The 122,977-nt window shown below is 39.0% G+C and overlaps 1 protein-coding gene across 1 annotated transcript; it reads left to right on the top strand.

The window, feature by feature from the left end:
• Positions 1–27,216: 27,216 nt before the first annotated feature.
• DPY19L1 (dpy-19 like C-mannosyltransferase 1) lies at positions 27,217–122,720 on the top strand (the record flags this gene model as incomplete). Its single annotated transcript, XM_079711610.1, has 22 exons — positions 27,217–27,514; positions 43,030–43,054; positions 43,696–43,783; positions 46,718–46,855; positions 49,764–49,884; positions 50,567–50,660; positions 65,935–65,992; positions 75,661–75,752; positions 79,218–79,317; positions 81,816–81,893; positions 91,366–91,452; positions 93,611–93,670; positions 94,219–94,299; positions 100,071–100,172; positions 104,827–104,898; positions 106,832–106,881; positions 111,238–111,262; positions 112,159–112,278; positions 113,075–113,249; positions 114,084–114,183; positions 115,536–115,661; positions 122,564–122,720. 22 exons carry the CDS (start codon positions 27,217–27,219, stop codon positions 122,718–122,720), a joined length of 2,247 nt encoding a protein of 748 aa, XP_079567736.1.
• Between the last annotated feature and the right edge of the window lie 257 nt (positions 122,721–122,977).

The raw sequence follows: 122,977 nt of genomic DNA, 5'->3' as shown, positions 1-122,977 counted from the left end.
TTTTTTTTTTTTTTGTGGTACGCGGGCCTCTCACTGTTGCGGCCTCTCCCGTTGTGGAGCACAGGCTCCTGACGCGCAGGCTCAGCGGCCATGGCTCACGGGCCCAGCCGCTCCGCGGCATGTGGGATCCTCCAGGACCGAGGCACGAACCCGACTGTCCCCTGCATCGGCAGGTGGACTCTCAACCACTGCGCCACCAGGGAAGCCCGACACTTTTTTTTCAAAAGCAAAATTTCTAGCATGAGTTTCAGTAATATTCAATAGGATACATTGCTTTTCTTTGAAATGAGATCTAACCAAGTATTAATATTTGCTATGTAATACTCTTTGTATGCCATGCAGTTCTTAAGAGACCTTTCTTTGATCTTTTCAAAATACATTGCCAACTGTATAGATACAATGTACAAGGGTCTGTTCAGATAGCAGGTGATAATCACCCTGTGATCAGTGCTGGGGTACAACAGAAGGAAAGACTGATTCCTTTCATGTAAGATTTCTGATCTTAAAGGGAAAGTAGGAAGTAACCAAGTAAAGGGGGCCAGGGTCGGGGAGGTCTTTCCAGGCAGAGGTGGCAGCATGTGCAACAGCACAGGACCATTGAGGGAGGTGGCTCAATCCAGGAACTGCATTTTGGTTCAGTGAGAGCACATGGGTGTTGAGGTATTTACCATAAGTTGGAGAGAGAGGAGCAGATCCTGCAAGGAGCAGAGTCTCGAGGGAAGCTAGGCCTCTGGGGTGGAATGTCGTACATGCCTTACTCTCCAATCTGTTAACTCTTAGGCTCTGTTTCTTCATCTGTAAATTGGTTATAATACCTTCCTCACCTTGAATACCTTGGACTGTGAGCATCAAACAAGATGTTCCACATGGAAGTGCATTATAAAGCACCACACACGCAATCTAGACATTGAGTCAACTTTGAGGATGTTAACAAGGAAGATCTAAGAATTATTAATCCAAAAGAGTAAATAACAAAATCACTTATATTTGACTTTGCCTTATGTTAGAGGAGCCTTTGCAAATACTGACTTCCTTATCATGCTTGCCTGAGATTAAAATTCATTTGTGACTTTTAAACACTTGTAGACAGTGGTCTTTTATTTTTTTAATTCCATAAAAGAGCTATGTATATAATTCATATATGGATATTGAGAATTCTTCAAATGAAGCTGAAGTCCCCTTCATGGAATATTCTGGGTTGAATCATGACCCAAGCATCTAGGAGTTAACATCTGTACAGAAATAGCCCCTCAACTACTGGAAAAGAAGTAGCCTGTTCCCACAGCTTCATCTTAGAAAGACCTAAGGAATACAAAGGGGATCTAAACACGAATAGTGATTGTTTTAACTAGGCTAGTGTGGCAGCCATGAAGGTGCACCAGCCCTCAGATCTTCTTCTGGGAAAAAACTAACTGTCCAGCTACAGGAGTACAGTTTACTGACAGCCTCAAACTGCAGCCCCTTCTGCATCTGCCACTAGCGTTCAAGCCAAGGTCACACTCTTCTGGGCAGTCCCCAGCCAGTGACTGGGCATAGCAGGGTACCAGGGCCTGGCCGTCTCTTCCCAGTGCTGGACTTTGGAGCTCCTCACTGAGTAAGCCAAGACCTGGTCAGATCCCCTGGCTCTCCTTGCTTGCCCCTCCTGTCATAGGTGTCAGATCTGCCTCACTCCTAAAATCTTTCCCACCCAGTCCAGCTCCCTCTTGCTCTAACAGCTGATCCCCCTTCCAATAAGCCTCTTGCCCTCCCTACTCTATCTCAGCGTGTTTCCTGGAGAACCTGAACTAACCTAGGTGGATTGCCAGTCCAGATCACAAGCAGAGCAAGTTCAGGCCTCTGTCTCAGTCTGTCAGGGATTCTGGAGAGATTCTGCTATTCTCTGTGTGTGCAGGGCTTATAAATACAAAAAACCCAAAAAAAACCCCAAAACCAAAACAAACAAAAACCTGATTGACTATAGGAAAACCTAGTTTCACTCCTTCACCCATGCTAGTTTTCCATGAATTTTCCTGACCACTCAGAGATGGTGCCACCAAGGAAATTTCTTTTTAGAAGCTCACTGAGGCCCTGAGTGTGATCCCTTTTGGGCTATATCACGGTAGCTGTTGGCAGGAAAGGGGACTGCATGTCTCATCAGATGCCCAGTCTTTCTCACACCCTGGACCCTAGTCAAACCTCAGAGTTCCCAGAATGGAGAAAAGTCCTTTGTGAACCATAGCAGCCAGGCATTCAAACCATCGAAGCTTAGTAAATTAAACACCGAAATTTGGTCACAAAATTACTCTTAAGTCCAGTTATCTTAAATGAACAGTTGGGCTTTATTAGACACTCTCTACAATATTCTGAAAAACAAAGCTATCTTAAGCTGAAATATAGTTCATATTTATTCCCCATATTTAATAAAATGATTTGCTGCACTATACAAAAATTTTCTTTTGGAATAAGTAGGAGGGAACGTCCACTAAAAAATTACTGTGCACAAAATGCTTATATATGCCTAGTGCCATCTGCTGGCTATGAAATATTATAACATTTGTCATGAAACATAGGTACAAAAAATGTTAAGGAGCTAGTCTGCATGTGTTTTAATAGAAAATGGGAGAAATCCAGAGAGAAATGAACAGAACTCAAGGACACGAACTACACTTTTTTAGTTGTGATTATCTTGCAGATAGTGATAGAAGAATAATTCCTAGCTTCTCTCCCTTAGCCACCACATCTCTGCTATTTCCTCCACCCAACTCCCACCTCCGATGCCTTAGAAGGTCCTGTCCAATTTTGTCCTTGCCTCCCTGTTCAGGACGATTGATACTCCCAACACAGCACTTTCACTTCAGCAACAATGAACTGCTTGAAATCCCCAGCGTCTCTTTTTCCTGTTCACACTCTCCTCTCAGTCTACTAGGGTCTTACCTGTTCTCCCACTTCCTCTTCTTGCTCATCCTTCACATCTCTGCTCAGAAGCCTCCTCCTCCTGGAAGCCGGTCCTGACCAGCTCCTCCATGGTCTGCTAGTGACACCCCACTTGCCATGTTTTTTTTTTTTTTTTGCGGTACGCGGGCCTCTTACTGTTGTGGCCTCTCCCGCCGCGGAGCACAGGCTCCGGAAGCGCAGGCTCAGCGGCCATGGCTCATGGGCCCAGCCGCTCCGCGGCACACGGGATCCTCCCAGACCGAGGCACGAACCCGCGCCCCCTGCACCGGCAGGCGGACCCTCAACCACTGCGCCACCAGGGAAGCCCTGCCATGTTTTTTGATCATTTATCTGATTACCCTTGGGAGTCTTTCATTGAGTTGGGAGCTACTTACATGCAGGATTTGTGTCATTTATTTCTGTTTTCCACCCAGCACAGTACCTGGCACATAGTAAAAGTTCAGTAAATATTGCATGAAGGAATAATGTGGAAAATAACCAGAAAAATTTAAAGATAGAATGGTGAGTGATCCCTTTAGGTCACTTTTCCTGTTTGCTGTCCCTACTATACAGCTAAATTATCCCCCAAATTGATCAACATATTCTTAATTATTTTTAAGTATCCAACACTGTATTAGGAGCTCTGGGGATCAAGTTCAAAAATATTAGTATCTAAATTAAGATGGGGTTTGAATCCCTGCTCTATCACTTACTAGCTGGGCAGTTTATTTAACATTTTAAAGTTTTATCATCTACAAAATGGAGATAATAAAGGTATATCTTTTGAAGAAAAAAATGAGGTAATACATGTAAAGCATATAAAACAGAGTAAGTGTCCATTTAAGCTGTTTGTTGTTCTTTTTCTTGTTCTTGCTAAAGTCCAGGAACTGATTGAAGATCAGCACAGCACAGAGCAACTGCTGCTTGGGTGGGGTTTCTATTCTCCACTCAACATTTTCTTTATTCCTTAGGGACCGTCTGTCACCTCTAGAGTCTGTTATCAATATTTTGCTATGTCAATTTGGGGAATCTTTGCTACTGCATTGTTTCTTTGGTCAGGGCTAATTCCGTGTCTTTAATTTTGAAAAGCCATTATGCTGGAAACACAACATGCACACAGCCTAAATATATGACCGTATGGCTTATACTGCAAAATAGCTGGTAACTATAGTGTAGTGGTATCATGTTGCTTTAAGTTTTAAAATAACTTAGAATTTACTCAGTGGGCTTTCTCTTCAGGTGTAAAATAAGAAACCCAACTCAGGCCTCCAGAGTTTGGCTTCTGATTAACTTCTCACCAGTAAAGGCAAAGCAAATTGAAAAAGAAAAATAACTGCTTTTCAGATGGAAATGAATATCATCAAGGGAGTTGATGTCCTGTGTACATATTTTACCTAATGTCACAGGCTAGTTGGGTGGAGAATGGCAAAGGTGGCTGTTTCGGTTTACTTCTAGATGGAGTTTGCAAATATTTTTCTAAATTCCTGTTCTTGTAGATGACTTTACCTTGAGAGAGTCAGATATAAAAAAGGTAAACGGAGGCAAAGTTTTGTGGCTTCGTTCTTTAGTAAGTAGTTCTTGCTCTTTTTCCTACCTCTCACTCCTGCTGCTGGAAGCAAGGTGAGGAGAAGGGAAGGGATGGTGGAAGAGGGGAAGATGTGGAGGGAAAGGTAGGAGGTGGTTGGTGGTTGAGGCAGACGAAAGACAGTAGTTGCCTGGGTTGCCTCCTGTTGGAACTGCTTCCCAGAAGCTCCTTTTCACTTAATTGGGTAAAGCCATGACGTGGACAGTCATAGTATAAAACTTGGCTTGTGAGACCAATCTGTCAGATTATCTGCTTAGGCTGGGGATTCAATCTCAACCTCCCCAGGTTTTCAACACTGCTCACTGTATTGACCATGGCTGTATTTACCACAACAGGTGATTTTTTTCCTGGGCATTATTTTCCTACTATTACCACCACCCAAGAGAAAAGAAACTTAAACTTCGACTTTACAATATCTTAGCTAATGCCACTTTCTCATCTTAGGTGGTTTGTAATTATGGATTCACACACACTCACATGAAATGATATTCTTTGTTAGATAATTTCATACTTACAAATCTTCTGACACGCACGCAAATCCATTCTCATACTGGGTGTGTCCACAGCCCTCCTGAGCCAAAAGTAAGGTCATAGAGAAGTAGAAAGAGACCCTCAATGAAGAGACATTGTTTTGTCTAGAACCACCCCCTCCTGCAGGAAAATGAACATTATTGTTAAGGCAAGAAATTTGGCATTATAACAATTTTTTTAACTGTCTGAGTCTATGGTAGCATCAGACATTAGAAGATAAATATGAGGGCTTCCCTGGTGGCACAGTGGTTGGGAATCCACCTACCAATGCAGGGGACGCGGGTTCAAGCCCTGGTCTGGGAAGATCCCACATGCCGCGGAGCGACTAAGCCCGTGTGCCACAACTACTGAGCCTGCGCTCCGGAGCCCGCGAGCCACAACTACTGAAGCCTGTGTGCCACAACTACTGAAGCCCGCGCGCCTAGAGCCCGTGCTCCGCAACAAGAGAAGCCACCGCAATGAGAAGCCCGTGCACCGCAACGAAGAGTGGCCCCCGCTCTCAGCAACTAGAGAAAACGCGCATGCAGCAGCGAAGACCCAATGCAGCCAAAAATTAAATAAATGAATGAATAAATTTTTTAAAAAAGAAGATAAATACGAGAGTTCAGCAAAAGAATACAGTGACTTTTCACAAAGTCACCTATTCAGTTCTCCAGATCAGAAAAATAGGCAGGAATAAAATTTCTGCTTCCTCCTTTACGCCTCCACTCTAGTGATGAAGACTCCCACTGCAGGATCAACAACATTTTGGTGGCTTTCACTCTGTTAACCTTCATTTTGTTTCCAACCCTTTTGAGTTGGAGCCCAACAAGGGTCTTCCTGCCCGGTGCTGCTCACACCAATAGAACATGACCGAGTCTGGTTCGGAAGCAAAGGAAAGCTTCATTCTTTAATTAGAGAACAGAGAGGTGCAAGCTTGTGTTCTAGGTTTGTGCTCTCCAGACAGGGCGGCTTTATAGGGTCTGGCGGTGCGGGGTAGGGAGTTCTCGCGGGGCAGTTGCAGTCACGCTGCTCGGGGCTCCAGCTTGCAGTGCCGGTCGCAGTGTCTCTGCACAAGGCCTGCTGCTGCCGTCTTGAGTTGAGTGTCAGTGCTCAGCGCTTCAGCACATCAGTTCGCACTGGGAACTCTAATCTGACATGTTAGGTGCAAGGCCTCTGCATATGACCACATATAGGCAAGTGGAACTAGACTAATCACAAAAGAAGAGGTTAGGCCTTATCATCTAGATTCCATCTTATTTTTCCCGGGGTCCCCAGGGGGCTTTGCTGGTGAAAGTTTTCCCTAGGGGTACAAAACATGCCTTAATAGGAAAACATTTCTTTGCATGCCCAAGACCTAGCTCAGTGCCTGGCTTTCATAAGTACTTGGTAAATATTTTCAGAATGAATTTATATATATATACAGGTCCTGCGTGCATGGTTTTCATGGAGAACCAGAACTGGGCAAATAAGGGAAATCAATGGGGTCTTAAAATTAAAAAAATAACTGAGCATATTAAAATATTGCTCAGATGGAATCCACTATTTCATGATGGATATCTTTTCTGTTTGCAGCTACTTCTCTCTTACCTGACCAGCAGAAGCCTCTCTTGCAGGCAACTCACTCTAGTTCAGATCATCTCTAAGGCCTTTTGGCTCTTAAATGCCCATCATCTGTGAATGACTCATTACTACCGACACCTTTACTTCAGGGGGAGGAGAAAAGTGAAGCAGTTTAAAATACACAAAAATGTCAAAATGGCAGAAAACCTTAGATTCAGGTGGGAAGTACATAAGTGCTGGAGTTCTAGAGAAGTCTATCTTCACAAGAAATTTTAGGAGATAGATGAAATAATGAAAATATCTATTGTTGCAAAACAAAAGTGAAAATGGTTAGCAAATAGACTGTCTAGCAGCATATGCTGTCCGTCATTTGAAAAGTAAAGAAGTTTCCATTCAATATGTTTTCAAGGAAGGCCTTCAAGAAGTTTATGTTGGTGACTTTTTTTAATAACACACATAGACCCTGAATTCAATCCAGTTTAACTCAGTTAAGTAGTTTGTAAGCACTTCTTACATGGCTGGTGACAGAAGGGGCAGTGGTAAGGACAGTATATTAACCATGATTTTTATTTTCTACATTTTGATGCTTTGATATCTGGGGACTTGCTGACCCAGGAGGGACTGGGTCAGGCCCTCCCTCCCAGGGTTAGCTAATTCCTAGAGATCTCAAACAACTGCAAGCACACCTTTCATATGCAAACTAACCAATCCTGAGTCCATACCTCCAGGTGTGTTTTTTTTTTTAGCAATAGATACAGTTTCATTTTCCTTTCCATTTCCTCCCTTCATTTAATTTTTTTTAATTTTTATTTTATATTGGAGTATAATTGATTAACAATGATGTGTTAGTTACAGGTGTACAGCAAAGTGATTCAGTTATATCCATACAAGTATCCACTCTTTTTCAAATTCTTTTCCCATTTAGGTTATTACAGAATATTGAGCCGAGTTCCCTGTGCTATACAGCAGGTCCTTGTTTATACGATCTCAGATTCCGGGCCATTACCCACCTGCCCTAATCACCACAGGGCCAGGTACCAGACAACTAGGGACAGCCCCTATGCCCCAGAGTCTACTAGCCAATCCTAGACTTATTTACCCTACTTTGCCTGTTTCTTCCCACAGAAACCACAAGCAAGCCTGTTGCATATGTACATTCCCCCCACCTTCCTCTGCCTCCTGATGGGCCCTAATGCTTCTCCATGTGGGTGCATGGAGTGCCCTCTCCTCCTGGGAGCTGTGAGTAAACTTCTTTTTTCATGACAGTTTGTGTGTCTTACCATAAATGTTTAAAACAAATCCCAGAGGCCAAAATCCAGAGCAGCGACAACACCAAATGCTGGTGAGGATATGGAGCAACAGGGACTCGTTCATTGCTGGTGGGAATGCAAAATGCTTCAGTCACTTTGGAAGGCAGTTGGGCAATTTCTTACAAACACACTCTTACCATACGATCCAGCAATTGCACTCCTTGGTGTTTACCCAAGGGAGTTGAAAACTTATGTCCGCACAAAACCCTGTACATGTTTATAGCAGTTTTATTCATAATTGCCAAAACTTGGGAGCAACCAAGATGACCTTAAGTAGGTGAATGGATAAATAAACATCCAGGTAATGGAACAGTATTCAGTCCTAGAAAGAAATGAGCTATCGAGCCATGAAAAGACATAGAGGAACCTTAAATGTATACCTCTAAGTGAAAGAAGCTAATCTTAAAAAGCAACATACTATATGATTCCAACAGTATGATACCGGGAAAAGGCAAAACTATGGAAACAGTAAAATGTTCAGTAGTTGCCAAGGGTAAAGGTGTGGGGATAAATGGAGCACAGAGTATTTTAGGGCAATGAAAATACTCAGTATAATACTATAATAATAGATATAAGTAGTTAAATATTTATCCAAATCCATAGAATGTACAATACCAAGAGTGAGCCCTAATGTAAACTATGGACTTTGAGTGATTATGATGTGTCAGTGTCGGTTCATCACCTGTAATAAATATTCCCCTTTGGAGGGGGATGTTGATAATGAGGGAGGCTGTGCCTGTGTGGGTGCAGGGATATATGGAAATCTCTGTACCTTCCTCTCAATTTTGCTGTGAACCTAAAACTACTCTAAAAATATATATACATGTGAAAGACCTTGTAACCAGCACTTACAAAGAATTCTTGCAACTCAATAATAAGACAAACAACCCAATTTTAAAAATGGGAAAAAAATCCTGGATACACTTAGAAGAGACAGATAGTGGTAACCTTGAAGAACTAGCCTAAAAACCATGGCAAATTGTCTCCTTGATCCTTTCTTCTCTATCTTAGCAATGGTCATGCTGGAAGAGCATGGACAGGCAGATCTGGGTTGAAGCCATGGCTCTGCCACTTAATAGCCATTTGACCCTAGGTAGTTTAATCCATATGAACATCCATTTAATCATTTATAAAGTGAGGATAATACTGCCTATCCCACAGGCTCCTGTGGAGATTAAACGCCATATATATCAGAGAGTCTTTAAAGTAGGTGCTTACTAAAAAGCTATTTTGTGGTAGTTGCAGCTGATATATTTTTTTCTGAGGGGATCATCACCACTTCCATATGTCTCTGATAAAATGGAAAAAAATAGATGTGATGGTTTGAGAGTAAAAGAGATTAGGATTTATGAGTGAAGGCATACACAGATTGCAACAATAAAGGAACAACAAGAGTTATTTAGGAAGGGACATTTTAATGATAATACTTTAAAAGTGAGATCATGGCAGTAGAAGATGTGATAGAGGCTACCTACCAATGAGGACAAATGAGTAGGAACTTTTGTTTTCATTGGCTTAGATAATTTGAATACCCGTAGGCAAATCTACTGTGCCTTGATATTTCCATCAGTAAAATGGAAATAATAATGGCTAATGTGGCCTTTTTCAATCAAAACTTGAAAAGTCAGTCACCTCACTCTCCTACAGCCCTATGGGCAGCCAGCTCCTGTTGATGCCTTCAGGAAAGCTTGCTTTGTCCTTTCCTTTCCTACTCAGATACACAACCCTCATTAGCTTCCTTTTCACTTTGTATAAGGACAATGCGAGGAACTTACCTTGTGCCCCTGTCTCCAGCAATTCCTCCCTTTGTACCATCTTCTATCTCATAATGGATTAATCTTCCTAAATACTGGCTGCCATACATTCAGGCTACATTTCTACTCAGAACTTTCCATTGCTTCCCACTCTTCACAGGGCAAATGTCTTTACTTGACACTGAAGACCTTTGCACAGTGCAGTCTAGGTCTACATTTCCAGTCTCATCTCCCAATGCTCACCTAAACAAATTGAACCAGAAGACTTTGCCCTGTCTTCTGAGCATGTCCACATTTTGGTTCACACCAATTTCTCTTTGTTTTCTCCAATCTCTCCACTACCAATTCCTACCTACGTTTGAAAGTCCAGCTCAAATCTTCCCACTTTGGAGCCTTTCTTGTCACTTAATGCGAACTCTTCCCTAAACCACTACAATACTTCTTGTACCACACAGCATATTTGATATTTTACTGGCTGCACTTTACATTAGCTTTATGTTCACTAACTTATCCCTGGGACTAAATCCTCAAAGATCCAAGATCATAGTAGGTTTTTAATATTGTCTATGCATTTGCCCTTTGGTGACCCATTTCCACACAAAGGAAGGTGACAGACATTCTTGACCAGAACATAGAGCAGTGAAATGACACACAATGACCATGCCTGGGGAATATCTAGACTGAGTGGGTTAAACAACAGAAACTTAATTGTCTCACCGTTCTGGAGGCTAAAAGTCTGAGATCAAAGTGTTGGCAAGGTTGCTTTCTTCTGAGACCTCTCTCCTGGGCTTACAGGTGGCCGTCTTCTCCCTCTGACTTCACATGGTCTCCCCTCTGTATGTTTCTGTGTTCTAATCTCTTATTCTCATAAGAGCAGTCATACTGGATTAGGGACCACCCTAATGACCTCATTTTACTTTAATTACCTCTTTAAAGACTGTGTCTCCAAATATAGTCACATTCTGAGGTACTGGGGGTTAGGACTCCAACATATGAATTTCAGAAAGGTGTAATTCAACCCATAACACCTACTTAACAGCATGTGTTTTATAAAGAAGAAGGAGAAGGAGAGTGAGAAGGAAAAGGAGAGAGGATGGGAGGGAGAGAGGGAGGCAGGGAGGCAGGAAGGAAGGAAGGGAGGAAGGAAGGGAGGGAGGGAGGAAAAGGAAGAGAAAGGAGGAGGGCCTGTTAGCAATGTATAGGATAGAAATTCTTTTCTTTAAAATTTGAAGTTTGATGGTTTTACAGTCATTAAAAATAGTTTTGACACAAAGAATGCCATCAAGCTTAGACCTACAGGGGACGTGAATGACACAAAGCATGACGAAGAGAAGGAGCTGAGTGATCCATGTTTAAAAGCACTATCCTCTCCTTTAAAGGGAGGGGAAATGAGAATATAATGCCTAGGGTTGTTGCAAATACTTTTGCTCAGGTTAATGCTGTAATGAACTTTTTACACTTGTTTTTCTATGTGTGTCCAATCATTCTTAACTCTACCTTTATTATCTTCATAAAGTTGATTAAAGAGCCTTTCCTTTCTGGCGTTATAGATTGGTGACTGCATCCTCCTAATGCAGTCATGATTCTAGTGCCCAGGCAAGGAGTCTTGCTCTTATGACTCAGTGTAAGGTCCCTCTCTACCTAATCTCGATCTGATGCTCCATGTGGCAGTACCATTAAAGGCCTTTCCATCTCAGAGAGTAAATGTGAACTAGCTCAAATCCAAAGACAATTAAAAACTTTATCATTATTGGTTATATCCACAAAACCATTGACCATAGTTTTAATAGTGTGAATGTCTGTTCAGACACAAAGAGCTCATCAGTTAAGTAGAGAAAAACAGAACAATCAATTTATTTATTCCACTGTTTTAATAGATGGATGCACAACAATCAGCATCCAGTCATTTACTGAATAATACAAGATATTAATATTTACCTTTGAGGGAAGCAGAATTTATACTGTGCAATCTTTCTCTCTTGTGTAAATAAATTAGAGGCTCAGGAAATAAAAGGACAGGTCAGGCAGAGAAAAAGCAGGGTAAGTAATTCAGATAGGGCCAGTAGTCCATGGATGACCACCAAGTTTAGGTGAAAGTAAAGAATAAATCTGAATGTGAGAGCTGGGCCAAGGACAGATTCTTTAAGTTATGGCCTCAGTGATGTGTGATTAAGAAAGGTGAGTCTGATAGGGATCAGACTTGTGGTTGTCAAGGGAGAGGGAGGGAGAGGGATGGACTGGGAATTTGGGGTTGGTGGATGCAAACTACTACATTTAGAGTGGATAAACAACAAGGTCCTACTGTACAGCACAGGGAACTCTATCCAGTCACCTGGAATAAACCATAATGGAAAAGAATATTTTAAAAAGAATGTAGATATGTGTGAAACTAAGTCACTTTGCTGTACAGCAGAGATTGGCACAGCATTGTAAATCAACTGTACTTCAATAAAATAAAAAGAAAAAAGAAAAGTGAATCTGAGGAAGATTGGAAACCAGGCCAACAGTCATGGAGGAAATGGACAGGCATATACTCCTAAAAATAATAATAGTAATAATGATAATAATAAGCCATAATTTATAGGCCTACTCTGCACTGTGTCACTTTATACATCAGCTATTTAATCTTTAGAACAACTTAGTAATGTTTTACAGGGGAGAAACTTGGATATCAGAGATGTCAAGTATCTTCCTAATATCCCTTAGCTAGAGAGGAGCAAGGCTGGAAATTAGATTCAGGTCTGTCTGATCCACAGATACAATCATACAAAAAACAAACTGCCTTAGATGGGGAGACAAAACTAGAGATCTAGAAAGTAAGGGACCCAGGAGTTGTCATTTTATATTTGGGACCAGGTAGTGAAAGAAATGAAGGATGAGGAATAGCTGCTGAGAATAAGAGCCTTGGAACTTTTGCAAGGGAAAAATAAGATAGATCTACCCTGGAGTTAAAGAAATGCGGTTCCAAAGATCATCTCAAGAATTTCTTCAAAAATTACTGACCAAGTAATTGACCCAGCTCTTCTCATCCCAAACCTTCTCAGGGTTGATGTAAGCCTGAGGGTGTAGGCTTGGGGGTGCAGGGCAGGGCTGAACCTCGGGGTGGGGAACGAGTCTCGGCTGGTACAACAGTGGAGAGGGAAAGGAACACATGGGTCACTCTGTACACCCAGGAGCTCCAGCCCATAGTGGGATTCCTGTTCTTTCTATTCCTCATTAAGAAGTGACTCAGTGGGGAGCTGCAGACACTCACTGAGTCCCACAGCTGACTCCGTGCCGGGCTTACTGGCAGACTTGAGGGATCCTGCTTCCTCTTGGGGAAGTTCAGGTTTCTGCTGTCTAAACTATAGGCTTCCCTGCTGGGTCAAGCACAGGATTATCATTGAACAAAAGTCAAGGGCACAGGCCTTTGAGCATTTCCTGTTTATTTGTTTACTAGTGTCCATTTGCTGGAATTTAAAATGCTCTGGAGGAAATCAAGTTCCCATCTGAGGCAATTTCGTGACAGTATGAGTTGTGTGTGCGATTCCATGTAGCTCCTGAGGGTGTGGAGCTGTTCCTGGTGATATGATGAATGATATGCATTCAGCCGGACAGGGCAGGTGATCACTTTAGAACATGGGTGAATGGCTGATGTGACATCTTGCTGATCCTTCTCGAAGGCAAAGTTCCCCAAGTATGTAAAAGACTTGGAAAATAACATAAAATTGCCTTGCACTCATAAACCAGCAGAATGTAAATGCTTTGTTTTTTAAAACTAAAAAATATTTTTAAGGATTTTGCTCCACAATAGGATGGAAATGATATGGCAGTGGGGGAGCACAGTGATGTCAGTGAAGCATGGCACACCATACATTTCACTGTTAATACAGCCAGAGACACAGAGGAAGTCTGAAAACCTATTCTTAAGTGATGTTTTAATGCAAAAATAAAAATGAGTGCTTGTAAATGTATATTGAGCTGTCTGCTAGGCAGCTGAGGGCAGTTGAGATCAGAACTGCCACTATGAGTCTGGGTTGACTCAGATTCTCCATTTCAGCTTCTTCATGATGACTAGTAATTTTAGGTTGAGTAAAGAGACACTTGGCTTTAGTTTACCTGTCTCTGAAGTAGAGAATATTCAGTGTGACCATGTCCGGCAGCTCCAGGACACTGATGTTTGTGAACTGTTGACCCTTTCTTAGGAATGAGAGCCTGTGATTACAGGATAGTTCTCAGAGATAGGTGACAGATTATTATTATCAGACATGGTTAACAGACAAGAAAATTGCTGGCACTCATGCCAAGAATCTGAAAGTTATTTTTAAGGCAAAATCATACTATTTAAAAAAAAATGATCACATTCCTGCCATGTGCCAGAAAATGGAAGGAGCTCAGAGGGCAGTGATGAATTCTCTGCCCTCAGGGACCCTCAAGGAGGAAACAGACAAATAAACCAACAATTACACCTAGTATTACAGGCACCGTATATTTCCAGAATGTGAACATAAACACAAAAACACATATGAACACTGGATGGGACACTGGATCATTATGACTCATGGGAGGTTGAAGCTACCAATTTGCAAAGGAGCTGCATGTGGACTAACAGACAACACCCCCCTGATGAAGTTCTCAGCACCTCTCCTAGCAAAAGCAGAAGTCAGATTCCCATGTCTCCACAATTCCCACATATTCAGCACTTTTTTTTTTTTTTTTTTTTTTTTTCGGTACGTGGGCCTCTCACTGTTGTGGCCTCTCCTGTTGCAGAGCACAGGCTCCGGACGTGCAGGCTCAGCGGCCATGGCTCAGGGGCCCAGCCGCTCAGTGGCATGTGGGATCTTCCCGGACCGGGGCACGGACCCGCATACCCTGCATCGGCAGGAGGACTCTCAACCACTGCGCCACCAGGGAAGCCCCACTCAGCATTTTTAAAAGCCTTCCCAAAGAAGGAAGGACAGGGAGATGCAAGTTATATATAGAATTCAATAATAATTAGGTATTAATGTTTCTGCAGCTGCTATTGCTGGTCAAGGTGAAGTAAGCCCTCTACACGCTCTTTCTCTCACTAATTATGGCTAAAACCAATACAGCAAAACACAACTACTTAAGGAATCTGAAAAATAAGCAATAGGAGGGAGGTTGAAGAGAAAAGTCAAAAATTGAAGAAAAACCAGTATTTGGGGTTGTTTCTCCTCCTTTATTTCACTCCTCTCACAGGAAAGTGGCCCCAGTTATGGAACTGGGCAGCAGACACAGACATCAGAACTCTGAACCTACCTTTTTCAACCAAAGCAAGAAAGGGGGCCCCCTGCAACCTGAAAAATGTGGAACACATCTCAATTTTTTCCTCTTCTTTTTCTCCTACTTCTAACACAAAGGTGGTCCCAGTCTGGAACTTCATGGCAGTGGCCATGGCATGAACACCTAAAGCACTGAGGAAAAAAAAAAAAAAAAGTAACTCAGTCTCCCTGGTCAGAGGATCTGGCAAAAGGGTTCTCTGTGTTCCAAAGAGTATGGAAGAAATCTCTAGTATTGTTTTCTCTCTCTTACCTCACTGCTTTGCCCTGAATGTAATGCCAGTCACATGCAACTGTAGAACAGAGTGATCCAAATAAATGCTATGAGGAGCCCATCTTTCCAGCCAGAGGAACCCGGTACCGATGGCTCTGGGAACTGGAGAGTGTGCGGGAAACCCTGGAGAGGCCAGAATTGTACACTAATTCTGTGTACAAACTAACACAAGTTCTGGGCTTAGTGCCCAAGCTGGACATGCATGAGTCGGACCAAAGCAACATCACAACCACTTTGAGACCTGACCTGAGATGAGACCACTGTTCCACAGAACTTGTGACTTGTACCTAATGAGGTTAATTAGTTGCTAAAACAAACAAACAAAATCAATATTCTCCAGATATTTTTCTGGGGAAAACTCCAAAAATCTCCAGAGGATGTGAACAGGACCCAGACTCCTACAACATAATACCAAATTGTTTAGAATACAATCTAAAACGAGTTAACAAAAAAACAGGAAACTGACTGTTTCTCAAGGAAATTCTATCAACAGATGCCCGTCCACTCCAAAACAGCAAAAGTCACATTCTTTTAAAGTACCTATATGGGCCATATTCTGGGCCATTAAATAAACCCTAAATTTAAAAAAAATAACTGAAAACACACTAAGTATGTTGACAGTAATAAGTGTGTACGACCATAATAGAATTAAAGAAAAAAATCAAAACCAGAAAGATAGCCAGAAAAGATCCAAACATTTGGAAACTATATAACACTATTCTAAATAGTCCATTGGTCAAAGAAGTAAGGGAAGTTTTGAGGGAAATAAGAAAATATTTTTAAATGAATAACAAAGAAAATATAAGTTATAACAATTGGAAGTGCTTAGAGAAAAAAATTATAGCATCAAATGCTCATATTAGAAAATAAAGTCTCAAATCAATACTCTAAGCTTCCACATTAAGAAATTGGAGGGCTTCCCTGGTGGCACAGTGGTTAAGAATCCGCCTGCCAATGCAGGGGACATGGGTTCGATCTCTGGTCCAGGAAATCCCACATGCCATGGAGCAACTAAGCCCATGTGCCACAACTACTGAAGCTCGTGCGTCTAGAGCCCATGCTCTGCAACAAGAGAAGGCACCACAATGAGAAGCCTGTGCACCTCAACAAAGAGTAGCCCCCACTTACCGCAACTAGAGAAAGCCTGCGCGCAGCAACAAAGACCCAACGCAGCCAAAAATAAAAATAAATAAAATAAATAAATTAAAAAAATGTTTTTAAGAAATTGGAAAAGAAGAACAAACTAAACCAAAAGTAAGCAGAAGGAGGGAAGGAATACATAAAGATAAGAGCAAAAATCAATGAAAGTGAAACCAGAAAGACAATAAACAATGTAAATGAAAATATCAACAAAATGCATAAAGCTCTAGCTAAATTAACAGAGAGCGGTGATGGGGAGCAAGAACTACCAGTATCAGGAATAAAAGAGTAGCTATCACTAGGAAGGCCACCAGGGGGTCCAGTGTTCTCAGGGGACCTAGGTCCCTCGGAGACACTGGAGGTTCACTGAAGGAGGTATCAGGACCTTGGATGAAGCATACGCTCAAGGAGGGGCCGTGGACAGTTACTGCAGACCCCCAGAAAGGTGCCAGAGTAACCAGTGGATGGAGCCTGGGTCCAGGGCCAGTTTAGGGGCCATGTGGGAGGAACATGTGGCCAGAACTGTGTTACGCTGAGTCACACTTAGCCTAGCTCTTGAGGGAGTTCTAATAACTCTCATGACACCATGAGGTGTGACCATTTACAAGCAAAGATTCCCTCAGGGGACATAGAGACAGCGAGTCTCTGGGAAGCATGGACTTTTGATTCAGCCAGAGTTGGGTGTGAGGTCTGGCCACTGCCTAGGGCCAAGTAAGCTCCGGTCAGCCCCGCTGCAAAAGGGGAATCCTAGGACAGTGAGGAGAGAGAGTGGCTGGACACATGCCTGGCATTAGTGGGGTGCTCACTACATACTGGTTTCTTTCCATCCGCCTGAGAGGCCAGGCTTCTCATTTATCAGAATTGTCACTTTGGGGCAGAAAGAGCCCAGTCCCAGCAGGAGCTGGGCAGAACCTGGGGCAGCCACAGTGGCCAGTTCCTGGAGGATGGAGATGCAGGAGGGGCGCTCCATGGAACAGGCCCGAAGCAGTGGTTGGCGGGGTCTGAGCCTAAATGACCAGCAGACAAGGAGTGGACCTGCAGCAGCCTGTTTGCACAGGCAGAAGAGCCTGCTGGAGGAGACGCCGGCTGGGCCCGCTATGGGCTGACTCTGTAGGGAGCTGAACAGACCCGCAGGGGAGAAGACCTCCCAAGAGAAGAGGTTTGACGGCAATAAACTGGCCCTGACAGCAAAGCCTTCACTGCTGAAGAGAGTGAAGAATCCAAGTCCTGTGTAAAGGTAGTTACTCATCCCCATCCCAGCCCAGCCCCTGGGATGCAGGTGCTTGTCTGTTTCCTAGGGAGAGTAAAGACAACGTCGACACCTTTTTAAAAATGGTAATTCTGTCTGTAAATTTCGAACACAGGAGATCACAAGCAGCCCTGCTCAGCATCCCTCCCACAGCTGGTAACACAGAGCTGGTCCTCTCCGCACACCTTGTTGTCAGCTTTGCTCGGGACATCAGAGCAGGTGGGTGGCAGAGAGGTTGGACCTCCCCGTCTCCATCAGGTGTAGCTTCCCAGGCCATGGCAGCTGAAGGCAGGGCATTCTGGTGATAGGCAGGGCACAGGCAGACCTGCAGGGCAGGCAGCGGGCTGGTTCTTAGACACCTGAGAGCCACGTCCGGAGAGTCCCAGAAATGGCGTGGAACTTACACTGAAGGATGCCTGAAGGTCCTGCAGATGTGAGCCGGCCAAGCAGTCAATGAAATTTAAGTCGCCCAGTAAGTTTGACCTCATTTGTATCCTCCTGGTAGAGAAGCCTTGGAAAGATAAGGCAGAATAGTAAATATCAATAATTAGCATTTATTGAGCCTCTATCATGGGTCAGGCACTATGCATAATATTCTAAACGTAATTTTTACTCCTTATCACAATGCTGAATCCTCCCTCTTTTTCTTTCCCTCCTCCTTCTTTTTTTTTTTTAAAAAAAATTATTTTTTAAAATTTATTATTTTTGGCTGTGTTGGGTCTTTGTTGCTGCACGCAGGCTTTCTCTAGTTGCGGTGAGCAGGGACTACTCTTTGTTGTGGTGGGCAGGCTTCTCATTGCGGTGGCTTCTCTTGTTGTGGAGCACGGGCTCTAGGTGCATGGGCTTCAGTAGTTGTGGCTCGCGGGCTCTAGAGCACAGGCTCAGTAGTTGTGGCACACGGGCTTAGTTGCTCCGCAGCATGTGGGATCTTCCTGGACCAGGGCTCAAACCCATGTCCCCTGCATTGGCAGGCGGATTCTTAACCACTGCACCACCAGGGACCCCCCCCCCACTTCTTCTTTATGTACAGGAATTCCTTGATTAAAGGAAACATAGAAATCGGGTTTGACTTACAGGACAATCCAAGGATGCTGGGTGAGTGCTGGTCACCCAGCAACCCTGAGCTTATTACAAGTAAAAATGATTTTTTGTATATTTTATGCCTTTCTACCAATCTATTTGGAAGAAGCAGGTGAAAGTTTGCAATTTTAACAGAAAATGTTTACTTTAGAACAGAAGCTAGATTAAAAGATCAGCTGGGGCCCAGAACACACATATTTTTCCTGCAGATCCAGCCAAATGTGAGACCAGGGACTGGGCATAATTCATCAGAGCCAAACTATATTCTGCAGGCAAGCTGTATGGTACCCACATACCTTTGCAGTACTGTCTGCCTTCAATTGCAAACACAGCCAACCAACTCATCAGAGAAGGACTAGAGGGAAAGCCAAGGCTGGCAGCAGGCTTGGCACCTCTTGGTGCCAGAAGCCACCTGCACACAGCACGGTGTAGAGGAATAGCCAGAGCGCCCCGAAGCGAATTCCTTCTAGAAACCAGCGGCGGTGGGGCTCATCCACCTCCAGCAAGGAGGAGCTATCTTCAGGAGGATGTGGAAGGTGGAGGCCCCACTTGCAGAGGGCTTGGGCAGTACCTTATTCTTGTCTGGTCCCCAGGGGCCACAACTGTCTGGTTAATACTGCATTGAATAGAATGAACTGATTCCAGCCCCAGCTCCACTGGGAAGTTCCTGAGTGATCTTGGAAAGCGACTTCTCTTAGAGCCTGCTGCACAGCAAATCCCTCCAAACTTAGTGGCATAAAACAAATGAGCATTTATTATCTTTCACTGTTTGGGAGTTGATGGAGCCCAGCTAGGCGGCTTTTGGTCCTTCTACAATTACAGTCACACAGTGGCTGGGCTCCAGTTTTCTTGAACTCTGCTCCATTCATGTCTGGCAGCTGGTCTGGGGAGTCCTAAACAGCAGGGGGTTAGAACATCTGGGGCTCCTCAGGCATTTCTCCCTATCACAGTATGGTCTCTCCATATGGACTCTTCAGCACGGTGGCTTCAGGGCAGCTGGACTTCTTACACGAAGGCCTGGGCTTCAGGGGTACTTGTCCCAGAAGAGTGGCAAGTGGACGTCAATGGCCTTTTGTGACCCAGCCTCACAGGTCACACCTCATTGTTTTTGTGGAGGTGTGAAAAGTCATGCCTATGTTCCAGGGGAGGGGATATAGGTCCCTCTTCTTGAAGGCAAGAGTGTCAAAGAATTTACAGGTTTGCTTTGAAACCTCCATGGAGCCTGTGTTTCTTGACGTGTTGAATGGAAATAATACTGCTTCTTGGGCTAGATCTTTCTGGGGGAAATGGGAGGATAAAGAGGGCTAACGCGATGAACTCACGACCAAAGTCACCTAGCTGACCTGGTGTCAAGGAGCCAAAATGCCCCAGTGGAAGCCTCTAGATATCCTGGGAGAAGTGGCTCATTCTTCCCCCAGTGCCTGTCATTTGTTGTGTCAAAAGGGAGAATTCTCAGCCAGGAGTGATTTGATCTTATACAATAAATATTGTGGCTTCTGGGACTTCTGTCCTGCAGTCTTGGCCAGCTACAGGGTGCCCTGAAGTTTATCTCTGCAGGCTCAGCTGCAAGAATGTGATGTGTATGCTCAGATGCAACAAAGTAATGTGTATGTTCCAAAGCCAGCTACTTTTCTTGCCCCCTTTTCCAGAAAGGCACTAAGCTGGGATGCCTGACACAAACTGCTGATGTCTAGTTTCATGCACCTTCCAGCTACCTTTTCCAACCCAGTCACATAAATATCTTCTGCTTAGGCCTATTTTCCAGGCTGGTGGTTCCCACCAATGGTGGTGTCACAACCCACCGGGGTGTTGCAGCAGCCTGTCAGCGATGGTGCAAGTCTTCTGTTACTAACAATAGAGTTCCCAAGTCTGCCAATGACTTATATTGAAAACAATATACAAATTAAAGAGAACTCAAGTTAATCCCCATGATATGCCACACTCACTTACCCTGAACACACTTTCTTGTGAAAGCCTGTAATTGTTGGATAGCCTTTATTTTGAAGGAAGCAATTTTTAGCTCTTAAAGGAAACCATAATTCACGGTGTCTGTCTTTTATGAATGTTCCACCACACAAGACAGCATAGACTCAAGAGTGAGGCAGGGTGGCCCCATCTGGGTTCATATCCCAGCTCCATCTCTAAGCAACTCTGACCTTGAGCAAATTACCAGCATCTCTGTGGTTTCTCCCCTTTAAACTGGGGATAATAAAAGTATGCACCTTGTAGGTTGTGAGGATTAAATGGTGTGTACAAAAGACATAGAACAGTGCCTGAGATCTGGCCAAGGCTAGTTTTATAGTGGCTACTATTATTTGTTATTATGGGCCTTTTCTTTCTTTCCTTTTTTTTTTTTGCTGTATGCGGGCCTCTCACTGTTGTGGCCTCTCCCGTTGCGGAGCACAGGCTCCGGATGTGCAGGCTCAGCGGCCATGGCTCACAGGCCCAGCCGCTCCATGAGCCTTTTCTTTTTTTGAGGGTTTTCCTTGATGTTTTACAGTCATGTTGTTTTTGGGTGTAAAGAACAAATACATCATTACTGCTTTGCACCGTGCCTGCATATAAATACACAGGACGCCTCGGCCTGGATTTCTTTTGCTTTCAAGATACTTAAAATTTCTTGGCTGGCTCCAGAAATGTGTCTTGGGCTTGGGTAGCTCCAGGAAAAATGAGATTTGGCACGAGGATCTTTTCTCCCAAATACTTCATGACTCTCTTCACTGGCTTCTCATACTTGCACCTTGATTCATTGCTCCTTCCCTACATCCATCATTTTCAGGCTCTTTCTGTCTCTGGCCAGTCCAGGGTAGGCGTAGGGGGAAGGGGAGATTCCTGCTCAGGTTTTCCAAGCTGTAGGAAAGCCGGGTCTGGGCTGAGGGGAGGAGCAGGAGTTAGGAGATGAACCCCTGGCTTTCCAGGTTGAATTTCCAAATACTTTTTCAACCAGTGCTGTGTACTACTGTGCTCTGCAGTTTTTTGTTTTTTTTTTTTGCGGTACGCGGGCCTCTCACTGTTGTGGCCCCTCCCGTTGCGGAGCACAGGCTCCGGACGCGCAGGCTCAGCGGCCATGGCTCACGGGCCCACCCGCTCCGCGGCATGTGGGATCTTCCCGGACCAGGGCACGAACCCGTATCCCCTGCATCGGCAGGCGGACTCTCAACCACTGCGCCACCAGGGAAGCCCGGTTGCTTGGATTTTAAATGAAGGAGCAAAGCCAGATTGAGGTGATGACAAGAAGCAGGATGGGGCCATTGGAGTGGGGCAGTGACGTGGAGTAAGAATGCAGGTCACCAGAGATGAGGATATCAAGGAGCAGAGAGGTTCAGTGTTAGGTGCTCAAGTCATTTGCAGCAATAGTAGGAAGTGAGAGGACCGGGGGCCAGGGCTACCGTAAACGGTGGGGGGAGTGTTACCAGGTAGTCTGTAAAGGACAGCAACGATTGAAGGGTAGAGATGACAAGGGCTTCAGAGGAGCTTTCCAGAGGCAGAAAGGAGCTCCAGGGAAAGAAGGGGGTGGAGATATGAGGGAATGAACCTGTTACAGGAGAAAGGGCCTCTGAAAAGAGCCAAGAGGTACAGACCACTGAGATGAGCTGAGTGTATTAGGGATGGATTGTTAGCCTCACGGAGCACAAGGTAAGGTTGGGTTGAGGAAACAGCTTAGTGGGGAGAGGATAAATTGTGTGATACATCCAGGTGCTTACCCTGGAGAATGGGCTCGGAGGACTGACCATTCAATGTCCAAACGAATCAGTCCCCCACCTTATCTGCATCTGGCGGCCGGTGAGGGGGAGGCTCAGGCTATGAGTCAGCAAAAGCCCGCTGGATGCCAGCAAGTCCCTGTTCACATTAGAGGCTAACAGTGGGATTCATTGGCTCCCAGTGTTCCTAAGGCCACGTGTGTGTGTGTGTGTGTGTGTGTGTGTGTGTGTGTGTGTGTGTGTGTTTGAGGGGCAGAGGTGCTCAGCCTCATTTGGCGAGGAGTCTGCTCAGGTGTAGATAGATTCGGGGGCTCTGAGACCCAGGATCCATGTCCGGGCACTCTAAGCATTTCATGCTCCAATCTCTTTAATCCCTTTATTTATTCCTCAAACTTACATTAGTTGTTTCTTCCTTTCCTCATTCCAAAAAGGATTTAAGATGTTCCTGTTAGCACTTACTATGGGCCAAGCACACAAGGGTTTCGGATATATGTTGCTCCCTCTCTATAACGTGTTTTCCAAGTTTCCTTCTGTTCAAAGATCCATCGTTCCAACAAGGCCTAGACAAGTTTCATCTCCTCCCTGAAAACTCGTCAGTCGTATCAGATGCGGTCTTTTCTCTTTGGAACTCTTTCAGAACTTGTGCTCTGAATTACATATTTCCCTACGCAATCATATTTTCTCCTAGCTTACCCTACCTCTCCATTGAAACTGTAAGACCTTTGGGGATAAGGACTTTATGTTAATTTTTTTTTTTTTTCTTTTCAGTACGCGGGCCTCTCACTGTCGTGGCCTCTCCCGTTGCGGAGCACAGGCTCCAGACACGCAGGCTCAGCGGCCATGGCTCACGGGCCCAGCTGCTCCGCGGCATGTGGGATCCTCCCGCTCCGGGGCACGAACCCGTGTCCCCTGCATCATCAGGGGGACTCTCAACCACTGCGCCACCAGGGAAGCCCTATGTGAATTTTTAATGTCTCTGAAATCCACTAAGACACCAAGGACATAGTAAGCCCTCAGTAACAGGAACTGCATTTTAGGGAGACAAGCCCCTCTGTAATGGAGTGTTTCTTGACAGTGCACTAGAACTAGGACTAATAATGAACTTTCTGAGTTTCTCAGGAACAGATATTGGAGCATGAACAGTTTAAATTACAAGGTCAGCTACCAGAAAGACAAGATAAAATTTGAAAAGCAATAAAGTGGCAATTTACATTTGTTCTCACCAGATACTAAATAAATATTCATTATAACACAGTGACAAGCTAAAGTTGGGGCTTTGTGGAAAGTTGAATGTTATACAGATATACTTTGTTGCACTCATTTTAGGTTTCTGTGAAGTGTGCCTGGATTATGCAGGTTCCTCTCTTGATATGAGCAACTGCTGAGGGACACAACTGTCAGAATCTAGAACTTGACCCCCAGACACTTTTGCAATAAACAGATCAAGTGACCTAGTTCAAGGAAATGAGAAACAGATGCCACAGTCAAGATCCTCCTTTTGCTGCCACTCTTGTGGGTAGGAGAGCGAGTGGGAGGAAAAGGCGGAAATTTGGAAGTTTTAATTAGGGCCTTGAAAATGCAAATGTAAAGAAATAAGGAAATTGGTTCCCGGCAGTCTTCCCTTGACCAAATTTTGCTTTTCATTGCCCATTTAACAATGTTTCCCTGGTCCCTATACTTTAATATCGCTAGGCTTTATTTTGGGGCATTTACTTGTCTTTATTATTTTATGTGCATTTCCTCTTTTTAATTTCCTATTTCTCTATCCCCAAAGCTTTTACAAAATTAGTTTTTTAATTAAAATTTTTTATTTCAAATGCCCAATATGTAGCTTTTAGTGAGAAAAGGATTGGGCTTGTATTCTGGTGACCAGACCAGGGATTCTTCATGAGTGGTTGCTCTGTAGGGTTTCTATCCTTGGAATTTGTCTGCTTTGATCCAGTATTTCTATAGTGTCACATAAGGAAGTACCTTTCTGGTACATCTGGAACTCCTGAAAAAAAGGCATTAAAGGTGACCAGTAATTGTAATACTTTAATCTGTATTCATTATAATCTTGAATTAATTTTTAGGATCATCTACACACTTTTTTTTAAAGCAGCTTTCAGTCCCCCCCTCTTTCTCTCTCTCTCTTTAGCATCCACCACTATGTGGCAGCCCTTAGCCTAAAGATATGAATATGAATAAACTGCACTCTCTGCTCTTTTGGTCTCAGAGTTATAAAGACAAAATGAAATCTGGCACATAACTTTCATGACTATTCCATTTTTTGCTCTACCACTCTCCCTGTGTGAAACATCCTCCTTTCTTGGGGGGAGGGGAGAGAGAAGTAAGAGCAGTTGCCTCCTATTTTATCCAAGCTTAATGACCCATGAAATGGTCATCCTTTGTTAAGCAGGTGTGGGAAGCAGGAAACTTCAAGGGGAGGAGCAAGTGCTCAGACAGCTGAGAAACTTGAAGCCCAGAGCTTGTGGGTCTGGTCTAAACATCACACAGCTGTCCTTGCTCCTCAGCACTATATTCCTTTGCATCTTCACATCCATTCTGGACTGTCAGCTTCAGGCTTCGGGAGGACAGAAGACTTGCCACCCTCCATATACAGCATCCACTGCTTTGAACATTTATCGAGCAATTACTTTGATGGAAGTAATTGTTACATACCTTACATAGACTGTCTTACTTAATTTTTACTAATCTGTAGGGTAGATGTTTTTATTACTCTTATTTTAGGGATGAGGAGACCGAGACTCAAAAAGGTCTGGTAACTTGGCCAAGGTCATAGGGTTGGTACACGTCAGAGCAAAGACTGGAATATGGGCCTATTGTCACCATGTGTTTTGACCAATATGCTAGACTGCCCCCACTTGGTCGCCAAGAAGAGAAGGAACTCCTCAGCACTGGTGGAACTGATCAAAACCCACTGGGTATGGCTTAAACAATAGGTGTTCCTCTTTCAATACAGTTCAACAAATTTTCACAGTCAGGCTCTGGGTTAGGCTCTGTGGGACAATATGAAGTTGAGTAGGAAAGCTTCTTTGTTTTCTAGAAATTCGAGACCATGGGAGAGGAGGGCTAGAACTAAGTAACTTTCAACTGCACTACAGAACACAGCATATTTAATCTTCATCTGATTATGTTATCTCCTGCATTCATTCACTCAATCACTCATTTATTTTTTCAACAAGTGTTTTCTCTGGCAAAATGGTACCAGTTGAATTCAAGAGGGAAACACACTGGATCCATCTGACACATAATTTCAGAATACAAGCATTCTGTAATATCACTTCAATAATTTTAAAAAACCAGTGTCTAAAAATAGTTGTTCCCTGTTCTGATGAAAGACAGGTGAAAATTCAAATTCACAAAATATAGAGTATGAGGGATTATTAATTAGCATGGCAAATTTTTTCCCTGTACAAAATAATTAATTGCCCTTAAAAAGGCATAACAGTGAATGGATGCCGATGTTAATTAACTTCCTTAAATAACGAAATCACTGGACAAAGAAACTTAAGGGCAAGGATCCACAGCCACGTGAAGCACCTGGAATTACAATGGAGATAATCAGAATGATGTGGCTTGATTTACAAAATTGGGAATTAAGGACAACTTTTTGGAACAAGCCCACCGGACACCGCAAGGAAAGGAACTTAGTTATCCACGAGGCTGTAGGGTTTTGTGCAAAGAATGCAAGGGTGGGTGTGGGGGAGAAGGGTAACTGGGATCTGCCTGGTTTTCCCAATCTTCCTGGGCTTCCTTCAGTCATGCCTTCCGCTTGCTACGTGTAAGAAAATGCGTTTTCGACTAAGGTTTTGTATTTTAACAGCAAATAAAGTTTTTCTGCTTTCTTTCAAGCCACAAGGTTACAGCATTTAAAACTAACAGAACATACGATAATTTTTTCTTCTCGGTCCATTCAATTTTATCACCCTCAGCCTGGGCTCCTACCCTGGTTTTCAGTCTTAATGTCAGGCACACACTCTCGACCCTTAACAGCTCCCCTTGAGATACTCTGCTGCCATTTAAAATCGGGTTGCCCCGCTCGTCGTATCAGCGAATGCGGGAGCTGCACTCGGCAGCGCTCTAAACTGCAAGGCCACACATTGTGGAGTAACGTGACCCAGTGGCTCTACTTTGTTCTGCTCTTCTTCCAGCGGCAGCGCCACCGAGGCTCCAGAGCGCACGCACAGCGCCCCCACGTGGTCATTCCCGAGCGTCTCCTCCCCGGTCCGGCCGTCCCCGCGACAAGCTGCTTGGGCCACGCGGGCTTTCCCGGGGTCCACTTGCAGCCTTAATCGGGTCCGAAACTTCGACCAGCGGCCCCTGCCCCGAGAGGGCCCTTTCATCTTCCCGGCCGCTCCCAAAGGGAGGGACAGCCGCTCCCGGGAGGCGATCCGTGCCCTCGCCCTGGCTGAATCCTGCGCGGGTCCCACGCAGGACCGCGGTCGCCGGGATGCCCCAGGTCGGCCCCCGCCCTCGCCGGAAGCCCGCGCGTGCGCGCTGGCTGTCCGGGAGCGCGCGTCCGGCGCGGAGGGGCGGGGGGGAGCGGGACCGCGGCCGCTCACAGGGTGTCCCCGCCCCCGCCCCCGCCCCCCGGCGTTCCGCGGTCGCCGTGACAACCGGAGCAGCGGCAGCGGCGGCGGGGCGCGCGAGTCCGGCGCCGCCTCCCGGCCGCACCGCCAGGCAGGCAGCCGCCGCCAGGCCTTGCAGCTTTCCCCGCCTCCCCGCCAGCGGGGAGGGGCCGGCCCGCCCTCCGCCCGCCCGCCGGAGAGTGAGCGGCGCCGGGGCCGCCCCGCCAGCCCGCCGTTCCCCGGCCGCCGTCCGGGCGCGCGCAGCGAGCGGGCGCGACTATGCCAAGATGGTCCTGCAGGCACGGAACAAGCACCGGGAGGCGGCCCCCAAGCCGCCCCAGCCACCCCGTGCCTCGCAGTCGCCGCTGAGGCGGGCACCAGATGTCGGCGCCGGGGAGCCCGGGCCCGAGCGCGCGCCCCCGTCCCCTCGGCGCAAGGGCGCCGCGGGCAGGAAGGGGCCCCGCGCCGAGCCCGCCCCGCCGCTCGCCGGGGGCGGCCTCGGGGGGCGTTTGGCGGCCGGGCTGCGCGGGGCGCTGGGCCTGCGGCTCTCGGGTCGCGGCCGGACCTGGACCACGCTCCTGCTAGGTGAGCAGCCCAGCGCGCGGGCGCCGCCGGGACGCGGAACTTTGAGGCGCGGGCCCCCCTCTCCCTTTCCCCTCCGCTCTCCTCCGGCTTCCGTGCCGCCGAGCCCCGCCGGTCGGTCCCTGCCAGTTCGCAGCCCTCTCCGACTTTTCCTGGGACATCCTTATCTCTTCCTTCCGTCTCCCTCCCCTAGGCTCAGTCTTCCTCGCTCCCTTCCTACTTGCTCTCTGTCTCTGCTTTAAAAAAAAAAAAAAAAAAAAATGGCCCCGAGATCAACAGCTGCCCGGCCTGGCCGCGAATTGGCAGGTCTGCGCTAAAGAGATTGGACGCTGCTGATTGGCGCGGGCCGGCAGCCTTCCAGTTATCTCGCCTCCTGTCCGGGAGAATGGTTTGCTTTGGGTTGGAAGCGATTCCGCTGAACTCAAAGCAAGAGCACGTCCCCTGTTCTAGAAAGTTGCTAAACTTATAATTAAATTTTGGCGTGCTGTTTTTCTTCTTGGCTGCAGACACCGCCGATGGCACTTTGTGATTCCCTTCCGCACGTCACCTTCCCGGTTGTGTTGTGTTTTGGGCCCCCAAGCTGGGACCCTGCTGACCTGGGAAAGATTGGTATGGAGGGCTCCCCCTCATCCGCTGCCTTGACCTAACGGATGATATGTAATGTGCTGAAAAGAATAAAGTTGAAACATTCACATGTTGTGGACCGACTTCAGGTTTCCTTTGTTTTCTGATCGACATTCTGATAAGGCAAGTTATAGCAGTTTGGATAATAGGCCTAATTTTTCTAAGTCTAAGTCAGCAAGTAAAATGCTGTAACACTGCCTTTCCTATATAATGTCATTAATGGGCTTTGGCTACTGAATTATTTAACTCTTGGTCCTTTCAAATTCCTTTAGTGACCCCAAAGAATTTGGAGTTCAGTATAGACCAGGGAATAAAAAACAACAAATCGGCTTCCCCTGAGATCACAGCCACTCAATCATAAAAAGCCAGTCATCACCGTGTGTGTGCGCCTGCACACACACACATTTTAATGGGCTCAGAAATGTTGATATTGCTTTTGGGGTACTTTTTTTTTTTTTTTTTTCCTATTGTAGATTCAAGCCTAGCGAAATTCAGTATTTTCAGTAAATTTCTCCTTTTTTTCAGTAGCGAGCTTGAAAAACCTTGCCAGTGTGCAGGTTAGTTAAATTCACCTTGGGGAGGCAGCATGGTACAGTGGATGAGACAGAGGCTCCTGATCCAGTTCACTGTGTTTAAGTTTGGTTTAAGTTTCAAGTTATTTCCTTGGCGAGCCTTGCCTTCTCTGTGACATGGGATTATCACCTGCCCTACTTACTCCAGGGCACATCCTGAGGAGCAGAACTAAAAGGAGTGGGTACTATATGACTAGACACTTTGTATCTAAAACATTGAACAAGTTTTAGTTGCTATTAAACTAAAAGCACAAGCATAATATTGATTTGATATCTGGTGACAGAATGAAGTTGGATTTTTCTTGAATAGATAGCTACTATAAACATTAACCACTTTGTAGCAAAATATGGAACAGCATCACTCCTTCAGGGAGGTTACAGTAACAAATCATACAATAATATCTATTGCCATTTTCTTATGTGCATATCTTCTTTGCTTGTAATTTTATATCCTTTGAATCTTATATTGGATGGCTTATATTTGGATCTAGTAATGGTTCATACCTAAGTTTTGTATTAATGTAACAGTGTGACACTTTACTTGACTCATCCCTTTGGGTATTGGAAAGAGGTACAGTGAAGGTGCTGTCCCACATTTTTGGATGTACTCTGGACACTGGCCATCAGATGGATGGAGGTTGGATGACCAGACCAAGGTCTAGAGACTTTCTGTCCTTGCTAGCTGTTTACATGAGGACACGGGGCAGCTTGAAAGATGATTCTGGAGAATAACCACACCTGGAATGTTTGGTTCTTTCTCTGGATCTGTACTCTCAAAACCTGTAAAGAGGAGCAGAGTTTAGACATTTTTGAAAGCTGCCTCATTTTCACTCTTCGTCCCTCCCAGAATGAGTGAGAACTGAGCTGACATGGTATGGTTTTTTAGTACAGGATTTTGCTATGATAAAAATTGTTTCATTTGTATTTTGGAAGAAATTTTACAACTTGAGGCTCCCTGATAGAAGCACACCTTTTAAAGAGAGGCTGACTAGGGGTCCCTAGTCTCTCATCTCCTCCACGTGTGTGAAGCACTGATGGGGAACTCTCTACCTACCAGGATGGCCCTTTCCACTGTTGGGCAGTCTTAAGCCCTGTAAAAAAATCCATTTTAATAAACGTGTTTTTCTTTTTTTAGACATTATTTACCATTTAATGGTAACAGTCATAAAGAAGGTCTTTGAAATGTTTATTTTTAGATGTTTCAGCCCAGTAGCTCCCTATATCAGCCAGGGGAGGCAGTGGTGTAGTAAGAAGAACCATGACACAGTGTTTTCCTAACTTTTTTGACCACAACCTGCAGAAAGCAACACAATTTATGTTAAACTGCTCACACTTCTGAAAATCCAACCCTGTATATTTATGCATGTGTCTCTCTTTCTGTCAAACTGTTTATGTCAGTGTCCTGGCAGGAAACAGATTTAAAAAGTGGCCTATTTTCAAAAGTGTGAGCAGGTTTAAGGAACCCACAAAGAACACTGAAGCACCCAGGGATTGTCACCAGTGGGAAGGTGCTACCACCTCTGGGCCTGAAGGGGAAAGGGAGCTTCCTCCGGAGCTGAACCCAAGGAGAGCTGTGGAGTGGGGGCAGGATCACCCAAGAAGAGTGACCCCAGACACTCTGCCCACCCTCTGATCTCCCACTGGTGCCTCTCACTGGCTTTCCAACGGGAAATCCTTAGGCAAGGGGCCCAGCTGAATCATTCTGTAGGGTCAGCCTCCTGGGGCTGGGAACAAGGCAGAGAAAGGAGGAGAACAGATTTGAAAAGGGAAATGGAGACTAAGAGCAGTATATGCATACATTTAAAATAAAAAGGTCATGCACTGTACTCACTCTATAATATACAGTGCGTTTTGATTTTCTGCTCTGTCCTTTTTTTAAAAAAAAAAATGCTGTTTATAAGCCATTAAGCTGATTTCACAATCTAGTATTATGACCCACAGTTTGAAAACACTGCCTTAGAGGAACTGTTTTCTGATTCTGTACCTGTTTCAAACTCATTGGTGCCTGAGCAAAGTATTTAGCTTTTCTGAGCCTCAGTTTGTACACATGTAAAAATGGGAGACCTGGACTAGACTAGTGGTTCTCAACCTTAGCTGTATACTAGTGTCACCTGGAAACTTCAAAAAATCCCAAAAGCTAAGCCACACATCAGGCCAATTAAATGAGAATCTGGGGTGGGGTGAGGTGGAGGGAAGCATTAGTAGCTTTGAAGTCTGATTTTCTGCTTCCCTTTAGGAGCAGACTGTCTAGCATCACAGAGCTGACATTCCTACTTGACAGCAATCCCCTGAAGCTAAGTGTATCTACCCCTCCCCTCTTTTAAATGGGGACACAGCCCAGTTTGCCAAAGTTTCTCCTAATCTCTATTGTTCTCCCAAAACGGGCTGTGAGTTGCCATTTATCATCTGATATGTCTGTTATTTTAATTGGAGTAGCATTCACAGGGATGGTGAAGACTAGGGGTGTGGTGAGGGGACAGATTTAAGGGAAAAGATCAAGAATTCTGTCTTGGACATGTTACCTTTGAGACATTCGTGAGATGTCCAAGTAGAAATGTCAAGTAGGCAATGGGACATAAGAGAAGAGATCTGAGTGGGAACATAAAACAGGGAGTCATCAGCAAATGGGTGGTATTAAATTCATGGGAATTGATGATAGTATCTTCTCCTGATATGGGGTTTACTCTGTGCCAGCATAATTCTAAGTATTTTAGATTAACTGACTTATCTCAAATTCATTTAACTATTAAGTCAGTCCTCACCATGACACTGTGATTGTCATACCCATTTTACCAGATTGGGGATCTGAGGCACACAGATGTTAAGTAACTTGCCCAAGGTCACCCCTAGAATGTGGAAGGGTCAGGACTTGAACCCAGGCAATGTGGCTCCAGAGTTCATGCTCTTAACTGCTATGCTTATATTTCATCTTCTCTAGGGTGAGTATAGCAAGAAGAGAAATGAAGCCCCAGGGTCCAGTTCAGAGAAACCTCAACATTTAGTGCTCAGTAGGCATTAGCTTTCTTGTTTCTTCCTTCTTCAGGGGAGATAAGGAAGAGAGGGATCATAACTAGAGATAAGGGAATAGAAGTGGAAAAAGCATATTGGGGTTGGCTTAATGGACAAGAAAAGCTGAGGAACCGAGAGGCACAGGGGCCACTGGCCATCTTGTGGGATGGCTTTCAAACAAACACTTAGACACACCTGAGCACCAGCCCTGAGGGTGTGTTAATACATAGATGTTGGGCCAATACAGCTCCCTGAAAGCCAGTGAGTTGGATGGGTATTTGGGCTTTTAGAGAGTTTCCTCTGTTTAAAACCAGTTTTTTCTTTCTAAAGTACACTTCTGGTTAACTTTAAAGAATGTTTATAATCACTTAAATATATGTTATTATTAAAATATACAATTAGGAGGGTTCTGAATATGTGATATTCATGAGAGCTCAAATAAATAACAAATGTGATAAGTTTAATTTGTGTAAATATAAGGATATATTACCAACTTGTGATTGATTTTTGGCCCATAATATGGCATCAATACTGAAAGCAGATAAAATTTTATTATCTACATGTGTGTATTTGGATGTTGCTAAAATTTGCACTATAGCTATTTTTGTAAGTTTCACACACTTCGTGTGTAAGATTAGGCTATATTATAATGTCTCTTAAAGCTTATGTTAATGAGATATTTACATTATCATAGAGACTACAAGCCTGTGTGCTTGTTTCCAAATGGGGTAGTATAGGCTTTATAATTTATGTTTAGTCTTAAATTCTTGTTTTGCTAGTTCATCTTTTACCATCAGATTATACTTTGCCCAAACCATTGGAACATTATTCTTCCAGGGAAGAGTCTGCTAGTTTTCTTTAGTTACCATTCTGATGATTACTAGTCATAAAAGTTAGTAAAAATTACACCTCTTTCTAGGTCAAAACCTTTACATTACTGTTTAATCCCATAAAAAGCAGTCGTGTTTCATAGGAAAGATCAGTTCTCCATGGGTGATCTTTCATAATTCAAGAATCATTGAGTATGATTAAGTTTAAAAAGTGGAAGAATTAATTTTTGGAGTACATAAATCTACAACTATTGTAACTTTTATTTTTGTTTTAATTCTAATTTTCATTTTCTCAGCATTATTACTGTCTTCCTCCCACCCCTGAATGCATTTAAGAGCTCATATATCTTCATGTTTTCCTGGCATATTTCCTCATATTTGACTTCCTTTCCAAAGTAACCAATTATCAAGTGTGTTTTTCAGTACTTTCACTACACGTAATTGATTCTTGGATGGCATTTTGTATTTTAATCATAGCAGCAAATGTTAACATAACAGCATAGTCACCAAAATCAGTCACAGAAGTTCTGAGTGATTCATTGTACTGACCAAGGATGGAGGTGATTTTATCTTCTAGTTTACAGTAGCACCAACTATATCTTAAAACACAGTTTATAAATCACTTGGCCAATAACGTTTGAAAACTTGCCATCTTGACAGATTTTTAATTTGAGAATACTGTTATAATTGAGAAGAGTGAGGCTTTATTCGTATGTTCACGCCAACTCAAATTTGCCTAATATACTACTGCTCTGCATTGCATTTTCCTATTACTTCCTAACAGTAACCACTGCTTTTTGTAGTGCAGCCTTTCAGTGCTGCAAATGTCACACCTCAGAATATTTTCCCCACGTTTTAATACTAATCATAAAGTACTTACATAACTAGCAGAGAGCTACTGTTTTCTACTGCATTTAAAAGTTTTAAAAAAATAAGACCTGATTCCTCACTCTTCTCATCTTTGATCTTCATGGAGGTTTCATGGGAATCTAGAACTTAAAAGTTAACTCCTGGAATTTTATATGTGAGGAAACTAAAGTGGGCCAGGTGAATGGTCTGACATCTCTAGTGAGTTCACTGGGTGAAGTTTGGGATTAAAGTTAAGGTATCTTGGCTTGTTAAGCACATCTGTCAAATCGTAGGTTTCAGATCTACAATCTAAGGCAACTGTCACAGATGCTTTAATGGGAAGATGATCTCATGTGTTCCAAGACCTGATAACTTTTTTAGCAAGAGCACTACTTTGGTGGCTTATGCTCATTTGGGGAATTGCTCTGATTGTTAAATCCTTATGGTCAACCTGTCAGTCTCCATTTTGTCTTTGCATAACCTTTTTTCGGAAACTACTAAATTCTGAATTGTTTTTGATTGTGTTAGTTGGTTGTTTGGCATTGTTACAAAAAAAACCAGAATAAAATAGTAAAAAACAGTATCACAGCTTTCTTAATCATTTAAAGGCTAAGCAAAACATTGTGCTACCCAAGGGCAGTTTGCAATTTGGGGAGAATGCATAACCTTGAGAATCCGTAACCATAGCCTTAAAACTTTAAATGGCTTATCGATTAATGAACTTGTTAAAATCTCTTGCTTAATAATATGCTGGGCCTGGGTGTATATTGTGTATATATGGATCTTTTTTTTTTTTTTTTTTTCCTCTAGTGAAGAGATGCAGCTTCTACATTTTCTTCCATGAGATTTATTAAAGCTTTACAGTTTCACTATGATTGCTCAGGGGCATTTAATGAGCTAGTGTATTATTTCAGGTGTATATTTTATCTAGCTACTTGTTCTTTGAAAACTGAAATGGAATTTTTTTTCAGTAAGGAGAAAGTTACTTTATGAAAATTGGTAAGTAGGTTGCTGTTTGATTTAGAAATATTTGTGTCCATTTTATGTGAGGATACGATTTTAAAAGGAAGTTACAATTTATTGCTTTAAAAACCCATATGTTGGGTAATTGTATTAAGTATTGCCTACTTTAATATATGATATACATAAATATTTTAAATGTGAAAATTTTCTTTGTCTATTTCTTTGTTTAGAGGCCTAATTTTATACTGTTTGGGGGTGGTGATATATATTTTCCAGGTTCTGTTTTCATAATTTCCCTTCAAAATAAACCTTTGTCCTTGATTTTTAAATTATTTCTAAGAAGTTTCCTCCTTTATGTCAGTGTACCCTTTTGGTTAAATGTGCTTATTAACATTTTTTAATGCTTAAGCTTCCAATCAGAAGGGCACCAGAGGCATAGAACCCAGGCAATCCATGAGGCCTTGGCTTATCCCAATCATGTGACCTTGGGCCTCATGGGAAAATAAGAGCCATTTTTGCCTCAAAAGGGCTCCTGGATCTTTTTGCTTAATATGTGAAAGTGCTCTGTGAACTGCAACTGATAAACAGTTGTTAGACTTATTCATTATAATGGAGAATTTCTTAATTTTTCCCTAACTTGTAAGGTATTATTTTGCTCAATGCCAAATATATGGAGGAGATTCAAATTAACTAAGGTCAACGTTACAAGCATTATTACATAGACCACTGTGAATTCTACCTAGGAGCTATATAGTTTCTTCCAATAGTGACGGAATTTTAAAGTAGTTCTACTTCTCACTTTGAGACTTAATGTTTCTATTAATAAATTGAGTGCATTCCTTTTTTCCCTATTGAAAAAACAAATTAAAAGAGTAAACCTGCCAAGCCTTTTAGTTTGGGGAGCAGAAAGATCTAAAGGAAAACAGAAAATAACCATGGAGGCCCCTTGGAGAGTGTGAAGTCCTAAGTATTAGTAGTAGTAGTTGTAGCTATACAAGGTCATTACATGCTAGGAATAGAGATAACCAGGTGAAAACCCCTCATTTCATATTTGGTGAAAATGAGACTGAAGCTAAATAAGTCATATAAAATCTACGGAATATTTCTTCTTAAGAATGACTTTCTTACCATGGAAGGTAAAAAAGAATTCGATTCTTAATTTTTCTTTTCTTTTTTTGCGGTACGCGGGCCTCTCACTGTTGTGGCCTCTCCCAGGCTCCGGACGCACAGGCTCAGCGGCCATGGCTCACGGGCCCAGCCGCTCTGCGGCACGTGGGATCTTCCCGGACTGGGGCACGAACCCGCGTCCCCTGCATCGGCAGGCGGACTCTCAACTGAGCCACCAGGGAAGCCCCGATTCTTAATTTTAATTCTTTCCCTTTCTTAATCTTTATTTTCAGCTGTCAGGATTTTGACACTTTTTCCTTCAGAATATCTTTTGAATTTATATTTGCCTTTTCATAATAAAAATTGTTAAAAATGTAGATTTCCAAGCCCCAAGTGAGATCTGTTGAATCAGGAACTCCGAAAGTGGGGACCCAGGAATGCAGTCTTAACACACCCCCCTCCCCCAGATCAGTGTTCTCATCCCTGGCTGCATGTGAGAATTATCCCCAGTGCTAGATATAGCAATGTTCAAATTTCCCTGGTGATTCCAGTGTGCTGTCAGTGTTGAGACATTGCCCTTAAAAGTGTTTATAAATCACTTGAGGGCTCAGAGGATTTGGGATGGGACCTGAGAGTCTGAATTATTAATAAGCTCCCAGGTGACCCAATTATTGCCGGAAAAACATGTGCAGTACAAAGCAGCCAATTCTTACATTAAATTTTGTGAACAGCTATGGAGATTTTGCTCCAGTCATTTCTGTACCAATGATAATTAACCTTGACTGTATATCAGAATCGCTCAGGTATTAAAAAAAATCCCTGGAGTTTCAGATTTAGGAGCCCTGGATTAATACTCAAACGTTTTATTTAGTGCCACGGACGATTCTAATGCAATCCCATGGTTTAGATCACCTTGGCTGTATATTGCTGCTTTATGATGTTCTCTCTGAAAGTTGCTCTTTCTCTTTATTGACTAGCTCCGTGCTTCTGAACCTTTTTTATATCATGGCACACATAGAAAATGATACCATTTGTGTGACATGAGCAAATGGTCTCTTCGAGGCGCAGGGTTACTGGCCCGGGGGTACTCCGGTGGCTACCGTTCTTTTTTTGTTTGTTTGTTTTTTTGCGGTACGCGGGCCTCTCACTGTTGTGGCCTCTCCCGTTGCGGAGCACAGGCTCCGGATGCGCAGGCTCAGCGCCCAGGCGCTCTGCGGCATGTGGGATCTTCCCGGACCGGGGCACGAACCCGTGTCCCCTGCATCGGCAGGCGGACTCTCAACCACTGCGCCACCAGGGAAGCCCTACCGTTCGTTCTTGATACCACTGGTTGAGTGGCTCTGCCAAACTCCCCTCCTGGTGTTCCTAGAGCTCTGAGAGCCTGACACACTATATATATAGTGAGTGAGCCTTCAGTTAATGTCTCATTATTGTCAATATCATGTGTATTCTGTATCACCAGTATCAGTGATGGGAATTCTTTTGTGATGTTGGATCAGAGTCCACATACAGCCTTATTGTAACTGTCTTCTTTTCTGGCTACGCACCATAAATCCTCGCCTAAATTGTAATCGAGTCCTGTAATCCATCCCCCCCACCAATCCCACTTTAATAAGCCCTGTGCTGAGAGGGCCACTATTGATCTGCCTTCTCAGATTTCTTACAGTTCATAGACTTTGTGCTATTTGCTTGGGGGCCTAATGTGTTCTCTCATAATTTTATGCACCTAAATCTTCTCAAAGATTTTATCTTTAAGGGCCCAGATGCTGGCTACTATTGCTTTAATGTCCTCAGTTTCTAGGAAAATGTGTTGTGCATCTAGGAGGCATTTAGGTACTTGTTGGCTTTAAAGCCCTAGATAACACACAATCTAGGTGTAGAAAGAAGGAAGGGGCCAAGCCTGAGGTATACACGACCGTTTTCTCTTTCCCAAACTGGGTCCTAAAGAATGTCTTTTTACTTATTAGCTTACTACACAAAAACTGGGCTTTGATTTTTTCTAGGTACTGTAGACTAGAAACATGATTTCTTTCAATATATTAATTTTGTTATATCTGTTTTACCTTCACATAATGGGAACCCTTTGAGCAGTTTGGAATGCTTAGATATTGTCTTTAGATATTTAGGTTTTGACTTAATTGAGTATATTCTCTAATTTCTCTCACATGGTGATAGTCATTTAACAGTTCAATCCAGTGAGGTACCAGGCACAATGCTAGAAGATGTAGATATTAAGATGAACTAAACACAAGCTCAGCCTCAAGGCTTCGCATCCTAGCATAGGGAACTGTTTAGGTGCTCTAATAAAAGTGTAATAGCTATGTTGGCAGGACAAGCTTCACAAAATGCCACATTTGAATTCCTTTGACTTTGAAGGATGAATTAGTAGGTTTCAGGCAGGAGCAAAGGCATAGCATCATTAAAACACTTGATAGGGACTTCCCTGGTGGCACAGTGGTTAAGAATCTACTTGCCAATGCAGGGGACGCGGGTTCGATCCCTGGTCCGGGAAGATCCCACATGCCGCAGAGCAACCAAGCCTGTTCGCCACAACTACTGAGCCCACGTGCCACAAGGACTGAAGCCTGCGCGTCTAGAGCCTGTGCTCTGCAACAAGAGAAGCCCACGCACCACAACAAAGAGTAGCCCCCACTCACCGCAACCAGAGAAAGCCCACATGCGTAGCAATGAAGACCCAAAGCAGCCAAAAACAAAATGAAACAAAACAAAAAAACACTTGTCATTTTAGGGGATCATTGCCCAGAAGACTCAATGCAGCCAAAAAGAAAACTAAACAAAACAAAAAACACTTGTCATTTTAGGGGATCATTGCCCAGTGCAGCCAAGCATGAAGGGTGTGTGGTGGGATTAACTGGAAAAAGGCCAGAATGTGGACTCCATGGTGTGAGCCATGGAAAGTCATGGGACTTTTTAGACAGGGGAAGGAGATGCTTAAGTCTACATTTAGAAACTGACTTCCTTCTCCAGGATGGATTGTTGGTGTGGAATAGGGAGACTACTTACTGGTGACTTCATCTTCTGGGAAGAAACTTTTAAACTCTGAACGGACCCTTGAGAGCAATTGTTAGTAATATTAAGAAGAGGTTGAGTGTGGAACTTGTCAAGGTTGATTTTAAAACCTTGTCCAGTAGATTTAAGAAGAGTTCTTAACTTCTTTTTATGTCATTTTGTTACTTGAGCATTAGGGAGGCCAAAACTGTGCAGAATGCTTTAAGTATGGATTAACCTCAATTTGGGAATAAGATGTATTTTTATATTTTGCAAGTCATTTTGGATTTACAATATATTTCTCTCTATAAATATTGTTACGAGATGAGGTCATCAAATGCCTACAGATGGGAAGGGAGGCAGCTCTATCACTGTGGAAAGAAACTGAGGCTTGGAATTAGAACTTCTGGGTCCAGGTTCTTGCTTTTGGGGAAATAACCTCTCAGAGGCCCAGTTTTTCATTTGTAAAATGAGAATAAATACAGGATTGTTGTGAGACTCAAATAAGAGGGCTTGTGAAGGTATTCTGTGAATTAAGTCAAGTACTAGTTATGAAGTACACGCGTAAGGGATTAAATGTAGGGTAGATGGGAAACTGTAGTCCTGGCTGCGGTTGCAGGAGGGTGGCTGGCAGGTTACCAGAGAGGGGCAAGGGGAGAAGCAGCCCACCCTGGCTTCACAGTTCCTGCTCTCCTGCCTTGAGGAGGAGGAAGAGAGAAAGGACACTGGGTCTCCAACTTTAGCGTGCAGAAGACTCAGCTGAGGAATCTTAGGAAAGCAGATCGCGGGGCTCGACTTCCCAGCAATCCTAACTGGGTGGGTGGGAGGACTTCTGAGTCACCTGCTGGGGCGAGGCGACCTGGGGGAAGGTAGGAGGCTGGGAGAGTTGGTGAGAGAGGTCTGGGGGATCTGGTGCTGGTTGGAGAAGGGATGGGATCTAGGAGCCCTTGAGGACTGAGCAGAACAGCGTGGAAGGACCCCCTCCTCCATTTCTTTCCCCGTTCCTCCTGCCCTCTTTACTGCTGCAAAGCTCTGCGGGCCAGGCAAGGTCGAGGGGGGGAAGCAGGGGGCGTCCCTTCCCACTTTCCGAGCTGTGGCTGGAAGGAGGGGTGTCAGAGGGAGCAGAGCTGGGGCAGGACCTCGGGAACTCCACTGCGCCGGGGTTGCAGACTGAGAACGGGAGGCTTAGGCAGCGGGCTGCGCGTAGGCGAGGGGTCTAATACGCACTGATCACTGGGACTCTATTTTAGAAAAAAAACAAAACAAAACTATTATATGCACACGAGTGTGCGTGTGTGTGTGTGTAGCTATCCATCAATCAAAGTATATTCAACTCTGGTTTATTATGTGGACATGGTTTAGGCTTATTTAATTTCCCACCTTAATTATATGCATTAATTCAGCAAACATTTGAGTCTGGCTATGTGCTCAGCTTCTTGCTAAGTACTACTGTAGTAAAATTCAGTGAAACATTGTTTGTACCCTCAGGGAGTTACATTCTATTTTGTTTAAACAAGATTCTAATAACAGGAGAAGAATAATTTTCAGTGAAGAAGCAGCTCAAATTGCATAAGGCTGAAAATTGATATAATGTGACATAGAATCTTGTACAAACTTTCTTTAATCAGAAGGAGTGGCCAATTTAGTTTCAGAGTATTGGTAATTTGTGTGCTTCTAGCAAAACTTAAGAGCCTTTCAGAATTCTCAGCCACAGGATTGCAATCTTTTGAATTAGGTTACAAAGCAAACCTTCTTTCCTTGAACACCTTTTTCTTATAGAATAGTTTTGGATTTTTTGAAAGTTTTCTTTATCTTCTGATTTTTTTTTTTTTTAATGCTGTATTTACCTCAGTACCTTAGAATGACAAGGATAGCATATGTGTTAAACCGGAAAAATTGGTTATCAATTTTGTGACACTCCCAAAATACTATACACAGGATTGATAATCACTGGAATTGTGATGTCCACATTTAGAGAAAATCATTTATAATCTTTTCTGTAGGCAAGAAGGCAAGAAAAGCTCTTTAGGGATACTTGAGGAAGTTTTTGTCATTTTATGTCTTTATGCTTAAATTATGCTCACAAGGCAGTATCTGCTTTACTTGCTGGGGCTTTCATTTTCAAATGACATATGCATATAATTTATCTCAGTTTTGAATAAATTAAAGTATAGCTCTACACTTATAAAAAAATTAATAGCTTCTGTATAACATACTGCCTTTAGCAACAGATGAATTGTAACTTTTTTCTTTTATCTTTAAAATAAAAAAAGAAAGAGGGAAGGGGAATAAGATACTTAGGGTAAGGAGGCTCTGGCCTTTGTGTCAGCCCCTCCCTCCTCCACAAGAGGCCACACAGTACAGGGATCTTAGGTCGGAATTCCTGCTTCCAACCTCCCTTTCTCTGTTTATCCACTTTGTTTCTTGGGCAAGTTCCTAAAGTTCTCTGGGAATCAACGTATTATCTGTATACCAGGGAAGTTTGGTACCTAACACATCAGATGGTTGCGAGGATTTATTGAGTTAGTTCAAGTAAAGCACTTAAAAATGCCTGGCAGGTAATAAGAATTCAAATGTTAGCTGCTTTATTACTATTATTAAATTGAAATGAACAAAGGACTTCAAAACATTGGGCAGATTATGAATCGACCCTGGAAACTATGAAAGAGGGTCATTCAAATGCCAAGAAATCCAAGAATTGTCTAGTGCTGCATGGATTGAATTAAAGGAAGGCACCAAAAGGCACTTTGTATCTTCCATCCTTCTGAGAAGTTGTAGTATTCTGAGGAAGTAGAGAGTTGATGATCTTGAGAATCCTATGTATCGCTGCAGAATTGTGAAGGTCAAAGGCTAATTTAAAGGCATAATGTGAAATGCATTTCTGTTAAAGTCAGCAGAATACTGGATGCCCTCTTTTACCAGAATTACTTAGTATTATTCTAGAAGTTTATTATTATTGTCAGATGAGAAGAAGAAACTAATAGTAAAATTATAAAACATGAGCAAAGTTATCTTTTTAAAATATTTTTTAAATGGAGAATTGAAGATGATAAACCAAAAAAATAAAATAAAAGAATTAATAGTTTAGTAAATGAGCCCAAAAGAAATACATTACAAAATAAATACACTTCAAAAATAAATACATTAACAATATCCAGTAAAGTATAATGAAAACAAAATTTCATGGTTATTAGCAGGAACAAAAAGATGTTAAACTCCCAGGAAAGACTTAATAAGAAATATGAGTTAACTATGTATTATGTATTAGCTCTACTGATAGGATTTTTGTCGACGGCAGTTGAGAGTTGAATAATTGAAGTTATATATCATGTTTATGGATACTAACATATACATATATATTATAAATATGTAGATTCTTCCCATATTAATTTATGAATGAACTCAAAATTATAATCTCTAAGGGATTACCAAAGTATAATGTGATAAGTCTTCAGTATGATAAGGTGATATTTACATTCTATGACAGAAGAATGATTTATTCAGCAACATGAGAGTTAGATCATTGAGAAAATAAAGCCCAGATTTTATTATGGTGGTGTGAAGTCTTTAAAGGTAAAAACCAAAAAGGGAGTGGATAGTAGATTTGTCAATGAGAAAAAAAAATCAAAATTTCAAAAGGTCAAAGTACCATGTACAAATAAATATCAAATGACAAACCTAGTTAAATATTTGTAGTTTCAATGATCTGGAAAGAGTAAGTCTTTTTCTTTTGTAACCATTAGTATCTTCTAGGTAAAATGCATTTTTTAATTTTTAAAAATATAAATACTTCTTTAAAAATAAGACAATAAGATCTGAGCTGTTTGTCTTTCATTTCTAAGAGTACTTTATAGTTCATTTCCTTAGTAGTTATTTAATCAGAAGCCTGCAATACAGTAAATCTTGTGATACAAGGAAACTGAATGGTATTTTCTGGATTCATTTTAATGTGTTCTTTGTACTTGTACAGAAAGCAAACTATTGATCCTCATATGAGACTGGTTTTATTACTAGCTTGTTTTCTCTCTCTTTTCTATTTTCCTTCCCCCCCTCCATCTCCTTCTTCTTTTGTTTTAAATTTGTTTAAAAAATAGTAAAATGTATTATAGAAATTCAGATATTGCAGCATATATCGAAAGTGATAGTTCCCTCTTTTTGTCCATCCCCAGTCCTGTTCCCTGAGGTCACCATATTTCTTTATTCTGTTGCCTCTCACCATTGGTTCTATTCGCTTTGCAGTTGAGTTTGTGGAACTTTCCATCCGAGGGTTTCTTATATAGTTGTTGGCAAATAATAGCTCTTCATTTGTTTTGTTGAATGAGTGTATGAATGAAAATCATAGATATATGCTTAATTCTTTTATAATTCAGTCTACTGGTATTTTAAGCAGAGCCCTGGGACTTCTTTTGAAGAGTCCTTATTCTTTGCCCAGTCCCTAAGAGTTCAAGATTTACAGTTCCCAAACTTTACCATGATTATCTTTGTAATGCTTTTCTGTAGGGTGAAAACATTTTTTAATGCTAAAATAATAATTTACATTTCTTTTTTCTTGCAGCTGCCTTTGCAGCAGTGTTGCACTGGTAAGATTGTTTTTCTCCTATGGTATATTTTATGCAGATGTTTATAGCCTACCAAACAATTTCTCATATATATATGAATAATTTCAGTTTAAGGATGAATGTATATTATTACATGCAGCACACTAGTCTGAAAATGTAGTTTAATTGATAAATCAGAGCCAGAATAATGCAATTTTTTAATAAAAAAGATCTATTATTAAAGAGGTTATATTTGAGACTCTCCTTCCCTTAACATTAATATAGTGTTCATGTTGAGAGGAAGATTCATTCTTTTAATTTTCTGGATAGAAAGAAATATGAATTTCATAAATCAGACATTTCTGAAATGGTAACCCAATGACATTTATAGTTTAATCTATAATTTTATTTTACTTGGCTTAAAACATCATTATTCTGGTTCATTCTAATTTTAAAATCTAATTTGAATTAGATTTTAAAATTCTTATAGAGAGAAAGTTTAGTGGAAATGTGAGATATACTGAGTGGAAAAACAAATATGCATACCATTGTGTTTGAGTTTTATCACAAAATGAGCTGCAAATATATAGATTATTATTATTTTTTTGCTTTTAGAGTTTCTTTTAAAATTATACTTAGTATAAGTTTCAACACTGTTGCTTTGTTACTCTTTTGTTTCACAGGAGCCATATCACACACCTCTTTGAAAATGATCGTCATTTTTCTCACCTCTCAACATTGGAAAGGGAGATGGCTTTTCGCACTGAAATGGTTAGTTTTCATGTACTATTTTATTATAGTAGTTTAGTAATCTAAACATTTTAAGCTTTTCATCCTGGAAGTTTTCAACGATGTTCCAAAGTAGGAAGAGTAGACAACTCCCCCTACCCATTCTCCCAGCTTCAACAACTGAGGACACATACCCATTTTTCTGTCATCTACATCTTCACACACCCATCTCTTTTTAAAGGAAACCTCAGATATCGTTTCACCTGTAAATATTTTTCGTATGTGTCTCAAAAGAAAGGACTTTTTTTTGTTAACCACAGTATCATTGTCACACTTGAAAATAATGAACAGCAATTACTTAATATCATCAAAGATCAACCAGTGTTTAAATGAACTGGGGGAATGGGCATTTAATAACCATAATTCCTCTGTAAAGAAGAACTTTCCCACGATACTTATTTGGTTTGTTTCTCTGAGGCACACTTCACAGGAAAGACAGGAAAATGCTTGATTCTTTCTTTTTATTACAACTTTTCAGAAAAATGAGTTGGTTCCCTAGCATCTCCTAGTGGTGACCAATGGAGTTCTGTTGGTACTCCTTTGGAATACCATTATGGCCTGATAGATTTTAACATATTTTTTAAACTTACCTGTCTTTAGCTGGTGAGAGCCCTTGCAGTTCTCTCTGTCTCCTTGCCATGACCTCACTAGTATTCTGTAGCTTCCTTACTTGATGGTACTACAAGACATTTTCTCTCCAGACCTGGAATCATCCAGTTTTCCAAGGCGCCGTGATACCTTTCAGTAGCACATGGTATTTAGAGACCACAATTTTGGTTCTAGAGGTGCTCACTGATAATATTTTATATTAGATTGGCCATTGTGTCTAGGCCTTTTTAGTAAACAGAATTAGGAAACAGTTTTTTAAAAGGAGAAAATAAATTATTGATTTATATTTCTAAATTTAAATTTAGTTTTAGGTGGTTTTTACTTTTTTGATATTAAATTTGTATCTTTTCTGTTAGCTTGAGAATCTTGGTTTCAAATTACTTATACGTGAGGAATAAAAGTATCAGAGATATTACTAAAAATGATTACTGAAAATAATTTAAAACTTTCTTGCAGTTCTTTTTGACTTTAGGATATATTCCATTAGGGGTGTACAGTAAAATTACTATTGATATATCTTAAAGTTGTTTGAAATCCTCTCCCAACTAGATAAATAATTAATTCTTCTTCTTTTTTTTGCTATTTAGGCATGTAAAATTTTTTGTTTTTAAATTTTAATTATATAAGATATTTACATGGTTCCAAAATCAAACCTACAAGGTAGGTTGTAGTTTCCTGGGGCTCTCATAACAAAGTACAATAAACTAGGCACCTTAAAAGAGCAGAAGTTTAAACTCTCACGGTTCTGGAGGCTAGAAGTCTGAAATCAAGGTGCTGGCTGTCCCATGATCTCTCTGAGACTCCTTCCTAGCTTCTTATGGTTCTGGCAATCCTTGGCTTACATTGAAGGTACAGTCACTCCAATCTCTGCCTCTGTCTTCATGCAGCATTTTCCCTTATGTCTCTGTGTTTAAATTTCCCTGCTGTTATAAGGATACCAGTTATTTTGCATTTAGAGTCCACCTAATCCAGTATTACCTCATTTTATTTTGATTACATTTGCAAGGAACCTATTCCACATAGGTCACATTCACAGGTTTTAGTGAACATGAAATATTGGGGGACATTATTCAACCTAGTACAGTAGGAAGTATTTAAAAAAACAGTGATATGAGAGCTAAATGCCATGGTATCAAGAACCATTCTTTTCCTTTTCTGGGTAGGCAAATCACTTTGATATTTATAAACCTTAAGGTGAGTTTAGAGTTTGATAGCTAATGGTACTGGCTACCGGGGAGCTCTAGACAAAACTGTATAGCAGATGGAATTGGTTCATCTGTTTTGCCCTGTGCTGCCACTTCTGCTCCCTCATAAGGCTTCTAGTACTTGCTTGTTTTTTGTCCCATGTAGTATTCCAACCTTGATATCTTTCCTAATTAGCATGTCAAAGTAAAAAATTATTTTCCTCAAAATGGGAGTACTACCACTGTCCCTCTCTTCCACCCTCAGAGCCCTGGTCCTGCAGGGTACTTACCTTATGCTGAGCTGAGAAGAAGGAAAATAGTCTGTAAAACTAGCTGGCATCTGAATGTAACTTATATGTAATACATCAGTGTGTAGCCTTCCTAATATATTTATATTTTTACATATAACTCTGGAGGAAAGGCGGCTGATAGTACCATTTTGAGGATTCAAATAAGCATTTTGGGGGAAACGTTTTTGGCCGAGGATAATTGCTTGGTTCATGGTAAACTTAGGTTCCATAGTAAACCACTCACTCATCCTGTTCATGAGATAGCCTTTACTAACACTTCAGTTAGTATGGGTTATAGGGGTTTCTTAAATGAAGTGTGCTGTCTGAGTTATATTACTTTTTATTTTATTTTTAATTTTTTTTAATTTTTTTTTTTTTTTTTTTGCGGTACGCGGGCCTCTCACTGTTATGGCCTCTCCCGTTGCGGAGCACAGGCTCCGGACGTACAGGCTCAGCGGCCATGGCTCACGGGCCCAGCCACTCCGCGGCATGTGGGATCTTCCTGGACCGGGGCACGAACCCATGTCCCCTGCATTGGCAGGCGGACTCTCAACCACTGCGCCACCAGGGAAGCCCTATATTACTTTTTAAATGTTGAAACTATTTTTGAAGCTATTTTTAGATCAATTGTTTCAATTAAGACAAGGTTATACTAAGATATGTAAGTTTTTGCAACCTGAGCATTTATTAGTGATCAGAAACCTGTGAAATTAATTGTAGCTGTTACTTTTTTGATTGCTTTATTTTTCAAAAACAGTATATTTACGTTTTTTTTAAGCTAATAAGAGGCATAGTGATTATGTACTTTTAATCATAACATGTGCTTATTTCAGGGACTATATTATTCCTACTTTAAGACTATTGTAGAAGCACCCTCATTTTTGGATGGAGTATGGATGATTATGAATGATAAGCTGACTGAATATCCCCTTGTTATTAATACATTAAAAAGGTTCAATCTTTACCCTGAGGTAAGATACTTTTTCAATTGTGATTTTTTTTTTTACTTTTTAAAGTATTACTTATATTAAATGCTGATTCTAAATCTAAGATGTAATTCAGTATATTAAATTTTATCTTTTTAAAAGAAAATGTGTATCTTTTCTTGGAAAGGAATATGGAAAAAAGATCATTATTAATTTTGGGGGTCTTTAACTGATTTTATGGGAATGATTAGTATAATTGCATGGTTTACAAAGTATGAAAACTGTCTAGATTTGGTATGTTTATAGGGATTATAGCAGAGGAGCGCCATTACTTGTACATGTCATTTGCCAAATAATGTTTCTTCCTTATCTGGGATTCTTCATTTAACTGAATGCACTTTTCCCCTGTGGGAGTGGAAGAAAGGAGCTGAGATAGTAAGGCAGTGGTATCAGTAAACTTTGGCCTCTCCTTCACCATCCCTCCTTCATTTGATGCATCCCTAAACATTCTCCAGGACCAACCTGAGATGTAACTTCCTCAGTGACTCCTCCTTGAGGTTCTCCTGTTAAGTGCACGTCCCCTGGGCTCCCCCTTCTTAGCATGCTGATGCTGCTAGAAGGCGTGCTGCCTGATGCCAGGGCCATGGTCTCTGTGGGATCTCAAGCCCGGGCTCAGTACCAGCACGAAGCAGGGCTTTTGGTCATTTCCCATTGAGTGAGTGGAATCCAACTTCCAGATCAACTGAGTTAGCCTGATTGATTAGTAAGGCAATAGAGATAGAGGAGATAGAGACGAAAAAATAATCACCAAAGTACTTATTGAGTACTTTCTATAACCATGTACACATTTACTTTTACAGCAATGGGATTACACAACACATAACATTTTTTTATAAGTGCGGAGCACAGGCTCCGGACGTGCAGGCTCAGCGGCCATAGCCCATGGGCCCAGCTGCTCCGCGGCATGTAGGATCTACCTGGACTGGGGCACGAACCCGTGTCCCCTGCCTCGGCAGGCGGACTCTCAACCACTGCGCCACCAGGGAAGCCCTGTCTTTTAAGAATATTTAAAACCATCTTCCTAAGTCATCTTTTCTTCAACAGCATCATGTTTTATGGCTGTATATACAATCTACCATTTTTTATTTAGTCCATCTTTTATGAAAACTTTGGTTGTTTTCAACTTTTAAAAGATCTAAAGCTGCAATAAGCATCCTTGAAGTGAAATCTTTACATATATTCTTATGTTTTTTTAAACTATAAATATGTTGATGTGGAACTATTTAGTTCAACAGAATATATGCTTTAATGATTTTGGTACATGTTGCCAAAATGCTTTCTAGATAGGTTATATTCCCACTAGCAGTTTTTCTGAAAATGCTTGTTTCCCTGCGTCCTTGCTAATTTCATAGGCTGAAAAAAGTTAAGATCACATGAAGTATATTGTTCATTGCTGTATATATGTGTGTGTATGTATATTTTATTCAATGCTATATCTTAAAATGCATTTTCACTTTTAAAAATAATTGCTTATTCATGCCCTTTGTCTATATTTTTATTGATATTTTATAAGAGCTCATTTATTATATGCAGGATGTTAATACTATGCTATATGATAAGATACTTTCTCCAGCTTTTTGTTGTCTTTTAGTTTTGAGAATGTATTTTTTCTGTTCAGATATCATATCTATGAAGCTTATAGATTTATGGTTTTTATTCATTCATATGTAAAAAATCTTCATTCTTAATTGTTATAATTACATTTTGAGATTTACATTTTTAATTTATCTGGAATTTGTTTGGATGCTCAGTGTTGGGGTAGGAATCTAACGTTATATTTTTTCAAAGTGGTCTTCTGTGTAACCTAACACTTGGATGAGTGGTCCGTCTTCTCCCGGCTTCTTTATTATATCCAGAATTATTATACATATATGCTTGCATCTGCTTTTGGACTTTGTGTTCAGTGTTACCTTAGGTTGAGGTCCTGGGAAAGAGGAGATCTGCACACAGGAAGTGTATAGGGGAAAGCCCTTGGGGGCAACATCTGAAGGGGGATGAAGGAAGTAGGAGGAGGAGGAGGAGAGCTGAGCTGTGATGCAGTCACAACAAAGGCCTCAGCCAATCCCCTGGGAAGCTCTGGAACTGGGATGACCCTGCAGAGTTCTCCTACCTGAGGCAAGGGCCCCCGGCCTTTATATCTCCCCCTGTTGAGTAGTTAGACATTGGATGCAGTTGCCCTTGGGAGGAGGTATGACCTTTAGTGAATTTACTCTCTTCAGCAGAGGGTAGCTCCCAGAGAGGGACTCAGCTGGGAGCTGTTGGCCACCAACCCTCCCAGCTGCTAGGGGAATGAGTGCCTCAGCCTTGAACGGGGATCTGGGTGGCACTCCACTGCCTCCACCATGGTTACTTTGATCTGTCTGGCTATTCTTGTGCCAGCATCACACTATTTAATTATGTAAGTAACAAATTTTGTTATCTGTTAGGACATTTTCTTCAGTTATCTCCTTTTTGTCATTTTTCCATATAATACATCTCAGTAGACACTTGGAATTTTGCTTAGCATTGTGTTATGTTTATGAATTAATTTGAGGAAGAATTCACATCTTGAAAATTAGATCTATTCAGGAAGACAGAGTATCTTTCTATTTGTTCAACTCTTCCTTTATGTCCCTTAGTCGAGTTTTATAGCTTTTGAAAATTACAGATTTGCATATTTCTTGTTATATTTTATTCTTACCCCTGAGAGGCCATGCACTGGTGAAGACTGACCAGTGAAGAATCTACACAGGGGATTGTGAAGGTCCTTTTACTAGATTTAAAGGGACCCAAGTGGATGGTACAGGAAGGGAAAGTTTGATAATTATCAAAATATCTCAAAAATATTCTAGTAAGGAAACTGTTGAGGATAATATTTTTTCTTATGGTGTCTCTCTTTTTTTAAAAAAATTAGGTAGTCTTAGCCAGCTGGTACAGGATTTATATCAAAATAATGGACTTGATTGGTATTCAAACCAAGATATGTTGGACAGTTACCAGAGGAGAAGGACTCAGCCCTATTGAAAGCTGTGAAGGCAAGTTTCTATGATATTGTCCAGTTGTCTGTTGCAGCATAATAAATTTCCTGCAAACTTAGTGGTGTACAGCTTCTGCACGTAGGGAATTTGGGCAGGGTATAAGATGGTTGGTTGGTTTCCACGATGTCAGAGGACTCTGCTAGACTCAAATGGCTGGGAAGGCTGGAATTAACTTGGGGCTACTTCACTTACAGCCAGAATGTAAGTACCTGCATGGTACTTGTACCTGCAATGCTGGGCCCAGCTGAGACTCAACTGCGACACCTACATGTGCCCTTTTCATGTAACTTGGGCTTTTGTGTAGCATAGTACCTCAGGATAGTTAGGTTTTTCATGTGGTAACTCAGGGCTCTAAGTTGGATACTGCATGGTGTCTTCTGTATGGCCTCTGCCATGGTCTGTTGAAGCAGTCACAAGCCCAGCCAGACTCAAAAGCAGGGACATAGACCCCATATCTCTACAGGAGGAGTGTCCATGAATTTGCAGCCATGTTTTGAAATCACAGTAGCTACTACTCTACTCTCATCTATGTTCCACACTAGTGTCATGTGTTCATATGGGAACCAAGGCAACCATTTAATATATATGGCAACCATTTTCAAAATAAGCACATTTTAATGTAAATTGCCAGACACATAATTTATAGTTAGAGCATGTTTTTTTCTTTTTTTTTTTAAAGGATTGGGAGATCCTGCTTGCTTTTATGTTGCTGTAATTTTTATTTTAAATGGACTAATGATGGCATTATTCTTCATATATGGCACATATTTAAGGTAAGACTATTCATTTTTAATATGTGTTTATAATATTATATACTAGAATAGTAAGAATAGTGAGATAATGATTGATTTATAGTTCAGTTTTATAACAATGTCATTTCTAATATATCTATTTGTAGATACAAAATTATTTCCCATTTGAATGATTTCATCATTGGCATAGCTAGCCAAATTTAAAATAATTTTAAAGGTTTAAGTAGAGCAGGATGGGGATATTTGATAAATATTAAATATTCATAGGCATTTGTACATAAGCAGTATATACTGTTTACATAAAATATAAGGGAAAGAACCACTCATTATCAAATGGTGTTAATGACTATTTTGCTGATGTTAAATAGAAATATATTCTATACAGATATTTAATATCTGACCTCATTTACTTCATAGTTGAGCAACATTTCTAAAACTAAAAGATAGACAAATTTTCTGAGTTTTGTATTTCTGTTTCTTTGTTTTTTTTTGACCATTCCTTACATTACTTGCCTGAACTATTTTACCTTCAGAGTATCTTTAGAATTTTCTTTTTTACTTCTTACTGATTCTTTGCGGTACAGAAGTATAGCATATGTATGTGATTTTCAATTTGGGTTAATGAGTGTGAATCTGCTATTCTGTTATCTTCTTTGCTTTGGAAGTGTGGCATTCTTAGTTTAGTGCCTCAAAGAGTCTATTGCATCCTAGCTCAGTGTTTGAGTGTATAGCAGTTGCTTGATAAATATTTGTCAAATGAGGAAGCTATTAGAAGATCAACTCAAAATATATTTGCATAGAGATTTAAGATACTTAGAGCAAAGTCAGAAATATTAGCATCAAAGAAAGTTCTTTTAATTATGTAACTGGGGGAGACCGAAATGAAAACTCATGATTAAAAGATGATGTGAAAATTTTTGCTTTTGAAACAAGACACACAGAAATAACTTAACCAAAAGTATCTGGTCATCAGGAGAGGAGGCTGACTTGAAGGAAAGCAAGGCCAGTGTGCCTTGTCTCATGAGAAGCCAAAGTTAGATGAGTTTGAGGGGATCTATTCATTTTGCTAAGTACTGCCGAGCTGTCTTATGGATAGCTTTATTACATTTGGGAAATTAGATTTTAAGTAAGAGAAGTTAAAACATGGAACATGGCATTATTACTAAATTGCTAATCTATAGTTATGCTGTTTTTTAATGGAAAGAATTTCTAAACATTTATTAAAGTAAACATTCAGTATCATTTTCATATAATGCTTGCTATAACAACTGTTTCAGAGGCTGAAGGCACAATATCTGCCGCAGAGAATATGAGGTTCTAGTTTTGGTTGAGGGATTCTTGGTGGTTTGGGCCCTGGCCTGAGATTTTTTAGTCCGCAGACAGCAGTATGCTCCCTACATGTTCATTTGTTCAGTCAGCACATACAGTGCATACCAAGGGGTCTCTTTGTGAGACTGTGTGTTTGGGTTCTAAGAGCATGGTGGTGGGGTGAGGTGCCAGATGGCAGTGGTGGTAGGCGTGTGTCAGTAGAAGATAGATAGCAAGGATAAAGTGCTTACAGTTCTGGAGGCAGGAGAAATTTGTCCTGTGTGGAGCAGTCGATTTAGCTCCGCCTTGGAGGGTCAGAGCATTTTGGATAGGTGGAGGAGAAAAGAATCCCAGGGAGAAGCAAAGGTGGAAAATCTGGGATATGGAGGGGTTAGCAAGCAGATCAGTTTTACTGGGACGCAGATGATTGAGGAGGCGTTGTGGAAGATTAAGATTGGAGAAATGAGTTGGGCTGGTTGATGAATGACCTTAATGCCAGGCTGGTTTGAAACCTCTTTCAAAGCAAGTGAAGGAAATCAGAAATTTGACCAATAGAGGAACAGGATTCAAGCTGAGCTATGATCTCATGTGACCCTTGACACCCACCTGCCCCCAAAGTCAGCCAGTGACTACTTCAGCACAGAATCTGTCAAATTGCAGGGCTTTACCTAGGGGATTTTAAAATCAATTTAGTGAGTTAGGCCCAGCAACTTTTTTACATGAAAAAGAAAAGAATACAAATGTAAAAAATGAAGTATACCATTATAAAATAGGTGTTATTTAGAGAAACTTCTGTTTGTTGCTTATTGTATATATGTGTGTAGACATACATGTGCTGAGTTGTGGTGTAAAGTCTAATTTCTTATTGTAGTTTTCGGATTAAAAAAAAAATCCATAGACCATTCACTGCTTAGGGTAGCAGGAGGGAGTGACTTTACCTTAAGAGGATTTGGGTCTTTCCAACTAGCTGTCTCTGGTTCTTCTCCCAGCTCTGAGGGCTGCATCCTGTTTGAGCTTCACCCACTTTACTGCTTTGTGCCCCAGCTGGCCCCTTTGATGTTGTCCGACTCTTGTACCTGGTGGTCTACCCTCTGGAGCTGTGCTTGGTTATAGAGACCCCATTAGTGTCACACATTTTCTTTTCCCTAAATAATGTCTTTAGTCCTGTCCAAACACATCCTAAACTGTAGGATCATCCACCCATCCCCAAATGACACCCAGTTCTTGTGCATTGTGGAGCCACTTGTATTCTCTTGACTGTTGCACTGCACCCTGGGGGCCCAGGTGTGTAAATTATACTCCAGTAGTGACCCTGGTTTATAATATGTTGAATCAAGTCTTCTGTCACTTTTTCTATCAGTTTTTTTCATTGCATTTTTAAGTGTTCTTGACATGAGTATTTTTAGAAGTGTCCAATTAGAGGTAGTTCTTAATGTTTTCTTCCTTGTTTGTTAGGTTTGTCACCCTTCTAATTTTATAAAGTGGGATAAAGCTGCAGACTTCTTAACATGTAGGTTAAGAATAAAGAGGAGGATATCTTCAATTGAGTTTAGAATCATTTTTATAAATTGTGTTTCTATTGAGAAATAAAAGTTGATATTTGTTTAGCAGATTAGAAATTTATAGGCAGATTGAGTATGATATTTTAAAATCCAGAAGTATATTTGTTTTTAAACTATATATATATATATATATATATATATATATATATATACACACACACACACACATGGGTTTTCTGAAGTCAAATAAGCCAGTTCATTTCACCGGAAATGGAAGTAGAAGGGAAAATAGAAGACATAGCCAAATGGTGAAATGGGGCTGGGCTGTCAACCTCTGACTTAAGGAGATGAAGTAAGATGTTTTTGCAAATGCAACCTATTTCTGATGTACCTTTTTGTCTGGAATTCTCAGGATTTTGATATTTCTTTAAAACACCTATAGTTGATTGTTTTCTAAAAGCTGTGTTGTGAAGACATAGTTACAGTTATTTATTTCGTAAGATACCCTGGTTATTTCTCAGCCACAGACTAACAGTTTCTGGAGGCCAGTTTCTCAAGACCCTGCGTGTGCAAGTCTCTGTTCTGCCGGGGGGAGGGAACGTAGGAGAGTAGTTAGTAGGCTGTTAGGAAAGTCCCCATTGCTTCTTTTGAGGGGAATTCAATACATTCCTGAGGAGAGAAATCTCTTATTGATAAATGCAAGCTTTTCTTGTTGGACCTGAAGGGCAGATATCATGCAAGTAATATTAATCCTTTTGTTCTTTGTCATTCAGTTTGATTTTAGTATTATTCTGGAGTGTGGGATGCTTCTTCACCAGTCCACTGTGCATTGTTAAGTAAGAGTAGATTGGATGGTATGTATAGCTATTAATATTTACCCTGAAGCAGTGGTGTGCTGGTAAATGTTTAACAGCCAACTCTCGGGAAAAAATATACATATACCTAAAATTTATTATAAATTTTATTGATATAAAAGATGTGTACAGGGCTTCCCTGGTGGCGCAGGTTGAGAGTCCGCCTGCCGATGCAGGGGACACGGGTTTGTGCCCTGGTCCGGGAAGATCCCACATGCCGTGGAGCAGCTGGGCCTGTGATCCATGTCAGCTGAGCCTGCGCGTCCGGAGCCTGTGCTCCGCAACAGGAGAGGCCACAACAGTGAGAGGCCCGCGTACCGCAAAAAAAAAAAAAAAAAAAAAAAAAGATGTGTACAAATAATAACAGAGTTTCTAAACAGGATTTTTTATTTCTTTTTGGAAATAGCTCACCAGAAATACTCTGACTAGCTCAAATAAAAGAAGGAGTGTGGTACTGGGATACAGAGGTCTTGTGGTATTAGGGACAGGAAACAAAGTATTTGGGCCTCATGAAAACTGAAAGTGGGAATTTGAAAGCCCTTTTAACCAAGGAGGACTGTCCTCTCCATATAAACTCTCTCTCCTTCCCTCCTTCTACTCCACGTGTTTCCTGTCTCTATTACTTCTGATAGAGGTGTCTGTCTGGGCATGTGTGTGTCCCAGAAGTACATGTATTTCCCCAGTTAATTGGTTTCGTCCTTTTGCCTTGCTTTGAAATTCAAAGGAAGTCAAAACAAACTTTGTTTTTTGAGGGTGAATATTTCTATTAGTGGAAAATTAATTTAGGACAGAATTAGTCCTGAAAGAGGGATGTCCATTTGAAGATGTGTTTTTGTTTTAAGGCTCATCCCCCTGTTGGTGTTACAGAGTTCGTCCCTACTTGCTACCATGTAGTTATTCTTTATTTGTTATTCTTTATTTGTCACCATCCTTCAGTCTGTCTATCTTGGTTCCTTCCCTTCTGCCAAGGAATATGTGCATCTCTTACCTTTCCCTCTCAAAGGACAAAATTGAGGCAAGATTTTTTAATTGGACTACCCCTTGGGTATCCTTGTCACCCCCAATCTAATCTTTAAAATTCCTGTTCCTTCCTCTACTGCAATCTGGTCTCACCAATGGTGAGGATGTGGTCCCATCCACCTGTACCACCTGCCCCTTTTATAGTGATTACCTGGCAGCGAGCCAAGCCATTCTTTTGTTTGGTTTTAATCTAAGGATGGTAAAATAATGCATAAAACCACTCAAGGTTTTCATGGAGAAGTGCTGTGAACAGCCTATAGGGACTCTGTTTCTGTCTTTTTGTGCTTAATTTTCTCTTTAGTCTCTCACTGATTATGGCTGCCACCATCTTTAGAGTTTCTACACCTCTCATAAAAACTGTAGCTGAAGGATGGACAAAAATTCCTTTCCCTCGGGCTTCCCTGGTGGCGCAGTGGTTGAGAGTCCGCCTGCCGATGCAGGGGACACGGGTTCGTGCCCCGGTCTGGGAAGATCCCACATGCCGCAGAGCGGCTAGGCCCGTGAGCCATGGCTGCTGGGCCTGCATGTCCAGAGCCTGTGCTCCGCAACGGGAGAGGCCACAGCAGTGAGAAGCCCACGTAATGCAAAAAAAAAAAAAAAAAAAAAAAAATTCCTTTCCCACAATTCTTTTTTTTAAGTTAATTAATTAATTAACAAATTAATTAATTAATGGCTGCGTTGGGTCTTCGTTGCTGTGCGTGGGCGTTCTCTAGTTATGGTGAGCGGGGGCTACTCTTTGTTGTGGTGTGCAGGCTTCTCATTGCGGTGGCTTCTCTTGAGGAGCACGGGCTCTAGGCACGTGGGCTTCAGTAGTTGTGGCACGTGGGCTCAGTAATTGTCGCTCACGGGCTTAGTTGCTCCGTGGCATGTGGGATCTTCCTGGACCAGGACTCGAACCCATGTCCCCTGCATTGGCAGGTGGATTCTTAACCACTGTGCCACCAGGGAAGTCCCTCCCACAATTCTTAAGACGAGAAATAGAGTAGAATCATTAAAGCACCTAAGTTTGAGTATGATTTTTAGATCTTGTAATAGAATCTTTGAGCCCTTTTCCATTCACTGTTCTACTGCAGGGTGCCCAGAAAATACCCCCTTTTGGTTTTTAGGCTCTTTCAGCATGTAGCTCTCTGTTCTAGATCATCTGAGCAGATCTTTAGAAATCATTGAGCATTGAGTAGAGTTGATGACTGAGTCCACTTATACAGTCTGGTAACTCTCCAGGCCCTGCTGCCTACTTGCACACTTGCTTGTTGTCCTCCATGGAAAATACTTTTACTGAACGTTACTTTTGGGGTCTTAAAAGAAACAGCGATATGAAATTCCTTACTTTATGTTTCGCACATCTCTGTGATTTGAGTACGTTACCTACTGTAGTACCCACTATCCTCGCTTAGAAAATTTTTTATGTGTGAAATGTGTGTCCTACCTGTGGAATTGTATAAAATATTTACATATATTTTTAAACAACAGTAAAGTGAACACCTGCGTACCCATCACTCAAATTAAGAAATGTCATTATTGGAAGCTTTCATTCACTTAAAGTTCCTCCTTAATGCATTTTCTTCCCTTCTCCCAGGCCTCAGAGGAAATGGCATCCTAACTTTTGGTCTAAGTTTTTCCTTGCTTTTCTTTGTAACTTTACCACCTATGTATATATTCTTAAATATGGTATATTGTTTAGTTTTGAAAAACTGTGGGCATTGTTTTTTTAGTTTGACATGTATAAGTTTACTCTTTTTTTTTTTTTTTGTGGTACGCGGGCCTCTCACTGTTGTGGCCTCTCCCGTTGCGGAGCACAGGCTCCGGACGCGCAGGCTCAGCGGCCATGGCTCACGGGCCCAGACGCTCCGCGGCATGTGGGATCTTCCCAGACCGGGGCATGAACCCGTGTCCCCTGCATCGGCAGGCGGACTCTCAACCACTGCGCCACCAGGGAAGCCCTACTCTTTTTAATATTACTATTTTTTAGGATCCTATTTTGCTCTGTTTATAGTACTCATATATGTGATTTTGTGATCCGTTAATTTTTCTTAGAATCATTTTGTTGACACATTACAAATTGAAATGAAAGGTAGCAGACTGTGTGTGGCATTTCAGTTTCCCTGAATGTGTATTTCTTTGATTGCACATCTCTCCCCAATTCATCCTCCTCCATATAGAAGTGTGCCCCATAGTTTTGGATGGTCTGACGATTTGTGATGTTTCCATCTGTTTTTTGAAGTTTCTGTTTTAATGGTTTTTCAAGCCAAAGTTAATAAAATATACTATTTTATTTCCTTTGGTGATGAATAAGAACATCTGTTTTAATGTTATCTGGAAGATTTTTATGATTGTTTTACTCATAGCTCTTTGTCTGACAAATATCAACAGGTCCCCAAATAAGTTTATTGAACTACTTTTTTATTATATTCTACACCTGGGTAAGAGACTTATTAGTGTGTTTTTAAAGTTAATTGTCATTATTTTGTATGACCTTGGCTTACTGGCTTTTTGTGATAAAATGCAGCAGCAGTTTCTTACCCCGTCTGTCTCCATAACCCATCCATTCCTTTGTGCAGAGAAACCACTTTCACATCTTTGAAACCTCAGCAATTCTACCATGGAAACCAGTAGTCCATACTTATGTTATTATAACCAGGTAAATATTGCTCAGTGCTGAGTCAGGTAGGGTAATTAATTGTTTACGTGGTAACAGTGTCTTTCCTGTAGTTAATAATTACCTATTAATTTTGTTTTCCTTCGGTTTCTGTATGCTGATTAATTCTAAACCAGAATTAAACTGTAAAACGCTTAATTTATATGTTGCCAAACGTATAACATTCACCATTTCAGTTCTCCCACCCCTACTCCCTGGGGCCTCCCTCATAGAGTCCTCTGTCTTCTGGTTCCACACTAGACTGATCACTCTCTAGGCTTGCATGTTGGAACTTTATATTTTACTTTTTCACTTGATTGCTGATTTGACTGATTTTAGTATTTTATTTTTCCTCAGACTTTGTTCCACTGTCTTCTAAGATTCAATTTGGCTTTTCAAAATTAAGTTCTGTTTTGCCATCAATTCCTTTTGTACGTGGCTTTTTTCCCCTCTGGCAGCTTTTGGGTTCTTCTTTTTCATGTCTTAAATAAAGGTCATGATGTGGTAGATTTTGTTTCATTCTTTTCATTGGATACCCTGTGGGTTCTGTTCATTTGGACATGTACATTCTTCTGTTCTGGGGAAAATTTTCTAGTATTATTCCTTGGATGACTTTCTCTTCTCCATTGTCTCTGTTTTTCTCAAAATCCTATTGTTTGGATATGGAACTCTTGGATTGAAATCTAATTTCTAGTTTTTTCCCTCCCTTATTTTATCTGTTTTACTTTATTGTACTTTCTATGAGATTTCCAACTCTCCTAAAGAGTTTTGAGCTTGAAGTTTTCTTCTGCTTTTTGCATTGTCTCTTGACTGCAGGTCCCCCTTCAATTTGTATTTGTTTCTGTTTTTCACACTGAAAGCTTCCTCACAGCCTGGTGATCCTTAGCTTGACATTTATTTTTAAGAACGAGGTAGCTTGTAAAAGCCGGTTGGAAGGGTGTAAGGTGGATGGGACTTACCGACTAGTGGCTTTTATTATAGAATGAACAGGTCGGGATCATCTTGTAGCTTCTTCATTTACCAGCCTCAGAAGCCTCTGTATACGGAGAGTGGAGGCACATTGGATTCTTAATCACTTCAGTGCAGAAGTGACACCAGGTACCAGTGACAATTGCCCACCCCCACCTCTTGTGGACACTTATGTGTGAGGGCTCAAGTGCACTCACCAAGGCAGGAAGCAGTATTCCCCGTCTCTCTTTTCCATTCCCTTTATTGCATTAAGGGAGCTTTTTGAGGAGAACTTTTAAATGATTTTCTTTATGAAGGTCTCTACATTTAATGTTTGCTGCTCAGTATCTCTGTGACCACTCGGATCTGTCCCTGACTCTCCTCCTCCTTTGAATATTTACCTTTCTCTACCTGTTTCTGCTAAGTTCTTCACTGCTTCTCAGCTTTTGTGAGAAAAGCCTGGCCACTCTTTTGTAGACATAGCTACTTATCGGAAAATGCCTTCCACACGAGGAACCAACCACTCACAGAGTACAAAGAAAATACAATTCTGGTTTTCTGTTTTTCTCTATTATCTTTGGCCATTGGAGTTTCATAGTGGCTTCTTTGATACCAGAATTTTTTTTAGAACTACTTTATTTCTAGATAGGTTCCAGAAGCCTTGAGGAACTGGAAGATTAGTCTGTATGTCAACCACCCCTTTAATTTTGCTTAATAACCCCCTTTCTATCCTGAAGTGAATAGTCATAATTAATATAACCAGTTTTCCAACTCTGTCTTCTCATGATCCAACCCAAGTCACCTATGAAGTGACTCAGTGTTTTTTTTTTAGGCTCTGTGGCAGAATAGACTGATTTTTTACATCAGTTTCTTACTCCTTCCCCGCCCTCCACCTGTTTTAAGGAAAAGTTGAATTTCTTATTCTGTATGCTAATTTCACTTCCATTGTTTTATTTGACATTTTTTTGTTCTTCATTAATAAATCAAGCATTTACTGTTTATGCAGGCTGGATTTTTGGTTAAAAACGTGTCTTAAGTAGCCTGTGAATTGAACCAGCTCAAACTTTTCCAGCTCCACCTTTTTTTTTTTTTTTTTTTTTTGGTTTTTTGAATGTTCTATTAACTTGGCATGCTAGCACATCTTTAATCATTTGGTCTAACAGTTGTATACAAATATTTAAAAGATGTGTATTTCTCTTCAGCATGCCTAAATTGATGAAAGTTATTGGTTGAAAACATTGGTGTCTTTTCTACAAAATCTGCCCCCTTTTATGTAATTATCTCAGCAAATGACATTTTTTTCCATTTTTTTTTTAATTTAAAATTTTTGAATGCGTTGGGTCTTTGTTGCTGTGCACTAGCTTTCTCTAGTTGCACAGGCTGGGGCTACTCTTGGTTGTGGTGTGTGGGCTTTTCATTGCGGTGGCTTCTTGTGGCGGAGCATGGGCTCTAGGTGCACAGGCTTCAGTAGTTGTGGCATGTGGGCTCAGTAGTTGTGGCTCGGGGGCTCTAGAGTGCAGACTCAGTAGTTGTGACACACGGGCTTAGTTGCTCAGCGGCATGTGGGATCTTCCTGGACCATGGATTGAACTCGTGTCCCCTGCATTGGCAGGCGGATTCTTAACCATTGCACCACCAGGGAAGTCCCTCAGCAAATGACACTTAACCACACTGTTTGTTGTCCAAGTCTAACCCTGAGAAGATATCCATGACTATCCCCTTTAGTTACCTCTGAAATCCAAGTAGTCACAAAATCCCATTGGTTTCTTCCTTCAGAATATCTCTGGCGTCCTTGCACTTCTTTCTTTGTACCCTATCATTCTGCCTCCCTGGGACACCCTGACATTCTCCGTCTCTCTGGGACATCCCAGCATCTCTCTTATTAGGATACCATGGTATTCTCTCTCCCTAGGACTGCCTCAGCTCTGCCATCAGTCCTGTCCCCCACAAGGCTATTTGCACACTGTGGGACTGTGACAAGGACAGTGCAACTGGAGTACAGGTTTTGGGGAAGAAGGAAGAATAGTGAAAGGGGTCTGGAAGTGTATACAGGACCAGATCCCACATGGCATTTTAGACATGTTTAGGGGTTTGAGTTTCCTCCTGAGAACAATGGGATGCCAATGAAGGACTGAGTGGATAGTGTTAGTGTGATCGTGTTAATTTATTTTTAATGATGGCATGATGTAGAGAATACACTGTAGGAGGAGTGAGCCTGCATATAGTGAAGCTGTGCAGGAAGGTGCTGCCATTGTCCATGTGGAAGGGGATGGTGGCCTGAGCTAGTATAGTGGGGGTGGGATGGAGAGACGCGGACAGACTCCATGATATTTGGGAGGCAGAGTTCATGAGGCTTTGTGATTGAGTCGTTCTTTTTAAAATAATTTTAGGACAGCACAGGTTTGCACGTTGGTGTAATTTTCTCCAGTGGTGCTCAACAGAGGGTTAAGAAGCTAGGTGTGCCTGTGAGGAAGGAGAAAGCTGTGAATAGTGGGGAATGAGCTGGAGTGTTGGAAGATAACAGCCCTGAGGAGGGCAAGTGAAGAAATGAGCTGAGATGAGCAGGGTTTAATGAAGGGCTCAGGAGCAGTGTCTGGAAGTGACAATAGAGGTGGCTGCTCGCCTCACCTCCAGGTCTAGAGCCAATATAGGAGCATGACAGAGTGACTCTCACAGCAAGGTGAGGTTTCAAGGCAGGAGAAGGAAGCATCTGGGTAGAGGCTGACGCTGATGGGGAAGGAAGTTTTTCACCGTGGAATGGAGGTCCCAGTAGCAATGACGTGAGATGTTGTATGTTTGACTGCAAGGTTCCCCCAAAATGAATGCCAACAGTCTTATGATTGAATAGTTTTTATGTTTTCACTTACTCTTCAGATACCTTTTGAATCTCTGCCCTAGGAGAGGCTCAGTATTAGGCACTCCAACAGCTGCAGTGATGTATTGAAAGTTCACAATCTGGTAAATAAAATATTCTTTTTCTTGGCCCTGGCAGACAAAGAGTTAAATTAAAGGCATTAATGATTTGCTTATAACAGACTGGCAGGACCAAGCTGAGAACTTTTCTCAGCCTTCCTGATTCTCATTCTTTCTCACCTTCACTTTCTTTTTCCTTAATGCTCCAAAGTTTCCCTGCCTCTAAGTTTAAGGGAAGATGCTCAGCTCTCAGCCAGGCCTGGTGGGCTAGCAGGTGCTGAGGATTACATCTCAAACTTGAGACTGGAAATTCTCTTAATTGATGTCTTTCCAAAATATTCTCTCATATTCTCTTTCTTAAGCATTTACACAGCAAGACAACTCACTCCAAGGGTAATTTAATATCATTTTGAATTACTACTTTCGTTTTCTCTTTGAACTTTGTGTGTTTCATCGTTCTTTGGTAAATAGAGGTAAAAACCTCTGGGATTAACACAGCCTACCAAAATGTGATGATTGGTTTGAATCTACTTCACTGAAAGGTTTGGGAAAGAAGAGAATTATAAAATTATTAAACGTTAGAACTGAAAAGTATTTTTAAGATCTTTTACATTCTCACCCCCTTATTTTATATCTAAGGAAATCAAGGCTCAAAAGATTAATGGGATGTATGAGTAAATGTGGTAAATGTTTGTCAAGCTCAGAATCCTTTCAAATTTGCACAGTAGGAACTTTCATATTTTCTGACAGGTGGTGGTTGGTAATATTGCAGAAGAAACTTTTTTTTTAACCACTAGGGAATGCTGAAATATCAACTGATCAACTGTAATGGAAAAAAAATCAGTTTTAAGTATTCTGATTACTACATCTTTTCTGTTTAGCAAAATAAAACGACCTATGTGATAGTCATTAAGGATTGGAGGGTAGGAAGGTAAATGCTGGGAACACTATTTTGGATTTATTGCAAGTCGCATCATTTCCTAGTGATTGTAACTTAGAACATTCCTCGTAGATAAGCAAAGTTTATTCTCTCCTCCTGGCTATGCAGGGCCTGAATATACCAGAAAGTCTGCCTCCCTGCTTTATTAGTTAAGCAAAGCTGTCTATATAATCATGGAAGATGGCACCATAACCTATATAGTATATTAGAACACTATATAATTTTGAGGTAAGGAAGACCTTCACAGGCAGGAAATGCAGAAGAAATAAATTAAAATATCGACATTTTACTATGAAATTAACTACATAAAATTAAAAAATTTTTTCTGACAGAATACACTGTAAATTATATCAGAAGATTTTGTCACACATGACAGTAAAAAAATTTGTATCCCTAATCTTTAAATAGGGAAACAGAGAATCCAATAGGAAAACAGACAAGAATGTGAACATACAATTCACAGAAGAGTAAATGAAGAAGACAGAACAAAACAACCCACTAAAATGATGCTTTGTTGTAAAGCAACTATACTCCAATAAAAATTAATAAAAAAATTTTTTAAAAAGTAAAATGATGCCTTGTACAAATAGACAGGAAGAACAAATCAAAATAACAGTGAGAAAAACATTTTCGCCCTTCCTACGGGCAAAATGTAAAAGGATCTGGGCGTATTGGGTGCTGTGTTATAGAGATATGGACCCCATATACATTGGTGAGGGTGTGGACTGGAATGGCTTCTCTGGAAAGTTCATGTTCTTTGACTTGGCAGTCTCACAAGTCTATTCAATAGAAATAAAGGCACCATTTTTTTTACATGTACAGCGATGTTATTTTAACATTTAAAAAATTATAGCAAGGAATTGAAAAACATTCGTATGACCAATAACAGGAAAAGGGCTGAAAAAATTGCAGTGTGTTTGTACTGTGCAATATTTGACATCTGTTACAATAAAAAGAATGCCTTGGGGCTTCCCTGGTGGCGCAGTGGTTGAGAGTCCGCCTGCCGATGCAGGGGACACGGGTTCATGCCCCGGTCTGGGAAGATCCCACATGCCGCGGAGCGGCTGGGCCCGTGAGCCATGGCTGCTGAGCCTGCGCGTCCGGAGCCTGTGCTCCGCAACGGGAGAGGCCACAACAGTGAGAGGCCCCGCGTATCACAAAAAAAAAAAAAAAAAAAAAAAAAAAAAAGAATGCCTTGGGTTACAAGTATTGATTAGGAATAATCTTCATAATAGATTAATTAGAAAAGGAACATTTCTGAGAGATATTAACAGTACGATCACATTAAAATATATGTTTGTATGGTTATAGAGAAAGACTTGGAAGGATGGACACACACACAAATGTTTTTACTGATTATCTTAGGTGAATAGGCTTGGGGGAGGGTTGCTAGGAGGAAACCATTTTTTTAAATATATAGACCTCTGGACTTTTTGTCTTGTTAGAATATGTTCAAATTGTTAAAATATATTTATCTATTTAATATCTAATATTTAAACATCTAATTATTTATTTAAGCCCATAACTCATTCTTAAGCTTTCTAAAGTCTCATCACTTGCTCTGAGGGCCGGGGTTTGCCTATTTGCTGGTCTTTTGAAGTAGCCGTGCTGTGCCTCTGAGAGAACTGACTTCCGCTTCCTGGCCTGTACTACTTTTTAGCTCCTTTATCTGTCCCTCTTATTTCTGTGATCCATCACTTCACTACTGTCTGGCCAATATGCTGTTTCTTTGCCCCTTTATATTTCATTTATGCCAGTCCAGGTTAATAACAGTGGAGTAAAATCACACAGTCCTACCATTAGTGTCTCTATGAATTTGTGATCTTGAATATAAGTTGATCCCTTAAAGATGGCTCTACAGTCCTTCTGTTTTCCCTCCTTACCTCTCTCCTTAAATGCAAGTGGTATTTCAGATATCCCCTTCCCCCCTTTCCTCAAGCCTTTAGCCCTGCTACCTGTTCTCTTGAGCAGCAAGTGGCTCTGTGCCCTGACTCTAGGGAAAACAACAACTCTGTAAACTCCTTGCCACTAAACATGCAAACTTCACCTTCCTCTTGGCTGACTGGCCCCATGTGCTGGGGATCCCAGCCCTTCCTTTCTCCTTCTGGGGGTGATGCAGAGGGTGTATGTTCTTGCTACATGGATTATCCCTGCCATCTCATATATCTCTTCTGTGTTTCCTCATTCATACATCCTGAAGAATAAATATAATGGCCTAGAATACCTATGTCTGATTCTTTGTTACTTCTCTGTGTTATACACGTATTTGCTGGATGGATAGAAAGAAGGAAGAATATTTGGGTAAAATAACAAGAAAGCAGCATGAGCTAAAGAGAGTAAAAAGACCTCAATAGTAGAGATGAAAGAAACGATGGAACAAACCTAAAAACAGCCTTACTTTCACCTGCCCAAATCTTCTGGCCAGGGGAGGAGGAGAATGGGGATGTGTTTCACTCTTACCAGATCAAATGAAGGTTTAACTGTTAGGACTGCCAAACTATACCATTGTGGTTTCTTAGCTAGAGTTATAAGCCAGATTCTCATATTTTGATATTTGTGTTGTATTTCCCAATTTTTGGAAAACAAATGAACGATAAAACTTTATCTGTAAACTAGGTTTCCCAAGCATGTATAAAAGTAGCTTGGCTTTGGGAAATACTGAATTAATTAAATCTTTAATGTGCTAACATGCTTTGTGAATTTCCAAGAGCAGGAGACAGTGTGATTTCCAGCTTTATGACCATTAAGCACTTTTCTGTACTTGCTCCCATCCCCTTTTCTGAATATATATTATATGCCAAGAAAAATACTTTGAGAAATGCTGAGGGACACAAATTAATATGTGTACTAAAGGATTAAAAAAAAAAGAAGAAAAAGAAAGGTCAGGTTGCATGACGCACAGTAACATGACTATTAAGAATTTTTTATTTCTTGTCAGTTTGTGTTTTTCTGTACATTTTGAAGATAGAAAATGATTTTTTAAAATATAAAACTTGTTTTGACAAATGATACCTTAGAGGAAATAAGCTGTTTTGTAAATAAGTATAGTAGAGTTCTAGTGTGGCTAAAACTTCTTGTAGTACTGGCAAATTATCATGCTCTGTTATTTCAAGGTTTTATTAGGATTGACCTGCTTTCTGTTATTCAAGTTACGTTTTCTTATTCTCTTTTCCAGCGGCAGTCGATTAGGAGGCCTGGTTACAGTGCTGTGCTTCTTTTTCAATCATGGAGAGGTAGGTAGTCAACAAATATTTTCAAAATCTTTAGGGAATTTTACTTCTAGAAATATGAGTTTCTTCTTTAGGTAGTCAGTCAAGTATTTTTTAAAATTTTAGGAGATTTTACTAATAGAAATATAAATTTCTTCCTTAATTTCTTTAAATGTAATCTATAGTAGCGTTCTTTAAATGTTTGATCTTATTTTGATTCATTTTTTTAAACACTAGCACTTATCTTTAGTTAGCTTTTCATGACCATTATATCTTTTATGTGATACATCTCTTAGTGGCATGAAGAAATAGTGGGTCTGTGTTAATTGTATATATAATTTAACACTGTGTTCTAACTATGACTCAAATAAGCTAGCCATGTATCCATTAACTTCCTGTGTCGGGGTAACTTTTTGATATAGGAGCTATAGCGTATGTTTCTAGTTTAATGCATTTCTATTCAACTTTGATACACTTTTGAGTATCCTTTACAGAATATTTTATTGTATCTATAAATTTTCACATATCCAAGGGCTTTCCAAAGAGAACAGCATTGTAAAAAGCATAGACTCTGGATCCAGGTTACCTGTGTTCAAATCCTGGCTCTGCCATTTAGTGACTGAGTGACCTAGGCAAGCCATTTAATCTCACCTTAGTTTCCTCTTTGTAAATGGGCATAATGATGTTATCTATTTCATGGGATTATTGGGGAGATTAAATGAGTTCATATGTGTAATGTGCCTAGAACAATGTTTGACACACAGTTACTGCTAAGTAATTATTAGTTTGTGTAATTGTTTATATTATTATAACTTATTTTAGATTAAATTTTAATATACATTCAAGATGCCAGTGAAATCCTTCCACGAAATTAATTGTAGTTGTAAATGAATTTCTAGTAATATATCTCTGTCCAGTTTTCTTTCATGGTAAGTTTTGTATGAAGGGAAAGAAAAGAAAGGTCAGGTTGCTTTGTGTGAAGTAACTCATTCCTTTTATGTGTTTCTACACTGTGTCTACAGCATTTGAATACGCACATGTTACAAAGCTCTAAGAGTAGTCATGCAAAAACTTAACTGTAGACTCAAGGTTGAATTTTTTATTATTCAGTGGATTACTGATGGAAATTGAACTAACACATGCTTAGTATTTAGAATCACAGAAATTTAAAGCTTTATGGATTAGAGCATTTGACAAATGATTGCAATATGACATCAATTAATTGATTTGATCTGAATTTTGAGAAAAGAAAAAAAGAATTATTTGGCTCTTTTTGACTGTGGATGCTGCTCAGTGCTGTCGTTGGATCATAAACCTTTTGGAAGCACAGATCTGTGAGAATGACCTAAGAAATAGGAAATAACTGCTTAACAATGGAAGAAAGGAACATTGAGTGTTCACAATGAGATGTTGAGGGGAAAGGGACTGTTGAAAATTTTGAAGCCAAGGCACAGTTTTAAATACTACTGTCTCTTAAGCAGAAATGTTCTCAGTGTAAATTAGAGGTTATTAATTCCTGATCTTACATTTTTCTAATAATTTTGATACTCATGTAGCATGAACATCATTCTTGACAAAGTCTTTTCAGTTTTTAACAATGAAATTCAGACAATTCAGTTCATTTTTCAGGGTGAGAGGGTTTTTTTTTGATACTTTTCAACTACTTGGTACACTGAAACATGCTTAAGGAACACTTTCCATTTAGGAAAAGGTAAACTAAATGAGATTAGAATTAGAATTGTGGTTTTACTGAATTAGTCAAGTAGATAATTGTACTTATATCAGTAACTATAGCTTTAGAGTAGAAAAGTAACCATTTTGAGTAATGACATATTAAAATTTAGAACATAAACTGCAGTTTGGGGTAAAATAATCTTGAGAACTCAAGTAACTAAAAACTATTTCATTATAATTTTATATTTATTTTGGTTTTCAGATTGTACAATTTTCAGACCCTTGTTTTCTTCTGATTTTTAAAAATGTTGCCTAAAGTACATAGTTTTTATAAGGGGGGAAGCATCTACTCTGATAGTACCTATTCATGCATTTAGTGAACTTTTCCAGAGAGTTGGTGTTTGCTTCACGGGAATTTCTAGCCAGTTTCTAATTGGTACCCTTATTTCTTAGAAGAGTTATTTAAATCATGTGAGTGAGTGGTTTATGTGCCAAAAAATAGTTGTGAATTGTTACCTGCTTTTTTCTATTTCCATTATTTAGTTTGCTCTGTACTTGAGTCTAAGATAGTGTAAGATGTACTTTTTAAAATATTTTTTTCTCAGATGATTTTACAAGGGAAAATATTTGCTTTAATAAAAGAACTGCAAATTATGTAGTATAAATGATTAATCAAATTATTTAAAACAGAAATTTAAAACCTTCAAATCTGAAAAATGTGAAAACACAATAAAGGAGCTATTAATTGCTCATAGTAATGATCAATAATATTGAGGTTATATATTTCATAATAAAAATTATGCAGATGTTTTCACTTATCAAGCTTTTTAATTAAATGTTGATTCTGTCCCTGTTGAGAATTATTGCTAAGATGAAAGCTAACAATTTTGCTTAGCTTTTAAAGCATTTAGATGGGTACATTAAAAAAAAAACTAAATGCAATGTTTTTCTGCAATTTTTTTTTTTTTTTTTGTGGTACGTGGGCCTCTCACTGTTGTGGCCTCTTCTGTTGCGGAGCACAGGCTCCAGACGCGCAGGCACAGCGACCATGGCTCACAGGCCACGCAGGCTCAGCGGCCATGGCTCACGGGCCTAGCCGCTCCGTGGCATGTGGGATCTTCCCGGACCGGGGCATGAACCTGTGTCCCCTGCATCGGCAGGCGGTCTCTCAACCACTGAGCCACCAGGGAAGCCCTTTTCCTGCAATTTTTGACTGTTAATTTCTTTTCCTTCCTCCCTCCCTCCCTTCCTCCCTTCCTTGCTTTCCTTTCTAATGATGGTAAGGTTTTGGCCAGGATATTTATTCTGAGTCTTCTGTTTATTCAACTCAATTAAAACAACATATACTGAGGTCCTACTGTATGTCAGGACTTGTAGATGCTGGGGATGTGTCAGTTAGTAAAACAAAGACCCCTGTCCTTGTGGATAATCATGTGAAGGTGGGACAATCTTCTGCTTAAGGTGGGGGAGTACTGGTTTATTTGGGGAGAAGCAAGGAGGCCATTGTGGAAGAGCAGAGAGTGGAAGGGATAAGGCCAACAGTGAAAGACGGGAGGTGGCGTGTGGAAGGAGCTGATTCTGTAGTCTTTTCAGTCATTGTAAAGTTCATTTGGAGCACATGGAAAGGCCATGGAGGGTTACCTGCAGAAGAGGGACATGATTTAAATATTTTTTACATTAATTTGGACTATAGTGTAAGTGCAAGATGTGTTATTTATTCAGGCTATTGAGTGGTGTGCCTATTTGTGAAACTTACATTAACTCCAAAAGTCCAAAAACAGAGAGTGTGCTAGTCTTAGCTGGAAATGAATCTGTTGATGTAGATTTGAAAACTAGCTTCTAATGTAGTAGAAAACTAGCCTGCAATATCTTTCATGACCTGGCCCTTTCTGCCTCTCACCACTCCAGGGCATTTTCTTTTTGCCTCAGTCCTGCTATCCTTCCTTCCTCTAGTTCCCAGAAATGACTGTTCCTTTTCCTTCCTCAGGGCCTTTGCACATGCTGTTTCCTAGCCCTGCATACTTCCCTCCCCCTGTATCTCCTAATCTGTGCCTAGGGCCTTTGCACATGCTGTTTCCTAGCCCTGCATACTTCCCTCCCCCTGTATCTCCTAATCTGTGCCTAGTTAACTCTTAGTCATCTTTAATAACTGGATGTTTTAGTTTGGGTTTCAGTGGTGTTCTTCATTTCTTCCTGCAGATCTGGGTTTCCATCTGGTATAATTTCTCTTTAGTCTTAAGAACTTTATTTAGCATTGTGGTGAAGATCTGCTGCCCATAAGTTCTCTTAGCTTTTGCCTTTCTAAAAACATCATTATTTTGCCTTCATTTTTTTAAAGTATATTTTTGCTGGATAAGAATTCTGGATTGAAAGCTTTATCTTTCAGCACTTTGTGTCATTCTTTTGTATTCTGGCTTCCATTGTTTCATAAGTCATCTGTCACTCTTATTATTGTTGTCCTGAATGTAATGTGTATCTTCTTTGGTGGTTTGAAGCTTTGTTTTTTTTGTTGTTGTTTTTAAAATTAATTAATTAATTAATTATATTTTTGGCTGTGTTGGGTCTTCGTTGCTGCATGCAGGCTTTCTTTCTCTAGTTGCCGTGAGCAGGGGGCTACTCTTCGTTGTGGTGCGCGGGCTTCTCATTGTGGTGGCTTCTCTTGTTGTGGAGCATGGGCTCCAGGTGCACGGGCTTCAGTAGTTGTGGCTCGCGGGCTCTACAGTGCAGGCTCAGTAGTTGTGGCTCACAGGCTGAGTTGCTTCATGGCATGTGGGATTTTCCCTGGCTAGGGATCGAACCCGTGTCCCCTGCATTGGCAGGCGTATTCTTAACCACTGCGCCACCAGGGAAGTCCTTAAAGCTTTGTTTTTATATTTGATTTTTATTGGTTTGATGGTGATGAACTTAAATTTGGTCTTTTTTGTATGTATCCTGCTTAAGTTTCACTGAACATCTTTGTTCCATGGGTTTTTTGTGGTTTTTTTAAATCAGTTTTTGGAAACCTTTTAGCAAATATCTTTTCTTCAAATATTTTGTCCTCCCCATTCTCTCTCATTGTCTTTGAGGATTCTAATTCCATGTATGTTCAACTTTTAACGTTATCCCATAGGTTTTTGATACCCTCTTCATCTTTTCTTTTTTATTTTCATTTTTTCTCTCTTTGTCTCTATTTGGATATATTATTTTGCCATATCCCTGAGTTCATTGGTATTTTATTCTGATATTCAGTCTGCTTTAATGCCCATCCGGTGACTTGTTTATTTTAGATATTATAAATTTCAATTTTAGAATTTCATTGTTTTCCTGAGCTTCCATTTCTCTGTTGAAAATTCTTGTCTGTTTACCCATTCTGTCCATCTTTTTCTGTAAATTTTTAAACCTAATTATTGTTATTTAAAGTCCTTGTCTGCTAATTCCAACATTCACGTTATCTGTGGATTTAACTAGTATTTACCTTTTGATTGTGGGTTATATTTTTGTATTTTGCATGTCTCATAGATTTCTCTTTTATGCAAGACATTTTGTATAAAAGAATGATAAAGCCTGAATTAGGTAATTGTTTTTGCTTGTTTTTTTCCCAGAGAGGGATTATCTTTTCCTGTGTCAGGTATGTAGGGTAAGGGCCTGAGCAATTTGATCCCACCATGAGTCTTGCTAAGCTGGGCAGGGCTGTGGTTTTAATTTGTTTTAGTTTACCTCCAGTTTCAAATGAATTAAGGAGATTTCTGCTCTGTGGCTCAGTCTCCAGTTTCCCAGATGCTCAGCCCAGGGCATGATCTCTTTGATCTTACCAACAATTGAATTTGGAGGGGGTGAAGTTTTAGCTTTTTAGTTTCAGTCCATCACTGGCTTCGACTTCAGCAAGTTCCTGGAAGCTAAGCACTGTGTGAGATTGTGACTTCTCGCTGCTTCCTCCCCGTTCTTTACCCAATCTGAATATCCAGTTAACTTAGTACTGTTTGTTGAAAAGACCATTCTTTTCCCATTGAATTGTGGTGCTTTTGTCATTAATCAAGTAACTGTAGATTTGTAGATTTGTTTTTAGACTCTCAAATCTGTTCTATTTTTCTATTTATCTTTAAGCCAGTATCACACTATCTTAAATATTGTAGCTTTAAAAGTTTGATATTTGGTAGTAAAAAGTCTCCAACTCTGTTCTCCGGTGTTGCTTTAGCTAGTCCAGGTTTTTGTATTTCCATATAAATTTTAGAATCAGCTTTCCATGATTCCCCTTCCCCCAGTAGATTTACAACCTGCTAGGACTTTAGTTATGATTGCCTTGATCTCTAGATCAATTTAGGGAGAAGTGACATTCTAAATATATCAGATCTTCCCATCTATAAACATACGTATTCTTTCATTTATATCAATCTTCTTCAATTTCTTTCAGCAATGTTTTATGTCTTGCAAATATTTTATTAGATTAATTCCTAACAAATGTGTGTGTGTGTGTATTTTTGGGGGGCAGGGGTACTGTTCCCTTTTGATATGTCCTCAGTGTTCTTTCAACACTTACTTTCTTGCACAAAAAGGTGTTTCAAGATCACCTCGTACTGTCTTGCCCCCAGATGTGGAAACAGCTATTTTCCAAGGAATCTTGGATCCTGTTAATGGAAAATGGTAACTAGAGACCACAAGTGGGGTGCTTGATGTGCTTATTACTGCTTGGATGCAATCACTTTTAGGTCCTTTTAGCAAAAATCATTAATTCATACTGATTCCTCCAATAATTCTAATCTAGTAATCTAGTAGTATAAACCCTGCCTTCTCTCACTCCATATTTGTATCTCCTCCCTCCCCACAATCTAAATGTATTTACTTACTTGCTTTAGGCTATAATATACACAAAATAGTTTCAGAATTAATGCACTACGATTACCAATAACAAACCTACTAAGTAAGGTTTAAGATTTCTTTGCTGTTCTTTTTTTCCCTAAGATTATATTCTACTAAGGGGGTACAGAGTTCAAAAATAAAACAGCTCAAAATATACCTAGGTTATTTTTGCTTCTCTGTTGTTGCCATTTAATACAGTTAGAATCATTTGTTTCAGTTTATATTTATACTGCCTTTGTATCTTGACAAATACCTTCATACTGTATACAGAATTCTGATTATGTTGATAACCTTGAGAAGTTTAGTTTACAACCACATGGTAAAGGTGGTAGAGTTGATATTGATAACATCTTGTCAGCTTTTTATATTTTAAATAAGTAAGGAATGGTCGGGTTGCGTCATTGCTATAAAGGATAGAATCATGAAGATGTAATTTATTGCTTATCCAACAAAGCTGACTGATTTCACAGAAGTTCTATGCAAACTTTATGGTAGGATATGGTGATATCCTAGAAGTTCAGAGACAAAAAAGGTAAATGTTTCTTTTCATAGAACCAGTAGAAATTCTTTATTAAGATGGTAAAGCTTAATAATCGCAATTATACATCACTGAAACATTAATTTTCGTGTGAGCCAAAATTGTATTACAAATTCAAATTGTAACTGACTGGTTATTTGGGCAGCATGTCAGTACATGGTACAGAAAGAGACAAACTCCAAGAAAGCTACCTGACTTATTATCAAGGTGCAGTCCCATCAGCCTCACAAAGCCCATGCCAAGCTACCTAAACAATGGGACTGCTCTAAGTAACATCAGATAGAAGATGTTCAAACGATAGCTGTTGCACCTAGCATTATTATGGTTGACATCTGGATAGTTGAATCCTTAAACCTACACCATTCTCAGAAAAAGAGTAGCCAAACCCATGGTGGTCAGAAATCTTTTTTGGAATTGCTTGTAAGTATAGTGTTTAAAGCAATATTATAGCTAACATAGCAGTGCAGCAGTCAGAGGTGGGATAATTTGTTTTAAACCCAAACATTATACCAACAAGTTACAATTGATCCTACAAAGGTTAACTCTAGTTAAAACTCTTGAACAAGCCTTAAACCTGATCTGTTTGATACTAACTGTAACTTATAATTGACTAGTCAGTTCTATTCCTATTTTTAAATTGTGAAGAGAAATCAATTAGATTATGCTAGATCTCTAATAGTATAAGTAAACTATTTGAAAGTAGAGGTTGAGAAATGAAGCTGTTTATTGCTAAAATTCTTCATTTTTGATTCTTGAGTACATGATTTAAAAATTCAGCCTTCACCAAGCAGAAAATAGATTAAAAGCCTGTTGTCATCAATATCTAGGCAGTGTTATGTTGCAGTATTATTCAATGCTATGAAATGTGTGCTGAAAATTATTTAGTGGATGATGACAGTTAAAACGGTGTAAGATTTTTTTATTGAGTTTACTTTCACAATTAAAGAATTTCTTATTCTTTGTCAGAGTATAGAATACATTTGTGTAATGCTTTTTGAAGCAGTTCATGTGTGTATATTTCCTCCTTTCATTCTTACATTTGAACCTATAAAGAGAACTATAGATTTTTATTTTCTATTTAAAATTATAGTTAAATAAAAAATATTTATTCGTTGAAACTTAAGGTATGATTAAAACAAATCTGTTTACTATTCTCATATTATATGGTGTCGTCTGGAACAGCAATTATGTTAGTACCAGATCTAGTAAAGCACCCTGTGTTTGTTATTGGAGAAACAATAAGAAGCACTTTCACATACATATGAATTCATTCACTCTTAACTTTTTAGAAGGAGAAAACCTTGCTCTTTGTTACTAATTTATAATTGAGCCTTCTTATCCTTACTTTACAGAGGATGTAATCGAGTTTTAGCAAACTGAGTGATTCCTGCTATTAAGAGAAATGAATTTCTAAGAGATGACAACATAGTTGTATTTGGTAACAAAATAAATATGGGTGAACAGTCTGTATGAAGAAAGTTTTCAAATTGTGTATTACATAGTTTAAATATTTTCTTATTGGTTTTTGCATAGAGATTGGTAGCCTTATAAATTTTAGTCATATATCTCTACTGTCAATCATACTGAAATCTCTAGTTAATCTAATAAACTAACAGATTTTTTAATTTGTATTTCAGTAACAACAAATATACATTTTAAAAGACTTTTTCAATCTTTTCATATTCTCTTGTATGTACAGTTCTTTATAAATAGATATTTATGTTAATTTCATAGAGAATGGTGAGTTTTGGTAAAAAAAGAGGAATAAATTGCCTCAAACTTTCTATAGCAGTAGAAGAAATATCTAATAGTCTGAGGTAGAGCTAAAATAAAGGAAGGACTTATTTCCACTGTGGTCTTTGTAATACTATATAGTCTCTAAAGTAGCCCTGCTTGACGTGAAAGATGTAATGATTTCTTCTAGTGTGACTAGCTTAGTAGTAGTAATATCAAATTGTTTACATTTAATCCAGTGCAGTTTTCTTTAAACTGAAAGGTGGACTTATTAATATATTTAGTATATATGCAGAAACATGATGGAGTCTCATACTGGGATACTACATTATTTAATTAAGTCTAAAGTAAGCTTTTCAGAAAGGTTGATACTTAACTATTTTAGGACTTTTGTGATTTTATTTGATCCCCTGTGCCGCTTTTAAATATTTTGCAGCCCAGGGTGGCTTGGGCAAAGAAGAAGTAAAAACAAAAATGGAGTGCTCCTTTTAAGCAGCATTGTCAATAAAAATACTAACAGTGATGACCACAGGGAGTTTTGAAATATTGGTTATGGATAGTTTTGCTGAAATTCACGTGAAAGAAGACAAACTATAGTTCATTTTCAAAACCAATTCAAATGTAGTGTTTTTACTTTTGGCAGAACATTTTCTGGCTGGTGCTTTCCCTACTTTCCTTTTAGGCTACAGTTGAAGTTTTTTAGGACTTAGTTGTTGACAATTCATGATGTTCCTGTTGCTCAAGATCTTATGCCATGTGTATCTTCCAGTTTTGTTGTTGGTAGAAAAGTTAGTAGCTTGTTTTCCAGCACACCATTAAGTTGTAGAAAAAACTTCATAGCAGCTTTCGCTTGGTGTTTCTTACTCAACAATTTTAGCAAAGATACCATACACTATGAATTTTTTTTCAGTGTACCCGTGTGATGTGGACACCTCCTCTCCGCGAAAGCTTCTCGTATCCATTCCTTGTACTTCAGATGCTGCTTGTGACTCATATTCTCAGGTAACTTTGTCTTATCTTTAGTAGTTGTTGTTTGTTTGTTTTGCATTGAATAACTTAAGCTAGAATTTTTTTAAACTTCCAGTATAAAAAGTGTAATAAAATAATTAAGTTGATGCAGTTGCTAGGTTGAATTCATAAAGGGGTTTTAAGGGTATAACTTCAGGGGCTTCCCAGGTGGCGCAGCGGTTGAGAGTCCGCCTGCCGATGCAGGGGACATGGGTTCGTGCCCCGGTCCGGGAAGATCCCACATGCCGTGGAGCGGCTGGGCCCGTGAGCCATGGCCGCTGAGCCTGCGTGTCCAGAGCCTGTGCTCCACAACGGGAGAGGCCACAACAGTGAGAGGCCCGTGTACCACAAAAAAAAAAAAAAAAAAAAAAAAAAAAAGAGTATAACTTCAAAATATTTACTACCCAAAACATTTTCTTGATCTGCCTTTTAGTCTTCTTTCCTTTAATTAGTTAGTGGTCCATGGGTACTGCTCGAGGAGCAGCAAACCTGCTTCCACTTCTTCTGCCATCTCTACTTTCCCAAGCCATTTTCTGCCACCACAGCAGCCTCCCACAAATAGAAAGAAGAGGGAAAGCTGGTGGCAGTAGAGTGTATTCCATAAGCTATTGCCCTTGAAAGCAAAGAACGGTTCATAGAATAGGTGTGGTCAGGTACATTCATACATGTAGTTCTTCTTTCTGTGTTTGTTTAGCATCCCTGAGAATTGGGATAGTAGGGGTAGAAAGAAACCACATGAGTAGACAAAGTTATGCTAGGATAATTCCTGCTAGAAACTCAGGATTGGATTGAGCCCTCCCATGTTTCTCACTACAAGAGTGGAGAGAGTTGGACCGAGAACATTTCCCTCTCCTCGTTATTGACAGATATTGAATTTAGATTGATGCTACCTTGTTTCAGACGGTGAAGATAAAACAAAACGGGGTCTATGAAAGAACAGAACAAAGCATGATGAAAATCTGAAGATGACCCAGACTAAGAACTCCTTTCAGTGATCTGCAGAGTTCAGAACTGGTTGAAGTCTGTTACATCAAACCCTTTGAATGATCTATTTCCCGTGATGATCTCAACAGGAACAGAGCCATTACATGGCTTTGTCCCTTATGTAGCGTTTTTAGACCAGCCTTTCATAGAATGTGGGATGGGTGGCAGCTTTTGTATTAGCTTTTAAAGTCTCTGCAACTCCAGCCTGATTGCTGTCCCTTAAGTTCCTCTTTTATTATGAAAATTAGAACTTCTTTAACATCTTCACATAAGATGAACTCTGAATTCATAACCTTTAGTTCTGGGGCACTTTGATAGAGGTTTCCTTCTCAAACACTTCAGGAGGAAGTGTTGTGCCGTATGAGTGTCTGATTCATCACTGCACATGCTGTGTTTCCACATCCGCGTTCTTGATCTTGGCTTTTTTCTCCAATACAATACAATACTGTATTCTCCAATACAGTATTTTCTCCAATACAGTGGACTGCCCATCAGTCTCTACTTTCTGCTTTTCTTCTACCTCTGCTTCTGTCTTAAATCCAGTGATGGCAAACTTTTGATTCTTCTCATATTCCCTTGCTGATGTGCTGTGATCTGAGCAGCTGTGTACGGTGCTGCTCCACCTGCTAAGTGTTGCTTCCTTTAATCCATCCCGAGGGGTGTACTGTAGAAGGTTCTGCTACTTTGCTATTGCTGCTGTAACAAATCACCACAAACAAGTTGATCATGTTACATCTTACAGTTCTGTAACACAGAAATCCTAAGATAGGGGTGTCGGCAGGGCTGCACTTCTTCTGGAGAGTCTAAGGAAGAACCAGTTTTCTTGCCTTTTTTAGTTTCTAGAGGACTGCTTGCATTCCTTGACCTGTGGCCCCCTCTATCTTCAAAACTAGCAATGGTGGATTGAGTTCTTAGCCGTCATTTTACTCCAACCTTCTTCTTTGACTTTAAGGACCCTGGTGATTACATTGGGCCCCCCTGGATAATCCAGGATAATCTCCCTATTTGAAGGTCAGCTGATTGGTAACCTTAATTCCCCTTTGCCATGTAGTGGGCCTCTTTGGAGGCTATTATTCTACTGACCACAGTGGAGCTACTCCAACTCCTGTTTCTTGGCTTCAGGGACTGCTTTCTGTTAGGTTCTTTTGTCTTGTTTGTCAGGTGCTTTTGTGGTAAGCTCTTTATGTTTTCTTTAACCTCCTAATCATTGTCATTTCAGCCTCATCCACCTCCTCATTCTTGTCTTTACTTTTGGTTTTTATAAAAAAGTGTTAGGTAAGGGAATTTCCTTCCTTCAAGGGCTTTTATCATTCTCCTTGTTTTTCTCTAGTTGACCTCTTCCTTCTGCTTTCTTGGCAACTGCAGTCCTTTTTGCTGGGGAAAAGCACATCCTCCTTTCCTAGAGTTGTGGTAAACTTCTTACCTTTCTTCTGAAGGATGACAGCCTCATTTCTAGTGGTCATTTAAGTCTTCTGATATTTCATCTTTATTACTGAATTTTCTCTCTTTGGCAGAGTAGCCATTTCCTCTAGTTCTCGGTTTCCACCTAGAGTTGACATCTCATGATGTGGGGCGGTGGAGAGGTGAATGCCTTGAGTGAGCCAGGAAGAAGCTGAGCAATGTTCATGTGGGCTGCAGGTACTAAGGATACTGTTATAAAGCTAGAATAGACTTTTCCTAATGCTAAACATCATTTACAAATAAGGTTGGAAAGATATTTTATCCTAACAAATTGGTTTTGTCCAATTTTGAATTTTAAGTATTTTTAGAAATTCAGTTCTGTATAAATCACCTAATACCAGCCACAGTGAAGATGTTAGGCATGTTGTGGGCTTCACACTGGCTCACTGACTTAAGAGAAAAGTACTTCTTAAAACTAGCATGAGAGATAAAAGCACCTCACCCTCCTAAAAATCCCTTGCATACAAGTCAGGACCAAAGCAAAGCCTCTGGATGTGACTCCAGAGGGCCTCTGCCATTGACTCTTTTCTGTGTCCTACCTGTGCAGGACCCAACTTTTATCCCATATCCTCCACAAAACCTCCCTCAGCTGCTCAGCCTGCATCCTGAATACTTGCTTGCTTGTCTGCAGCATACTTAGCACTTAGAATCTGCTACTTCTGTGATTTTTTCATAGACATCGTTTGTCTCTCCAAATGAATCTACTGAATGCAGCTTTAAATATGTTTGGTTATGAATTCACCAAAATATAGTTTGAAAAATCTCAATGGATACACTGACCTAGGTGCTGTCTCTCTCCTTGGAAAGCTTTGTTTTTTACAGTTATATTGGGGATTTACTTTTCCTAGGAAATTGTTGTAATTGAGTGTCAGGAGGTATAATTTCTAATCCATTGGTTCATTTTATATCTGGTTTATGTTCTAACCAGCTCATGTTTAGAGATTCTAATTTGCAGTGGTTTGGAGCCATGCTAGAATATTTTCTGGTTAAACTTACTTATTTTATCTTTTTAAGGGCTACAAAACTTTATAGAGGAAGCCTGATTGCACTCTGCATTTCCAATGTATTTTTTATGCTTCCATGGCAGTTTGCTCAGTTTGTACTTCTTACTCAGGTAAGGTGCTTATATTTTTTAAATGAATTAAGCTTAGTGAGCTTGATCATGAGAACTCATTTGTCTAAAATTATAGAACTGAGATGTTACATGATTCTAAGTCCTAAAAAGTTTTTTTAGTCCATGTTTTGAAAGAAATTTCAGGATAGGGAAATATATGATTTATTTATTAATGGGTGTTAATTATTTACTTAATAGTAGAATGCATTTATTGAACTCAAGTTTATAAGAATGCTTATCTTTTTTCTTCAATATTAGTTTGCTTAAAAGAGAACTAGTGTTATAACATTAAGTATTTCTCTTAAGGAGACTGTAGTATTTATCTTAAGTAAAATGTTTTTGTGAATAATAGTGGACTTTCTTACACATAGGATAAATACACATAGGATAACATAGGAAAAATAGCTAAACAATTTATGTTTTATATAACTCCCTTACCAGCCTGTAATATATTTATCATCTTTCCACGTACTCTTGTCTGTCTCTTTCCCTTCAAATAGAGGTCTATAAAGGAAGGTAAAGGTCGCTTGTTGAGAGAGGGAGTAAAATGTGTGCTCATTTCTCCCTGCCACCACTGTTTCTACTTCCTTCTTATACTGGCCATATTCATATTCATATAAAGCAGTATAAGAGTTGCTTTTTTTTTTTTTTTTTTTCTTTTTTTTTAAATGAAGGAATGAAAGGCACTTCTCCCTTTTGTGTGTGTGTGTGTGTGTGGTACATGGGCCTCTCACTGTCGCGGCCTCTCCCGTTGCGGAGCACAGGCTCCGGACGCGCAGGCTCAGCGGCCATGGCTCACGGGCCCAGCCGCTCCACAGCACGCGGGATCTTCCCGGACCGGGGCACGAACCCGTGTCCCCTGCATCGGCAGGTGGACTCCCAACCACTGCGCCACCAGGGAAGCCCAAGAGTTGCTTTTTAACGTTCTTTGAGATGTCTTGCTTGAGAAATGAAGTCAGACCTGGATTTGTGTCCTAACTCTATTCACTGGCTGCTTGAGTTGGACAAACTGCATAACTTTTCTTAGTTTCAGTTTTCTCATTTATGAAGTAGAGAAAATGAGAGACCCTACTGTATTGGGTTGTGTTTAGGATCAGATGGGGTCATGTATGTAAGAGTCTTAACACATTACCTGCTACTTAAGACATCAAGTTAGCTGCTTCTATCATTTTTTTTTAAGAGGCTCTATTTGTACTTCATTCTTTCTTTGATCTTATCTTTTAGACTCCTTTGTCTTCTTTAGTTTGAGGACATTTTAAATGTTTCTGGTTTAAAATGTCCCTGAGGGTCGCTCCTTAAGATTCTACCCTGTAGGCCTGCGGTGTATTGCTTAGCCCCTGGAGTGGACAGGGAGAGGTCCTATCCTTTCACTTACTGGAGATGGCCTGCTTTTTGTTTTTGTTTTTGTTTTTTTGGTGGGGGAGGGGGAGGAACTGGGGGAGGTGCGTGGAGTGAGGGTAGGCAGTACTGTGCTCCTCTGTCGGGCTTACATTGGATAACAACACACTTCTCCACAGTTATTGTGTCATATCTGTCACCCTTCAGCAGTGCCATGTTCCCCATGGGGAAATCTGGGTCAAGGGAGACCTTGTTTTTCTTACTACTAGGAAAATTTGTTGTAGATTACTCGGAGACAAAAAACTTGATGAATGGAACTTAAGTTACCTGTTTAAGTTTCAGCTGTTTTGCCATTTGTTTAAACCATATTTGTGTAGTAGGAGAAGCGTGGAATTTAATTTGAATTGCTTTTTTCCATGAAGAAAGGTGGAGAGTCATTGTTTGACATAATACCTCTCTATACTTTACTGAGGTAAATTATTTAATCAATTAATTCATATAATCAATTAATGCATATAAATAACTCCAGCACTCTTAGAATTCTTGGTAAATACATACACAGTTTTCTTCAAAACTGTTAAAAAAGTTAAAAATACCTTTGTAGTGAAAGTACTTCTAGTTTGAAATTTGATAAATTTGATTATGCCCAACACTTGAATATTTGTATAAATGAAAGAAAACACTAATGGAGATACTCGTAAAGACTGACTAACAAGCAGAACTCAGTGTATTTTTACACACACACACACATTATATAATTATTTTTTAGTTTAATGTACCTTCCCCAATTATGTATTGTCACATGTTATAATTAAATTTTTATATTTTTTGATTGAGCAAGGCACTTTGTAATTGTACATGTTGGCAGTAGAGTCACTCTGACATTAAAAGGAGTATTGTTTGGATAATCCATAAAGTAGATAATTTACATGGTTAATTGAGAGAGATGTGAATGGAAGAGAAAAATCAACTGATATGTGCTATATTAATATATTGACCATAATAAATAATAAATTAGCAGGTAAGAGGGAAACTGAAGAACTTACTTTCAATACAAATATAAATTTGAGGCAAAATAAAGATAATCTTTTCTTAATTTTTTAATCTATTCATTATATATATAATTTTAATTTTTAATATAACTTCTTTTTAAATTTCAGATTGCATCATTATTTGCAGTATATGTTGTGGGATACATTGATATATGCAAGTTACGGAAGATCATTTATATGCACATGGTAATGGTTTTTAAATTTTTTTTCCCATTTACCTTGACCTTAAAACAAACTCCTGATTAGTATTTTATTTATTCATGGTTGCAACTAGTTTTGACATAATTCCATAACTAAAACAAGTATTTTTCAAAAACTGTGATATAATTAACAGACCTTGTTTTAAATAGGCCGCCCATAAAATTTAATTATCTGATTTGAGTTTGTGCCCAGCTTACACATTATCAGTAAAAGAGGTAATTCGTGAAAGAGAAACATGGAATGGTATATTATCCAGGAGCCTTCTGTTAAAATGAAGTGGAATATTCATTTATTGAGCACAAACTATCCAGGCATGTGGGACATATCAGTGAATAAAACTGCAACGATCCCAGCATATATGTGGATTATATCCTAAAAGAGTGGAGGAAGAAGACAGAGGATAAATAATAAACATAGTAAATGGGTAAATTATATAGTATGTTAGAAGGTGGTAAGGGCTATGGAAAAGGACAAGTCATGGTACCCCAAGGAGGTCAGGCTGGCCAAGTGTCAAGGGATGGGAGATTGAGGTGTCACATGAGGAGGTCAGAGGAGGTCTTATTGAGAAGGGGGTAGTGGAGCAAAGATTGGAAGGAGGAGAGGGAGTCAGCTAAGTAGATGTCATGGAGAAGAATATTCTAGCTTGATGAAATAGCCAGGGCAAAGGTCTTAAGGCTGGATGGTTGATTTTGATGAATATTGATTTTTAAAAACATTTGTCTTCTCTGTCATTAGTTCTTACAATTTTGATATTTTCTTTTTCCTATAATTTTAATGTAATTACAGCATGCTGTGGTTTTGTGCTAGTCTCAGCCTATCAATAACAATGTTGTGGTTGGACAGGCACTTGTGGTTCTTATGATTGCAAGATGCCCTTCAGCAATAACTGTCAGGAAACTTTGAAAAAAACCAAGGTTTATTACTTACAGGACCTGGAAATTACACAGCACACTTGGGACCACACAGTTAGGTCGTGGGGTGTAGGGGGAGGCATGGGAGAGTTAGGGAACAAGCATGCCCTGGAGTTCTGCCTTTATGGGGGTCCAGGATGGGGGCCTAGGATTTTGAGGGCTCATTTTTTGTGTGTGTGTGTGAATTTAAAACATACGAGTGGGAATTTAAATCACAGGAAGAGAAAAAACTGTCCCAAAGGTCCGTTGTTGAAATTAACCAAGATCTCTAAAACAAAGGAGCCTCAGTGGGGGCAGGTGGCCTGACCCGTTATCTAGTCATGTGGCTGGTAATATGTTTATTCAAGAGATATCCATGTTTGGAGTGGATCGCAATAAAAGCTTTAAGTCAGACACTTGTATTACGAAGAAGAAAAAATCCCCAACTGTCAGGGTTTATACTACAGCCATATATTTTTTTATTCTCTAATAATTGATACATATAAATAGGACATTTATAACATATAGAGAAGTTATGAACAGAGTTCTAAAATGAACAACCATGAGCCTACCCTCCAATTGAAAAATGGAACCATCATTACTTTGAAGCCCTTGTGTGTCCTGAACACATACCCTCACTTCTCTTGGAGATAACCACTATCCTGACTTTTAAAATTATAATTAACTTGCTTTCCTTTATGACTTTACCATCTACTTATTCCTAAATAATATATTTTTATTATTAAATATTAGTATTGTTTTTAAGGTTTATAAAATGGTATCCTTTTTGTGAGACATAAGTTTTCACTCAGATTTTTGAAATTTGTATGTTGCTGGAGTTCAGACATTTTCTTTGCTTTATGTTTTGCATTGTATAAATAAAGCATGATATATTTATCCATATTCTTGTTGAAAGACATTTAGGTGTTTTCCTTTTACGTATAATGGTGTACATTCTTACACATACCTCCTGGGGAATATATATTGAGTTTCTCTAGGGTATTTACATAGTAGTAGAATTTTTAGGTGGTAAATTAAATACATGTTCAACTTCACAATTTAATGTTGCATTGTTTTTCAAAAATGATTAGACTACTTTGAACAGTAACGTATAACACTTCTTGTTATCCTATATCTTTTTTTATTTTGTCAATTTGGAGGGTATAAAATGGTATCTTATGGCCTTAATTTACATTTTCTCTGGTTTTCAATAAAGTTGAACATCTTTTCGTATGTTTATGGGCCCTTTGTGTTTCCTTTTTTGTGTCACTCCTATTCAGATTTTTCATCAATTTTTCTCTTATGTCCAAGGAAAAAATGGCATCTGTTTTATTTACTGCAATGTAATCCACTATTTTCATTATTTGCTTTGATGCTTGAATTGTTCCCGATTTGGCTGGCTACTTCCTGCTGGCTTCTTTGTTCTTTTAACATGTCCTCATTATGCTTTGAACACTTTTTCAAAGAAATTAATAAAGGCTCAGCTTCATCAAATGCTTTTCTGCATCTGTCCAGATGATCCTCTGTATTTTTCCCTCTTTAATATGTTACTGTGGTGAATTACATTAATTGATTTTTTTACATTAAGAAACCATGCTTTTCTGGACTAAACAATTTTTATACTAATTATATTGCTGGATTCATTTGCTATTATTTTGTTAGTGTTTTAAATCTCTGCTCATGAATGGTATTGGACAGTACTTATCCTTTTTTAGACTTGAGTTTTTTTCCCCAAACTGTTTAATATGTTCTTTTTACATAACAATAAAAATTCAAGTAATTGTTAAGCATTTAGAGTCTGTCAATCACACAGGCACATAGGCAACTATCAGTGAGAACTTTGACTCAAAGTTATAGTTATAAAAGTACTAACATTACACAGGTTTAGTTTGTAGTAGAACCTATCCTGGGTAAACGATATACACTTTATGATGTCACTTACTGACTATGGAACTAGTTACTTATTATCCATAGTTGCTTTATAAACTCCTAAATCCCTATAGTTAAAAAGGAAAAAAATATGGAATTGTTTCCAAAATTTTTTTCCATTTTTTTTATTGTGATAAAATACACATAAAATTTACTGTCTTAAGCATTTTAAGTTTACATATCAATGATATTAAGTACATTCTTATTGCTGTGCAAACATCACCACCGTCTATCTCCACAAGTCTTTTCATCTTGCAAATATGAAACTCTATACCCTATAGAGTTATAACTCCCTATTCTCCTTCCTCCCCCCAAGCCCTGGAAACCCTCATTCTGCTTCCTCTGTCTATGCTTTTAACTACTCTAAGTACCTCATATAAGTGGAATCATGCATTATTTGTCTTTTCCAGAATAGGTTACTTCGCCTGGCATAATGTTCTCAAGATCCATCCGTGTTGATGCAAATGGCAGGGGCTTCCTTCTTTTTTATAGTTGAATACTGTTTTATTGTGTATATATACCACATTTTCAATATCCATTCATCCATGGATAGAAACTTAGCCTGTTTCCATGTCTTGGCTGTTGTGACTAATGCTGCAATGAACATGGGAGTGCAGACATATCTTTGATATCCTGTTTTTGTTTCTTTTGGGTATATACCCAGAGGTGGATTTGCTGGATCATATGGTATTTCTATTTTTAATTTCTTTTTTTTGGAATTTTATTTATTTTTTTATACAGCAGGTTCTTATTAGTCATCCATTTTATACACATCAGTGTATACATGTCAATCCCAATCTCCCAATTCATCCACCCCCCCACCCACGGCTTTCCCCCTTGGTGTCCCTACGTTTGTTCTCTACATCTGTGTCTCTATTTCTGCCCTGCAGATTTCTCAAGGAGCTTCCATACTGTTTTCATAGTGTACCAATTTACATTCCCACCAACAGTGGGAGAAAGGGTTCCCTTTTCTCCACATCCTCACTAATACTTATCTCTTGGCTTTTTGATAAAGGTCTTTCTAACCGGTGTGAGGTGATGTCTCATTGTGGTTTTGATTTGCATTTACTAATAATTAGTGATATCGAGCACCTTTTCATGTACCTGTTGGTCATTTGTATGTCTTCCTTGGAAAAACCATCAATTCAGGTCTTCTGCCCTTTTTTTTTTTTTTTTTTTTTTTTTTTGCGGTACGCGGGCCTCTCACTGTTGTGGCCTCTCCCGTTGCGGAGCACAGGCTCCGGACGCGCAGGCTCACCGGCCATGGCTCACGGGCCCAGCCACTCCGCGGCATGTGGGATCTTCCCAGACCGGGGCACGAACCCATGTCCCCTGCATCGGCAGGCGGACTCTCAACCACTGCGCCACCAGGGAAGCCCTTCTGCCCATTTTTTAATCAGATTATTTTTGGATTTTTTGCCACTGAGTTGTAAGAGTTCCTTGTATGTGTTGGATATTAACTGTAGCTGGTATATAGTTTGCAAATATTTCCTCCCATTCTGTAGGTTGCTTCTTCTTATCATTGATTGTTTCTTTAGCTGCGCAGAAGCTTTTTAGGTTGACTCCACTTGCTGTGATTTTGCTTTCATTGTCTGTTTTTAAACTCATGCAGGACTGTTTGCATTAGGGCTGGTTTATGAGGGATGGGTAGCTGCTGGTGAGCTAACAGCTAAAATTTACTGAAATTGACTACAATTTCCCATCTAGGGGTTCTCCTGGAAGTTGCAAGTTTTGATAGATGCCCGAGTTCCAAAATACTTCCATCAGATAGTTTCCCAAGTTGCATTTGTTGTCTAGGTGGGGAGACAGATTCCTAGTGCTCCCTATACTGCCATTTCCCCAGAATCCTCCAGCTACACTTGCCTGATTTTGATACCAGATTTATTCTAGCCCCATAGAATTAATTGTGTTTCTACTTTCTCTGTCTGTGGTAGATTTTTTGTAAGATTGGAAGGAATATTCCCTGAAAGTTTGGCAGAGCTTGCCTGTTAAACTATATGGACCTGTTATTTTTTTTTTGTGGACAGATTTTAAATTAGTGATCTAAGTTGTTTAATGATAATAGGACAATTTAGATTTTTTTCTTGAGTCATTTTTTAGCACTTTTATGTTGTTAGGGATTTTCCCATTTTCTCAGTTTTAAAATTAACTGACATGAAGTTGTTCACAGTGTGTTCTTATTTTTTTTAATCTGCTAAAATATAGATACTCAAAAAAGATATAGATACTAAAATAACTTGTAATATCTCTCTTTCATTATGTACCTTCTAAGTTCTCAATTTTCTCAGTATAGTACTCCTCAAATTTTATTCTTCACATTTAAATTAACTGATGTTTTTGAGCACCAGTTGTTTGTCAAACATTTCCTAGGCCCTTAGCATACAACAGTGATAAAAACAATTTAAAAAATCTCTTCCCTCGTGGAGCTTATATTCTAGTGTACGTAGACAGAAATAAATCAAATATATAAACAGTATGTTAAATGGGAGTAAACAATATTACGGAAAACAAAGCAGACAAGGAGAGTGAGCAGGCAAGGAGAGTGGGATTTACTGAGTAGGTAAGGGAGGTGGTAATTTAAAGGAGTGGGAAAAGAAGGCCTCACTGAGAAGGTTACATGGGATTAGATAAGGGAGCATCCATTAGGTTAAAAGAAGCAGCAAGCATAAGTGCTCTGAGGTGTTCTAGAATCTGCAGAGTGTGGCTGGATTGAGTGAGAAGGGAAAGGGGTCATTAGAAATGAGGTCCCAGAGGTTAGTGGGAAGACTCTATAGGGTCGTGTAAGTCTTTGAAAGGTCTTTGGTTTTTCCTTGAAGTGAGAATCAAAGCCCTTAGAGGGTTTGAGCAGAGAAGTTACCAGAGTTGGGAATGGAGGTTGTGCATATTGTCCTTTATATCTGATCTGTGACTAAAGCAGTAATGTTAAGACAGCCTAGGAAGAACATCAGTTTCCTAACATTATCAATAGGAATGGTTCATAAAACCCTGCAGCTCTATCCTGATGCTGCATGGCACTTATCTTGTGTGGTCCTAAATTGGTTCGTGTAAAATAGTTCTACTTCCTCAAGAGGTACCACTGACAATGTTGCAGATGCTGCAGTTGCCCTTCAAACCAGATGTGTATTTAACTCTGTGTTATATAACTGCTGGTTCCTTTAGCCAAGATGCCAAGTCCAACTTTTTTTTTTCTCCAATTAATCACATCCTGGGATTGATTATAAATCCAGTATTGCATGTCTTGTGTGTAACTGTTCTAAAGAATCTTATTTTATGTACCATATGTATCAGAATAGTGTACATTGCCATGTAATGTAAAAAAGAAAAATCGACATAAATAATGCAGCCAACTATCTAGGTGTTATACCAACTAAAACAATAAATAAACCTTGAACAGTAGAAAAAAAAAGCTTGGGAAATGGACCCCAAGTATCTCTCCAGACCCTTGACACATCCTTTCTTAACACTACCTTATATTTCTCTTGAATACCCTTAGCAGTGCTTTGCCTGATTCTTGGTCATGAATCTGTTTATTCAAAGTGATGATATTTTGCTAGTTTCTGCCAAAATTGATTGGGAAAATTTTAAAGTTGGTTTTAAATTGTGGCACTTAAGGAAAAAGGCTATTGTTACAAAATTTTGAGAATTTGGTTCCTTACCCATTTGAGATAGGCTGGCACCTGGTATCTTCTACTGGAGTGCTTGCACCTGGACATAGGCTGGCACCTGGTATCTTCTACTGGAGTGCTTGCACCTGGACGAAAGTCTCCATTGAGCAATAAGATACAAAGAAACTATAAGTGACTAAAATAACTACACCATGCACAGTTGGAGCAATTATGAGCAACAGGATACAAAAAGGCCAGAAATAAACTACAAGTTTCTGAGGTGCTGGGAGCAAAAAGCAGGGTACTGCACATGATTCCTGCACATAGCACCTCCAAGGGCATGGGCAGACCACCTAAGTTAGGCCTCCTGCCCAGCCCATGGTCCACCCCCATTGTTACCCCATGTAAGGATCCAAGCAGCTCTTCTCCGGGAGTGGGCAAGGGTAGCTTTTTCTCGCTTTCGCTCCCTTGTGCTGCAACATGAGCCCTGATTAAGCATTGCCTGAAATTCTCATCTGGCCTCTTATCAATTTCTATTGGTTAAAGAGTCCAAGGACCCGGGCAGTTAACAGTTAGTAAGCATATAAGAAAAAAATAACATGACAGTAAATTTATTCCAAGAATGCAGGATTGGCTTATTATTAGAAATTATGTTAACATAATTTATCTCATTAATAGATTTTAAAAAGATCAACAATGTGATCATTTCCTTTGATATTGTAATGGCATTTGATAAAGGTCAACATCTGTTTCTGATTTTTAAGATCTTAATTAAATGAAAATGGATGGATATTTCACTGAACTTTTAATACATACATATACTTTAAACCAAAAGCTAGTATCACACAAAATGATGAATCAGTAGAACTATTCCCATTAATGCCAGAAACTTGACAAATATGCCTACTGCCACTCTTAACATTGTTGCATAAATATTAACTAATAAAATTGACTAAAAAATAAGAGTTTCAAAAATAGGAAATAAGATGTAAAAGTATCATTGTAAGTATGCTTTTGAATACTTAAAAAACCCAAATTAATGAACTGATTACTACTAGAAACAATGAAAGTTTATATTCATTTATGCATATTTAATGTAACTTTTCTAAATATAAAAAATCAGAAAATATGAAAAGATTTCTGATACAATAGCAAAACAAGTAATATACTTTGAAATAAACTTAATATGCAGGATCTATATAAAGAAAACTTTGTACTTCTACTGATGTATGTAAAAGAAGACTTAAAGAAATGGAAACAGGAAATTCCCTGGTGGTTCAGTTGTTAGGACTCTGTGCTTCCACTGCAGGGGGCACGGGCTCAATCCCTGGTCTGGGAAATAAGAACCTGCAAGCCGTGTGGTGTGGCCAAAAAAAAAAAAGGAAATGGAAACAGCATGTATTATTTTCAGATGTAAAGATTCAATATTGGACAGATGTAACTAAAATATAATGTAATGTACATTTGTAGAATAAGGTAATTCTAATAAAAATATCAATTTTTGAAACTTAGGCTGATTATAAAATTCATATGGAAATTTATATATGTGGATCAAAAATAAAACTTCCAGAAGAAAACATGGATTATTTTATTTTTAAAGGCTTTCTAATAATGGAGTTAAATCCTGAAGACTTAGAGGAAATGAATGAAAAGCTGACTAACATAAAAATGTAGAAAGCAACTACAATAGAGAAATACTACAAAGAAAGATAAAAATGAACTGGGAAAATATTTATAATATGTTTGCTTGGTAAGGAGCTATGCTCTATCATATATGAAGAGAGTGCTTAAGGAAAATACCAAAGCCCAATAGAAAAATGGGCACTAGGAATAGACAATTCATACACACACAAAACAATATAAGAAGTAAATAGAAGAAAAGATGCTATCTCACCCACTAGTAAAAGAATGGAACAATGAAACAATGAGGCAACATTTTTTTTTTGGATTAGATTGGCAAATATTTGAAAGAATAATACACGGTGTTGGCAGGAGTGCGTATCAGCAGGAACTCTCATGCCCTATTGGTGGAGAGTACAGTGTTTTGTATGGCAATTTGTCAGTATTTTCTCAAATTTTAAAATATGTGTATTGTTGATTCATTTATTCCATGATAGTAATTTATCCCATAAATGTGTTGACATGTACATAAGATACATAAAATAAGGGTGTTTTTCATAGCGGTGTTTGTAATAGGAAAAACAAAACTAACAACAAAACAAAACAAAACTGGAAAGCACTTAAGTTTTCAGAAGTAGTCAGAGGACTGGTTAAATAAGTTATAGTACATCTCTAGAGTGGAGTACTTTTTTCAGTTACTCAACAGAATGAGTTAGATTGGTTTGAATTGATAGGTAAAGCTCTTTGAAACAAACTAAGAATAAAAGCAAGCAATAGCATAGCTTCTGGGCCAAGTTTCCATTTGTGGTTTTAAAAAATTATAAAGTGGGGACTTCCCTGGTGGTGCAGTGGTTAAGAATCCACCTGCTGATGCAGGGGACACGGGTTCGAACCCTGGTCCAGGAAGATTCCCACATGCCAAAGAGCAACTAAGCCCATGTGCCACGACTACTGAGCCTGTGCTCTAGAACCCGGGAGCCACAACTACTGAGCCCACGTGCCACAACTACTGAAGCCTGCGCACCTGGAGCCCATGCTCCACAACAAGAGAAGCTACCACAATGAGAAGCCTGCGCACCGCAACTAAGAGTAGCCCCCGCTCGACACAACTAGAGAAAGCCCACGCACAGTAACGAAGACCCAACACAACCAAAAATAAATAAAATCTATTCTTTAAAAAAAAATTATAAACTGGAATTTGTACATGTGAATGTCTATAAGGATGCACAGAAAATTGTTGTTGGTGGTGATCTCTGGGGTTTTGAAGTGTGGCATAGAATTCGGGCTGTTTTCCTTGTATATTCTCTTTTGAACAGTTTGAATTTTGTTTATCGTGGGCATGTGCAATTTCAGAATAAAATCATTTTTTTTTGTTTTCTGTGTATTAATTATATTTTTCTTGGATTTTTCCAGATTTCTCTTGCACTTTGTTTTGTTTTGATGTTTGGAAACTCAATGTTATTAACTTCTTATTATGCTTCCTCTTTGGTAATTATTTGGGTAAGTGTTCCTTAAGTAAATATCTGTTTTTGAAACTAATGGTTTACCAGTTTCTTTATCACTGGCTTGAGATTCGTGAGGGATTTTCTACAAGAACTGTTTCAAGTGTCTTACTGAATACATCTATATGTGATAATGTGTTTAAGTTCTCATTTCCAAAGGAACACAACAAAAGTTAATACTGGAAAACATAGTGCTTTGCTTCACAGTCCCAATCTGTCCTTTCCTCATCTTTTCTGTCACCTAACTTTTGGTCCTAGAGCTCATTTTAAAATGGTTTTTATGCTTTCCTCTTTTTCTTGTCTCCTCCCCTCTTTTCGGTGTTTATCCTATTCCTGCTCCACTTTCTGACCCCCTTTCCTCCCTCTGGCATCTCACGCAGTCTCTCCTTGTTCCACTGTGATCAGAGGCTTAAGGCCTTGTATTTTTAGTTTTTTCCCCTCGTGTCTATTTGTATGAATTATTCAGATAGTTTAAATCAGGTGATGATTCAGTAATATTTTACTAGATCACTACCAAGAACAGATTTAGATTATGGGGAGACTGTCTTATAGAATTAGAGCAAAAGGTAAAAGGTTATCTAACTCCTTCTGCCACTTTTGGCAGGATGACTTTCTAAATATAAGTCTCTCTAAATTTAAGGACTTCCAGAGGTGGTTACTCCTTTTGTTTTTTTGTGTTTTTTTTTTTGCCAGTGGGTTTCTCCATTACAACGTTTTGCAAACCTAAGAGGAAAAAAATTATTCCTTATATTTAACATGCATGTGCTTTAGTATTAGGCTGGTTTTTTGAAGATGAAAGCACAGTGCACTGTCTTAACTGAAATGTTTTCTACTTCTTGAATAACCATTTAAGTAACTCAGTTCATTTTGTCTTCCTTGATTTCTAGAACCCATTAACAGATTTGGAATCTGCTATTTCTTTGTCTGATTTTACAAGTAATATTTATTTAAGATCCCATTTCCCAGGAGTATACCTCTTCCCAATCTGGGCCACCACCCTTTTCAGGTTGTGTGACTTGAGTATACTTAGGCGCAGAAATTAGCAGTTAGCATGTGGTGATGCTGTGCTTTCAACAATGACAAAAAAAAAACAAAAACGAAAACCCAGTAACTGAGTTGCTGTGCTGTGAGATTAGTGATAGTTCTTACAGTCATGAATTTTGTTTGTAATTAGGAAATGTGTCAATGGACTCAATTCTATATTTAAATGTGTACATGGGGAAGTCCTGCTATTACTCAGAGTAAAATACATGACTCTTGTTACTTTTGTACAGTACACAAGTACATTGAATGGAAGATTTCCTATCAGTAAATCTAATCATAAGTACATTTTGCAGGAAATTTCTCTTCAGATCTATTGAGCACCTACAGTGTGTCAGGTTTCCTACTAGGTGCTTGACACTGAGGTGTGTCTTAGGTGTGGATTAAGCATTATGCATATTTCACGTATTTTGGTGTATAAAAGTAAATGATGGCAACAGGTACAGAATATAGCATGTTTTTGCATATTTAACTATAAACACACATTTGCCTGTTTTTATTTCTGGTTATCACTTTGAAACCTTAATTGTAACACATTTTGTGTTCTCAGATATTCAGAAACTTCTGAAAAAATTTAATTTGGGTTCATGTATTTATGTTTTGATCTCTAAGCATATTTTTGCCAGGTTTGAAGTAGATTTAGATCTGTATAGGTACTATACTTTGGGAGTCTATTATGTACCTGGAAAGAAATAAGATTTGATAGGAGAAGTATTTAGTTGATCTGTTAAAAACTCATTTGTAGTTTTTTCAAGGAGTTAGTAATATTTAACTTAAGAAAAATCTTATAACTATAAGACACCTGTCTAAAATTCTGAAATTATTATATACTTCTTGGTTCTTAGGTAAATCAGAACCAGTCATAGAAATCAATCATAGAAATTTATGTATGGAGATTCTGTTTTCAACTTTACAAAGTGACTAACTGACCTAAAATACTCTGGATAAAACAGGGCTTCTTGAAATCAAATGAGCCTGTGGTGATTCTATGTGAAACACTGAAAGTGTGCTGAATTTTAGATTCTTGAGAGTCTTATTATTTAGAAGTATTTTTTTGGTACCTGAATTTGTGTCTGTAAGTATTAACTGTATGCTATGTTATTTTCTGCATGCAGGGTTTACTGGCAATGAAACCATGTTTCCTGAAAGTAAATGTATCTGAACTTAGTTTATGGGTAAGAATCAATCTATTTGAATGTATATGTTTTTCCTTCTCTAAAATATATCATTGGTTTTATGTTTTACTTTCAAGGAACTATCCTATATAATGCAGAGGATCTAACAGTTTTATAACATATTAGGGCTCAATTTTAATGTGCCAAATTGCTCTTTTCGTGAAGCAAGTTAAGATTAATATTGGATAGGTAGTTAAAGAATTTCAGTTTTATGTATTACCCATGCTTTTTCTGAGGAGCAGTGCATGTGTAAGAAACTGTTAGTAGAAGGGGAATTTAACTGTAATTGCTGTATAAATCTCCTATAAAATATATTCATTTTGACAACAAGATTGTGTATATTTTTCTTTTTGATGATAGCCCCTTGATTTTGGAGTAACATTCTTTATTTTAATTTAAGGTGCATTTTTTTTGGCATTTTCTCTTGGATATAGAGATAATTACTTCACGTGTGATTATGTGACATGTACATAAGATTTATTTTTTTCTTCCTAGGCTATGTCTGTGCAATGGCTATAGTTTTGTTTTGCTATATTTTTCTTTTGTAGGTTATCCAAGGATGTTTTTGGTTATTTGGAACTGTCATACTCAAGTATTTGACATCTAAAATCTTTGGCATTGCAGATGATGTAAGTGTATTTTTGCTTAAACTTGAAAGACTTGAAATAAATCAAACAGGCTAAGAATGAATTACTAGAGTTGTTAAAATGCCACTATTTAAGCCAAATTCTAAGGTGAAGTCTATTCACCTGTTATTTTATCTATTTACTATAATAGAGAGTAAATATGACTATGTCTATAGTCTGTTCTCCAAAATTAATTTCTTGACATAACTCTCATATTTTATTGGTCTTTCTGTATCACAAAGATTTTAAAATTTTAAAGTAAGAAAGCTCTAGAGACTTAAGCTCAAATTTTAAGGCCTCTACAGTCATTTTTCTCTGGTTTCTTTATAATCCCCTTTTGTAACAGATAAAGATGCCAGCTTCAGAGACTCTTAAAGAATAGATCATATAACTTATTCTCTTTTTCTTCCAGTTTTCTAGTCAATGCTTGTGAAAGGTTTGTAGGTAATTTAATCCAAGTTAGTCTTATTAAGAGACATTTTTATTATTGTTATTGGTTTTGCTTTTTTTTGGTATTTGGGTAGGAGAGAAAATAAAATGAGAAGAATTCTGCTTTATAACTGTAAAGATTCACTCGATCTATAATTTTGTTTTGCCTATTTTATTTTGATGTTTTGGTAAGCACATTAATTAAATTAAAAGAGAGAGCAGGACACCAACCAACATGGAGAGAGTAAAGTAAGCCACATATTTTTTTCTGTAATTTATTTTAATTGATGGTCTTTCTTCCTTCTGTAATAGATTAAGGTTGTGGTTTTGAAACTGAGTTCTGTGAAGTTCTGGGACTTCAAGGACTCTTTGGTGGGGTCCATCTACTTCTCAGTCCCCCTGCCAGCCCCTCTTCACCCAGGATAGTCTTGCTTTAATCTCTTACATAGTGGACATTTATACATGTTTTCATATGAACAAAGGAATTGTTTGCTTAAAAAAGATTGAAAACAATGGGCTATTAAAGGGGTGGTCTACAACCTGTGAAAGATATTTTAAAAGTTTAAAAGTATAGTCTAAAATGCATTTATTTATTCATTCATTCAGTGTACCTGCTATGTGCCTGGTAGTAGAATGCATCCTAGAGATACAGAACTGAATAAGACATGGTCTAGTGGGAGACAGGGACAATTTCTGGCAACTATAATACAGTGTAATGAAAGCTCCGATAAAAATAAGTACAGAGTGGGACTTCCCTGGTGGTCCAGTGGTTAAGACTCCGTGCTTCCACTGCAGGGGGCACAGGTTCTACCCCTGGTCAGGGAACTAAAGATCCTGCATGCCACATGGCGTGGCCAAAAATAAAATAAAATATAAATATAAAATAAAATTTTAAAAATTCAAAATGTATTTTTAAAAAATTCATTAAAGAAAATAAGTATAGAGTGCTGCAGGAATACACAGGAAGAGTCAGGGAAGCCTCCTAGAAGTCAACTGTGAAGATGAGCACTAAGTGGTGATTGAGTCAGCCAGGATGTAGAGAATGAGCAGGAAGAAAAGGGAAAGAGCCCAAGTCCTGGGTTTATGGAATCTGTCTACTCACTGGGGGAAGACAAGCCGGTTAAAGTATTAATTCAGGTTAAAGTGACTATTGTCATTTCTGTCATAGCCTGATGTTGCAGCAGGGCCAAAAAAAAAAAAAAAAATGCTGTAAAAATTTATTTCCAAATCAGAAATAAGTTAGTTGCAGCTTTAGTATTTCTAGAAATCTGTAACATTGATCAAGGACATCAGCTCATAAATTCTTAATTTTAACATTGGTCAAAGGAAGAGAATGGCAAGGCCACATGGCTCTTGAGAAACATTTCCACCCACCCTTCTCTGTTAATTAGACACACACTTCCTGTCCTTTAGGAACCCAGCGAGGCATTTCTCGGTCTATCCTGGATTTCCCATCCTTGCTCCTGTCAACATTTTTCGTGGTAAAATCCTGATGTTGTATACCAGGGAAGCTCAGTACTAAGTGCCCCAAGGTTTTTATTGGGGGCTGGTAACATAGGCATCCTCTGCCTAGCACGTTATCAAAATTCCAAACTCCCAGAAAGAATGTAGGTGTTCAGTATAAGCCACTATTATCATTTAGGGTGATGGGAGCCTTCCGGAATTCAAGTTCCCTGATGCCAGCTAAGGGTCAACCTTGCAAGCAGGTTTTTCAGAGGATCCCCTTCAGACCTACTATGTTAACTCTCATCTGAACAGCAAGTTTGTCTCATCTTTTCCTTTCTGCCATGCCCACCTTGGATCTCCCATGAATATGCATACCACCTCCCAGTCAGTCATAGATTTGTAGAGAGCTTGGGCTCTCTTGGATCCCCCAGCGTCTGTGGACAACTTTCCAGTGCACCAGAGATGTGAGAACTTGTCTCCCGTCATTTGTTGTCTCCTTTTCAGAATCTCTGTAAAATGTCTAGCTAGTCTGCCAGTCTACTGTTCACCAAACGAGTACTGTAACCCTAAGCTGGCAGAGCTGTGAACTTCTGCCTTTCACTTCCTTCTGAGTTTGCTGCTTTTACTGATGGTGCATAGATTTTTTGCTCTCTGCCCCCAAACAAGTCAGCTCCTTGCAGTAGCAAAGGTTCTGCTTTTCATGGCCAACCCCACCCGGGTAGGCCCGTTGGGCTGACCAAGCTGGCGGAAGCAGAGGTGATGTAATGATGGGTGGGAGCGGCCAAAGCAACAATGCCACAGACTCCCACTATTTCCACCCAGAGCTCATCAGTTTTTGGGGGGTTTTTTGGCTGCATAGGGTCTGCGTTGCTCTGCTTGGGCTTTCTCTAGTTACGGCAAGCAGGGACTACTCGTTGCGGTGTGCGGGCTTGTCATTGTGGTGGCTTCTCTTGTTGCGGAGCATGAGCTCTAGGCACGTGGACTTCAGTAGTTGCAGCATGCGGGCTCAGTAGTTGTGGCACGTGGGCCCTAGAGCATGCGGGCTTCAGTACTTGTGGCACATAGGCTCAGTGGTTGTGGTTTGCAGGCTCTAGAGGGCAGGCTCAGTAGTTGTGGCGGTGCTCCACAGCATGTGGGATCTTCCCAGACCAGGGCTCGAACCCGTGTCCCCTGCATTGGCAGGCGGATTCTTAACCACTGCGCCACCTGGGAAGTCCCTCATCAGTTTTTTTGTGAATGCATGTTTCTCCATTTGTTTTCCTTTTGATTAATTACTTGATCCTAATATGGTTTTTGACAGTTTTGTCCAATTTCATAGTTGTTATTGAAAAAGGGGATTTACTAACTTCTTCCTCTGCCATATCTGGAAGTCCCCATATTCATTGATTTTTGCGTGTTGATCCAGCCTTATATTTCTCAGATAACCTCACTTGTTTACAATGTATTAGTTTTTCTAAATATTGCTGGATTTGGTTGGCTAATATTTTTAAGGACTTTTGCTGATATTTATGGGGATATTAGTCTGTAGTTTTATTTTCTTGTAATGTTTTTACCTGGTTTTAGTTTCAAGGTAATGCAGCCTTCCAGAATTATTGGGAAATGTTCAATCTCCTATTTTTAATGAGAATTTATAAGAATTGATATTATGTCTTCCTTAAAGGTTTGTTAGAATTTGACAGTGAAGCCCTCAGGATCTGGAGTTTTGTTCATGGGAGATTTTTCTGTTACAAATCCACTTTCTGTAGGAATCTATTGGTGTTTTATGTCTTTAGAGGAAACTCACCCATTTCATATATATCATCAAATTTAAAAAATTATTGTAGAATTCAGTTAGCGAAAAATTCTTATTGAAATTTTTTGCATATATGTGAATTGTCTTTTATGTTCTTTAATTTTCCTTATTTGGATTTGGAATCAATATTATATTAATCTATACAGACCTGCTTTTTATTTTTTTGCTATTTTTTCTACTTTCTATTTATTATATTAATATTTTCAAAGTAACACTTCTTTAAAGTCTTCCTCGGTTTTCTTGTATTTCTCTTTGTAATTGAGTTCTGTCACCCTCATTTCTTTTCTTCTCATTTCTCTGGGATTGTTCTGTAGCATTTTCTGATGGTTGAGTGAAAGTGCTTGGCTCTTGTTTTCACCTCTCTTATTTTCTGATAAATGCATTTTAAATCTGTAACTTTCCCTCTAAGTAGTACTTTTTTGTGTGTCTTACAAATTAACTATTTTGCGACTTGCTTTTTAACCTAAAAAGTTTTATGTTATTAAGTTTCTAGCTGAAAGGATTTTTAAAGCCATTCCTAGTTACCATTTTCCAATTTTGCTGCATTTATGATTAGAAAAAAATAATTTGCATTATATAAATTCATTGAGATTTATTGTGGCATAGGATGTGAACATTAAAAAAAGTTTTACTTGTGTTTGAGGGTAACATATAGTCTCTCTTTGTGAAGTTTGTATTCTCTGTTTGTGAGCTTATTAATATTCAGATTTTATGTTAACATTTATCTGCTTTTTCTACTTTAGAGGGAAATATTTAACATTTCCAATGAACATTGTCAACTTTTTCTTTCTACAGAGTTTTTCAGTTGTTCTTCTATACACTTTGAATCTATACTGTTAATTGCAAATATTATATGTTTATGATATGTATAACCTTGCTTTGCTGTTCATTTTATCAGCATATAATGTCATTTTGTTATCTTTTTTCATATATTTTTGTTTGAATTTAGTTTTGTGAGACATTACAGTAGCTAACCCAGATTTCTTTGGTTCATTTTATCTGGTATATCTTGTTCTCTTCGTCTGTTTTCAACCTTTCTGCATACTTTTAACTTTGTCTTTTGTAGACAATATGATATTGAATTTTTCCCCTTAAATCCAACTTGAGCATCTGTCCTTTAGTTAGTGAATTTAACCTTTTTACATTTATGGCAGTTATCATTATATTAGGACTTACTTCTTTCATTTTATTTGAGATTTTCCAAACATTTTACTTTCTTTTTAGATTCTTTTCCTTTTCAGTGGATAGGTAGTTTGTGTATGCTATTTTAGACCTATGTACTGTCCCTCCTATTGATCTCTTAAACTTATCAGAATACATTTCTTCCCCAGGAGACAGAGCATTTGAGATTCTTCAGCATATCCCACCACCCTTTATAGTTCCTACTCACTCCCTGACCCCCTACTTCATTTAGGTATCGTTTAGGGTTTTAGTCATGATGTGTTTCAGTTATAATTTATCCCCTTTTCTATGGTTCTTGCTCTTCTTGCTCTTTTAGACAATAATGAATTGAAAGTTTGGCAAATGTTTTCTCATTTGTTAAATGAAAACAATTCCAGCTTCCTCACATGGCTTCTTGTGGGAAGTAAGTTAGGTGATATAAGTGTGAGCACTTGGTGACATGTGAAGAATTACACAGTTGCTGATTGTGAGGCAAAAGGTGTGTTTTATTCCAAGGCCTACCCATTTTCTACTTCTTTCAAAAAGTCTTTTCCAACCCCTTTTCAGAAATCTGAATTAACGTTTGCTTTGCTTTGCTCTATCACACGTTGTCCCTTTGTGATTGACAGATGCCTGTGTGTGTTACCAAGCCTACTGGATACTGTGTAGTGTATTTCACCAGGTTTAACACCTTGAGCAGGGAAAACCCAAGGATAAATGCCTTTGGAATGTTGATGATGGAGCGTGGATGGCAGGGTGTTGTTGGAACTATCACTTGTCAGCAGTAGAAGGGAGACTGTGAAGTTGGAGGGTCCAGAAGTAGCCAGGTGTGGGAACAGCAAGCTCTGTCATGCAGTGGAAACTATTTTTAGGTACTATTAAGATTAAAATGCATTATTACAATATACGGCATAATCTAATGGTACCTCCCTTTATTCCTTACTAGGCTCATATTGGCAACTTATTAACATCAAAATTCTTCAGTTACAAGGATTTTGACACTTTATTGTATACCTGTGCAGCGGAGTTTGATTTTATGGAGAAGGAGGTAAGATGTGATTTCTCCTTTCTTTCCTTAGGTTTTGGTCCATTCATTTTTCATAAAGGGTGCTCCTGTTATTCAGATTCTTACCTCTGTGCTCTTATCTCAGTTTGAAGGAAAAGGAAAACCTGGCAGCTTAAAGGAAGATATTCCTATTTACATTAATACAGCTTCCTGAAATATATGGTCTTTTCTTATTTTGATAATTTAGAAACATGCATTCAGTCTAGCAATAGTTTTTAGGATGAATAAACACAGAGGCATTTCAAGTTGCCTCTTTTTAGGGATAGCATTAGTTCAGTGAAGCTCTCAAGCTTTTAAGTTTCCACTCACTTTGTAGTTGTTTGTTTGAATGATCTCATAGCTTTGAAATATCATTCAGTATAAGTTCTTCATTCCAACAACATTTTGTTTCTAAAACTGTGTTCAGGTGTTTAGAAGGAAACCAGAGAGTAGTTTAGTGGATAGTGAGACAGAAGTCTGCGATATTGCTTGATTTTCTTGAACAAATGACTCTCATTCTTTGAGTTGCAGCTTACTAGTTTCTGGTAGTATGCTACAGATAGATATTGTGAGGACAAAAGGAGATACATAGGAAAGTACTTTGATATTTTAAGATATTTTATATTAAATACCATTTTGCAATACTTTATGAGCTAGTTTGGTTCAACAGACATGTGTATATATATGTCTTTTTTTCACACCACCCATGTGGACCCAATTTATGATGATATTTTATTATCTGTCAGACATTTTTCTTCAAAGCTGTGTGTGTGTATATATATGGAAGTGGCCAACAGTCCTCTGTTGACGCATTCATTTTCCCCGATCCCCACTGGGTTAGCCCATGTCCTAAATTACAGACCAGTGGAGGAGAGTGCACCACCCAGCAGACTTTTACCAACTAGACATTCTGAGTTGAGCATGTCCTGCAGATGTACTGTTTACTCCAGTGACCTATCAGTCTTCATTTCCTGTGTTCTGGCAAATGGTTTTGACACATAATGGCTGATAAAAAGTGTACAAATGATAGTGTTGAACCTGCTGAAAGAAACTAAGGAAAATTATCTTGCAAGGCTTTAAAATGCATGCTTATAGCAGATCAAGACTCTTTCAAGGAGGTGGTAAAGGAAGTAGAGTATAGAAATCAACAGAGAAATTAGGACTCAGTGGAAATCCTTTAACATTATTGAGGATATACACGCTGTTGCAACCTGAGAGTATGAACCATCAGTTATGTGATAAAAGAAATTGTTTATTGAGGCATAAGATGCCTTCAGTCAATTTGAAGAAAATGGCAAAGCTGTGTCCAGCCTGCCATTCCTCATCTCCATAGGTACCTTCACAGGGATGATGCTATAGAGACAGAGCACGGTGCCAGTTCAGAGAGGACATCTCTTGTATGGTATGTCCATATAGTGGGGAAGAGGGAACAATTTAACATGATATCATACCGATATGGAAAGACACTTAAGATGTATAATGGGATGAGCAAAATGGTCCGATCTTATTGACCTATAATTAGCACACATAGAATAAAGTGTAAGAGACCAAAATTTTAACAGTGGTTTTTTTGGTGGAGAGATAATCAGTGATTAACTTTTTTTTTTTTTTTTTTTTTTGTAATTTACATAGAATAAAGTGTAAGAGACCAAAATTTTAACAGTGGTTTCTTTGGTGGAGAGATAATCAGTGATTAACTTTTTTTGTAATTGGCATCTTCTAAATTTTCTATAATAATCATATTTTAATTGTATTGTGCTACTAAAAAAAAAAGTTAAAACAGTGAGGGGGATCTTTGCTTTTTAGATATGAAAATGGAAAGCAATAGTATTTAAAGTACAAGGATACCAAAATAGGAACATTATGACCAAAAACGGACGATGCTGGATAGACCCATGTGTAGGTACTTAACTGTGTTTATGTGTATGTACTTAGTATAAAGTGAAGAGAGCACCACATAATATATCAATAAATGGTTAAAAGATGCATTATTTCATGAATATTATTTGAAAAATTGAATTGGGGTGGGGAGTCAGGTTAAAGCCTTGTATCATATTATACACCAAACTTCATTTCAGTTAATGTGTTAAATATAAATGAAGCCTGAAAAATTAATTTGAGAAAAATTTCAATAAATATTAACTTCATTATTAGTGAGCATAATACAAGTGCAAAACATATATGAGAACGATTAATAGATTTGTCTGCATGTAACTTAAAACATCTGTACATTAAATATTACAAAAATTAAAAAGGAAATGACTAACTGGGATGATTCTTGCAATAAATATAGTAAATGAAACTAGAGGTTAATATAATTAGTATAGGAGCTTGTTCAAATCAATAAAAAAAAGTTACCAAGGGCTCTCACCCTTTCCCAGCACCAAAAACACATCCCCCCCCCACATATGCAGAAATGAGCAAATGTGAACATACAATCCATCCGGGAGGAAATGCTCATAACTGATTAAAATGTGAAATTCATTGTCTCCTTTATTTTTTCTCCATTTTCTAGTTTTCACAATGAGCATATGTAACTTTTATGCTTAGAATAAAATCAACAATTACAAGAAATATTAAAATAAAAGAACTTACAGTTCTAATAGGACACACACACACGTGCGTACATCTCTCACTGTGTGGTTTGCATTTGTTCTGTGCATACCCTCTCTCTGGTGTATCTTTTGGCATTGAGGAAGTTTTATAATTTTGTTTCCTTTATATTAATACTTGTATATATTAACCTTAGTCCCTTCTATCGGTTTCCTCCTGAGAGTTATACTGGACTTAGCTAGTTGTTTCTTGCCCCATGCCTATTCCCACCCATTTCTAGTTTATTATAATACTATAATCAGGGAGATTATTTTACTTCTTATATACTCTCCCCCCTTACACCATTTTTATGAGTCCCATTGTATCTTCACTGTCAGCACGTATAACCTCTCATACTCTTCTGTCACCTTTATATCCCCATCATTGTCGTAGTTCTGTAGATCATTGTTTTTATTGTACACTATGAGTTGTAGGATCGAAGAACACATTCCTTGGCTGTGTGAAGATTACTCTCCAGTGGATTCCTCAGGAAGGGCTCATGGGAGCAGTAATCCCTGAATTTTTACATGCTCAAAATATTTTATCAGTGGCTTTTATGTGTGAAGGTCAGTTTGGCTAGATACAAAATCTTTGGCTCACCTATCTTTCCTTGAGAATCCTAAATAAATTACTCTACTATATTCTGGTCTAAAGTGTTGCTATGAAAATCTGATGCTAATATGATTTTCTTTTTAAAAGAAATATTTAAAAAACACCTTTTAAATAAACTTTTGGAATATAATGTTAAAATTGTTTGAACTCCTTATTAAATTTTGTTAAATACTTTTAACACAATTTTGACATACTTCCTTTTTAAACTAAACATCTGTATCTTACTACTTTTCTTATATTTATTGTTAACTGTTATTAGCAAATGTCTAACTTTTAAAATAATAAAATAGTTTTAGGGGACTTCCTTGGTGGTCCAGTGGTTAAGACTCTGCACTTCCACTGCAGGGGGCATGGGTTTGATCCCTGGTTGGGGAACTAAAATCCCGCATGCCACGCAGTGCGGCCAAAAAAGTAAATAAAATTTGAAAGTGTAGATCTATAAAAAAAATAGTTTTAGTTATGACTTTTGTGTAGGTTAAAACATAACTTAAAAATTACAAAATAGAAATATATTTAATAACATGCAAATGTTTATAAAGGTAAATAGTAAAATGAAAACATAAAAATTCTCTTTTTAATGGAATTTCTAACTCATGAAGAATGCATTTTATATAATGAATTATGAAAATTACTTGTCTAATACAGAATAGTGAGAAAATTGGACTAAGGAGAGGGAAATCAGAAAATGCTACTTACTGTATACTTTGTAGAATTAAAATGTACCAGCATTTTTAATATGGTTGAAGCTAGATTTCTCTTTATAAACATATTGGGGAAAGCATACATCATTTTACTTAATGATGTAAGATTATTTTTCTGAGGGAAAGTGTTGGTAATAAGCAAATCAATTGCAATTTAGAAATTTCAAGCCCACGATTGTTTAAGACTGTGATCTCAAATTATCGAGAGTTGTATAGAATTACAATGTGTGGGGCTTTTTTAGTAAAAAAAATTTTTCTGTAGTTTTTTATCTGTTACCAAAGAAAACATAAAAATGTTTTTATTCCTCTTATAAACATTAGTCATTATTGTGTGTGTGTGTGTGTGTGTGTATCTGGAGATCATGGTTATGATTTTTATCCCAGATAAAATGCACAGTAAAAGCTCATGCCATTTAAAGGAGTTCTGCTGACCCTAGGTGAATAATAAGTTATGCTCTCTAGTTAGAAAAGTAGTGTGCAAAAGTGAACAGTAGTCTTTCTAGTCATGTTTTACTCTTACAAGTGTTTGGGAACTGTATTTGTTAGTGTTTTCAACTCAACATTTTGGGGAAGTTCGTTTCTATGGAAATGCATCTTCATTTTTACGATGGAAGTCAGTGGGTAGATTGGACCCTAGATGGGTGAATGCTTATGTTTCTTTACTAACATGTTTTAAAATTCACTTGGATCATGATTTGAAATTTCATTTGAAATAATCTTTTCTTCTAACGAAACATCTCTTTGAATTTCAGACTCCACTGAGGTATACAAAGACATTATTGCTTCCAGTTGTTCTTGTCGTGTTTATTGCAATCATTAGAAAGGTAGGTCTATCACTTAAGAGCACTTTCTCATAATAGAACATTTTCTTATTTCTTCATTTCTTGTGTAGTTACATATACTAGGCTACATGTTAATCTAATACAATATTTTATATAGATTTATTGAAACACATTCTGTATTTTCTTACTAATAGCCTTTGATGAACATTTATAAGCCTTAAAAACATTGTGCTAGTTGTCAGTATAAAGTAGACCTATGGAAAGGATGCTCAAGTTTTGATAGTCATGTATTTTGTAAGATAGGATCAGAGGAACCATATTGACGCAGATACAGTTGTTTTTGCTTATGTAAATTATTACTGATTCACTTTTAACTTTTATGTAGTATTTCTTTAAAATATTTAATATATGCCATTCTAAGTCATTTGTACAGTATTAACTTCTGGATAGAGTTTATTATTAATCAAAAGGAAAAAATAGAATATTAACAGTGTATTACTAAACTTGATAAAATAGACTCCCAACTTGACTTTGATAATGAAATTTTAAGTCCAGGGAGGTTCCAATCTTCAGTAAAGAATGATGTAATAGTCCCTCTTTTTTTCTTTTAAGAGTTGGTGAACTCTGTAACTACAGGTGTTTTAAGAGAATGAATTGGGGTTAGTCTGTAATCAAAATGATAGACCCTAAAAGTTTTCTGATTTGTAGCTATTATTTTTGTGTTAGTACAGTGTCATATATTTGTAGAATATTCTGTACTATAATTATTATTTACATCATATATTTATAATCTCCCAAAACATTTCATATACCTTATTTCAGTTGGTTCTTCAACAGCATTGTGGGGTACACAGATATTATTATTTCCATTTTGACAAATGCAAAATTGTAAGGTCAGAGAGGTTATTACCAGCCTCACATCATGTCCATTAAAAAAGCAAGGGAAGAGTGAAAATCAGACTGTACCTTTACCCCCCCTCATTGAGTGTTGTATAGTATTCAGCTTTGTAGTCTCACAGCCCTTTTTAAATCTTGTCAGTTTATGGTTAGTCAATTTCTGCTGTATGCCAGGCTCTGTGTTCTTTGCTTCCTTTGCTTTCTTTATGTGGGTGGGCACCCAGTAGGTAAAAAAAAAATACTAGATGTTGGCAATCCAGAATGTATTAAAAAGATAGCAACCTGGATGGCTAGAGATGATGAAAATGACTAGATTGGGGTCAAAGAAAGTGGGATGTTTGATGTAAAGGAGAAAGACTTAAATGGAAAGAGGATAATTCTTTTCAAAGACTTAAAAGGCTACCACTTGGAAATAAGATTATACTCATTTTGGCTCCTTAATATTATGGCCAATTCTAGGAGTTAGGGCTTTTGACCAGCATTGATCTGGACTGATGAGGAAAGTGTTATAGGTTTAATCAGCAGCTAGGTGGTTCTTCCAAGGGCTGAATTAAAACCTATCAGGCAGTGTCACAGAGGACATCCACATTGGGGACAGGATTTCAGATTAGATGACTTCCCAGTGACTGCTAAATATGAAAGCACAGTGTTTAGTTAGTTGTGCTTAGTCTCTGAGCCAGTTCTCCAGTTATGTGTGTGTATAATTAAGGAGAGGCATTGCCAACAACCTGGGCATGGTGGAATTCACTTAAAGGTGAATGGGAAGCCAAAAGGTCAAGTTTCAAGACCCTTCTTAGTTGTTGTCCACCTTTAGGGAGATCATTTAATCCTTCTGAGCCTGTTGCTCATTTTTAAAATGAGGATAATAAAACTTATCTGAACAGGGTTGGATATAGGTATGATGAAATACTGTACAAATGTAAGATTTTGTTGTTGTAATTACTATTTTCTGAATTACTTATCTCCATACTTTTGTATTTTTAAGTAAATAAAAGTTTGAAAGTTTAGAAGATACATTATTTGAAATTTTCTTTTTCCCAATACAGCTGTTATAAAATGTTTAAAAATCTATTTGCAGATTATTAGTGACATGTGGGGTGTCTTAACTAAACAACAAACACATATAAGGTAAATATGCCATTAATGATTTTGTTGCCTCCTTTGTTTATTAAGTAGTTATTTATGGTATATTAATTTTATAGTTACATGTTGTACACTCAACATTTGTTAATTGGTGTTTCGATTGTTGCCATCCCCCTTCTCCGCTTTTCTCATTATTCCCCATTTGTGTAGAGCTCAGCACATCACTTATTCATTCCCCAAATCCCATCCAGTATGAGCTGACTGTAGCCCTATACTAATCTATACTTGAAGGATACAGCTTTGTGCTTCAGTTTGGCAGGGAAAACAAATTACTCTGTTGATGGTTTTAGGACCAATGGACAGCTTTTTGAGAGAAGAGCAGGGAAATGTAAAAGTGGACCCATACCTCATTTTTACATAAAATAAATTCCAGATGGAGCAAAGATTTAAATATAGAAAAAAAAATGAAACTCATAAATGAACCAAGAGATTATTTTTATAATTTTAGGGTTAGAGACGCCTTGTTAAGTATGACATAAAGCCTATAAGCTAGAAAGAAAGATTGACAAGCTTGACCAGATAAATTCTTTGGTTTGGTAAAATACTGTAAGCACCATTCAAAGAAAAATACAACTTGGAGAAAATAGTTGCAAATTATAACAAGGCCCTAATGACCATCATACATAAAGAACTGCTATAAATTAATAAGAAAAATACTAAAAACCCATTTGAAAAATGAGTGAAAGACTCAAATGGGCAATTGAGAAAAAAAAAATTCCCATTTTCCCTTTTCTGCTACACTAATGTTCCACAGATCTCCTTTCTGCTCTTTGACCATGACAAGTAGTTTCCTGCCTCTGCAATTTTGCAGTGGTTGTACCCTAAGTCCGTAATTGTGCCTCCTGCTTTCCGCAGCCTGGCTTGGCGTGATTCAATCCTTTATTCCTTGCTTAAATGCCACCTCCTTCAAGAAGGCTTTCCTGACCATCTTTTCTGAGTAGATCCCTTGTCTCCTTCCTTGTTATTCTCCGCCATCACACCTTTTTTCTTTCTCTCGGCATTTGTCACCATGTATGCTTACATACTGATGTGTTGCCTGTATCTCCTGAAGGGGGATGGGGTCATTTCTGTTCAGTTCAATGGTTTATATGCAGTGCCTGGCACATAGGAAAGAATAGTAGTTGAGTGAGTAAAGACTTATGCATGACTTACAAATACATGAAAAAGTGCTCCATCCCGTGGTAAAGATAAAAGTGAAAGCCTTTTTACTTATCAAGTTTGTAAAAATTAATAATACCCAGTGCTTGCAAGCGTGGGAGGAAGTGGGTGGTAGGGCAGTTAGGCAATACAAGCAAAACATACAGTGGGCCTGTCCTTTAACTGCAGTGCAAACGTGTCCCCTAGAAGTGCTCACGGAAATGCAGAGGTAATGGTACAGAGATGCCCACTGTGGTGGTGTATGTAATGTGGAAAATGAGAACAACCAAAATATCCACTAGTGCGGGATTGATTTACTTATGACCCAGTCATAAAGTGGAATTTCTTTATGGAAATATTTCATTGTACATCCTTGAATTAAAAAATTACAAGACATATAAATGATGATTACACTTTTGTTTAAAATATAAAGATTTTGTATGTGTCTTTGTACATAGGAGGGATATGGAAGGATAAAACTTGTAACTGTTAGGAGCATGGGATTAGAGGATGGAGCAAAGGAAGTTTTAATTCTAATTTCATTCTTTGTGGGACTTTTGGGGGAGTAGAGATTATTGAATTTGTGTGTCTATATATTTTCTTTTATAACACACAGCCTTATCTATTGTTCTTTCACCTCCAACCAGTGATAAATTATTGCATGCACTCTTGAGACAATGCTTGTTCTCGTTTAGAAACAATTTACTGTAACTGTGCCCTTACTTCTACCTGATGCCTTTGAGGGCCGGGGAAAAGAAAAAAGCTTCTGGTATGTAATGCCAAAATTTCTCTTCAGTTGAGATGAAGTTTTTTTAAGGGCTCAGAAAGGGGCTACCGTTATAACTATAGTATGCACCTCTGGAAGAGAAGGGTGGAACTTTTCACAGAAACAAAACAGTCTTTTCAATAATAACTCAACTATAGAAGTAACTATAGAAAAGCACTGAGCTTCACGGGGCTCTCAATTCAGGTAGGATCAGAGCTTTTTGGAAAGGAGAATGGCACATCGACATTTCATTTTGCATAAGTACCAAAGTCATATGCCAATGTAAAAAGGGGAGAGGTAGGACATACATTTTAATTCTCAAGGTGTGAGTATCAGTATCTCCTTTATTCAGGGAGCTAGGGCGTAAAGTAGGATAGAGACAGCATGATGAAGTAGAAAATATATTGACTCTGAAACCAGTCAATATATAGACCTGGCTTCACCTCTTACTACCTCTGTAACCTGTTTTCCTTAGCTGTCAGTTAGGATAATAAATAGTTGTAAGATCAGAGTTAATGGAATGTAATGATCATATTAACATTTTAGGTGCTTGGTAAATGGTAACTGATAATTTTTACTTGGCATGAAAGAAGAATAAAGGAGGATCCATTTCACTTCCTTCATTTGCCCAGTAATTTTACTGTTTGCTAACACATCAATATATTTGAAAGCAAGTCCTCAAATCAGATTGTGTGCTACCTATTCAATTAACCTACCTTAGGGTAGGTAGGTCCCCAGCCTTAGGGGTTAATTGAATCATTTGCTCATTCATTCAAAAAGAGATTGAACTCTGTGTGATAGGCATTGTTTTCTAGGTCTTGGAAATATATCAGTGTTTAGAATAGAGAAGGTATGTGTTATCAAGTGGCACATTTGTGTCTCTGATCTAGACTTCTCCCTTGAACTTCAGATTTATACATACGATTCCCTGTTTGTCATTTCTATTTGGGTGTCTAATGAGAATCTCAAATTTTGTGAACACAACACTGAGCCTCAGAATGTGCTTCCCTGTCAGTACCCTTCTCCTGGATCTCCCTCATCTCATTCTCCTCCTCGCTCTCTCTTCTCCCTAATCATGCCGTCTTTGTTAGCCTATCAGGGAGCCTGCTACCATGAGGCTTTGCCATGTGTTCTCTCTGCCTGAAGTGCTCTTCTTCCCTAAGGGATCCTCAGGCTCAAACTCTCAGCTCCTTCAGGCTATGCTCAGATGCCACTCAGTTGGTGACCACACTGATAATATATGCCATCCCAGTCACCCAGCACTCCCTGCATCTTTTACCCTGTTTCCTTTTTTCCCCCACAGTATTTATCGCCATGTGATGTATGTTTATTTGCTTTTTGTTTGTCTCCTTCAACTTAAATGTAAACTCTGTGAGGGCACGGATTTTTTTCCATCTTGTTTACTGCTCAGGGCTCGATGAAATTGAGTGGATGGATGGATTTGTACCTGGTCCTCCTGAAGGGTTCATTTTAGTTAGGAGAGACATATGATAATCAAATAAACCAATAAGTGAAAACTGTGTTTTCTGTGAGAAGATAAAACAGGGAAATGGAGTGGGAGTGATCAAGGTAAGGGGCACTGAATATGGGAGTCAAAGGCAGCTCTCTGATGTTTTCAGGCATAAAATTAGTCTAGTATGACTGGAGCACAGTGATCAAGAGGGAACCTGGTAGAAGATGAGTTTCCAGGATGGGAGGTGGGGAACCAGATTAGGAGGACTGTGTGTAGCATGGTAAGGATTTGAGAGTTTACTTTAATTACAGAAAACCCCATAGCTGGTTGGTAAACTTTAAGTAAGGGAGTGGCATGTCTGGATTCCCATTTTCAAAAGGTTGCTCTCACTGCTGTGATGAGACTCAACACGGGGTCGGGGTGTGGGGAAGGGGACCGAAGTGAGATGTGGGGAGGATATATGGGCCTATAAAGATGCATCCTTTCTTAGGAAATTAAAACTGTCAAGCAAAGGTAAAGCTGGCATTATGTGGCTATTTTTATATTCCAGAGCTGCTGCTGAAAAAAAATCTTGTGTGTGGCTTCCTAAATTGTCTCTAAAGCAGCTAGAATTTATAGTGGAGCTGAGGGACTGCTGGGGACACGAAGTAGGGGTATGGGACTGTGAGGGCTGCAGAGTTTCTTTTCACTCCCTGCTTTGCCAGATTATATTACCAGTGAGGCATCTGATACACACAGCCAGCGAGCCTTGTTGGCCTAATAAATATCCGTATAGTCAGATATGTGGGATATGCAAAATAAACTGTTTTAAAAGACTGTAGCACCAGTTTTGGTTTATAACTTTCAGTTATCTTGATTTACATGTATGTGTCCTGAGGGAGTATTACAGAAGTTGTAAAACTCATATTTGTAAGATAAAAATGCGCATGATTGAAGTAAGTGCTTCAGTAGTGATTCAATGATGGTATTTCTTTTTCCATTTCAGAAAACACCAATTTGATCATGGAGAGGTAAAGACTTAGTATTACCAAAATTTGTCTTGTTTTAATGTTTGTATATATTCGGATTTTTCTTTCTACTTCCATTTTCTAACTTTATTGGTAAGTCACTAATCATCTTCAAAATAGGCCTGTATGTGTTTTTATGAGAATACGACAAACATGACCATTCATTTGTTAGAGCAATTAGGTAGGAAACTCATTTGGTCGGCTCTGATCATCCTCAAGGTAATAGCAGTTCATTGCTGGAGACCATTTAGACACGTATGCAGAGTGTCTTTCGCATGATTAGGGATCACTTTTCTCTCTCTGCTCACCTTGCCCTGAGGCCTCAGAGATGTGACTGGTTGCTGTTCTCATCTCCTGGTGATTCAGCCTGGTTTTTTTTTTTAATTGAGGTATAATTGACATATAATATTATATTAGTTTCAGATGTACAACATAATGACTAGAATTTGTATATATTGTGGAATGATCACCATGATAAGTCTAGTTAACATCCGTTACCATACATAGTTACTCAAATTTTTTTTCTTTTTTTTCTTGTGAAGAGGACTTTTTAAGATCTACTCTCTCAGCATGGTGACTATAATTCATGATACTGTATTTCATATTTCCATCTGGTTCAGAAATGTGGGCTTTATTAACCCTAGGCTTGATTCTGAGTAGAATTATAGGACCACTTCCCTTAGGGACTTTATAATTTTAGCCCTCTAATAAAAGGGACAAGTTTGAAAGTGAATTTTAAGACTTTCAGAAATCAAAATATTATATTAAATATTATTAAATATTATTTCAGAAATCAAAATATTGTTACTAAGTACCCTTTTCTATATATTCACCAATTTAACAATATATTCTTAAACTTCACAAATAGTAGGAGTAAAAATATTTTCTCTTTCTTTCAGCTGGTTTATCATGCATTGCAACTGTTAGCATATACAGTTCTTGGTGTTTTAATTATGAGACTAAAACTCTTTTTGACGCCACACATGTGCGTTATGGCTTCCTTGATCTGCTCAAGACAGGTGAGATGATTGTTATGTTGGCATTATAGCTGCTGTGATCATTTTACCCCAGCCTTTGTTATTGAGTGGCCCTAAAATAATATTAAATTACCCAAAGTTCTTTAAATTGTTTATAATTAAAGCTCTTCATGGTTTTGTACTAACCTTTCCTAAGGGGTAAGGGCCAGAGCAGATCCCTTATCCTTTTAACTTCTAAAATAGTCCTTGGTATACAACAAACACTCATTCAGTGCAGGCTGAATTCATGAATGATAACTACAGATGTTGATAGAAAGCAATGATCGCACAGGGGCCCACACTCAGGACTCTGCCCCTAGATTGATGCTCTGCTGTTGCTGTTTTGAACTTCTTAAAAAATGTCAGACAAGGAACCCACATTTTTTTTTGTCTTTTGGCTGCACCACGTGGCATGTGGGCTCTTAGTTCTTGACCAGGGATTGAACCCGTGCCCCCTGCAGTGGAAGCATGGAGTCTTAACCACTGGACTACCAGAAAAGTCCCAAGGAACCCACATTTTTATTTTGCACTGAGTCTGGCAAATTATGTAGGTAGGCCTGGCCTCACCCGAATCTGGGAGTAGAGCAAGTTGACGGAAGAGTTTCTTAAATCATGTCCCGCCTATATTAGGCTAATGGTAGAATTGTTTTGATCCCTCAGGTTATTGTTTCTGGAACTTTTCCTTAGAATTATTAGTCCTGTATCTGGGATTCTAGCAGAGACTGTATTCTTCTCTGGGAAGTTGGATGCAGGCTGGTTTGTACTAACAGTTGTCAATGTATTCTTAATTTGGTTTCAGCTATTTGGATGGCTCTTTTGCAAAGTACATCCTGGTGCTGTTGTTTTTGCTGTGTTAGCAGCCATGTCAATACAAGGTTCAGCAAATCTGCAAACCCAGTGGAATATTGTAGGGGAGTTCAGCAATTTGCCGCAAGAAGAACTTATAGAGTGGATTAAATATAGCACTAAACCAGGTAAAAAAAGGTCATATTATTTAGCTGTGGTTTTCCCTACAGTTTTATGTATAACTGCACAGTCCTCAACCCAAGTTACTTCCAATGGTTTTACTTCCAGGAAAACTGTGGTTTTCCCTACAGTTTTATGTACAACTGCACAATCCTCAACCCAAGTTACTTTCAATCTTTCTAAGCAATCCTGCTTCTAGATTATCCAGAAAGAGAGAGATGTCAGTCTTGCTTATGTAGTTTGCAAAGGAAATGTTACATGTATTTTCTTAGTAATTTATTTCTCTATTTTACATAAATTCTAATTTTTTTCAAAGTATATCCAAAGTTTTGCATGGCATAATTTAAAATAATTTATGTTATGCTTATTTTCCTAATTAATTTTTAATCTTAGCCCTTCACATTCCTTCTTGAAATGAACTCATGGAATGTGATATTTTATTCATGTATAGAAAGAGAGGTTTTTGTTGTCATCTGAGTATCAAGTGACTGAATATTAAATCATCTTCCAGAATTCCTAGGTGCTATAAAACTTCCCTAGTCAATTTGTTACTTCTTTCCTAGAAGCAGGAAAAGACATTAAAAACAAACAAAAGAAATGGAAATCCTCAATGATGAGACATATGATGAGGCTTCATCTTCCAAGGAAAATAGTTTATCCAGGCTTGGTTGCTGACCACCATTTTATTAGCTACCTGACTTCATTCCGGTTCTGTCATTGAATCTTTATCATGATTCAGGCCTCAGCTTTTTCACCTGGGAAGTAAACTGAGTTGACCAGAAGGAGACCCCTTGTCATGCTCACCAGGTGTCTTCCCTAAGGCCTTCCTTCCTGCTTTGCAGATGCAGTGTTTGCAGGTGCCATGCCCACAATGGCAAGTGTTAAACTCTCCGCACTTCGGCCCATTGTGAATCATCCACATTATGAAGATGCAGGTTTGAGGTTAGTACACAAATATCACATTGTTGAAAACAAATTTTTCTTATAGTGAGGGAACCAGCAAAATAATGAGAAGTGTTTCAAAAGGATATGGTGGGGCTTCCCTGGTGGCACAGTGGTTGAGAGTCCGCCTGCCGATGCAGGGAACACGGGTTCGTACCCCGGTCTGGGAAGATCCCACATGCCGCGGAGCGGCTGGGCCCGTGAGCCATGGCCGCTGAGCCTGCGCGTCCGGAGCCTGTGCTCCGCAATGGGAGAGGCCACAACAGTGAGAGGCCCACGTACCACAAAAGAAAAAAAAAAAAAGGATATGGTGAACTGGGGTTTATAGAGTTTGGGGACAAAGAATGCTGAAATAAGATGGCTAAGTTCAATACAAACTGTTAAGGCCCCATAGGACAATAAAACTACAGTCTTTGGGGTTATCTTCTCTCCTAGGCAGTAAAAAGAAATCACCCCATGTCTGTTTTATACAGGTTACAGGGCTCCAAACACCCAGGTCCTTATTATTTATCATCACCTTTAAGTTCCCCAGAAGATTCACTAGCCTATAGTTTTTATTAAGGTTTTCTTATAGGCTATTTTTCTTGAATTCTGAGGAGTCAGTTGAGATGGAATCCCATTCAAACAGGGTTTTTTCTGATTTTCACCAATATAGCCTACTAGAATGATCTTGTTTTTTTGGTTTTTTTTACTAATTTTTCATAAGTTAGAGTGTTGTGTTCTCTTTGTAAAGGAAATAGATTTAATTTTCATGCAATTTCTAGGTTGATCAGCTAGTCATTTCCTAAGTGACTGGTGAATCCTTATTAATATTTTGTGTAACAGCAAGACATACCTTTTATAAGTAAAAAGCTTTTTCATTAAAAAATCAATTTTAACAAACTAATTTCCAGAGCAATTGTGTTGAATAAGTTTCGTTTTTTGTATTTTGTTTTTTTTTAAATTAGGAATAAAATGGAGAGCCATTTAATGCTAATTGTTTGTTCTCAAAGTTAGGACTGTTATACCTTTAAAGTAGTCCTGTAGTTGTGTCTGTGTAGCTAATACTCTTATTTGTGATAGAGTGATGGAGAATTTAAAGCAAAAACAAGCACTCAAACAAACCAAAAGACTAAGTTTGGAAATGAGGAGATTAATTAAACTGAACTTTTTCTCTCAGGACTCTTGTGCTACCTGTGCTTTTCTCGATTGACCTCCCCAATGCCCCTTAGCAGGAACTCCTGTGAAGAATGTTCCCTTGACGTGATTCTTCTGTAGAGTCTTTCTTCTAGTTCCATTCAGTGCTTTCGTCCAAATAGGTTGATTGCATTCTTTTGATCTTGAAAATCTTCTGCCTAATTATTTTTCTTTAGAGCCAGAACGAAAATAGTATATTCAATGTATAGTCGAAAAGCAGCTGAAGAAGTGAAGCGAGAATTGATAAAGTTACAGGTGAATTACTACGTTCTGGAAGAGTCCTGGTGTATAAGAAGATCCAAGTGAGTACTCAATACAGTATTTTATATTCAGAAGACATTAAAGTTAATTCAGTCTCATGGCAAGTGCTTTACTAGTTGTATGTGTGAGATGTATATAATAGCAAAGTATAAGCAGAAAAAACTTTTTTGATAATTATTTGGAGTTTTTTCTTTTCTAGTCATTTTAAACATCTATTTATTTTATAATGATTTACATGTGCACATTACCTTAAAGGTATTGGCACTTATTGATAATTTCACAAATTGTTCATATTTGCCTTTGATGTTTTTTTGAGAAACTTTTATTTAAAGTTGGATGTATTTTCTTTCAAAAGACTTGTGGAGGGCTTCCGTGGTGGCGCAGTGGTTAAAGGGTCCGCCTGCCGATGCAGGGGACACGGGTTCGTGCTCCGGTCTGGGAAGATCCCATATGCTGCGGAGCGGCTGGGCCCGTGAGCCATGGCTGCTGAGCCTGCGCGTCCGGAGCCTGTGCTCCGCAATGGGAGAGGCCACAACAGTGAGAGGCCCGCGTATCGCAAAAAAAAAAAAAAAAAAAAAGACTTGTGGAGTCTGAAACCAAATAATGGAGAGTCTCATTATAAAGAAGTCAGGCAGCTTTGTCCATACGACATCTCTGCACCATACCATATCCTGTGATAGATGGGACCCCCCGCCCAGCATCAACTCAGAGTGAACTTCTTTCTTTCTGTTTTGCATCTTATTTGAGTGGGAAAATAATTAACCTTACGGTGACCCGTATTCTCTTGGCTTTATAGTTTTAAAAAGTATCTATTTCCACAGAGAAGTTCACTAAGCAGAGTAGAGCAATAAGAGTAAGATTTTAAAAGCAAATGTGAATTCTAAAGTTGACTATTTAGAAATGTTACACTTGGGTGACTAGACAGCAGATGATAGCTTGCTATTAAAATATCAGAGCATTCACCCCATGAGGAATACAGAAAGGAATAGTTTTATCAGAAATCAAGGATATTTTATGGAATACTATTATTTTTAAAATTCTCACTACTCTTTAAGTAAACAGAAGTCTCCAGGAGATTGCTGTATCTGTGGCTTAATCATACTCATTTACCATGTATTTCAACAACACACAAGGGTGTTAAGATGAAATGATTAAATATTGACTTAGGAGTAAAAATAGTTCTGTGACACAGTACCTATCAAGCATTGCCCACAAGGAAACTCAAATAAATTTTTATTGTTGAATGATTTTCCATTGAATATGTCACAGGTGATTTGAATTTAATCAGGATCTACAGAAAATGTTATTGAGTCATAATTTAGAAAACGCTTTAAGTCTTTATGAACGTAAGAATATATGTGAAACTTATATACATAACCTTTAACTTTGTTATATAAATTTAGGACAAAAAGTCATAAACATCTCTCATAACAATTTGATGAAGACACTGTAATAAATGAATGGTGGGCTGACATTTGCAGTCAGAAGGACTCAGTTTTTTGGCAGAGATTTCCACCAGCATTGGGATCTTCTTTACTGACTTAGGGTTTACTCTCCAACTCTCCAGTTCAGTGATGCCAGCCTGAAACACCTGTAGGTTACTGGAACATAAAAATTATTTCATGACCTTTTTTCCCCAAGCTAATGATGAATCTTGATTCAAGGTTCTTCATTTTTTCCTAGACTCCTGCATAGTGTTTTGAATATGTGGAAATTGCAGAGGCTAAGGTGCTTCATTCTGAAAAGAAAAAAGGGACTTCCCTGGTGGCGCAGTGGTTAAGAATCCGCCTGCCAGTGCAGGGGACATGGGTTCAATCCCTGGTCCGGGAAGATCCACATGCCATGGAGCAACTAAGCCCGTTGATGTTGATGGAGCTAAGATGTTGATGGGGCTCCTTGGATTTGCATAGTTGTAGTAGTCTCATGTTCTGATGGGCAGAGCACTGGTTTTTGTACACAGGAAAGGATCAAAAGACAAATTTAGGAAGTACGGCAATAAATCTTGCACACTAAAGAAAGTCAGCAGTAAATTAACCGGCTTCTGATCATCTCCATTTAGAGCTCACTTACAGGCATTAAGACTGAGAGTCGAGAGGGGTGGTGTGTGCCATCTTCCCCTACCCTGGACCTTGACTTGCCCTTGTTGTATTTGTTGCAGCAGGAGTGGGGAGGGAGGAAGCTGAAGAAGTAGCTTCCTCTCATCTGGTTTCCCTGCTCAGTTACTGAAAGAACACTATCTACTACAGGATTATAAGTCTCAGGAAATCTTAGACAGGTGCACTCTGCTTAAAGCTGGAGGCAAAACACAGCTGTGCTTTCTGTCCTGACAGGGAAGCAGGTGGAGGGTTCAGACAGAAGAGGAAAGGGAGGAAGGACTAATACTTAGCACATACCTTTGCAGTAGGAAGAACTGAGTTTCTGGCCAGAGAGCTCTCTACCAGAATCGGGATCTCTTTTATTCCCTTGGCCCTCACTCTCCAATTCTGTCTGTTATGCCAGCCTGAGACAGCTGTATGTTACTGGAAAAGAAAGATATGGCAGAACAGGGGGAGCAAGTGGGGAATTCAAATAGGAGAAGAGGGACTAATATCTACCTGGAGCTTAAACTGTGCTTGGCACCTTGGTGGGCACTGTATTTATGTGCTCTCACTTACAAAGTGGCTTAATTGTATGCTTGATTATTCCTTAAATACTTGATACCGTGTGTTCAAATACAAGTAGGAAAATATACTCAAATGCAAGTTGTAGATGAGTTTTTAATTAACTCCTTTTTTATTCTCAGTTCTCTGCTCTCTTTCTCATTAATTCCCATAATAGAGTTGACATAAAATTAAAATATGTGAATTCAGAAGAAAATTATTCAGATTTTCACTAATGCCATTTTAAAGATGTAGCTGGCTGACCTGGGGAAACTTCAGAAAACTCAGAAAAGGACTAAAGGATGTTAGACAGAGCTCACAAAGGCAGCTCTTTGCCCTCTTATTTTCCTGAAAGCAATTGAACTCAGTAGCTGGTACTTCATGTATGTTTTACTCTCTACTATCATTGGCCTGCAGTGTAATAATGGCTTGGCCTTAGTATGTGTGAGAAAATTAAAACGTAGAAAATCCAGGTTCAGTCATATTTTCGTACATTGATAGAATCTAGTGTTGGCAAGGGTGTGCAAAAAAGTGTGCACTGAACACTCTTTGCAGGAACACTCACTGGTAATACCTTTTTGGGAGATAATTTGATAGAAACAAAGTGAAAATTGTATAGCCTTTTGACATAGTGATAGTGCTGCTTCTAGAAGTTTAGCTTACAGAAAAATATGGGCATAAAATTGTTTATATCAGCATTGTTTTATAATGACAAAATGAGAAACAATTAAAATATCCATCCATAAAAGAGTGGTTAAATAATACATAGAAGTGCTAGCATCTATGAAAAAGAATAAAGTAGGTCTTTATGAAATGCAACAATGACCACTTTTTATTGCTAAGTGAGGAGTCCCAGATTAATCTTGTTTTTGTAAAAGCAACCCAGGAGCATCTGTGAATATAAATATGTCTGTGCCTATGTTTTTGTGTGCTTGTATGTCTGAACGTGAATAAAAAAGGTCTGGCAGAATGTACGCTGGATTGTTTATAGAAGCCACCTCTGAGAAACGGTGTTGGAGGTGACAGTGACTTTCACTTATTTATTTTGATAGATTTATATTTTGACACTTTTTGGGTGATGGTTACCTTTAAATTAAAAATGTTATTGAAAAGGAGAAAGCATGTGCATTCCTGTCTAGTGCTTGCCTCGTGGTGGGGAGCAGGGGTGTGGGACTGCCATTGGAAATAAAAGGGACTTGTTGGAAATGTTTTTTTCTCTTATAAAGAAAAGTGAAACAACTATGACAAAACATAAGCTGTTGCAAATCTCTATAATTTGTCCTTGATTTTTCTGTTTTTTAATATTTAAAAAAACATAAACATTGTGAAATTCCTTTCACCTTTTTTGTTTTTATTGATATTTGGAAGAGTCCAGGCCAGTTGTCCTGAAAGAATGTCCCACATTTGGATTTGTCTAATTTATTCCACATGATTAGATTCAGTTTGACAAAATTTGGCAAGAATGGTACACAGAAAGTTTGTACTTTCCATTATGTCACTTTGGTAGGTACCTGTCACGTTGTTCTATTATTGGTGATGCTAAGTTTGATCACTTGATTAAAGAATGTTCCCCAATTCTCTCCATTTTAAGGAGACAAATCTCCTTTATAATCAATAGCCTTTCACCAGGTAGTTCTTGCATCCACTTCTTATAATTCCCTGAATCAGTTATTACATTGGTGATTTTAAAATAGTTAGGTAATATAGATTTGAAAGTAATATATCAGTTACTGATTAGGTGATCTTTGATGTTACTATTGTAATTGTTTTGGGGCACCATGTACTGTACCCATATAAGATGGCAAACTTGATGGTTGTGTGTGTCCTGACTGTTCTACCAACCAGCCATTCCCCCCATCTCTCTCCCTCTCCTTGGGCCTCCCTATTCCCTGAGACACAGGCCAATTAATAACCTTTCAGTGGCCTCTAAGTGTTGAAGTGAAAGAGTTGCATGTCTCTCACTTTAAATCAAAAGTTAGAAATGATTAAGTTTAGTAAGGAAGGCATGTCAAAAGCCAAGATTGGCCAAAAGCTAGGTCTCTTGTGCCAAACAGTTAGCCACATTGTGAATGCAAAGGAAAAGTTCTTGAAAGAAATTAAAAGTGCTACTCCAATGAATACATACATGAACGATAAGAAAGTGAAACAGCCTTATTGCTGATATGGAGAAAGTTTTAGTGGTCTGGATGGAAGATCAGACCAGTCACAACATTCCCTTAACCCAAAGCCTAATTCAGAGCAAGGCCCTGACTCTCTTCAGTTCTATGAAGGCTGAGAAGATAAGGAAGCTGCAGAAAAAAAGTGTGAAACTATAGAGTTTGGTTCATGAGGTTTAAGGAAAGAAGCCATCTCCATAACATCAAAGCACAAGGTGAAGTGGCAAGTGCTGATGTAGAAGCTGCAGCAAGTCATCCAGAAGATCTAGCCAAGATCATTAATGAAGGTGGCTACCCTAAACAACAGATTTTCAATGATGAAATAGCCTTCTATTGGAAGAAGATGCCATCTAGAACTTTCATAGCTAGAGAGGACAAGTCAATGCCTGGCTTCAAAGCTTCAAAGAACAGGCTCTCTTATTAGAGGGTAAAGCAGCTGATGACTTGAAGTTGAAGCCAGTGCTCCATTTATCATTCTGAAAATCCTAGAGCCCTTATGAATTATGCTAAACCTGTTTTGCCTGTGCTCTATAAATGGAACAACAGAGCCTGGATGACAGCACAACTGTTTATTTACAACATGGTTTACTGATTTTGTTAAGCCTGCTGTTGAGATCTACTGCTCGGAAAAAAAAGATTCATTTCAAAATATGACTGCTCATTGACAATGCACCTGGTCACCCAAGAGCTCTGATGGATGTACAACAAGATTAATGTTGTTTTCATGCCTGCTAATGCAACATCCATTCTGCAGCCCATGGATCAAGAGTGATTTCCATTTCCAAGTCTTATAATTTAAGAAATATACTTTATAAGGCTATAGCTGCCATAGCTAGTGATTCCTCTGATGGATCTGGGCAAAGTCAATTGAAAACCTTTTTGGAAAGGATCCACCATTCTAGATACCATTAAGAACCTTTGTGATTCATGGGAAGAGCTCAAAGTCTCAACATTAGCAGGAGCTTGGAAGAAGCTGATTCCAGCCCTCAGGATGACTTTGAGGGGTTCAAGACTTCAGTGGAGGAAGTAACTGCAGATGTGGTAGAAATAGCAAGACAACTAGAAGTAGAAGTGGAGCCTGAAGATGTGACTGAATTGCTGCAATCTCATGATAAAACTAATGGATGAGGAGTTACTTCTTACGCATAAGCAAAGAAAGTAAGTTTTTGAGATGGAATCTACTCCTGGTGAATATTGTTAAAATGACAACAAAGGACTCAGAATATTATATAAACTCAGTTGATAAAGCAGCAGCAGGGTTTGAGAGTACTGATTCCAATTTTGAAGGAAATTCTACTGTGGGTAAAATGCTATCAAACAGCATTGCATGCTATAGAGAAATCATTCATGAAAGGAAAAGTCCATGAAGGGGGCAAACTTCATTATTGTCTTATTTTAAGAAATTGCCACGGCCACCCCCGCTGTCTGCAACCATCACCCTGATCAATCAGTAGCCATCAACATCAAAGCAAGGCCCCCCGCCAGCAAAAAGATCCTGAAGCCTTATCACTGAAGGCTCAGTGATGGTTAACGTTATTTTAGCAATAAAGAATTTTTAAATTAAGGTATGTAATTCTATTGCACATTTAATAGACTTCAATATAAACGTAAATTTTATATGCACTTGGAAACTAAAAAATTCATGTAACTCACTTTTATTGCAATGTTTGCTTTATTGTGGTGGTCTGGAACCAAACCCGCGAACCAAACCTCTCTCGGAGGTACGCCTGTATAATGTTCTGTGTCAGTATATTACCTCTGACTATGTGCTTGATACAGTCTCTCCCTTAATCCCTTATGTCATGGGTACTTCCTGTTTTACAAATGTGGAGGGAGACTGAGTGAACTACCCAACACCAAATTCTTGGTAAGTAGCTGAGGCAGAATTCAACTGAGATTTCTTACCCTACCACCTGAATTCATGTATATTACATGTCTTTTCTTTCTTTATAGTTACCTTCGCTGTGTTCACCTTGTTCTCAAGAGGATTTATGGTAGCTTACATAAATATAAATAACTATGATAGGATTTTAAAAAAAAAACTAAGTAGAAAAAAATGACATGAGAGCAGGAACATAAAAAGTGTGTTCCTTTATCTGCCATTATATAATGTACATTGATTTTTAATCTGCACATTAATTTTTCTAGGCCTGGTTGCAGTATGCCTGAAATCTGGGATGTAGAAGATCCTGCTAACGCTGGGAAACCTCCCTTATGTAACCTCTTAGTAAAGGAATCCAAGCCTCACTTCACCACTGTATTCCAGAATAGTGTTTACAAAGTCTTAGAAGTTATAGAGGAATGACCGCTGCCTACAGAGAAGTCCACCAGTAATGGTTTTCATGTTTTGCTAATAATTCATGCCTTGTTTTTAATTCAAATCCCCAAAACTTTTATAAGTAACTGTTTTCAAATGAAAAACGTCTTATTTGGTCAATTTGAATGTCCTTCTGATTGTAAAAATACTTACACGTTTATCAGTTGGTTACTATTTCAATGCACCCCTTAAAATTTGCTATGCAAATGAGTATATGCTTGTACTTGACTTAAATATTTGTCCTA

The sequence above is a fragment of the Hyperoodon ampullatus genome (genome assembly GCF_949752795.1).
Source record: "Hyperoodon ampullatus genome assembly, chromosome: 9".
Classification (NCBI taxonomy): Eukaryota; Metazoa; Chordata; class Mammalia; order Artiodactyla; family Ziphiidae; genus Hyperoodon; species Hyperoodon ampullatus.
The sequence above is the reverse complement of the archived record's forward strand: the minus strand, read 5'-3'. Positions and strand labels throughout refer to the sequence as shown.